General features: G+C 41.3%; 4 protein-coding genes across 10 annotated transcripts; 3 read left to right on the forward strand and 1 right to left on the reverse strand.

Annotated features, from left to right (window-relative positions):
* Nucleotides 1-10,066: 10,066 nt before the first annotated feature.
* On the forward strand, nucleotides 10,067-18,218 carry XTBD1 (XRN2 binding domain containing 1). Its single transcript, XM_089530106.1, has 3 exons — nucleotides 10,067-10,322; nucleotides 15,041-15,140; nucleotides 16,483-18,218. The coding sequence occupies exons 1-3, from the start codon at nucleotides 10,108-10,110 to the stop codon at nucleotides 16,492-16,494; spliced, it is 327 nt and encodes a 108-aa protein (XP_089386232.1). The 5' UTR covers nucleotides 10,067-10,107; the 3' UTR covers nucleotides 16,495-18,218.
* An 8,866-nt stretch (nucleotides 18,219-27,084) lies between these two features.
* UBE2B (ubiquitin conjugating enzyme E2 B) lies at nucleotides 27,085-39,128 on the reverse strand. Its single transcript, XM_089530119.1, has 6 exons — nucleotides 38,947-39,128; nucleotides 32,886-32,966; nucleotides 31,990-32,015; nucleotides 29,136-29,225; nucleotides 28,267-28,355; nucleotides 27,085-27,649 (listed from the first exon to the last, which is right to left on the reverse strand). Exons 1-6 carry the CDS (start codon nucleotides 38,988-38,990, stop codon nucleotides 27,521-27,523), a joined length of 459 nt encoding a protein of 152 aa, XP_089386245.1. The 5' UTR covers nucleotides 38,991-39,128; the 3' UTR covers nucleotides 27,085-27,520.
* Nucleotides 39,129-41,704: 2,576 nt separating this feature from the next.
* On the forward strand, nucleotides 41,705-84,507 carry CDKL3 (cyclin dependent kinase like 3). 5 transcript variants are annotated; one of them, XM_089530132.1, is made up of 14 exons: nucleotides 41,705-41,728; nucleotides 50,198-50,379; nucleotides 51,734-51,928; nucleotides 53,534-53,712; nucleotides 55,158-55,270; nucleotides 57,929-58,068; nucleotides 64,800-64,888; nucleotides 67,705-67,858; nucleotides 73,049-73,377; nucleotides 73,848-73,941; nucleotides 76,587-76,749; nucleotides 78,432-78,529; nucleotides 79,299-79,395; nucleotides 84,374-84,507. In XM_089530132.1, exons 2-13 carry the CDS (start codon nucleotides 50,215-50,217, stop codon nucleotides 79,332-79,334), a joined length of 1,755 nt encoding a protein of 584 aa, XP_089386258.1. In that variant the 5' UTR covers nucleotides 41,705-41,728; nucleotides 50,198-50,214; the 3' UTR covers nucleotides 79,335-79,395; nucleotides 84,374-84,507. The 5 variants fall into 5 exon arrangements, with proteins under 5 accessions (XP_089386258.1, XP_089386267.1, XP_089386284.1 ...); XM_089530158.1 differs by lacking the exon at nucleotides 41,705-41,728 and adding an exon at nucleotides 45,827-45,852; XM_089530149.1 differs by lacking the exon at nucleotides 41,705-41,728 and adding an exon at nucleotides 45,839-45,918.
* Nucleotides 84,508-113,515: 29,008 nt separating this feature from the next.
* PPP2CA (protein phosphatase 2 catalytic subunit alpha) lies at nucleotides 113,516-137,203 on the forward strand. Of its 3 annotated transcripts, XM_089530192.1 has the most exons (9): nucleotides 113,754-113,823; nucleotides 119,226-119,386; nucleotides 119,520-119,652; nucleotides 124,917-125,126; nucleotides 126,251-126,424; nucleotides 126,563-126,652; nucleotides 128,574-128,735; nucleotides 131,261-131,379; nucleotides 136,469-137,203. In XM_089530192.1, exons 4-9 carry the CDS (start codon nucleotides 125,010-125,012, stop codon nucleotides 136,539-136,541), a joined length of 735 nt encoding a protein of 244 aa, XP_089386318.1. In that variant the 5' UTR covers nucleotides 113,754-113,823; nucleotides 119,226-119,386; nucleotides 119,520-119,652; nucleotides 124,917-125,009; the 3' UTR covers nucleotides 136,542-137,203. The 3 variants fall into 3 exon arrangements, with proteins under 3 accessions (XP_089386307.1, XP_089386318.1, XP_089386326.1); XM_089530200.1 differs by lacking the exon at nucleotides 119,226-119,386 and having other exon boundaries at nucleotides 113,755-113,823; XM_089530181.1 differs by lacking the exons at nucleotides 119,226-119,386; nucleotides 119,520-119,652 and having other exon boundaries at nucleotides 113,516-113,823.
* Nucleotides 137,204-144,179: the final 6,976 nt, after the last annotated feature.

Below are 144,179 nucleotides of genomic sequence, written 5' to 3' on the forward strand. Positions count from 1 at the left end.
GTGTAAATGGAAAGAAGAGTCTTTTAAAACAATGGAGAGGAGCTTGGCTGTGTGTGTCTGTCAAATGTGAGTAGGTTAAAACAGAGAGGAAAAACCAAGGAGGAAAAGAACTGGCAAGGTTTGTGAGTGAAAAGTAGTATTCACAAGCTAGCTGCCTGCCTGCCTGCCTGCCTGCAATTTGTTGTCTGTCTCCAACTCATTTTTTTTTTTGCTTATGGCAACCCTATCATAGTGTTTTCTCAGAAGGGGTTTGTCAGTGCCATCCTCTGAGGCTAAGAGAGTGTGACTTGCCTGAGGGCACCCAGTGGGTTTTTACGTATACTCAAGTGGGAATCTAACCCTGATCTCCAGAGTCATAGTCCAGCACTTAAACCACTACACCATGTTGCCTCTCCTCCCTAGAACTACATAGAAATAAAAACAGTGTAAGGGGCTCTGCAGATGGGGGGGATGCTGCCCCTCTTTGCCCTGGATCAGTGCCGCACCAGCCACACATAAAAGTATTAATCTGCTCCCACTAGGGAGCAAAAAGAAACTGCTTCAAGCAGTTTCATAAATGCTGCAGCGCAGCATCACAATGCCCCTTCCACACAGTGCCATTTCGGCGCTGCGCATGATGTGCATCATCATGGCACGTGCCATATGGACAGATGTGTGCCATAATAGTGGTCAGGCAGTGCGGTAAAGGCTCACAGCGTGCAGACGCTCAGCCCTTGCCATACATACAGGCTGGCACCAAATGCTGGTCTATACAGCCCCTAAGAGATCAAGAAGCAGAGAGAAGCTGGTGGTTTCCCTGAAGAAAAAAAAAGGGCAAGGAAATACTATGAAGCAAGCATCATTCTGACAAAAAGGGAAGGAGAGAGAGAAAATGGTGTACTAGCTCTCCTCCTTTGTCTATGGAGTCTGGGTGCAGTGCAGATGGAGGTGATGTGGAGCTGGAGGAGCCCACATAATTTATAAGCAACCGAGTCTTTTTTGAGTTAAAAGCACTTCTCGGGTCGGTTCCAGATGGTGAGGCTGGGGGACAGTTGTTCCCGTAAAAGGGAGCTGACATCGGGCGTCCTTCAGGGCGCCATCCTGTCCCCCATGCTATTTAACATTTACATGAAGCCACTGGGACAGATCATCCAGAAACATGGAGCTCGGTGTTATCAGTACGCTGATGACACCCAGATCTATCTCTCCATGTCTCCGACTGATACAGTGACTAAGGAAGGCATCTCTCCTCTGGATGCCTGCCTGGGGTCAGTAATGGGCTGGATGAGGGAAAACAAACTCAAACTGAATCCAGAGAAAACAGAGGTACTCATGATAGGTACCCCAAGTCCAAACAGAGAAATTTGTCATCCAGTCCTGGACGGGGTCACACTTCCCCTAAGGACAAAGTCCGTAGCTTGGGAGTACTCTTGGACTCATCTCTACAGTTATCATCCCAGGTGGACGCGATGGCCAAGAGTGCTTGGTATCAGCTTCGGCTGATACGCCAGCTACGTCCCTGTCTGGACCAAAAGGACCTTGAAACAGTAGTACATGCATTGGTAACCTCTCGTTTGGATTTCTGTAATGCGCTCTACATGTACCTTTGTACCAAGTCCGGAAGCTTCAGTTAGTCCAAAATGCTGCAGCCAGACTGGTCGCCGGATCTTCAAGGCAAGATCACATAACGCCGGTATTAAAATCTCTCCACTGGCTGCCAATTAGCTTCCGGGCCCAATACAAAGTGTTGGTTATTACCTTTAAAGCCCTACATGGCTTGGGCCCAAGTTACCTGAAGGAATGCCTCTCCCTACACAATCCGCCCCACACTCTTAGAACTACAGGGAAGCTTTTACTAGAGTTCCCCAGAGTAAGATTACAATCTACCCATCAAAGATCTTTTTCGGTTATGGCCCCTTCATATTGGAATAATCTCCCAGAGGAGATACAGTGTATCCCTACATTAGAAGTTTTTAAGATGCTAAAAACCGACCTTTTTCAATTGGCATACCCTTCCAATTTGTTATAAAGTATACATTACAGAAATTAACTCAAGCCCAAAATATGTTATGATTGATATCGTATGTTGTTAGATTGATAATGTTTGTATAGATTGTTTTAACAAATTATTATTATATTATGGTGATTATATTTTAAATTGTAAATTGTAAGTGCTTATATTGTTCTCTGTTTTATATTCTGTTGGAATCCCGCTTCGATCTTGGGAGAAGCGGGAAATATAAATAAAACGTTTATTATTATTATTATTATTATTATTATTATTATTATTATTATTATTATCTCAGCCACAGGCTCTATTTTCTATGCTCAGTTCCTGGGTTTGTTCATGAAAATCTATACACGGGGAAAATTTGTGCTTTGTGGCTTATCAGAATTAAGATGGAGCTGCTAAGTTGATTAACTGGAAGCACCCATCTTCAGTCAACATTTGTAATTTTGCAAGCAGTACACATAGGAAGCATTATCTGAGGTGAGAGATACAGTAAGAGATGACAGACCTCATTACATGTCATATATAAAGGTTTTGCCCTGAACTTAGAACATGCTTCACCTGGTCCTTGGTGACAATCTAGGCCTCTGTTTTGCTCTTCTTGATACAGAATGCAGTTTTCTTTTCCAGGCATAAGTCCCTTGGTTAAAAAATACAATAAAAATACAGCAGAATTTAGTAAGTTGAGAAAGACTATTGTCTGAAACCCACTGTCTGAAACCCACTGGACTTGGTGGCTGAAGGAAGTCTGGGGGCAGAAGTGCAAATAACTAATTTTCATAGGCTTTGTGTGTGTGTGCGCGCATGTGTGTGCCTCCAAGTTGCTTGTTGACTTATGGCAACCTCATGAATTTCATAGGGTTTTCTTAGGCAAGGAATACTCAGAGGTGGTTTTGTCTGTTCCTTCCTTTAAAACACCTATAGCCCCTGGTATTCATTGCCAGTCTTTCATCCTAATACTAACAGGTCTCACCTTGCTTAACATCCCACCAGATGGGATCTGGTGTCTTTTTCGGTCTCTTCACAAGCTCTGCTCTCAGGTAAATGTGAAAAACTTCATCAGGCTCAGAAGTGAGTCCTGCAGTTTCAAATGGGATTTTATTCTCATATAAATTTAAATAGGCATTTTCAGCCTTAATGTCACATTAAGGTTTTCCCCTGTATGATTCATTTTCTTACCCAAATTGAAAAATCTTAAACTACATTTTTTAAAATAAAGATGCCACTCTTTTGTTGACATCTCTGGCCTACAAAACATTCATCTACTTGCAGGTTGGTGAAATCACCAGAAATTCCTAAGAGAAAAAGAAATACGTGCAGATAAATAGATAATAATCACTTTAGCAGTCTTACGTGTCTTATTTTACAACTGCTTCGTTATCAACTCAGAACTGTCATTCTAACAGACATATAAATAATGAGATGAAAGACCAGAATATTAATTTCCATTAACAGCCAATAAAATATACTGCTTTTAAAGTGTAATGGGGGGGGGGGGGAAGAATGACAGGAAATCTCTGGGGCATATGATTGTTTCTACAGGCTTCTGATGTTAATTATACCCTTATCTTTTAAAAAGTTTTTTTCCTTGTGTGTGTTCTATGCTCATGGTAAATGTGATATGATAGACTCAAGTCAGCAAAAGTAACTGGAGGCAAACTAACCATCCAAAATGTACATATTATCTTGAATACATGTCAAAAATGACAGCGCCTTTTCAGGGCTGAACAACATCTCGTTTGAAAAGGGCAGGGCACATCCCTAGGAGAGAAAAAGGAGGTAAGAGTAGGGGAACCCAGGAGGGTGACGCCATACTGTTCCATGCAGCCAGTGTCGCTCAGATTGCCAACAGCTTGAAAACATACTCTCCATTCTTTTATACCTGAAGTGATATGTTCAGCAGGAATGGATGATGAAAAAATCTATTCCAGTTCTGGCAGATTGTTCAGTGTGACTGAGCTCTTGGCCCCGCAGCTACAGAATCTGACTGAGAGTGTATTCTCCTGCCATTAATGCTAGTCTAGCTATTTGCAGTAGTGGTCTGTGCTAGAAAAATTAGACACAGTGAGCCTTATCACATGTGGGGGGTTTGCAACTCAGATCCGCAGTCACTCCTGTTCTAGCAATGCAAATCGTGATGTTTTTTCACACCAGATCCGGAGTCACTCCTGTCTAGCAATGCGAATTCACATTAAAATGTGATGTTTTACCACACCTGGTTGCCTTTCCATTGCCCTTCTGAATCGAGGGGGAAGCGGAGTCAGTTCATTCCAGGCAAGTCACGTGATGTGGATTCAAGCAAAGCGTGGTGAGTCCACATTGTATTACCACACCGGAGGGTTTAACAATTCGAATCGGCATGCTTGTGCATGCTCAATGGGGCTCTAGATGCTCTCCTCCTTCCCTGCCCCCTCCTTAGCTGTCATCCTTCACTGGGGTGAAGGAGCAGTCAAGGGATGATGGGATAGGTCGCAGGGGGTCATTCATGTATTTGCTTTTTGGCAGTCAATGGTATCCATAATGTAGCCCTGTCCTCCTTTGCAGTTAGGAGATCTGGTCACCCTGTTGAAAGGTGACACAATAGCTGTCTTTAAATATCTGAAGGGATATCATGTAAAAGATGTTGCTAGCTTGTTTTCTGCTGTTACAAAGACTACAGCACAAACCAATGGATTCAAATTACAAGGCAAGAGAGTCCACCTAAACATTATTTCTTCAGCTGTGAAGAACAGGTTCCACTGTTCAGCTATGGAACATACTGCCTTGGAGGGTGGTGGGCTCTCCACCTTTAGAGGTCCTTAAACAGAGGTTGAATGGTCATCTTTTAGGGGTGCTTTAGTTGTGCCTGCTTGAATGGCAGAAGGTTGGATTAGATGGCCTTTGTGGTCCCTTTCAGCTTTAAGATTCTATGATTCCTTGTAAACTGAGAGAGGTCATTCAATGGGTTTCCATGGATGAGCAAGCATTGTAACCCTGATCTCCCAAGATCCTTTCCAGCACTCAAACCACAACATCATGCAGTCCTGGGGAAAAAACAGGATAAATAAATAAATTAAAAAAATCATGCTGGCTCCAGTTTTTAGCTTGTCCTTTAAAAAAAGATTTTTTTTCTTTCGAATTGTTATAGCCATCTGATTCCTCTGTATGCTAATTCAGAAATAAATCATATTGATTTTAATGGGGTAAACCCCCAGGTAAACATGCATACAGTTTCAGGTATGGTGAATCAATTTTATCTCTACCAGTCTGTGTAAATGCTACTGTAGATAAGCTGGAGAATCTGCCTGTCCAAAGACAACTCTATCTAAGGCAGAAATCAAAAACACAGGCAGGCTTAAAGCACCACCTTTTTAAAAAAAAATAGAGAGAGAGAGAGAGATGTCCTTGCTAGCCTGCATCTCTGACAGCAGAGGAATAAAAGTTCCCCACAATGAAGAAGATTGAAAACTATTAATTTTTTGAAGATAACAAGGGAGCAGCAAAGAAGACTGTATGAAGCCGTTGTTTTTAAACTGAGGCAGATTCAAGAAATATTCCACCCTACCCCATAAGTGCTTAGAAGTTCTGAGAATTAGAGATGAAAACCACATCCATTTCACTGTTCCTTTCCCAAAGATCTCTGGAGATTGCCTATGGAATTGTTCCTGGGTTGCAAAGTAACACTCCAACATCAGGGAAGCTGTTGAACATTCTACAGCCGTCAAATACCATTAAAATTCAACTCCAGGCACTGCTAACTTGTATCTACATGCTGTGTGAAGATTTATTTTTAATGAGCACAGGCAACAGGAAAGCAATGATTTGGTCCAACGTATATGAAAGAGTGGGCTAGCCCCAGCCAGTAGGAAAAATGACACTCCGTGCAAGCTGCTGGAGCACACTCAGACTAGTACTAAACATGTTTATTCAAAAGTCTGTTCCCACTGAGTTCAATAGGACTTACACCCTCATGTGTATGCTTAGTATTTCAACCTTACAGGACAATCCTATACACAACCACTCTGGAGGAAAAACCCAGTTAACTTAATGGTGTTTCCCCCATGTAAGTGATGCAGAGGACTGCAGCCTTAATTAGCTGAAGGAGCACAAATGGAAATCAGATAGAAATGGGAGCAACACAGATGCAGTCTAGACATTTAAAAGTTCAAGAAATAAAACAGATAAAGTGAGATGTGGGTCTAGGGCTGTGGTGGTAAAATGGTGAAGAATAGCACATTTCCAGCCTGAAAGGGCCAGTAAATTGGGCAGTAGCCCTTCCTAAGGACAGTTGCTGCTGTACTTTAGGAAAACACAGCTGACAAGCAGAAAATGCTCCAACTCCCCCTTGATTTGCCCCTTGATGTATAAGCTGGTATGTACTATAAGATCTATTGGCTTTACTGCGCTAATTACACTAGAGGACATGGCACAAGCTTGTAGTGGCCCCAAGTGTTTTCATCTTTTCCAATATATTTCTGTTAAATTAGGCCTTGGGGGTTTAGGGAATGGTAGAACGATCACAGAAATCTGCTTAGAGCTATTTTTACCTGAGCAAAATAAGGTTTTGTCTTGAGAAACTTGGTCAGACTCTGGAATTAGTATAGTTTAGGGGAGGTAAGATACACTATACAGTAATGGTCTTCATGTATGCATGTATGAATCTTTTGAAGTATTACTTAAGAAAAACATGAAGTTACTCTGTGATTGTGCTGTTTGAGGTTTGTCACACCTGGAGAATTCTTTAAAACCAAAAATGTGGGCAGGATAATAAATGACTGCCACCCAATGCACACACACTATGGTGAATCCAGGGATCAATTTTCAATTTGCAACTAGTTAGAATAGGCAATTCACCCTTTTTGGCTAAAAAAAATAGAGGTCATTTGGGGAGTCTGCATGATCATAAGTAGATTTGAGGACTGCATACAGCTTCAAGGTCTCAACTTTACCTATCCCTGCCCAGTGTCTTCTGTGGGAAACTTTTAAAAAGAGCAGAGAGTGATTACTGTGTGTGTATTATGTGCCTTCAGGTCATCCGTTGAGTTATGGGGACCCTATGAATATCATAGGATTTTCTTAGGCAAGGAAATACTCAAAGGTGGTTTTACCAGTTCCTTCCTCTGAAATATTACCTACAGTGCCTGCTGTATGTTGGCAGTCTCCCATCTAAGTAAAACCAGGGCTGAACCTGCTTAGCTTCCATGATCAAACAGGATCTGATAGCTTTAGGGTACTTTGGCCCTTCCAATAGCTGCAAAATCAGAAATGCATAGTGGGCATGGAGGCTGTAGAAAGAGCCCCACTCCAGCTAGGGGAGCTGAACAATTTTCAGGTGAGCTGTCTGGGCCTCTCCACCCCAAAACCCTATTTCTCACTAACTGGATTTACAGAATCTGCACTCTGTAATGTTTTGCAACTGGATCAACCAGGACAGGACAGGTGCTGCTGCTATGCTGTATGAATGCTGCCCTGATAGTGCAGCTGTTGGCACTGCTGCAAACAGAGCCAGTTGGGTACTGGTGTGATAAAATGCAGTGAGTGAATGGAGGAAATGGCTTCATTTTGGCAATAACCGCCTACCTAAATACTTTGAAGACACCACATCTCATCCTATCTTGGAAGGTAGGGAGGGACAGCCCTGGTGAGTACTTAGATGTGAGACTGGCAATGAACACTAGGTGCTGTAGGCTTTATTTCAGAGGAAGGAACTGGCCAAAACACCTCTGAGCAGTGTTGCCAACAAGCCTAGAAGATAATTCCCCAAACGTTTGGCCCAAAACTCGCCAAATCCCCCGTATCTCACCAAATATTCAGTCAAAATCCCCTAAAAGTCCATCAGTGACGTATATATAAAAAAAATAAATTGATAGAAGATTCGATTCATTGGTTTTGCAACTACTGTAGTCCCTTCCCTTACGCGAGGGATCTGTTCCAGACCTCACTGTGTAAGGGAAATTATGCATAAGCTCAAGCCCCACGAAAGCAAATGGGGCTTGTGCTTGTGTGGCAGTGGCGCGTGCACCACAGGCATGAGCACCATTACTTTTTCTGGCGCATGGCGCCATTTCTTCCAACACAACTTCCAGCATATGCTGGAAACTGCATAAGGCGTGCCCATGTATAATGTGGGCACACTGTACTTGCCTCACTATGAGCTGCCATGGGATCACCCGGATAATTACAAGTAGTTGCAAAACCGATGAATCAAATCTTCTAACATTTTTTTTTAATTGATAGAAGATTCAATTTATTGGTTTTGCAACTACTTGCCTGGAATATTGTGTAGCTGTAAAATCGATGCATCGAATCTTCTATTGATTTATTTTTTTAAAAAAAGATCATGCGCCCATAGGTCACACCACAAGCACAAAGGCAGCACTGGGGGGGGGGATGGTGGATCTACGAAAAACTGAGCAGGGATGGTAAACATCTCTGCCATTAGTCCCTTACCTCCAGAATGATGTGATTCAGATCTGTCATTCCTACTTGTTGAACACGCTTCAGAATCAATTCTTTCCAATAGAACCGCCAAAGAACTAGTGTCAGGAAAGAGCAGGTTTTTTTGCGTTTGCCTCACTTCATCATGAATGAAACCAATCACAGCAGGATCGGAACCAGTTTCAAATGGGAATGACGGTCATATAACCTGATCAGCAATTCACTTTAAAACATAGTGGGAATGTGGCCTTGGAGAAACATATGCATACATGCCTGCTGTTGTTGCTAGTATTTCTCTTATTGCTGTTACTGTTGTTATTACAGCATTACATGTTAACTGTCTTCCTGGTAACTTTTGTGTTGTTGTGTGCCTTGAAGTCGTTTCTGACTAATGGCAATCCTCAGGCGGTGAACCTATCATGCAGCTTTCTCAGCAAGATTTGTTCACAGGAGGTTTGCCATTACCTTCCCCTGAGACTGAGAGAATGTGACTTGCCCAGGGTCACCCAGTGGGTTTCATGGCAGAGCTGGAAATCGAACCCTGATCTTTCCCACCCAAAGACTTAGGGTGGGAAAATGAAATGCACAGATACAGGATGACGGGGGACACCTGGCTGTGAAATGTGAAAGGGATCTGGGAGTCCAAGTAGACTACAAGTTGAACATGAGTCAACAGTGGCAGCTAAAAGCCCAATGCGATTCTAGGCTGCATCAATAGAAGTATAGTGTATTCTGCTCTGGTCAGGCCCCACCTGGAATATTGTGTCCAGTTCTGGGCAACACAATTCAAAAAGGACATTGAGAAACTGGAGCGTGTCCAGAGGAGGGCGACTAAAATGGTGAAGGGTCTGGAAACCATGCCCTATGAGGAAAGACTAAGGGAGCTGGGGATGTTTAGCCTGGAGAAGAGAAGGCTAAGAGGTGATATGATAGCCCTGTTTAAATACTTGAAGGGATGTCATATTGAGGAGGGAGCAAGCTTATTTTCTGCTGCTCCAGAGAACAGGACCCAGAACAATGGATGCAAGATCCAGGAAAAGAGATTCCACCTCAACATTAGGAGGAACTTCCTGACAGTAAGGGCTGTTCGACAGTGGAACACACTCCTTCCTTGGAGTGTAGTGGAGTCACCTTCCCTGGAGGTCTTTAAGCAGAGGCTGGATGTCCATCTGTCACAGGGGATGCTTTAACCGCTGTGATCGCTGGAATAGCGGTATAGAAATAAAATTTTATTATTATTATTATTTATTATTATTAACTGAGAGTTCCTGCATGGCAGAATGGGGCTGGACTGGATGGCCCTTGGGGTCTCTTCCAACTCTATCATTCTGTGCTTCAACCACTACTACACTGGGAGGCTTCAAAGCCCGTGACAGGTTGTCTTTACGGTGGCCATAGGCCGGAAACGCCTCTAAGGCGCACAGCAACAGAGCACCACATGAAGAAACCACTGAGGCGCCTCACTCGCTCGCTAATTACGTCATCATCAGAAGGGAGAGCGCGGCAGCGGCAGCAACACCCTTCTGCGCAGGCGCAACGCGGATCACCCGGCTGTCGCCCAGCGCTGGGCAGAGAGCAGTAGAGTGAGCGGGCCAGAGGGGCCCTGTTGTTTCTCTAACGGCTGTGTCCGTGGGGGACGTCACTTCCGCTTCCCCGCCACTGTCGCGGTTTCATGGGGACAGCCCCTGAACGGAAGAGGGATGGTGAGCGGCGAGGGCGAGGGCGAGGCCCCGCTCGGCTTCCCCGACCAGTTCCGCTGCTACTCGGAGAACGAGAAGCACTGGCAGGCGCGGCGGGCCTTCCTCGTCCGCAACCTCCCTGCCGCCGAGGCCGGGGAGGCGCTCCCTCCGCTGCGGGTGGACCAGCTGCTCTCGCTCTCTATGGTCTGGGCCAACCACCTCTTCCTCGGATGCAGGTAGCGCCCCCTGCAGGACGCCTCCCCCTCGCCCGCCAGGACTAGCCTTCTCAAGGGGACCTGGCTGCAGCAACCTCCAGGCTCACGGAAGGAAAGACATGGGCAGTAGGAGCTTCTGTAGAGTCTACTTCCTCAGGTGCATTACACGTATCTCAGGAAGTAGGCTGAAGTCTATGGAAGCTCATGCTGCCAATTTCTTTCCTTCAGTCAGCCTCAAAAGTGCTGCAAGATCTCTCTCTGTGTGAGAACGTTAATTCAAATCCAAAACCTTGTGGGTATGAAGGTAGCAAGTTCAGTGTTAAGGATGGCCGCTGGGGGACAAGGCTGCATCCACTGCGGACACAATGCCCCAACAACCTACAGCCCCCAGCATCCTATAGGGCTGGGCCATGGCAGCCCAAGGGGAGTCAGACTGGATTACTTCTGGTGCCTGCATCCAATTCAACCTAGACAATGAGGAAATCAAAATAGAATAAGGAATGTAATAGAGTAAGTAACGACTAAGGAAGGTCAGTTAAGAAAATGCAAAGGCAGGCCTCATGCTGAACATAAAGAAAACAAAATAATGATTGTGGAGAATCTACGCAAGTTCAGCCTAGACAATACAGAAATTGAAACAGTTAAAGGTTTCCCATATCTTGGGCTGAACATGGATCAGAATGGAGACTGCAGTCAAGAAAACAGAAGGAGAGAAGGAATGGGAAGGGCAGCTATGAAAGAACTGGACAAGGTCCTAAAGTGTGAAGATGTATAGCGGAGCTCTAAAGCTGGAATAACACAGTCCATTGTATTCCCATCGCCAAGTACAGATGTGAGAGCTGGACAGTGAAGAAAGTGAACAGGAAGAAATAAACTCAGTCGAGATGTAGTGCTGCAGAAGAGAGCTGAGAACAGATCAAGCCTGAAATCTCACTGGAAATCAAGAGGATGAAACTGAGGCTGTCATGCTTTGGCCACATCTTGAAAGGGCATGATTTATTAGAAAAGACAGTAATGCTAGGGAAGGTAGGGGGAATAAGAAATAGAGGAAGGACTCATGCTGGATGGATGGACTCAATCAGGGAGGACACTCACTGGATTTTCAGGGCCTAAGCATAGCAGTGGAGGAAAGGGGGTCTTGGCGATGCCTCATCCACAGGGTCACCATGGGTTGAGATGGACTTGAAGTGGTTAACAACAGCCAAGGAGAACGATTCCTGTAGGCAACAGCTTTCTTAATGCCTTTGTTCCCCAGTGACTATCCTGAAAACTGTACTTGCCACCTCATCTCCATACCCACAAGGTTTTGAATTTGAATTGACATTCTCACTTACATAGCTCTGTGTCTGGACTCTCCACCGCATGCTACTAACTTCTTTCTTTCAGTTAGTCTCAAAGGTATGACAAGATCCCTTTGCATACTGATTTCCAGACTAACACGGCTATGTATTTGTCATTTTGGCAGAGCATTTAAAGGGGAGTGTTATCTTCCAGAAGTAACAGGTAACCCCAAACGTAGGCAGAAAGGTGAATGTTGCTTATTTATATAGGCAGCCCCCCTCCCTTCATTCTTTGTCTGATGAGGTTCTCATGGCACCTTACGTAAAGTCGGTAAAAAGACACACATACTGCAGAAATAAATCCATCTTGACACTGCTTTAACTGCCATGGCTCAATGTTACGGAATAATGGGATTTGTAGTTTTATGAGGTATTTAGCATTCTTTGTCAGAGAACTCTGGAGCCACAAGAGACTGCAAATCCCAGGATTTCATAGCACTGAGCCATGACAGTTAAAGCTGTGTCAAACTGGATTATTTCTGAAGTGTGGAAGAAGCCTTCCTCTCCTACTCTTATAATTAATTGCTTTGGTGGAGAGAGCAGGCAGCAAAGTCCTAGCCCAGACCTAGCTTGGTGATGCAGGAACAGTAGCAGATGGGAAAGGCGGTAACGGCAGTTTGACTCATTGCTTTCTTCTGCAGCACCACATCTCAAAGGAGTTTATTTTCTTCCTGTTCACTTTCTTCTCTCACATCTGTACATGGCGATGGGGAATACAATGGATTGTATTACTGTTACTACAGTGCTCAGTTGTATATCTTTACACTTTAAGATTTTGTCTAGTTCTTTCATAGCTGAACTTCTCATTCCTACTTTTCTGATTTCTTGAGTGCAATCTTGTTTCTGTTCAATCCAAGATATGGGAAATCTTTAACTATTTCAATTTCCTCATTTTCTAGGTTGAACTTATGTAGATGCTTCGTGATCATTATTTTGTTTTCTTCATGTTCAGCATTAAGCCTGCCTTTGCACTTTCTTGATGGACCTTTCTTAGTCATTGTTCCAAGTCTATGATGTTTTCTGCTAGCAGTATGGTGTCATCTGTATATCTTAGATGGTTGATGTTCCTTCTTCCTGTCTTCACCTTCTTCTGAGTATAAGCCTGCCCTTCATATGATATTTTCTGCATACAAGTTGAATAGGTAAGGTGATAGAAAGCATCCTTGCCTTACCCTTTTGCCAATTAAATCCCATTGTGGGAGAAAGATGGGATATAAATCCTTTAAATAAATAAAATAAACGAATAAATAAAATTGGGAACCATTGTGTTTCTCCATATTCTGTTCTATTCATAGCCTCTTGTCCTAAGCAGAGATTGCTAATTTTCTTCTGGAATACCTTGGTATGCTCCATTAGCCATCGTATATTTGCAGTGTGGTCCCTAGTACCTCTTCCTTTTCTGAACCCTGCTTGCATATCTGGGATTTCTCCCTTGGGTCTATGCTGCAGAACTTTGGGCTTAATTTTGCTTGTGTGAGAAATTAATCCTATGGTCCTACATTGCTATAGTCTTTTGTGTTTCCTTTTGTGGGATTGGGATATATATGGGGCCGGATGTTATCAATATGCTGATGACACCCAAATATATTTCTCCATGTCCTGGTCATCAGCGACAACGACAGATGGTATCTCTCCCCTCAACCAGTGTCTTCAGGCAGTAATGGATTGGATGAGGGAAAACAAGCTCAAGTTGAATCCAGACAAAACGGAGGTACTTATGGTAGGGGTCCCCAAACCAGGGATTGGGCTGCAACCTCCAGTCCTAGAGGGGCTCATGCTCCCCTCAAAGGACTATGTTCGCAGTCTGGGGGTGCTTCTTGACCCGTCGCTTCAGATGAGGAATCAGGTGAATGCGACGATCAAGAGCGCCTGCTATCAGCTTTGGCTAATACGCCAGCTGCGCCCTTTCCTGGAACAAGGTGACCTCGAAACTGTAGTACATGTGCTGGTAACCTCAAGACTTGATTTTTGCAATGCGCTCTACATGGGGCTACCCTTGTGCCTAGTCCGGAAACTCCAGTTGGTACAGAATATGGCAGCCAGGTTGGTCACAGGAACAGCAAGGAGTGACCATATAACATCAATACTGAAGTCACGCCACTGGCTGCCTATCAGTTTCCGGGCACAGTACAAGGTGTTGGTTATCACCTTTAAAGCCCTACATGGCTTGGGCCCAACCTACCTAAGGGATCGCCTGCTTCCATATAATCCGCCCTGTACACTCAGGTCCTCTGGGAGGAATCTATTACAGCCCTTAAAGACCAGGTTGAAGGCGACCTCCCAGAGGACATTCTCTGCAGCCGCTCCCAGCTTATGGAATGGCCTGCCGGACGAGATCCGTCAAATTACCAATCTGGAGAGCTTTAAAAAGGCCATTAAGACGGATCTCTTTCGGCAGGCCTTCCCAGAATAAAATGCTCGGCCACAAATAAGACTTCCCATCCAGTGAACTCTGCCCGTGATGATTTTTATTTAGCTTAGTCGGTTTTAATATTTAGTTTTTAATCTTACATTGTTTAATCTTGTTTTAAGGGGCGTATTGTGTATATATGGATGTATTTTAACCTGTTGTACGCCGCTTTGATTGCCTGGCAAAAAGCAGGATAGAAATAAAATTTTTATTTATTTTATTTATTTATTATTATCATTGTTTCCAGTCTGTTGAACACTGTATTGTTTTCTGTATTTGCTGGCATATTGTAGTTATTACTAGAGTTGATTCTTTCTAACTGGATTGTAGCAATTCTGTTGGAGCATGGTCTGTTCCTGGTGATTTATTCTTTCCAGTATCTCTTATTACAGCCTCCACCTTGCTCTCTAGGATTTGGGTTTTATCTTCATATGCTTCTTAATGCCATATATCATTCATTTTTTGTCTCTTTGATATAGCACTTCTGTGTATTGCTTCTATTGTCTTTTTATTTACTCTTGATCTTATAGTATGTTCCTCTTCTGAACATAAAGCATCCCGCCCTTGGTTTGAAGTTTCTTTTGAGTTCCTGGATCTTGAGGAGGAAGTATTTCATTCTTTTTTTGTTGTTGGCTTCTATTTCTCTGCATTGGTTATTATGCTAGTGCTCTTTATCCTTGCATACTAGTCATCGGACAGTTTCATTCATGGTTCTGGTTTTGTTCCTATCTCTCTTTTGCGTCTCTTCTTTCCTATATGTCTACTTAAAAAATTCAAAAACTGCTGTTCTAAAATGACACATTTGTTGTCCTCATCTACCCCATCATTTCTTGGCCTTTAATTACCAGCTTCCAAAATTACAAAGACTACACCTCTTTAAAGACACTATGAACTTTAGGAATTGAGAACTCTGTTAATTACTTAAAGAGACTAGGACTAATGTAGCAGATTACTGGATGCTCCATTCAAACTTATTTTTAATTCTACAGCTACAATAAAGATCTCTTGGACAAGGTAACAGAAATGGCTGAGGGGATCGAAGTTGATGATGCACCACATTTCACTACTCGTGATGAATTAATGAAAAAGGTGAATATTCTGTCTGGGTAGGGTACTAAAATGTTGATGAGAATATTTTGAGAACTTTAGAATGGATTTACAGTACATGCAATCAAACTTTTTAATGCACCAGGAAAGGTATAAAGTTTACAAACCAAACTAAATTTCAGTTTAAAATGTAAGCAGGTCACATAAGCAGAGAGCTTTTAAGTCCAAAACAGACTGCAGAAATAATCCAGTTTGAGACTGCTTTAACTGCCCTGTCTCAGTGCTAGGGAATCCTGGGAATTGTTGTGGCACCAGAGCTCTCTGACAGAGAAGGCTAAATGTCTCACAAAACTACAGTTCCCAGAATTCCTTAGTATTGAGCCAGAGCAATTAAAGTGGTCTCAAACTGTCAGTGATTCCAGTAGTAAGACCTCTAAAACATTAAATTAATTCTGCTGAGAAGAATGTTGTGATCTTGCTTTGAGGATAAAGGAAGGGAGGGAGAGTTGGAGGGTGATGTTGAATAAGGGAATGTTTATGTCTTACTTTGTTATCATTATGTAATGGTTATCTGATTTGCTGTTACCCGTCTCGATCCTCCAATAGGGAGAGGCTGGATATAAATAAATAAATATATTTATTATTATTATTATTATTATTATTATTATTAATTATTAAGTCTTTACTCTCATGCGAATCAAGACAATCCAGTTCTCACTTATTTCCCACCACTGCTCGTAGCAGTTTGCAGTTCTCTCTGAAAAAGAGATACTCCTGTTGTGGGAGGGGTTAAAAATTGTCCTTCCTTAGGTGTGAGTATAAATTCTTGGACCAATGCAAAGACACATAAGGATACAAATCTCTGGTCCAAAACAGACTGTAGAAAAAAATACAGTTTGAGACCGCTTTAACTGCCCTGGTCAATGCTAGGGAATTCTGGGAACGGTAGTTTTATGAGAAATTTATTGTAAATACAAATTTTTAAATTTGTGTATATATTATCACTGTTAAAATTTACCTTTTGCCATGCTGCTCACTACTTACCTGTAACTGACCTGACTGTGTAGCAGCTAGAGCTAGAATATAGTAATGACTTGTTTCGTTGTCTCCACTGCTGTGTGCTGAAATGGCTGTCTGAGTCAGACCATAATCTAGAGTTAGTTAATTTTAATTACTTTTTAAAGAATAGCTAATGAATGAATAAACTGGGAATTATAGGAGCAGTATAAATTGAGGCTTCTAGATATGATATGCTTTCTAGTAGTTCAGGCTCCTTACACAATTTATGAGTAAAGTAAATATTTGTTACCACATATGAAATTTTCATATTTCAGATGTGACTGACTTTTTTTTAACCTTTGCTGCATACTTCTTTTTTTTAAAGAACCAGCACTAGTGACTAAGAGAAGAGATGCCTGACTTTCATCATGCCATACAATTCACTTACATGGAAGATTGTAACCTGGGAACTGCAAGACACATCACTTCTTACATTGGATACTCATTTTAGATAGCTTTAAAGAATGTATATACCTTGAATTAAGATTACAGAAAATTCTAAACATCACTCATTCATTGATCATCTGGCATAAACTTAAAAAACTCTTCTAGAAACAGAGATGGGGGCTGATGTGCTGGTTCTGGTTCTTCCTGAACAATCTGACAGGTATCATGGGTAGTAGAATGTAGGTGCCAGGCAACTAGAGATAAGGTGAAGGGTCTAGCTGGTCAGAGCAGAGAGACATACTGTGCACCTTGCTGTTAACATCTGAAGCAGGAGTACACAGCATGCCTATTTGCTCTGAGGTGGTAGGTGGAGAAGACAGTAGAACAAGGAATCTGCATATGTACAGAAACCTGACAGGGTAAGTAGACCCTGCACCATTCCAAGATTTTTGACAAGGCCCCATATATTTGCCTCGGTATTGGAGACCATCAGTCACATAGTGGAGGTGTTGCTAGATGGAGAACTATCTGTCACCAGAGACTTCATGAAAACAGATGATAGCAGTAATATGAAGAAGGTGGTGGAATATGGTGGCTTTAAGGCATCTGCTTTCTTACATCTTTCAGCTGATAGTGAAAGATGCTTTGGAAATGCACGTAAGAACATAAGGTGATTTTGAAATCTCACTCAGCCAGCAGGCCATTGGACCTATGTGAAGCAGGGCAGGATGTATGGGCAAGTATTGTTGTAAATATTAGAACAAGTAGTCACATGGAGCACTGGTTTTCATTTATCTCAATATTTTAGCTCTTCTCGTTTATCTAGATGTTTCAGCGTTCAAATCCCAGAATTTCTGACCCCTTGTCATGCTGGCTAGGTTGTCTGGCAGCTGAAGTCCAAAATACTCAGAGACCCAAAGTTTGAAAACCACTGACACAGAGGACAGGTAACCCATAATCAAAGCACAGACCCTTTGATTTGTTGGGTGTACAATCTGTCTACAGGTAGTCCTTCTGGCTCAAGAGTTACTACCCTGTCTACCAAGCAGTACATTATGTAAACTGATATCGTAGGCTGCCTGTCCTTTTGGTGTTAGTGACAGTGGAAATCCTTCGACTGTTGATACCTCTGTTGGTAGAACAGCTAGAATACCAGAAAATGAATCTTACTTTGGAATACTCTGCACTGCCTTTGAGATAAAATGAACTTCCTTCTCTCAGTCTCAAGGGGTTATTGTGCCCACAATAATGCCAACCAAAGCCTCCCTTTTCTTTCAAAAGTCTGCCTTGCTAGATTCTGTCTCTGAGATGGTCAAACAATGCCAGCTTCAGCAGCCTGGCTGCTTTCTTTCATCTTGACTTGCTATAGCCATTTCAATGGTCTGTTAAAATCTGCTGCTGGAGACTTCTGCCCATGATTGCCCACCTGACACTATTTTGCTATGCTTATAGTTTATGATCCTGTTTTCATTTCGTATAGACAGTAGTTACATTGTGTGACTGTGCCACTTTAAAAATAAAATTGAGATGTTGTCTTAGCTAAAATTTGAGAGGTGTAATTACTGAAGGTACCTGAAGCTTTATTATCAGGCAACAGAAGAGTGAATCATGAAAACAAATGTAATAATTATGATTTTTTAAAAAGTCTAACAAATAAATTTTTTAAAATAACGACATCGTGCTTCCTTTTCTTCCTTCTTTGAATGCCACATATTTGAATATGTTTGCTATTTTCTCCTTTGCTACTCTAAAATAAACCTGCACACCACTCAGACAACACACATTTCTTTTCAGAAGATAAATAAACTAAGGGCTGAAACAGACAGCCCTGAAGGGGCAACTTGTGTTAAATGACACGCCCCCAAGCCACCAGGAAGTCATCACAAAGGGGCTGTCTGTTTCGCCCCTAATTCATTTTCCACTTAATTTTCTGTACAAAATACACAATATATGTGCCAAACACTTTCCTCTTTAAAAGCTAAGGAAAAAGGTTGAAAAGAAATTCAAATCTACTCACCCCATCCCACCAGTAATACTACTGGTATTAAATGTTAACATAAGAAAAATAAAAGCTCGTTAATATCCATCTCGTACTGTAATGCTTTAAATGAAAGACAACAAATTTTAAAAATATCCCATCTGTCTTTTTTAAAAGGTCCAATGCATTTCTTATGTGTCTTTTTCCAATTTTGAGCTAAAGACTTGGTTTTAGAGAGAGGGAAGTGTGAAGCCAGAGCAGTCTATAAGGTTATTAATGCAGATACTGTAATGTCATATGGAGTCAGTCCCTTTCTATATTTTCTTGGTTTTATATAGAACATTTTGTACTGCCTGAAGCCCACTATAGTCGAGGTTTGCAGGCCTTTAAACTGAACTATTAAGTAGGCTTAGAACTTCGTATAAGATGTTCATTTTGAAAAAGACTTGTAAAATACTTTGTGAGTTTCTGGCGGTATTGTTTTACTGAACTAAAGGTTCTGCTTTTAAGAAAATAATAGTTGCAAGATGTTAGATCCAGACAGACGTATTTAGAGTTACACCCACTAAAATCAAAGACATAATTTGAAGTACCAGTGTTTTCAATGTGTCTATGCTGCAGATGATAAAATGTGGATCTAACCCATAGGGTTTTTGTTTTAAAATAGTGTTGTATTTGAAACTATGGCCTGTTACAGACTGCCAAAATAAAGCTGCTTCGGATCTCTTTGGAGGTATGCTGTTTAAATGATGCATGCATCCTAAGAATCCGGAAGCTGCACCAAAGCTGCACTCCAGTGCTTAGGAATGGAGTGTGGCTTTGGCGCGGCCTCCGGACTCTTAGGACCCATACATCATTTAAATAGCATACCTCCAAAGAGATCCGAAACAGCTTTATTTTGGCAGTCTGTAACAGGCCTATGTTTTATTATATTAGTTGGCTTCAGCAGAGAAGGAAATGGAGTATTATTGAAAGTTTGGTCATATTTGATTTGAGTGCATTATTTGATAAAATTGAGGTGATTTGGGTGTGCTGTTCTATAAAACTGAATGGCTGTACAGTATCCCCAATATCCTGCCTAGATGGCTTTCTTTTATGCATGCCTTCAGCTTCATAAAAGACTTTGGGCCTTTAATTCATCAACACAAGGCAGCTTCCATGCCCTCTGTTTCTCCCCTATAGTCCTGGGGCTGCCAGAAAACTGGCTCCAGATGGTTTTCTCAGTCCACCAGAATATGCTTTTGGGATGCTCATGCAGTCTCCAGAGAACAGGAGAGATCTTCCACCTCCTAATTCCATTGCTCTGCCCACAGACATCCAACATTCACCCTACCCATAAAAATAATACTCAGGTCCAAAACACACTGCAGAAATAATCCAGTCTGAGACTGCTTTAAGTTCCCTGGTTCAGTGCTTGGGAATTCGGGGAACTGCAGTTTTGTGAGACATTTAGCCTTCTCTGTCAGAGAGCGCTGGTGTCATAATAAATACAATTCCCAAGATTCCCTAGTCAGAGCAGTTAAAGTGGTCTTAAACTGGATTATTTCTGCAGTGTGTTTTGGACCAGACTCCTAAAATTTGTGGTGTTACACTAATTTGGAATCATTTCTGGGGAGTGCAGTTTAGGTGAATTGCTCTTCAACTAATTATAAAGTAAACATTTTGAATTACTGGTCATCTGTCAGAGTTATAAGAATAAGGCTGACAAATACGATTAAAAAGGGGAGCCCATTATTGCAGTTGCCAACTGAAGTTGGATGCTAGATCTGAGTAATGTAAATGTTACTGTTCTAAATTAAAAGGGTGCATATTGTATGTGATACAGTACTAGCCAGATAAATTTTCCTCCTGTGCAGTTTTAAGAATGTCAGTGAGCGGAGCCTTAAAACCTCATCTGACTTGATCAAGGTTTCAAAACGATTGTCAGAAGTGAGAAACTGAACTAATTTTGTATTATGCAGTAGTCAAAATGAGAGGTTACAATCCTGTACATTGAATAGGGGAAAATACAGCCTGAACGTTGCATGTGACCCCTGAATTCCTTTGTGTTCAACCAGAACCCCTTCTGCAACAACGCTCCAACTGCTCTCCACAACCAGAAGTGGCGTGGCATCATTTCCAGTGTTTTGGTGACACATCAGTGAGTCCGACGGGTGAGGTGTTGCGTGCATGTGTGCGAAAAGATGAAAATAGGATGCTGCCCCTGTGCAGTTGTCCCTGCTATTCACACCTCATAGAACTAAATCCCATTGGACAATGGGATTTTGTCTGAGTAGAAATATATAGGCTTCCAGTGTTCTGTAGATTCAGGAGATGTATGTTCCAATTGAGTGCTGCTGTTTAAGAGCAAGACCTTATTTGCCCTAGATTGTTGCACCACCTGGATTCAGTGTCATTACAGTCAATGCTGCCTTTGCCAGTGTGGTCACTCTTGGGGTGTTCTGAGGATCAAATGGACGTGAACAACAATAATGCACACTATCCTGAGATCAGTGGGAGAATGGTAGGCTGAAACTATAGGCAGGTATAGTTAAATGGCATCTGGCCAACTCACCCAGTCCTGACTTATCAAGTGTCAGTTGCTTTGAGCAATGAGCAGCTATTTCTTCTGTTGAGGAGTTACAGACTGATGTTTGCACCCCATTTCTATGAGCAATCTACAGTGTGACAGGCAGAAGCAGGGTTCCTGGCACAATCTTCAAATGCATGGAGATTGTGTGAGGGATGGTGAGATGGTTAGTCAACTGCTTCCCAGCTGACAGGAGAACAAACCTGCATTGCTTGCAGCAGCAGCTGGCCAGTCAAGCTTGGGTGATTTTTACTGCTGTTTTTACTATTGAATACATAGAGATTGTGAATATAAATCACTTACAAATGTGTAACTCTGCGTTACACATTTGAATGATTATGAATTCCAGCCATAGTTAATAAATTTAGTATACTAGTCTGTTAGTTATTTGAGTAAAGTATTTTAAAGAGAGTACTTTAAGAAAGGAGAAGGAAGTTGGAATCCTGTTAGGAGACTATGCCAATGTAACTATGGCAAAAACCATGGCAGCAGGAGGGAAAAGGCTATGAAGGAAGAGAGGCATTGCAGAAACAGGATGCTTGGAGCTGGCATTTTGTTTGCCTTCTCTTGCCTTTCATAAGCCTAGAAAAAGCACAACTGCTAATGTAATGCATCTACACAATTCCAGCCACAGAGTACTAAATACATATGGGGGGAAACAATGTTTGCATACCATCCTATGTATTTCCCCTCCTTCACCCCATACTTGTTCAGTTTAGTTCCACTAAATATTCACATGAGGTCAAAATTGGAAGGGTTTTGTGTTTTCCACTTGAACCAGTCTCCATCCTAGGTCCGTTTAGTAATGAAATTCAGATGCCTAGCTATGTTTACAATGCTGGAATGTTTTAACAAATTAAAATACGTATTTCTTTCCTCCTAGAAGATGGAAAACAGGCAAGGTTCCAACACTAAAAGTAAAATTGAATACTAGAACATGCCCTAAAATCACCTTTACATGGACACAGATAACACTACACTAAATCTTACTAGCACTTCTTTTCATGAGATTTAGTTTAGCCACTTTTTAATAAGAATTAGATAAAGCCTTCAATGTGGTGTCATAAGAACATAAGGAGAGCTTTGTTTCCTCCATCAGCCAGCCCTATTTTTAATAGTGGCAAGCGATTTTCTTTTGGAAAGCCCACAAGTAGGGCTTAAGCACTCCCTTGCTGGTTGGATGCCAACAAATGACATTTCTATTTAGTCATTATGGCTAATAGCCCCTGATTGACTTGTTTTTTATGACTATTTTTTACCTGCTTGTAAAGCTATGTAGATCAGCGACCCACACTACCATCTTGGGGAAGTGAGTTCCATAAACTAATTAGGTGTATGTTCTCTCAGTCCTAAATCTGAATCTAATGCAGTGGTACTCAAACTTTTAACTCTTGGAACCTCCCTTTATATCTACATGCTGACGTTGGCCCCTCTTGATGTAGTACATATGAATAAAGTTATTTTATTTAGTGTGCATATTTTTGTTCGCACATTCATGTATATTCATATTTTAACATTTCATAAGGAAATAATATTGTTCAAATTAGAAGAGTTTCATTAAAGAAAATTCAATATTTAACTCAATGCATGTATAAATTTTACATATAAAAAGTTTTGGAAAAGGAGGAGGTGGAGGGATCTGGGCCTCCAAGTCTTGCATCACCTTGTTGCAAGCGATACCTTCCCAGGGGTCCTGCCCAACAGTTTGAGAACCACTGATCTAATGGATCAGTGAACTTCATGCATTGTAGGAGCAAATTCATTCCATGGTGGGTGAAAGAACCAGTAACTCAAGCTCTCAATACTTTTTTGTATAGGACACAGTAGAACCTGTCAGGGCCTAGGTTTTTGCACAAGGTTACTGTGCACTGGTTCTAATAACGCTATATACAGTGTGATATTATTCTAGGTCTGGTGTCTACAGAGTCCGCAAGTTGTAATTTTTCAACATTTTATATTCCAATCTAATTGGCTGTATGTTACAATTATTTTTCAGGAAGGTCAAATCAATTTCAAAATCAGGCAAACCATTACCTTTGTGCAACTTGTTTAATTGAGAGGGGAGTGGATACCAGAGGCTGCTGATTGTTCTAGGTAACTGAAATACAAGCCACATCTACCTGGTTGAAACCTGTTTTGCCTGGATCTAGAGTTGTGATGGGGAAATATCTGGTAGGAAACTCTCCAGATATTTATAGGACTCCACATTCTATGATCTCTCACCACTGGTAACACTGTCTATGGTGGATGGGAGTTGCTGTTTGAGATCTGGAAGGCCACATGTTTCACTTCTGCCTTATGGGGCTCACTTTATGTTGAGGAGGGGGGAACACTGGACACTTTGGACTGTGCCAGCTGAAATTGTCCATGAAAGTGTGACAGTGAATCTGTTCTAGGTTTTTTATACTGCTCTGGGTTTTAACAGAGCTATCCAAGGTTGCTGAACCTATTTTGAGGCTAGAGCTCAGCATCTTAGAAAGCTCCATGTTTGGACAAAAACCAGGAGAAGATTCACAGGTCCACTGACATAAAAGCCAGTAAGACTTTCTGTATCATTGGCTATACTGGTTAGGGCTCCATGGGAGTTTAATTCCCATCTAGTCATACCTCACTCTTTCTTTATGCAATAGATATCAGAGAATTTGCAGACATTGTAGTAATGTTATGAAGGATGTACAATGGTTTTTAACATGATTCATTTTAAATGAGAGTTCAGTCTACTGTACAGTTGGCCTTCCACATTTGCAGCTTTGACTTTTGTGGATTTGATTATTTGTGATTTTGATTAATATGTTATCTCTGGGAATCTTTAGGTCCTCCAGCGCAATTCTGTCAGATGGTGACCACAGAGTTGTGCTGGAGAACCTCGATGTTCCTAGAGAAAAGACTTACTTACTTACTTACTTACTTATTTATTATGGGGGCAGCCCATTGTACAAAGAAATAAAAACCTTTTATACAGAAATGTTTTTCTGATAAAACTGTGGAAGAGCTACATGGTGTGTGTGTTGCATGTCACAGTCACTCAACAGCTACTTTACTTGCTGAAGAACAGGAAGATGGCAATGAGGAGCACACAACTCTTTCCTAACCCACCATGCTGTTCCAAATTGTCTTTCTCCCAGGAGACTCCTTTCCCCACCCCACCCCTGTGGGACTCTTAATACACATTTCAGTGGCTTTTTTAAAACCACGTTATGGGAGAAAACAATTTGGAGTTAAATGAGGCAGGGAAAGGATTAAATGCCCTTCTGCTCCCAAACAGGTCTTTCAAAAAGGTGTTTATGAGGAGAAAGGGCTGTTGGGCTACTGCTCCACTTGCTTAAAAGGCACAGCTAAGTTGTTCTTGTTTGTGAAGCTATCTGCACATGGCTGCTCCATGTCCTTGTTGAGGGCTAGATTCTCATAAGACAGCAGTTCTCCACTAGGTATATTGGTGGCCAATGCAATTCTATTCAGTCCAAATGCTGGTGTTTTGACCTTTAAAACCCTGTATCGTTTCGATTATTTAAAATTTTGTATGCCTTCTTATAAACCACTGCAGAGGTCCTACGTCTTGCCCTGATACCAACATAACAAAAACTACAGAAAGGGCCTTCTCAGTGTTGGCACCTACCCTACGGAATCCTCTCCAGAGACATACGAGCATCCTCTATGGCTGCCTGAAGAATATTTAAAATGTAATTGTTTTCTCTTAAATAAAAGGGTTTATTTTCTGCTGCCACATATGTGGATCATTTTTAACAGGTTAATTTTTAAATTGCTTGAATTTAGGGTAATTTTAATAACCAATGGAAGTTTAATGATCTATAGCATAGGTTGGTCTCAAAGGGTAGTTAAGAAATATACAAAATAAATAAAAATAAGTAATGCAGTAGTTCTTCCTATCTGCTTTGAGCAGCACAATTATGCTGTGGAAAGTATACTTCATCCAGTTACAGCAAGGCAAAGTTGCCTTACAGCAGTTTAGGCTACCTAGTCTGGTGCTGTCTATCACATTATAAAATCAGTTTGATCCAAGGTTGATTGGGGAAATATTCGGGCTGCCTTCCCCTTCCTCTGGAAGAAAGTGGATAGGCATTCTTGTTCCCTACTTCACCCAAGATGGTGAAGTCCAATTTAGCTGCAGTACAGACTCTTTGCTCAGTTGCTTGCCCTTTAACCCTTTGCCAACACCTTTCTAGGAATAACCTTACAACCGGAGCTTGTGCTAGTCAAGAAAATTGGTGCCACTTAGAAATATGTATTTTTACTTAAAAAGCTACTCATGCTCTTCTCTCTTCATATCCTTAGCAACAGAAAGTCATTCTTTTAAAATGTTACTGTTGGTATTTAATATATCCAGTAAAACTGCACAAGTTGGTTGTTAACATCCACTCCCTTAATTTTATCATTTATTATTGTGAGATTAAAATGTCCCATGTTTTTTACACAAGCAATCACTTGTGTAACAGTCCCCTCTTAAAGCTTCATATGAAAATAATTTTGACCACTGTGTATTTGATAATAATCTCCCATTTTTCTGTTATCATCTTTGAAAGTCAGCTAGTAAGCATACCTAGCAGCTAAGTGTTTCTCTTTCATTTGGCAAAGCCAGGCTTTAAATGACCTAGTATGCCTGCTAATGAGGTTGTTATAGTAACATGTATTCTGATATCAGTACATCAGTACTATTTATAAATATGCAATATGACCTCAGCCATAACAAAGATCACACAGGCAGAGCCACGAGGGAAACTGAATGAACTGTTTGTCCAAATACAGTACATACTTGCAATGATCTAGGACCAAAGTCTGGTTATAAGTAAAACATGTGTCTAGCTATTGATTTTGCGTGATGAAGAAGAGTGCCAATAAGGTTTACTGTAGCATTACTAGTTTATACACAACAGTGAATTCAGGATGTTTTTTGGTATTTAATTTAACTTTGAATATTAAGTGTGCTTTCTATCCCATAGCAGGAAAGAAATACTAGAAATGTTTCAGCATTATTAAAATTTTGTGAATGAATTGATCTAGGATGTTTTCAAATAGTCCCTCCCAATTCTCACAGGCTTCTTTAGCAGTGTTCCATAAATCACTGATGGCTATGAATTGCTCAAAATGTTTTAGATGAAAAATTCAAATAATTTTTATCTTAACAAGAAAATGGGAAACTATTTTGCAAACAAAATCTTGTATGAAGTCACAGGCTTTCATGGCCGGCATCCATAGTTTTTTGTAGGATTTTCGGACTATGTGGCCAAATACATCTCTTGTATTTTTGCCTTCATCATGAATTGGTCCATACTTGAAAATTAATAATTAAGCTCAAACTCAGTAAAAACGAAAAAAATAGGCGGGAGGGATACAGGCATTAAGGCTATAAAGCTTTTCTTCATATTCATTAGAATGTAATGCTATTTCCAAGCCTGACTTTGTGTAAATCTTCTGCATCTTCCCTAAGGTGACAGAATTACCAAGTAGAATGTGTAAAAATCACAACAGTACAAAAGCCCACTGTTGGGGAGCTGTATATCTAAGGCACTGGTATGAATTAGGCACCAGTGGGACTGTTTGTATTTACTCACCAGGTATGCTTTGGCAACTACAGACATGACCATGTTAGGTCTGGATGTGGAGAAGTTAAATGTTGCCACTCAGACATAAAGCTTACTGGGTTCTCTCTTACCTTAATCTACTTTACACAACTAGAGGAAGGCACCTATTTTATGGAGGCCCCAAGTGAAAGCCATAGAACAAATGTAAACAAGCCTCTAGAAAACCCCTACATCACTCATGTAGGGCAATGTACTACTTCCCCAATGGGGAGAAGTGTTGAGAACAGTAAGGTTATTTTACCACCAGGAAAAAAAATATCTTATCTGAGCAGAATTTGAGACTGCATGCATAAAAGAACATCTCATTATCTGGAGATGCATTTTATAATAAGTGTGCATGCAAGTGTTCTCTGAGTCCATGGAAAGGAAACTGAAAGAAGTGACAGAAAAATGTCTTGCACTGAGGTTATGTATTTCAGCTTTACATGAAATATTTTATATATAAAACTCTGTTAAGTGATTTTTGTCCAATTTAAAAATCTAAAGAATTCAAAAATAAGGCATTCAGTATTTTGAAAAAAGTACAGATTTACAAAATATGTATATTCTGTCATGAAAACTTCACACCAACATTATACACTTTGAAAAAAATACAAACAGGATATATTACAAATTTATGAAGCAATAACTTAGGTCATAACATGCAATAAAAATTACATTAATCAAGGTACACAAGCTTGTAGAGTTCTGAAACTGAAGGGCTTATTTTTGCAAATACATCTGTATGCAAGTCAAACGTGGCACTTGAGAAGTTCCAGGAGCATTTCCTATCGCAAGTTAAATTGTACATGATGATTATGAGGATGCCGGTTAGCGAAGTAGTCATTTCTTATGAATCATTCCAACTTTGTTCAACAATAGCAGAAACTCTTTTTTCATATTCACGTTTGTTTTCCTGATAAAGCTGTGCAGCCTGACTGTTGGCAGGACTATTTGGATTAGGTTCGTCAAGCAGTGACTAGAGGGTGAGAAGCCAAGGAGGGGCAAAAATGCAGAGAAATATCCATTAGCCTTATCAGCAAAACAGGGTAATCCAGCCACCCACAATCAAAATACTATTTAAAAAAAAAAACTAGCTGATGTCCTGGTGTTAGAAATATGAGCCAAGATCTTGCACTGGGAGACATACATATTGTAGGTACACCTGACACTACCCACTCCACACCCACCTTGAAGGCAGCACAGCACAGCACATTTATGTAAAGAGTTGATTTTAAAAATTATAGCTACAATGGCAAGTGACAACATTTGAGGGCCTTTAGAAATATAGCTTCAATCTAATACAGTATTAGGAATGCTTCAGCCTATTGATTTCTATGGGCTTAAGGATACCTAACTTTGTGTTGGATTTAGACTCACTATCGTTAGTAATAACTTTTAAAAAGTAGTGTGCCACACTCTATAATGACCATAAAAATTCTGTCAAGTGATGTTTCTGAACCAGACTAGCATTACCACCTAATTACATGGTAAATATGAACATTTCAAACTATTCACTATAGCAAACTGACGAAGAGCTAGCAATTCTTCCTCTGCTCTGATGAAGAGTAGATTCATGTGTTATTTAATAGTTACCTGGATTGAGGTTAAAATAGATGAAACATCATATGTTGGACTCCAGCGATTCTGAAGGATATCTAAACATATGCTACCATCTGCATATACTAAAATAAAAGAAGGTTTTAGAATTAAACCACTGCTATTTCAACTTGATTCAATGACTATCTTTTTCAAACACTGAAAAAGACAGTAATATATTTCCCCAGAGATTCAGTATTTCAGTTCTTATTTCCTAGTAAAGAAAGGTACATAATTTTTTTTCTGAGAAGAATTTCCTCCTTTTATACGTTTTCAACAGTAGGGCAGCCTACAACTAATCTCATACAGGTGCATATCAGGAGAACGACTTATACCATTTATGTAGGCTCCATGAAGGAGAACAGATCGCATACTGATTATTCATAATTTACTTTTTATTAAGAATCATTATAATCATGTGATCAGTAGAAACTTAGTTTTCTAATTTGCAGCAACGTAAAGACAGAGAGACTATCTTGATATCTAACTCATTCCAAAACAGTGGGAAAATAAATGTGCACCATACCAGAGTGTGTGTTCTTTCTCATCAATGGCATGTTGTGAGCTTCCACACAAAGCAGTAATTTTATTTAATTTTAAGCTTCTCTCCTAAGGAAGGACAAGTCTTTCTTCAGACTAAGAGCCTTTAGGCTCACAGTGTCTCTTTTTATCACTCTGTATCACATCTAAATATATTTAGGCCCTTCAGAAATAGATTAACAACAACCAACAACTGCAGCTCGCAGGCAGTGAAGAGCCTCTGAGCTAAGCAGCTGCTTTGAAGATTGTCTTCAGCAAATTATAAGGACGGGTAGAAAATGATACAACATTGCATGTTTTATACCTGAACCATCATGAATACTTACCATTGGGGTGGAACATTTTTGATAAAAACCTAACAGTTGGAGGTTTATTTGGATATTCTTCTGAAAATTCTATTATTAGCTTAAAGGTACCTATGTAAAGAAAAAGAGGGCGGGGGAAACAAAAGTAGAAATCACACACAAGACACTATTTTCAAGAGCCAAAAACATAGCATTTTACACTTTGAATATATTTGTATCTCACCTCATCAACTTATTTTGAGGTAGTTCCTAGTCATACAATGTATTTCTAAAATTTGTTTTAAAAAACAGCTGCAAAATAGTAAAATTAAACTAACATTTTATTTTTTCACAAAACATTCTAAATAACAATTGGATCTACACTAAAAACAGCATTAAACTAGGTGATTATTTTTATTTCAAGCACTGCTAAAATTGCAGTACACAGCTATTAATAGAAAATAACATCAACAACCTTTTAATATCTCAAGAGACTATGGAATAGAAACAATAGCACAATGTAAGTACTCAACTATTAATGCATTTGTATGCAAAAAGAGAAAGGGGGAAAAAAAAGAACAGAAAATAACACTTATTTTTTAAAAAAAACAAAACCCTTTATTGGGGAAAATACATATAGATAGATATGCTCACTCTAAGCAAACATTTCTTGAAAGCAGTGTGGGGGTGAAGAGAAGCCCCCGAGATGTAATAGGACTGCAACTCTCATCAGCCCCAACCAGCATAGCCAATGGATAGGTATGCTGGGAGTGCCATCCTACAAAATGGGAGGGCTATATTTTGCCTACTCTTGATCTAAAGAGAGGATGTCAAAAAAGTTTTTTGGAAAGACAGTATCTGAGAAAGATTGTTCTGTGAAAGATGCTCTTCCAAAGTAATTCTAAACTCTTTTATTTATTTAAATGTCAGTCCTAGTCCTAATGTGCTAATAAGACCACAGGATCTCAGGTTAAACACAGGAGCACACTTGATGTCTTATATGTAGGTTTTTTTCAGGAACCTTTACAAAAATTACTCCCCTTATCTCTACCATGTTTCAGCCATAAGTGACATGATCAAGAAAGATACCAATTTAAGCAGTCTTAACCATAAACTTACTCTGATTTACATGAAAATCTAATATAAAATACCCACCCTCTTTTTAGGACGTGAATATTAATATACAGCAGTGACAATCATTAGATCTTAAATTTATTGACAACCATTATATCCTTGTCTTTAAAAATATTTCCAATCCTTGGTCCTATTGCAATAAATTATGTATACAGATAAAAAAAAACACATGAAAAAAATCCATGCAACTGCTTGTAATGAAGCAGACTTTCTGCTATTAAAAAATAATACTATAAGACACAACACTTAAGCATGAATAATGGAAGGCTAAAATAGTCTGTTTAAGCCCTGCCAGAACATTCCCACCCTTTGCTGTAGTTATTTTAACTAGGACAGTTTTATATACAGATATGTTCAAGGGACTGTCAAGTTCTTTTTATTTTCAAATAACAGAACATGAGTCAGGATCATGTGCTATAGATAAAACCAGATATCCAAAAGAGAAAAAACCCCACAAACACATCCCGGCATCCATTCTTTTTAAAATCAAGTTGAACACCATTTAATTCCAGTCTGGAAGAGAACCAAGCTGCCCATCAACAGTTAAATTTGAATGCTCTGTTTCATGACTTGAGTTCCTTGATGGAAACCAGTACATCAGCAGAACTGGGGGGGAGGAGGATCAATTCATTCCACTTTCAAAAGCAATTTGCCATGTACACAGACTACTATTCAAGAAATACAAGTCAAAAGCTCCCTTGAACATGCATTACTGGCCATGTGGCCAACAAGCTAGGTACTCATTTTTCTGATCTATGAAAGGATGAACAGCTGAGTCAACCTTGGAGCCCTGTGATTGAACTCACAACCTTGTGGTTGCAGTACTAGCATTTAACCATTGTGCCACCAGGGCTCCTTTTTAAATACTCTAAAGGTACCAGATCCCCATGGATCTTGGAAGCTAAGCAGGGTCAGGCCTAGTTTGTAATTGGATGTGAGACTGTCAACGAATACCAGGTGCTGTAAGCTATATTTCAGAGCAAGGAATTGGAAAAATCACCTCTGAGTATTCTTTGCCGAAGAAAACCCTATGAAATTCATGAAGTTGATATAAGTTGACAGGCAACTAGAAGGCACATACAGTGGGTTCTTAGTATCTGCTAGGGTTTGCTTCCAGGACCCCTGTGGATACCAAAATATGTGCTCACATTCCATTAAATATAAGGGCACAATAAAATGGTTACCTTTATATAAAATGGCAAAATCAAGATTTGCTTTATGGAATTTATATATTTTTGAATATTTTCAAGATGTGGATGGTTGAATCCATGGATAAAGAATCTACAGATACAGAGGGCTGACTGTACATACATTGTTAGCATATGGCAAAACAAATGTTTATATATTTACATTTAAGTCATTCAAAACACAAATATGTGTTTATATTATTGTAATAATAACTGGTTTTTAATGTGAATAGCAGGGATAGGAAATGTGCAGCTTTCCAGATGTTGTCAGATTGCAATTCCCATCAATTCTAGGCAGCCTAAACAATGGAAAGGGATGATGGCAGATACAGACCAAGATATCTAGAGAATCACAGTTTCCATCCCTGATTTAGGACACATGGCATTTGTATACATTTGTAAGACACAGATCTTTGGATATTGTTTCCTACTTTTTCCTATATTGTTACTGAAGCTGGACCTAAATAATAACCACTTCAGACAGCAAATGTAGCTAATAGATGCTAATTTGAACTGAGCATGCTTGTGTTCCAAGAAAAGGCAAGCAACAGGAAAATGAAGATTAAAGAATTTACCGTCTTCAAAGGGAGTCCCTTCCGGCCTGAAAGAAAAGAGAAAAGAGCTTTATAGAAAAATGCCTTTAATGTGGGTGAATTAAAACAGAACTCCTTTTTACAACTGTCCTGCTACAATTTAGGTTCCCATAAAACTGTCAACTGTAGTATATTTTCCTGAAGACAAGTTCTATGCTGACTCTCAAGACTTCACTGCATTTGCTTTGATAAAGTCTGCCTAACACAATAGTTTTGCACGTGGCTGCAATCACAGGAATTTCAAACAATGGCCAGATTACTGTTGTGTACCTATGCTGGCATAATTAATACTGTGCCAGCAGCTGTTGCATTTTCTTAGACCTGGTGGAAAGATGGAATCCAGAACAAATTTTTAAAAGTGGGTGCACTATGTTGACAAGCAATTTTACTTGCCCTAATTTGCATAAATATGAAACGGAAGTAAGAGGTATCTAACTGTAGGTAGTTGCACCATAAGGATTGTTGGCTTGAGATCTGTATTGTATAAACACTTGTGCGTTGACACAATCTAGCTTAACTGAGTGTACATATATTCATGCTACAAATATGCTGAATAGGATCTTGGCCACTGTGCAAAACATTATGAAGGTATTGGCACATTTTGATGATAGCCTGCTTCATGTTTAATACAGAGTTCTATGCTTGCACATTTACATATAAAGTTAAAATAATCCTTAAACTTAAAGAAGCCTCTTTATGTCCCATGCTGCACTGTTACACTGATAACTAGGTTAACGGAGGATTTACTTAAAAATACATTTTCAAAGGTGCAATCAATTGTTTCAATATTCCTATTTAGCATTCGTAAAAGTCTATCACAGAATAAGGTACTCAGAATATATAAATCCTCCTCAGAATTAGTGAAATTCTTCACTTACCCAAAAATAACTGCATTCCATTGCATTATATTGTTCTCAGATGGTGCACCACTGACCCCAACAGGTGGGTCTTCTTGTAATCTTTAAATGAATAAATAAATAAATAAAAGAACATGTCAAAATTGACAGTACATACACAAATTAACTAGCCAGACTGCCAATAATCATAGCTGAATCAGTAATCAAATGTGTGTATAGGGGCGTCTTCTCTGAAGATGCCAGCCACAGATGCTGGTGAAATGTCAGGAAGAAACTCTTCTAGAACATGGCCACATAGCCCAAAAAACCCACAAAAAATATGGATGCCGGCCATGAAAGCCTTTGACTTCACAATCAAATAATAGCTTATTCTTGCAAAGAAAAGGAGAGCTTTGACTAAAGAAAATAGAATACATAAGAATTCTCCCTTACTAAGAAAGACACTAGTCAGGATTTAAATCAAACTATTAAAATAGAAATTTTATAAACAAGATAAAGCCTTTACCTGGGTGATCACTACTATTGGTTTTTAAAGTCACATACTAACAAATATCTATTGAAGGAGACATTCTATCTGTTCAGAGCACACATACACAAAAATACTGAAAGAAATTCAAATGTGTGTATAGGGGCATTAAACACACTTGAATTTATCTGTACTGCACTACAATTAAACTGTGCTGTTCTATTTTGGACAGTAGAACAGTCTAGCTTCAGTGTGCTGTGCTATTCCATTTCAACCCACCTCCATATGCTACCCCTTTCCAAAAACCTCCTATGCATTTTCCTCTGCACAGCCAGGAATCATCATAATTTTGTAGGTCATTCAATCCTGCAAACTGATTATTACGAGGGCATCTCTTACACACAAGCTCAACTCCTTCCACATGGCAAATATGACCTCTGTAACCTTACACAATACAACACAGGAGCCTCCCTTCTCTTAACCTTGCTACACAGTGATGTCACCATTATACACAAATATTAGGGTATTTGTGACACTTCCTTAATCGTGTTTGTGCAGGAAAATAGATTTGACACCGTGCAAATCGTTCTCTTAATAACCTTAACATGACTGCTTCAGTAGCCTGAAGGCATCAGATCCTGTCTGATCTCAGATGCTAATCAGGGTCAAGCCTGGGTACTACTTGGAAGGGAAACCACCAGGGAATACCAGGTATTGTAGCTATATTAAGAAAAAGGCAATGGCAAACCTCTGAATAATCCTAGCCAAAAAACTCTTCCACAATAAGGTCTTCATAAGGGATAGTCAATTAAACAGAATGTAATATACATCGTCATAAGTTGGGGTTGACTCGGGGATAGTTAGCAACAACGCCTGCTGTAGTTTATACTTTAGAGGCAAAGCCACCTCTGAGTATTCCTTGCCTTAGAAAACCCTATGAAATCCATGGGGTCGCCATAAGCCAACAAGTGACATGAATACACATACACACACAATAACAAAATGTATAAATAAGTAAATAAGTAACAACACCAGACCAACACATTTGCACTAACCGGGAAGCCAACACTTACAACAGAGTAGCTTGAAGGATAATGAGAAGTTATGAGCACTGTGTTGTCAGCCTGCAGTTTCTAGCTCCTGTTTACATAGCTCTGTTTTTCAAGCATGCTCAGTTCAATCCATTTAATGTCAACAGAAGAGGCTATCCAAAACCTTGACTAGGGAGTAAAGGAATGTGACTTGTTGCTACATGATAGCCAGCTTGCATGTCAGCCCAGGCCTAAGCATTATAAGCCCCATGTGTTGTTCAAAGATAGCTTTAGATCTTAAAGCTTCAGGAATACCATGCTGTGAAAAGCCTTTAGCTATAAAGATTTTGCAGCCCAAACTAGGCTTTCACACGCAGAGAGTTCACTTGAGATCACAAAACCCATAGGGACCTTTTCTGACTATGCCAGCCTAAATGAAATAATTCTATCGAAACAGACTTTCTCCCATTAATTCAAGATGTTTTGAACGAATAATACTTAAGTGTTACAGGATGTATTTCAAATATTGCAGAGATTTCATATACACTAGTCACTGGCAACAGTTGAGGTAAGCTTTGAATTGAGAGTTTTCTCCTGGCATACAGCTCACCTCTTTTCTTGGTCATTTTGCTAAATCCTGTTATAGGCCTGTTCCAACTCTGTGATCCTATGATCTTGAGAATTCTGTGGCCATGTATTTTCCTATTGAGTCTTTTGAATGTCTTCTTCAATAGTTTTACAAATAAGGTATTTAAGGACTGTCTTGGCTCAGGAACCTTTACAGCAGGGGTAGGGAACCTTTGCTCCTACTGATATTTTGAGATTTCAACTCTTTGAACAAATCTTCCCAAGAAAACCCCGTGGATAAGTTCGCCTAAGGGTCACAATAAGTCAGAAACAACTTGAAGGTACACAACAACAGCAACAACAACAGCACCCTTACCACTAGCCATGCTGGTTGGGGCTGAAGGGACAGCCAAAGGAACCACACTCCCTGCCTTATAGAAAACATGTATTTCCTATACTTCTTTCAAAGGAACCATCTTAGCCCACATAATAATAGGCCCAGATGAAATTTTAAGTGCTGTGTAAATCCTGGCCAAGAACTGCTTAAAATGTTTTGTTACAGTTTTCAAAACCTTTCATGATCACAGTCCATACTAGTTTAGTGGTTTTGGAGACCTATTTTCAATGCTGCTTCACGCATCAGTGCCTCCAAATCCAAAGCCAGAGTGTCTCGGGACAGGCATTAAAATATAAAGCCAACAGAAAAGTCTGAAAATTATAGCTATAACTGTTGAGCCTTCTAGCTATATTAAAACAGCTATTAAAAGCAACGAGGCAGCATTAAAAGCTGGTTCACAGAGCTCAGTTCAGCATGAATGATAAATGTACAAGAATATCCAATTCCTGAAATTAATTTTAACACATTTATTTTTAAATTAGCCCCAATGTTCTCAAGAAAAACTGTCTGGGATTCAAATGCTGTTACACATGGCCACTGCGCTACTGACAATGTAACAACACCAAGCCATTCTACTGTGTTGGCATAACCCCATTTAATGTACTGGGAGTGAGACTAGTATCTGCTGTCCTATGCTGACTCAGCAGATAAGGAATAATCCCAGTGTGAAATATTTGCCCATTCATAAAGTCAGTCTTGCCAATTCCAGCCCAAAACCAAGTTTTACATCCTACAGCTGAGTCTGTTGTAATTACAAGGAAACACTTTACTATGCTGACGTAGTGATCTAAATCATTTTAAGTGTTATAAATTGTGATGTCGTAGGAGCTGTACAGGTTTCACTGTGGAATGCATAAGCAGTGCCAGGAAAGTCATTGTGGATAGTTTCCCTTTCCTGGCAGCCTGCTTGAGCGGAAAAAGAAAAGAAAAAGAAAATGGCGATTATTTTTGCTAACTTCAGCATAACCTCTACAGATGCCTCCAGATGTCAGTAAAAGCTAAGAGACAAGGAACGACTAGGAAGTTGCCAAAAACAAACATGAGAACACCACAACTTCCCCCAAGTAACAGAGGCTCAAAACACACTGCAGAAATGATCCAGTCTGAGACCATTTTACTGCCCTGGCTCAGTGCTAGGAAATCCTGGGAACAGTAGTTTATTCTGGCACCACAGCTCTCTGACAGAGAAGGCTCCCAAAACTACAGCTCCCAGAATTCCCTAGCGCTGAGCCAGGGCAGTTAAAGCGGTCTCAAACTGGATTATTTGTGCAGTGTGTTTTGGACCAGAGACAATCAAGTGGTTTCCTTGTGAGGACCAACTTTTTCTACATACCATGACTGAAATAGCACTTTAAAGCATAGCTGGCTTTTCCCCAACTACATAAGAAGAAAGCAGCTGGCTATAAAAACTCCTAGGCTTCTCTCTCCCCAGTTTTTCAGACTTCTCATCTGTTACAACATCCTCCAGCCCACTTTTCAAAGAGTCTTGATTTCCAAAACCGAATGCGTATACCAATTCTCTTTGCATAAGCTTAAGGGGACACAATGGAGCAAGTTCCAAATGCAGTGAAACGCCACTCTGGAGCACATATGTGGAGATTAAGAGTCAGTATGGCCAAGGGAAGAGGAGGAACAGGGGGACACCGGATTGGAAGAAGTTTTATTTACAGCTCAATGGGTAACCTGAGGCTCTCACAATGGCTCCTTTTATTTTTGAAGCACTGCCTTGGCAAGATGCTCTGAAATCAGCAGATGGAGAGCATAGTAAGTGAAACCCTATTAAACTGAAAGAATAAAGTCTGTATCTTGAACTCATTTAAAACCCTTCCTTCCTTCCTTCCTTTATTTATTTAATTTAAAAATAAGTCACGGTTATTTCCAAAAAGCCGACTAGGCCTTTTATGTAACAACTCCAGTCCTCCTGCCTGGGACTGTGAAGAAGGAAAATTTTAATTTCAGTCTTCCGAGACAGCAAAGGCCACTTTTGGATGAAGTGGGCTAAGAGGGAGAAACCAGATGATTTCTTCACCTCAAGAGTTGGACTAGGACTCTGGAGACCAGGGTTTGAATCCAAGTTTGGCCATGGAAACTCACTGGGTGACCTTGGGGAAAATCACACTCTCTTGGCATCAGAGGAAGGCAATGGCAAACTCCCTCTGAACAAATCTTGCCACGAAAACCCTGTGATAAGGTCTCCTTAGGGTCAAATTGGAAACAACTTGATGGCACACAACAACCACCTATGTACAAAGGATGCCCCCAACATCTTGTAAACAGACTGGCATCCTTGTCAAGTCCCTCCAACCTGAGGTGCCCCAGACATCTGTTATTTCTCACATGCCCAGCCCACTTTTGTCCACAATACATTCATCACACAAAAAGTTGTGGTTAGAACCCAGGATCCCCTTGGATCCCTCTCTAAAAGGTACAGATCCACCTCCTCTCTCTTTTATGAGGTGGGTGCTGTTGTCAAGGGAAGGGAAGCTGTTGTCGTCGTTGTCGAGTGCCTTCAAGTCCTTTCCCACTTATGGTCACCTAAAGTGAACCTACTCTGGGGTTTCCTTGGGCAAAGTTTTTTCAGGAGACCATTTGCCATGGCTAGAGATGTGAAGAAGGCCTGCGGAAAAGGCACGAAAAAATATGGAAAGAGGAAGAAAATCAGTTATGGAATATTTCATTTTAGCATGCTTTGGGGTAAAACATGGACAAAAATGGGGCTAGTTTTTTCCTTGTGGGCCTTCACATCTCTAGCCAGGGCCATCCTCTGAGGCTGAGAGAGTGTGACTGCCCCCCCCCCCCCATTTTAAACCTTTGGTCTCCTCCTGCTCCTCCTCCTTTCTGCCCCAAGATGTCTCACTTTAATTATGTCTATTTTAACTAATTTTAATATGTCCTTTATAATGCTGCTGTTTTTGTTGTAAGGCAGGGGGATAGGGGATTATGCAGTGCTGGTTATGTATGTATTATGTATTTTATTTATGTATTTGTGCCTTTGTAACCCGCCTTGATCCGTAGGGAGAGGTGGGATATCAATAAAATTTATTATTAGTAGTATTGCATTATTGTTGTATTATATTTATTAGTATCCCACTCTTTCTCCAGAACTGGGTCTCATGGGCGGTGGCTTCACGAAATGTCAACAGACTACAACTGTTCTAGGTTGGCAGTGATTCCCCAAGTCTCCTTCCCAGGTGTTTTGGACTTTGCCTCCCAGAACCCCAGGCTATAGAGGGCTGGGGATCCTGGGAACTGGAGCCCCAAACACCTGGAGAACCACAGTTTGGGAATCGCTAGGACAGCTGTATTCTTTTCTTTGCATGTTTTGTGAAGCCACTCTCTGCTTGTCCCAGTTCTGGGGAAAGGGTGGGGTACTCAGTAGCATCATAAGAATAGAAGGAGGAGACCAAAGTCTTAAAAGGGGGCCAGTGACACTCTCTCAGCCTCAGAGGCTGGCCCTCCTTTGATTTGCCTCTAAGTAAATGAAGAGGAGGGAGTGGGTTGGGGGGGCACTGGAATTCAATGTGGAGCCCCTCTTTGTCCTACCCTCAGTTTGGGGGGAATTTGGGGGGCAAAGGGAGGGGGCTGGGGGAGGAGGGGGTTTTGGGGCAGGGGCCCACTTGCCTCTTGAAGTCCCTCATGAGCCTCCTCCTGGCCGGAGTGGACATGATGCTCTTCTGCCTCGCCCTCTCTTCTGAGGGAAAATAATCCCTGCCCCCGAAAGCCTCAGCACCGCCGCGGACGCCCCCCGCGCTCCCTCGCCTCCGCCGCCGCCGCTCCTTCACAAACAACTCCGCAATGGCGTCTCCCTCCGCCAGTGGGAGGGGAGGGGAGGGGAGCAGAGCAGGGAAGCAGCCTCCCTCCGCGGCAGCGGCGGCGGCGGCGGCACCACTGCGCCTGCTCCGGAGGGGGAACCGCAGGGACGTACCACTCTGGGAGATGGGGGGGGAGCTGCTGTGAGGGTTTCTCTGCTTCACTGTCCTCCTGTCAGGGGAGGTCGCTTGGGAAGAGCCAGGGCTGTAATTTACACGGAGGGGGCTCCATTTCCATACAATTTTGCATTTGAATTGACATCCTCACATTACAATGACTCTATCTATCTATCTATCTATCTATCTATCTATCTATCTATCTGTACCTGACTTCCATGCCACCAAATGCATCTGAGGAAATAGGCTGAAATCTATAGGAAAGCTCATGCTCCCAGCTTCTTTCTTTCAGTGAGTCTCAAAGGTGCCACAAGATCTCTCTACATTATTATTATTATTATTATGATATCCAAATGCACCTGAGGAAGTAGGTGCATCTATTTTGAGGCTGCTTAAACTGCCCTGGCTCAATGCTAGGGAATTCTGGGAACTGTAGTTTTGTGAGACTTTTTAAAGCCTTTTTCTCCATAGAGCTCTAGTGCCATGGTTTTGTTTTTTTTAAGTAAACAATATTCTAAAGTGGAGACATTCAAATCCAGAAGTTAAGGCTTGAAGCCTGCAGGATCTACTTTTGGTTTATTGCTCATAAAATCTTTAGTGATTATTCATTGGAGCTTACACATGATGAGTCTTAAATGCAAATAGAGTTGCTGATAGGCCAGCAGTGGGAATCATGTGGTCTTCCAAACTCTCAGTATTCCTGACTCTTGGTGTTGCTGGCTGGGGCTGCTGGGAGTTGCAGTCCAGTAACATCTGGAGAGCTGCACAGTTCCCATTCCTGATGAAGCCCACCACCTATAGGCCCATTCACACAGAAGAACTGAACCAAGCGAGGTTTTGACTTGTAGGCAGGCAAAATGGGACAAGTTGCTGATTTGAAGTGCTGGGAAATGGCAGGAAATTGCTAGTTATTTAATAGTATACTTGTCATATATTCTACTACCAGAAAGGAAGAAAAGTGCATGTAGGATTCTGAGTATGTGAATGACTAGTGGAGTCCAGAGTGTGCTTTTTAGTGCTCTGGTTCAAGCAGTGAAATGTCTTCAGGAATGTCATAATCTACGTTCTGTTCAAGTCATAACATTATTAGAAGCAGGATCTTAGCATCACATTTTAAAGGTGCAATCAAACATTGTATTGATACCTGCCTTTTGTCTAAGACTAGGACCCAAGGAAGTTTACAGATAAAAAGAAATAGAAGTAAAATCATATGTAGCTAAAACTGACTAAATAAATAAAGAAGGTGCTGTCCTATGCTCAATTACATGCTTCTTTTAACACAGTGGAACTTCTAGGTAAACATGCATAGTACCATGTTATGCAGCTCCTAAAAATTAACAGTTTTAGTTCATTTTAAAAACTTCAATCCAGAAAAGTAAGCATACCTTTCTTTTTAGGATGTAATCTAATAAGAGCTTTAGTGCTATATTGCATTATTTATTCTTTTTCACATATGATTATTCTGGAGTAAATTCTTAATAAAGTCTCCTCTCAAAATAGTTAAAGAATTCCGTATATTTGATATATAGTTTTCTGCTGCCATCTTTTTGTTAAGTCATTTACTGGTAGATACATTTTCTTTGCTTTATAATTTTAATACTGAGGTAATTGTCTGTTCATATAGTTAGAAAATAACTGAACTGGATTTATTATTTCAGGTAGTGAACACTTTACTGTGAAAGCATTTTCTATTGATGACATCCTGTCATTCTTTATTTTGCCATGGTTTGCTTAGTGAGTTTTTAAACAGGAATGTTGTTATTTGAAGAAGCGACCTTATTCCTTGAAAGGAATTGAAAACATTGTAATGACAGTGATTTTATTTTCTGATTATGTCAGTTATTTCACATAATTGCTTGTTCATCAGTCATTGCTTTCTCATTAGAGAAGTGATAGCATCTGATTATGGTTCAGATTCATTCCAAGGTATCAAATTCTGTCCAGTGCTTGTAAAAAAATGATTTCCACTTACAGTACTTATTATTATTATTATTATTATTATTATTATTTATGGTATTTATACCCCACCCTTCAGCCCTAATGGCTATCAGAGCGACTTACAATTGGGGTTTTATATCTCTATCCTGAACACATTATTTGAAAGAAAATCACATATGTCATGCTGCAAATCCATTTAACTCAGCCTAGAGGTAAAAGGTTTCTAGAAGAAAGGTGTGTTGCAAGAAATGTTGAGCAAGGCAGGAGTGATGATGGTGGTGGAATACAGGAGAGAAGGTATAGGAAGTAGATGAAGAAGTGGCAACATTTAAATTAATTCTAAGAATGGGACAAATTAATCCTAAATTCAGTTACAGTGGCTTGTGTTAACTGGGGATTACATTCTAAAAGGTTTATCATAGTTTTTTACAGAAACAATGTCCAAAAGATTGTGAGACAACCCAGAGGAATCAATAAAGGTCACCAGGCCTTAACAGATGGTTGGTACTGTGGGATGCTGAACTGGAAGGTTTTTAAGGGTCAGTATATAATTTTATTTTTATTGCTTCAATCCTTTTTAGTATTCTTAACTGTTTATTTTTAATTGCATTTTATTCTTTGAATGAGTGAAGTGTTTTCATACTGTACTAGCTTAGTTCTATTTTAATGCTCACTTTTGATGGCTTTTAATTGTATTTTCTTTTAATTTGTAAACTGCTTTGTGTCCCAATTTTTGGGGGAAAGGAAGATAATAATAATACTAGTAGTAGTAGTAGTAGTAGTAGTGATGTTTTCTTAGCTCTTACTAGGAGGGAAATAAAAGAGGTGGGAAGGAATATGTAATAATCAAGGAACTAGGGCTAAATGCCTAGTTTCCCAAGTCAAAGGGAAGTATAGAGACCAAATACTATTATTCAAATGCAAAGCTTTTTACCATATAGGGAATGTTTTCTAATAATAATTGTCGATAACAACAAAGCTATGATTGAAGTCTTACTGGACTGGCACTGGATGGAAGAAAAGAAATTCTAGTCTCCAAGAATAGGTTAGCAGCAAAACCAGAAATACAGAAATTAGTCTCTCTGGCTTGCTTATCTGTCATCACCATCACAGTGGTAATTTGGGAGATGTGTCTACTCAAGGTGAAGTGAGGAGATTCCTGATGAAGCTGACAGTGGGTATTACTGCAGAGTAGGGAACAGCCTATTGAGCTAAGCCACCTTCAGCTGTGTCTTTTGGTAACAGTGGAGCAATGCTCCACTGATGTCTGGGTATGTGCCTTCAAGTTGCCTCTCAACATATGATGAACCTATACATTTCATAGGGTTTTCTTAGCAAGGAATACTCAGAGGTGGTTTTGCCAGTTCCTATCTCTGAAATGTAGCCTACAGGACCTGGTATTTATTGGTGGCCTCTCATCCAAGTACTAACAATGACCTTCTTAACTGTGACTGTGCCACTATGAGCATAAGGGAGGGCATTAAAATGTCTATTTGCTGCCATAATGTGACTGGCACCAGGCTGGCCCTTGTTTGTTCCATGGTGGTCATCTGGTGTGGAAAAATTGTCCCTTTCCATTGCAACACATCTCTAGTGGGGCAGTATCACTGGTTACACATACCTCTAAGCAGGGAGAAACAATACACCTGTTGGTCACATTGGTCCACACTTTAAACAGAAACAGATGAGATAGTAGATTAGATATTAAGGCCTTATGTACTGGTACATGGACAGTTAGAAGGATAAATATTTTAGTATCCACAAGGCTTTTGCAAAGGCAGGTTCTGTCTGACTGCTTTTTAGAGTTCTTTGAAAACGACAAGAAAAGATGGATAGGAGTGAGCTCATATACATTGTTTTTTGTGGGGTTTTCGAGCTATAAGGCCGTGTTCTAGAAAAGTTTATTCCTGACGTTTCGCCAGCAGCTGCAGCTGGCATCTTCAGAGACATTGTTTATTTGGACTCCTGAAAAGTTTTTGATAAAGACACCAGAAAAAACTTAGCAGTCATAAGACAAGAGAAGTCCTGCTGTGGGTTTTAAAAATGGGTACAAAACCAGCAAGCAGAGCTAGAAAACAAATAAACAATTCTTGCAACAGAGAAATTTGTACAACAGAATTCCCCAAGTAACATTATTGGGACCATTGCTTTTTAACGTGCTCATAAACGATTTGGAAAAAGGAGTGCGTAGTAAGGTGACCAAGTCTGCTGATATCAGTAGGATGTAGTGTAAAATTTGGTGACTATTTTATTCAGGAGACTGAGAATAGATACAAATTCTGAATAGTTCAAAAAGCATCTGTCCGATTGGGGAAGGAAAAGGACAAATGAGATTCAGTGCAAGAAAATGTAAAGTGATGTAATTTTTGTTGTTATTTGCCATCACGTCAGCTTTGACTTATAGCAACCCTATGAATGAGAGTCCTCCATGAACTGCAGTTATCAGGAGCCCTACTCTAGCAAACTCAGGATTGTTAATGAGTTTGTGATTTTCCACTTTTCCCATGGCCTTCCACTTTATTAAGTATTATAACTTTTTGAATAAGTTGTGTTATCTCGAGATGCATCCAAACTAAAGCATCCTCAGTTTGGTCATCTTGGCTTTTAGAGAAAATTCAGGCATGATTTGCTCTTGGACCCATTTATTTCACTTTTTGGCAGTCCATAGTATTCACAGAACATTTCTCCAGCACCACATTTCAGATGATCTCATCCCTTTACCTTTCTTAATTGTCTAGCTTTTAAAATCATATATAGAAACTGGAAATATTATGATATGAATGATTTAGGGGTGGATGGGAGCCCCACTTCAGATATACAGTCCTCCCATCTTTCTCGCAGTCTTTGGACTCGCGTCCCTCACTTATGCGCAAGGGACAGAGGGAGAATGAATGGAGAGTGTGCCCGTGGCATGTGCCTGAGCGCCCCCACGCATATATTCAAGCCAATGGGGCTTGAATATTGGCGAAACTCCATTTTCGTGAGGGAGTCCAGAGTGGACCCCCATGAAAAAGGAGGGGTGACTATATACTGCTGGGGTCTTGAGCTGTCAGCAATTGATTTAGACAAGGATCTTGCCCTTGTGTTAAATAGTTCAATGAAAATTTGAAGCCAGTGTGTGGCTGCTGTAAAAAAAAAATTAATTCCATGTTAGCCACAATTAAAAGGAAATTGCAAATAAAATTGTCAATATAATGCTATCCTTCTACAAATCCATAATGTATGCTTTTGGTTACCACATCTATCTACGTAAATCCATGGTGGAACCAGCTGCAAAAGCTGCAGAAAAGGAAAAACAAAATAATCAAAGGACTGGAGCAACTCCCTTACCAGGAATGTTTATAGCACTTAGAGAAGTTTAGTTTTAAGGAAAGTCAGGTAATAAAAAAAGATCTGCCAAGTGGAGTTTGTAGTTAGGTGAAATCAGGTGTGCAGTGTTCATGCTCTCCAAAGGTGCCCTCTGTAGACTTGCTTCCTTGGAAGACTGTTGTTGATGTCGTGTGCCGTTAAGTCATTTCTGAGTTACAGTGATGGCAACATTTTTCAGAGGATATGCCATTGCCTTCATCTGAGCTGAGAGACTGACACACTTGAGATCACCTAGGTTTTCCATGGCTGATCAGAGATTTGAACCCTGGCCTCCATCTACACTGCAAAATTATTGCAGTTTGACACCACTTTAACTGTCATGACTCAAGGCTATGGAATTCTGGGATTTGTAGTTTTTAAAGGTGTTTAGCCTGTTAGACAGCCCTGGTGCCATTATAAACTACAAATCAAAGGTTTCCTTAGGATTGTGCCAGGACGGTTAACAGTGTCAACCTGCATTAATTCTGCAGTGTGGCAGCAGCCCCAGGTCCATGCTCAAACCATTACACCACTCTTGCAAACAAAAACAAATATTAAGAGACGTTTTTATAGTCAGCCTTGGAAATGAAACTAATAATGCAACCTTGTGCTCATGCTGACTTAGACATAAGGCCTACTGTGTTCAGTGGGGTTCATGCCAGTAAGTATATCCAGGGGTGGCCATGTAGCAGAGTACAACAACATCCAAATTCCACAAAACGGTGATACCTTTCTTGGACCAAACAAAATGAGAATAGCTACAGCATCTTGACAAATTGAAGGCTTGGGACATTTGTTGTTAACTGTCCTATTGTTGGCCCCAACTCATAGTGACTCTGTGGATGAGCCGCTGTCCTCCCCTTTTTGGTTTAGGTCCTGTAAATCCAGGCCCCTGACCTTCCTGACTGAGCCTGTCCACCTGGCGTGTGGGTGGGTGGCCTTCTTCTCTTTTGACAGTCAAGAAAAATGTAGGACCTGACCAAAGAAAAGCTGAAAACCCTCATACAAATATAAGTGAATGCTTGTTTGACATGCTCAGAATGGAGGACATTTTGACATTCCTCCTGGACAGAAGGCAGAAAGGTAGGGAGAAGGAGGGCTGGGTTTGGCTTGTGAGGAGAGCCGCCATTCTGTGCCAGGCCCAAGACCGCAGAGGCCGGCGCCAGATAGAAGCCTAAGTTCCAGTCTCGGCAAAGAACTCTCTTACGTCACTCCTCCTTGGGTTGGGCCCCGCCCCCCGCCCCCGGTGAGGTCAGAGAAGCCCCGCCCCTTCGCGTAGGCCGGGCGGCGGTTGAGATTGCCGGCGGTTGCTATGGTGACGGGGGCCGGTTTTGCTCTGCAGGGCCTGGGAGGAGTCAAGATGGGGGTTTCCCGGGAGCAGGTCAGGGGCCTCCTCCGCAGCGGAAGCAGCCCAAGGGGAGCCAAAAAGGCGCCCACCGGGGGACTCTCGCTCAAGGCTGCATCCACACTGGGGACATAACCCGGGTTGGCACCGCTTTGACTCTTTGTTTGGCTCAAGGCAGTGGAATTCTGGGAGTTGGAGTTTGTTGTGGGCCCCGGAGCGGAGCGGAGCTCTGGGCCCCACAACAAACTCCAACTCCCAGAATTCCATAGCAAAGGGTCAGACAAAGAGTTAAAGCGCTGCCAAACAAGGTTATCTCTCCAATGTGGATGCAGCCAAAGCCCAAAACACACTGCAGAAACAATCCAGTTCGAGCCTGCTTTAACTGCCCTCAGTACTAGAGAATCCTGGGAATTGTAGTTTATTGTGGCACTAGAGCTCTCTGACAGAGAAAGCTAAATATCTCACAAAACTACACTTCCCAGAATTCCCTAGCGTTGTGCCAGGGCAGTTAAAGCGGTCTCAAACTGCTTTAAGTGTGTTTTGGACTTGTAAGAGAATGGGAGAAGCTCCCTCCTCTCTTTGGGTTTCAGTGCCTGTTGCCATGGAGGCCACAGGACAGGACGCAAACTCTGGTCCTCCAGGTGTTTTGGACTTCAGTTCCAAGAAGCCACAGCTGTTTGGGCCAGTAGTCTGGGCTTCTGGGAGCTGAGGTGCCAAATAGTGTGGGACCTCCATGAAAGTGGGAAAGCTGCAAATTAAAAAAGTACTATTTTTTTTTTTTTGGACCTAAGAGAATACCTATCTAGGAACCTCTAGTCCTCCAGTGCAACTCTGTGGTCAACAGCCACCAGAAGATGGCCATAGAATGAAATTGGAGGCCTTATAAATGCCTAGGGAAATGTTGTCAACCTCTGGCAGAGATGCGCTGGAAGACCTACAGATTCCTAAAGAGAGATTAGCTTACAGTTGTAAACCACTTGAGACACTGTTAGTTCAGTAGGAAGCGGTATATAAATGAAGATCTTTTGTTTTTTGTTTGAGCAGCATACTACTCAAATCCGTGAATAAGCAAATCCGCAAATGTCAAAGCCACAAATGTGGAGGGCTGACTGGAAATACATTTGGGCTGCATGTATGATATTGTAATTTAAATGTATAATTTTTATTTTGCAAGTTATGTCACAAGTATCACTGTTACATTCAGTGATATATGGGAATTATGATTTATGAGTAACCTAAATGGTTGATTTGGTATGGGAGAAGGTCTTGCGGGGATGACACCATGAGCCAGGTGACACCAACCCTAGATAAAGTATGCCGCTGCTTCAGACTCATTCCTCAGATGCATGAGGTGGAGTGGAGAGTCAGATGTTCCCAGTTTAAGTTGGCTCAAATCTATGAAAGCTTATGCTGCCAGCTCAAATAGGCTCAAGTCTATGAGAGCTCATGCTACCAACTTCTCTCTTTCACTAAATCTCAAAGGTGCTACAAGATTCCTTTGCACACTGACTTTCCAGTCTAACACAGCTATGTCTTTGAATTTACTCACTAGAGAGTAAGCCACATTGAACATAAGGGAATGTCAGATGGCCACATGAAAAAGGAGGGCAGGAGAATAGGAATGCCAGAGTGGAAACTGGAGGCAGCTCTTGTACCTTTAATGGTTTTATGTAGGAGAGGGAATTTTTAGTAGCTTTCATTTCAGGCGAGCTTCCTCTTTCACAACTGTTGAAGTGCAGAGGCCCTGTCCTATTTTTCATGTCTCTTAAAAGACTTCTGTAGGCAGCCTGGTGTAATGGTTTGAGTGTTGGACTAGGACACTGGGAGACCAGTATTCAAATCCCCACTCAACCATGGCAACTCACTGGGTGACCTTTGGCAAGTCGCACTCTCTCAGCCATAAATTGGAAACAACAACAAGGGACTTCTGATGAGATATGTATAGCACTGCACTGATAAATCCACTGCTACCAAATTCAAAAAGGCAGAGTATGTGGGAAATGAATATACAAAATATATGCTTGGGTAGAGAGCTCTTGTAGCACCTTTGAGACTAACTGAAAGACATTGGCAGCATGAGCCTTCGTAAACTTCAGTCTACTTCCTCAAATGTGTCTGAGGAAGTAGACTGAAGTCTACGAAAGCTCATGCTGCCAATTTCTTTCAGTTAGTCTCAAAGGTGCTACAAGAGCTCTCTACCCAAGCATATATTTTGTTTATTCATGTCCTATATACTTTGCCTTTGGAATCATAGGGGCAGTACAGACCACCCCTTTCAGGGCGGTCTGTTGGCACCCCTTTTTGGTTCGCAGCATTGCTGTAGCAACCAAACTGCCTGGTAACGCTGGAGACCAAAAAAGGAGCCACCTAGAGTAGCTCCCTTTTGGGACATCGTAATGGTGCTGCCCGCATGTAATACGGCTCGGGACTGTGTGGTTGGTGCTCAGTCCTGAGCCCTACTGTCGCCGCCAGGGCATTGCGGTCTGTACCAGGCCCTTGTGTTGCAAAAATATCAGCTACTGCAACCCTTTGCTCAGTACAAGACCTGTCCTATACTTTTCCGAACAAATGACTAGCCATCTTGATAGCACAGTGGATGTGAGGGAGTGCAACATCACCCTCCTAATCATGCCTCCCAGCAGCTGATATGTGGAGGCACATTGCTTTTGACATGGGAGGATGTCTCCATGACTGGTACCCACCAAAAGTCCCATCGTCTATAATCAGCATAGGGAATTGTGTGAGATAGTCTGTTCCACTGCCCACCACTCCACTGTTAAAAAGTTTCTATTTAAGTATTATTTGAAATCTGCTTCCCTGCATTTTAATATATTTTGTTTGAAATGTGTTTCCCTGCAACTTCTCCCTATTGGTTTTAGTCCTGCCCTCTGGAGCAAGAGACAACAATTCTGCTTCGCTGCCCTCGTGTCTCCTCTTACGCTTCTCTTACCTAAACATAACAAAGTCTTTCAACTGTTTTTCATACCACTCTGTTTTCCCGTTTCTCACCATCCAAACCAGTCTTTTCTGCACATGCTGGTTGATCAATGCCCTTATAATGATTTGCCCCAAACTGGATGTAATACATACTTCTAAATGTCAGACTGAACCCAGAACAAACAAGAATTGTTATTATTTGCTGTGACCTGGGCATTATGTTTCTGTTAATACAGCATAAAGTTGCACTAGCTTCTTTACCAACTGCAGTGTATGTTCATCTTCATCTCGTGATCCACTAAAACATGTAGATCCTCTTCATGTAAACTGCTGACAGTCCAGGTCCTTTTTATCCCATGTAGAGACTGTGTCATTTGCTTTGTGTCACTGCAGATTTGATAAGCTATCCCTCAATACCTTTTTCTAAGTCATTTGTTAAAACACTGAATAGTATAGAACCTAATACAGAGCTGTAGAGCACTCCCTTCACGGTTGTATCTGCACTGCAGAATTAAAGCAGTTTTACCCTGCTTTTAATTGCCATGGCTCAGTGCCATGAGGTTATGGGATTTGTAGTTTTGTGAGATACTTAGCCTCTGTCAGAGAGCTCTGGTGCCACAACAAACTACAGGTCACAGGATTCTGTAGGATGGAGCCATGACAGTTAAAGCAGGGTCAAGCTGCATTAATTCTGCAGTGTGGCAGCAGCTGATGCAAAGCCATAAATGAGAACATGTTAGGTACCATTACTCAAAAAGTTAATTGGAAATTAAAATGTTATAATGGGCTTGTAAGTACTGAGGTGTCTCAAAAAGGCTGTTAAACAACCAAAGGAGAGGAATACCTTTCCCCCATAGATCATGGGGCCAACATTCTGAATGCTGTTTCCAAAAGGTTCTTGACTGGGTACATAAGTAGTAGCAAAAGCATAAGCAGCTGGATGTAAAATGGAAGTGGTTGAGCAGAATGTAGTCTATCCCTAAGTAATTAACATGGGGTGTAATATACCAAGACTGTAGATTCATAGTACTGTAAAAACACCAGTTTCACCCTAATTTTGATGGACTGCACCCAAAATCTCAGGAGGACATGATATATAGAGCTCCAATTTCTTTCAGTAGTGCTTGCATGGTAGAAACCCCAGTCATACATATTATAGTCTTTACTAGTTATGTTGCTTGTTTGTCCTGAAACAGAGATTTGTTTGTTTATTTGTTTGTTCATTTTAAAAAAAGTTTCCTCCTTTGTTATTTGTTTGTTCTTTTTTTTAAAAAAATCCTTCTTTTGTTGAAATAACTCTGCTTAAATTTATTTGCTTGTTTAAGAAAGAACAAAATGTGAATACTGTAGTGTAAAATAACATTTTTTTTCCCTGAAGAGATTTCAGACCTGAGTATGGAGATGTATGAGATCCTTGGAAAAGTGGGAGAGGGAAGTTACGGAACGGTAATGAAATGTAAACACAAGGAAACGGGACATATAGTTGCCATTAAGATATTTTATGAGAAGCCAGAAAAATCTGTCAACAAAATTGCAATGAGAGAGATAAAGTTCTTAAAGGTTTGCTTCTTTGGTTGTCATTCTAAAAAGCAATGCCTTGCTAATCTCTTAAAAATACAAAATGCATCATCATTATATACAACTTTTAATTATAGTTTACTGAACAACACGTGGCTGTAAGTAAAGGAATTATGTTTGTGTAGATTTCTTCTACTATAATACTTTTAAAATTACACTGTGCATCTTCTTAGAAATCAGCTGACATCCTGATTCTTAATACAGTCGCCCCTCCATTTCCTCAGACTTGAAATCAGTGCCTCTTGCCTGTTGAGGGCGGCAAACAGAGGGGGACAAAATGGGATACATGCTCGTGGGTTCCCGCAGGGGTGCACCTCCATTAAAGTCAATGGGACTTGAATATAAGCTATTTTCTGTTTTTGCGGTGGGAGGGGGGTTCAAAACAGATCCCCCATAAAAATGGAGGTGCAACTGTACATATACATACAAATCAATGTGGATTACAGTCAAGTTTTCTTTGTGATTGGGTGGGCTATAAATAAATAGTTTATTATTTTTATTATAAGTATTCCAAACTGGTTCACTTTCAAGAGGCAAGCATAATGGTTCAACCCCTGTTTTTTTTCAGAGATGAGAACAGATTTTGTGACATTCAGTTCTGGAATTTTAGACCTTGTCAGGGATCTATAATTTTTGCCACTCACAAAGCTTGTTGTGTGCTCCCCATTGTAACCCCCCAAACTATGCCAAATCCCACTGAACAATTCATGCTGCTGGTATTGCTGCCACCAGCAATTCATGCCACTTTTGCACACATCCTATTGCATAGAATCCAGCCTTCTCCCAGAGCCACTCACAAGGACCTAAGTTTCTACTGGAACTAATCCTCATATACACACTTAACCTGAAAATAAACTGTATGGAAAAAAACAGTGGGGCTTAATTCTTTGTGTATGTATATATGAATATAAATGACTGTATTATTTGCAGAATATATTAGTAATATGTTATCAATATACCAGGCAAGCATTCTCTGAAGATGCCAGCCACAGATGCTGGCGAAACGTCAGGAAGAAACTCTTCTAGAAAATAGCCACATAGCCTGAAAAACCCACAAAAAACCATCAATATACACTTTGTTAAGATCCTTACCATGATGAGTCCCTGTTTGTGGAGTAAAGTTGTGATATAAAGTGATGGATCAATTGATTTAGCTGCCTACCCAGTATGTTTACATGAATAAGAGAATGTTCTTGATTTTAAATGACATGACGTCCAGTCAAACAAAGTCAGGATTTGACCATGCATATGATAGATGATGTATACTAGAAATTACATTGAATAGGACGAAAGATTCCTTATTTCCTTAATTCTTTATTTCCTCTTTTGTCAACAGCAATTTCGACATGAAAACTTGGTCAATCTGATTGAGGTCTTTAGACAGAAAAAGAAAATTCACCTAGTGTTTGAATTTATTGACCATACAATCTTAGATGAATTACAGCATTACACTCATGGACTGGATAACAGGAGACTTAAGAGATATCTGTATCAAATTCTTCGAGCAATTGACTATCTCCACAGCAACAATGTAAGTACTCTACAGAAACTGTGGATTAACATTGAACAGTATTAATTTCACGTGACTTTGTGTTATTTGCACTCGATTATTAAATATCTTTGAATTATTATTTACTTCTCCAACCTTCCTATCCAAGGATAGGAATGCTGGGAAAAGAGAAAAGCCCCAGCAGGGCAGGCTGATGGAAAATTGAATTCTTTACTGAGACATCTATTGCTTTCTCCTTTCAACCTCTAAAAACAACCTTTATAACTAAACATAGTCAGAAACTGATGGTTGCAAGTATGCTTCCTCCCTCCAACACAAGTATGTGAAAACACACAAAACACCCTAGGATGACGATAACTATTAGAATAAAATAAACAGGCTCATGTCTTAAAACAATTAGTTTGTGCTGATCCTGACTTCTTCTGCTAGTTAAACTGGTACAGTATAGAACTGATGTTCTGTGGTAGAAGGCATGCAGAAGGCCCCCTATGCAAAACTGGCCATCTTCAGGTAAGGCTAGGAAACCTCCTATACAAAAACCTGAAAACCTGCTGCTAGTCAGCATTAATCCATTTCTGGATGGTCCCATGATATGGCTCCTGTATAAGACAATCTCCTATGTTCTCTTATCCTTGATTTATGCCAGACACATGTCACAGCTCTGCTCAGTGACACAGAGCATTGCTTCAACCACCAGCTGTTATGCCCAAGTTTGTAAGGGCAACCTGTTTATCCTGAGAGCATGTAATGAAAACTTCTCTCTCTGTGGAATTATTCAGAGCAGGGCTGACAAAGACACTGAGACACCAAATTTGGTTTTAAACACCATGCATGTAACATTTATTAAATCACAAAAGTAATATATACATTGATTATCAAGAGCTCTTTCACTCACACATTCATACAGTATTCACACACACTTTCCTTCTGCCGAACATTGATCAGTTGTCCTCGAAGGTTGGGGATGACACCATTGCCGCGGGTGATGCCAACAAAATGGAGATGAAGGCCAAGGGTCTTTATACTTTTTCTTCTCTCTGGCTTTTGGCTGCTGAAGTCTTGCAATATTGTAGCCCATTACTCAGTTTCCTCTTTTGGGAGGAGAGACAAGCTGTTCTGATCAGTCCGTGTTCAAAGCAGCTTGTTCTGTTCAAAGCACTCCATTGTCCTGTCAGTTCCTCTTCATTGCGACTCAGGAGAATGCACCTTCCTGGTCATAGTTCGTCACACCCGGACAGCACCCTGCTTCAGCTTCCAAATCTCTCAGACTTTACTCGTCTCGGTTGCCAAATGCCTTCGTCACATCAATGCTCTGCGCGGAACCATCTTGTTTGGCTCTTTAGCTTGTTTTAAAACCACATTCCTTGGTTCTTTGGTTCATCAGCTCTGGGTTTAAGTCAGAACTCACTCATTCGTCTTACACAGCAAGGTAATTTGCTTGACATTCCCCCTGTGGTTTTCCCCCTGCCTCCCCCCCAAAAAGATTTTCCTAATTGTTAACTTGGTTGTTTGAAGGACAAAACTTGTGTCTATTTTAATGTGTCATTTGGGTAATACTGTCACTCACTGTTCCTAATTTAAAGATTTTTTTTAAAGCCAGATTCTGGTTTATTTTTCTTTTGCCAGGTTATTCACCGTGATATTAAACCTGAGAACATTTTAGTTTCACAGACTGGAATTACTAAACTTTGTGATTTTGGATTTGCTCGAACCTTAGCAGCCCCTGGTGATGTTTATACTGATTATGTGGCAACACGGTGGTACAGAGCTCCAGAGCTAGTGTTAAAGGACACTACCTATGGGAAGTATGTATTTTTAAATTTTATATTAAGAGTCTATGGTATATAGCACTTTATTGATTGTATTGCATTGCACTGCAAATTACTGTTAGTGGGAATTTACACAAAAGCGCGTGCGCGCACACACACACACACACACACACACACACACTTAGCTGTGAGGAGGGCATAGCAGAGGAACAATAGGTGGCGCCCTGACACACATTTAATCAGTAGCTCTTCTTTTGATGCAAGAGGAGATTAAAAAAATATACTGTCCCAATAATTTGCATGAAACTACATATTTCTACTGTTTTGGAGGAGAGTTGCTAATGCTACAGTGGATTCACTTATACAGGTAAACATTTTATCTTTAAAATAAACAGGACTACAACATAAAAAAACTGATTTCTGCTAGTTGATGCATTTAAACATTTAAATAATTGTATTGGAATTACAGCCTAATATTAAACTCATTTTATATGCAGGTTTTTTGATTTCAGTAGAGCAGACTTGTGTCATTCATACATATTATGTACTTTATTGTGCATAATGGGCAAAAAAGTGCTATCCTCTTGCTAAATGCAGTGTCAGGCACAGCTTTTTTGCAGCATGCTTAAGTTACATGTCTTAATTATACCACCACCACCACCCCCTTTGCCACTGTCACCATGAGCAATCTTTGCCTTCTCTCTCACATTCTCTGTATTTGTTTGCACTGCTTGTTCGTGTCCTCTCTATCCAGTCCAGAAGGAAAGAGAGAGCAAGGCAAGTAGAAGCTGCTGCTACAGGAGCAGTCCACGAAAAACACTGGATTCTCCCCATCCGCCAGCTGGCCAGGCCAATGCTGGTGTTGTTAGGACCAGAGAGAGCAGGTGAATAGGAAGCAAGAGGAAAGAGGAGAAACAATATCATGGAGCTGTGGTGTTCAGCAGTGTGCCCCCCCCAATTGCATTGTGGCTTTTGGCAGGTACTCTACAATGCTGTGCTTGATGTCAGTCCTGGTCAACTGTAGAAGTCAAAATTGGATAGGTTATTAACAGAATATATTGATGGGCTATAAAATTGTCAAATGACTGGACGAGATTATGCTACTGCCTTTGTTTGCCTGTTCTTATATGATTTTTAATGCCAATTTATGTACCATATGTGTTTCATGAAATTAGTGTAATGTATGCTAGAACAGTTTAGGATAGGAAGAGAATTGCTGCCAGGCTACTATTCTCAAGTTGCTTACTTTGAAGCCATCTGCTTTAACCCAGTGAACTTCTCTGGATTATAAGATTTTTTTGACTTTTTTTTTTACCCTTGGCCTTAGCTTAACTGTTTTTGTGTTCACATTTTAAATTGTACCTTCCTAACTGTTGCAATCTTTTTTCCTTTACCTAAAAAGATCTAACTGGAAGTAAGTAGACTTTCTTGTAGCCGCAGTCATTATATTGTTGAGCACTTTCTTCATTTCTTGATCTTAGACCTGTGGACATCTGGGCTTTAGGTTGCATGATCATTGAGATGGCCACCGGTAACCCATACCTACCCAGCAGCTCTGACCTAGACCTTCTTCATAAAATTGTAACCAAAGTAGGTAAGTAATACTGTGCATCGTATTTTTGGAACACATTATAGTAAGGTGTTAAATCTATTGCTACTCTAAATACAAATTAAAATCTTTAAGTCTCCATTCAGGTTTTGGACTTTAAATCTTGGTGGATTTGTTTGTTTATTTGTTACATTATCTTAAATTTTTCCAGTCAGCACAAGGTTCCTTGCTTTCCCATTTTATCCTGACAACAGCTCTGACAAACCGACTAGTCCAGGGAATTTATCAGACAAGGGAAATTGGAAGTATAATCCAATCATGGGGTTTAACGTTATTGCGTGATAACCTACCACATGCAATTTCAGGCAATGGGAAGTCAGTCCGAATGCAATCATGGGGTTTCACGTTATTGCGTGATAGACCACCACACGCAATTTCGGGCAATGGCAAGATATTTTCAGGCAGTGGGAAGTCACTTCGAACGCAATTCGAATTCATGTAAATTTGCTGAACTAGCAAATTCACGTAAATGCGTTCTGGCCCTACTTTCTTTTCATTCGAAATTAAGAGAAATTCCTCCCATGTGATAAACTCCCAAAGTGATGCATGGTCTCTTTGGGAGTAGAACTTGATCACCAGTCCTTTGATTGTAGGGACTATGCTCTCAAAATATTTATCCTCTGTATTGTCCTGGCTTCTGGAGCACTCTTGAATCAGAGTAATGTCATAGGGGAAATAAGTAACTCACGTTCATTTTGTTGTATTCCAATGCATTCCCTCCCCCCCCCCCCCCCTTCATAGCTGATTTTACTTTTGGGGGAAAATATTAAAAGTCAAATCATCTACGTCCTGCTATCTCAATGAACACAGAATTTCTAGACGCATTTTCCTGAACTGCTGATTTCAGCACAACATATTGAACATCTAAGGGCTTGTCTACATTGGCCAAAAGTCTAAGACCAGCATTATTCTTCAGACTGGTCCAAATTGGCCATAATGGCCACCACATGCACCAAGCTGAACCTGGTGCAACAGTGCCGCAGTGTCTACATGGGTCAGCCAGGCCAACACTGCATCAATTCCACTTGCCTGTCCCCTGTGGAGCTGCCACCACCACTTCCTCACTGGGAAGAGCTCGATGGAACGACTGTCCAGCACACTTCCACTTCTAATAAGAAGTGCCTGTATGATCAATGAAAGGAGAATGTAGAGTGACCTCTGACTGCATGGTTTGACACCTCCTGGAGATGTCATAGCCAGTGATCTAGCCTCTGTCCCCCCGCCCTCCCTGAGCTTGTATGGCTGGATGCCTCCCGGAGACATCATAGCTAGCAATCTATCCATCCACATGAGTGGACACCTCCTGAAGACATCACAGCCAGCTGTTGGGGGGAGGGCTAGATAGCAGGCTATGATGTCTTCAGAAGGCATTCAGACAAGTGATCGGGGGGTGGGGGCTCTACTCCCTCTTTGTTGATTGCACAGGTGCCCCCTTCTACCCTCAGTAGAAGCAGCCACATACTGGGCAGCCTTTCCACAAAACTCCTGGAGGAAGCGGCAGTGGAGAGGCCATCCCCTTTCCTTGTGCTGCTCAGTGCAGGGAAATGTCATGGGCCAGGAGCTGAACAACTGGGACCCAGAGGAAGAGTCTGATGAGGAGGCAAGTTTTCCAGACAGAGAAGAGCCTGCAACTCTACCTGTTTCACAGCAGCCTCAACCAGCTCTTCCTAGTGAAGATCCTCAGCCAGCTCATCCTGTTGAACTGCAGCCTCAGCCAACAGGACAAAGGCAAGACTCATCTGCTGACAAGGCAGAGGACACAACTGGGGTCCTACGTCTTCAAACAAGAAGAAGGGAGAAATGTATAGAGTAAAGATGCTCAGCCAGGCTGCAGGCCAAGCGGCAACAAGGAAGCTCTGTTTAAGACCAGCTGGTGTCAGGCCATTTAAGAGCTGAGTATGCCTAAGATGAGTACTGGAAGCAACTCGCCTGTTTCCTGGCCAATATTCCTGAAATCTGTTTCCAGTCTCCTGCACTTCATACTTTGGACTTCTTTGACCCTTGGACCATGTTGACCTTGATTCTTGTTGCCTTATTTGACTCAGACTGCTTTGACCAACACTTTTCTTCTAATAGATTCCCATGGGCTAGGATGCTTTCTAGCTGCTGGTAATTTACGGCCTCCCACTCAGCCTGTTTAGGTGTTTGGTGAATCAGGACAGTAAGGGGGCGGGGGATGACATGGCTCTTGGCCCAGTTCAGCTGTCCACATGGCAAAACTCCCACATTCTCCCTGGGGTTTCAGTAAAATTCTGTCCCCCCCACCCCTGACTTTGCTTACTCTGAAGCAAAGTTAGGTAAACATTAAAAACTCCTGGTATTTCCCCAGAAGTTGCTGTGCATTGTGGAGACAGACAGCACGAGCTTCAGGGTGAGTTTGAGGTTTTTGTCTGTGTAGGCAAGCCCTTTGTGACAATTTCATACTTGAGGCACATGTTTAGAAGAATATTTACTTCTCAAGGTGCCAGTTGTGCAACTGTGATGAAAACATATGTAATTGACCTGGATCAAAAGATGAAAATGCCAGCACAAATGTAGTTTCATAAATACAGCAACTAAATTTACATGCCAGAAGCAGCATTGTGAATAACTAATTTTAATGTAAATGTATGTAGGTTCATGCTGATTTTTTTTTTCTTTCAGGTAATTTGACACCTCACCTTCAGAGTATTTTTATAAGGAGCCCAGTATTTTCAGGAATGGTCCTTCCAGAGGTTCAGCACCCTAAAAGTGCAAGGAAAAAGTATCCCAAGCTCAGTGCACTTCTTGCAGATATGGTTCATGTATGTCAGAAGAGGTCTGAGTATCAAGCTTACTGATAATAATTATTTGTAGCTTGACGTAGTTTGTGTATATAATTTGAAAATCAATGCATCTGTTACACTATCTTGTGTATTTAGAATTGCATAGATCTGTATTGTTCCCCCTCCCCTGTCATTTTCACATTTAAAGAAAAGAGATTAAAAGAGATTATATTGATTACTCAAGGCTGGCTACTCCAAACAGTGTCATAGGGTGTACAGTTTGACTGGCTGGGTTGGTGTGACCTGTGAGAGACAGTATAGAGAAGGGGTATTTGTCTATATGACTGAGGCTGGCTCCTGCATGGTATTTAGAGCAACTGTTTGGCACAAAAGAGATGGGGAAAGAAGAGGAACTGAGTGAGTAGCTATTAGGGATAGGAGTCCTCTCCTTACTACGCCAGATTAGATGTGGTGTGGCAAGACTTTGGTCGTTATCATACGGGAGGAATGTCTCCCAATTTCGAAAGAAAAGAAAATAGGGTCAATTTGAAAATGAACGCTATTACGCAAATGGTTATCAAACACACAGAAGAACATAGCGCCCACCCTAAAGCCAAAGTAGGGCGAATGCAAAATAAATTATCATATGAGTACGTATCCTTCATAGTCTAGAATTTGAATTAGCATCTCTGCACATGCGGATCATGAACTTTTTCGACCTCCGGCGGGACTTGCATCCGGTTCCCATGGTTTTGCCTTGTTTCATGTTATTTGTTCATTCATTACCTCTTATTTCAAGTTATTTAGGCAATTCACCTTGTTTGTTCATTCATTACCCTTTATTTCACATTATGTAGGCAATTTACCAATTCAAAATCAGTCCAAAGCAAGCTTGTCCTTGGTTTGAGCATTGGACTATGACTCTAGAAGGCAGGGTTCAAATGCCACTGGGTGACCTGGTGTAAGTCGCACTCTCTCAGCCTCCTCAGAAAATGGCAATGGCAAACCCCATCTGAATAAACCTGGCAGGAAAACCCAAAACGCAGGGTGGGGGTCTCCAGATGGTTGTGTGTGTGTGTGTGTGTGTGTGTGTGTGAGAGAGAGAGAGAGAGAGAGATAAGAGACTGTGTCTGTGCCTTTAAGTCTCCAGCTATGGGGAGTGGGGGCAGAGAAGGAGTCCTTCCCATTTGGGAGAGCTTGGCTGCAGTGAGGTTGTGGGGGGCCTGGGTCCTCTCTGGTTCTAACCAGGCCCATTGGGAGTCCCATTGAAGGCAATGGCGTTGTCTTGCCATGAGTCGGAGGAGGAGGGGGAAAGGGGAGGGGAAGCTGTGCAGGAACCAGAGCTGGCGACTAAGGCTACATCCACACTGGAGAATTAACCCAGTTTGGCAGTGCTTTAACTCTTTGTGGCTCAAAGCTATGGAATTCTGGGAGTTGGAGTCCAGAACTCTTTGGGGCTAATTAAAAGGGGGGGAGTTTTCTCTCTTTTTGAAGCCCCCTGGCCCTGGAGGAAGGAAGGAAGGAAGGGAGACAAAAAGGTCCCTGAGGGGCAGAAGGGGCCAGGAGCAGGGCAAGCCCCAAGCCCACCATTTTGGGCAGAGAGAGAGCTTGCAGGGCACCTAATGGAGAGCCTCCCCGGGCCCTCCCCCACTCTTTCCTGTCAAAAACAACTGCTTTTCCTCCCGGCTGCCGGGGAAGACATAGGAGCCCCGGGAGCAAAAACAAAACAGAGGATCATGGGAATTGATGCGGGGGGTGGGGGAGACACCAGGGCCAAAGGAGACATCTATATCAAACCAAACAACACCGAATTGAATGCGAAGTAGCCTGGGAGTAGGATTTATGAATTTGCTAGTTCACCGAATTTACTTAATTTTGGATTGCTGTGGAATTGCATTCGGAGTGCGTTGAGAATGCCAGCAAATGTGTATGATAACCTTTCATGCAATAACGTGAATACCCATGATTGCGTTCGGGATGACACTGGATTATACTTTCAGTTTCCATCATATGATAACATTGTTTGTCCTGATAATGGTATGACTCTGCTGGCACATTGCACCCTTCATATTCCTTGGTGGGGATCAGCGTATCAGATATTATTTTTATAACTGAACTTACTGTTCATTTGCTTCTGTTAGGAAATGGGGGCAAATTCAAAGTGGAGGAGCCATCTTCAAATTTATTTTCATTTTTTTAACAGAATTTTGGGAGCAGCATTTTAATACTACTTAGTGATAAAATCTTTAGCTAGGAAAATGCTAATTGCATAAACTGTTTATTCTCATAAAGGAATCTAATAGCATGCAGGTTATTCTCTACATGTTATCATGAATAAATTGCTTTCAGGAAGAACTTGTCATTAGAATTTAAATTCAGGAAGAGAGAAATTTGCAGGGTTTTTTAAACGGTGGGCCCATTCACACTACCTTTTATCCTGGTTTTGAAATCAATTCTTCCATATGAAGTTCATATTGGGCCCGATTCTGTCACAATCCATGTCGAGGCTTGCACAAGGAAATGCCCCTTAGCGCGGGGTATTGAGATTTGGGCTAAAACCCGTCTTTTCTGAAAAGACCTGGGTTCCGCGAAATATGAACTTGTCCCCGATCATGATTGGGGCAAATTCAGGGAGGGATTAAGGTCAGAGGGCGGGCAGAGGTCAGAACATTCCCTCTTCTCATCGGAGGGGAAGGGGAGGAGGAGGAGGAGGGAAAAGGGGAATCTGACAAGAGGCAAAGGGTGAGATGAGGCTAAAAGGGGAAATCTGGGTGACTGACGGGGGCTGCAAAGGACTGACAGAGGGAGGGCGGGGGGAGTGGAGAAGGTGATGGAGGAGGAGGAGGAGGAGGAGGGAAGAGCCTGGATGCAAAAAAGGGGAATTTGACAGGAGGCTTGGGTGAGAGGAGGCTAAAGGGGAAATCAGGGTGACTGACAGGGCTGCAAAGGCTGTCAGAGGGAGGGGGGGACTGGAGAAAGTGATGGAGGAGGAGGAGGAGGAGGAGGAGGAGCCAGGGCAGCTCAGAGAGAGGGGAGGGTCGGAAGGAAAGAGGAGGAGGAGGATTGCCAAGGGAAATTGGGCTGCGGGGCCAAGCCGGAGGAGGGATGTAGGGAACTCAGTCTGTAGAAGGAGCCTCTTTTATTTTTGACAATCTATGCGCATGATTTTTTGGGTGACATGTCTGTGTGCTTGCTTGTGCTACTTTCATTTCCTCTTGCTCCTGGATTATTATTATTATTATTATTATTATTATTAGTGTTATATGCGGATGCTACAGTCAGAATGCCTGCGCTGCATTTCCCTTTTATTTCCAATTGATTCCATGGGTCAGTTGGAACTGACAGGTCACTCTCTCTCAGCCTCAGTGGAAGGCAATGGCAAACCTCCTCTGAAGAGAATGTAAGCAGGAGGAAAGGGGTCAGTTCAGGCCAGGTCAAAGGCAGGGCACGAACGGAGCTCGCATCAGGCACCTTCCCTCCATTTTTTATTTTTTAAAATTATTTTTGACAAAATATGCACTTTTTTTTCTTGAGGCAGATATATAGATGGATAGAACGTGGCTAGCTGCTTGTTCCCTTTCCCTTTCATTTGCTCGCTACCAGCAAAGGGGAAATGTTGCAAAGGGCAAGATTTGCGAATGAATGTTACAATTCGAATGTTACATTTGTTGCTCTTGTCAATTTGGCAAATTGGCAAAATGATACATGCTTTTGCTACTGTCTCTAAGGAATTCAGGGGTAGCCCTGAATTGCTTTTAAGAGCAAAAAAGAATGCATGGCAATCGCATCCTTTTCTGGCATTTCCGAGGTGAGGAATTTATTATTATTATTATTATTATTATTATTATTATTATTACATGTGTAAGAGGCATTCTGGGATGGCAAGGAGTGGGAGATACAGGATGCATTAGCTTGCATTTTGGGGTTGAAAATGGGGCCAAGGGCAGATCATAACCTGCACTGACCCAAATGCCCACAACACACACACATACACACAAGAGGTTTTTAAATCTGACAAAATGTGCACATTTTGGTGCATTTTGTGCCTGGCTCTTTTAAAAAAAAAAGGAGGGGGGAAAGCATACTTCTGATGCCCCAATGAGTGCTGCAAACGTCACCTATGATGATTGCTTGATTGACAGCAGGCGCCTTCATGTTAAACCCGATTTCTGTAAGAAGGCATTCAGGTTAAAATGCCTCAATTTTTGTAGTGGGCACTTGCTAACTGAGAGATTCTGGAGCCCCCCCCCCCCCCCCCCCCCCCAGAATCTGTCCAGTTCCTTCCAGAGCAAAACCGCCAGTAGGAATAGGGCATGAGCTGTAAGAACTCCATTCAACAATCATTAATAATTTTGAGGGGACTGTTAAATTAGAAATGGTTTATGGTATGCATCAGTCCTGCATGCAGGGTTGGCTACATCATGAATGAAAATAACTGTAGCTATAACTACATTTACATATTAAATTCAGTATCTGTTCATAGTGGGGTTTTAAAATTTGTCTTACAAGTTTATTATTTTGAAATGCAATAACTGTGTCTTGCAACTAAAGTGCCACTGCACCTCACTTGGAGTGAAACAACCATATTATGCTCCAGTGGTATGATCCACATTCAGTGCCAGCACACATAGCTTATCCATATTCTGTACCACAGGTTCCTATCTCTTGATAGCATCCTTGTAACAATGATTGAGGCTGGTCCAGTAGATCTGATAACTGCATCAGCTTTTGTTTTCTGCCTGTGCATGCTCCTGGTCAAGGCCAACATTGCTCAGAGCAGAGGTACAGCAGCCCCTTGTACTTCTGCATGACCACAGGGCTGTGTTGTATCTTGGCTGCAGGGCTGGGCTGGGGTTTGCTCTGGTTCTGCACTCTTGTATTCTCACTGGAAGGTTCTTTTGCAACTATGAAGCATACTATATTCATTTAATCAAAATTAAAACTATATAATAAATCCTGTTTTCTGCTGCCAAGTTGAATGATGCCTTATGTTTTCTTGTAATATTTTAATCATAAACAAACATTGCCTATTTATTTCCTCTGATGTGTTCTTGAAGATCACATTTTATAAACATGCTTTTAGCAAAGTGTCTGTTTCTGAGCTTGAAAACTGAATGGCAAATTATGTACATGTTAAAGAAGGTTCCATTACAAATGTGACAAATTGTTAATGGCAACTGCAATGCCAGGCACCCTTGTAATAATGTGTATTGCACTGCTATCATTCATACTTGAACAAAGGTCTAAAGTACTTGATTCAGCAAGAAGTAATGAGCCTTGCAGTAATAAAGTGTCCTTACTAGCTATACTTTCTTTTGTGCCAATGTTTCAAGAAAATTAAGGCTCTCATTCATTCAATGAGAGGTGCATGAAGCCAGGGTTTCAGTAAATGACAGAATTATAGTATTCACACACTAGTAATCATTCTGGCCAAAATGCTGGGATGTTATGGTAGCTTCAGTTTGTTCTCTGCAATGTGTGTTCAATTTCATTTTCAATATAAACAGAAAACCTTTTGTCCTCCAAATCCCCCGAGTAGTTTTGATTATTGGGAACCCTTCTCTGTCCTAGTTTTGCAAAGGCATTGAATTGGTTCAAGAATATACTTATCAAAAACACTGAAAATATTAAGAAATAAAGAAAATGGAAATGCACTTGAATGTGTAACTGTCAGCTTGGCTAATTGGGTTAATCATCCCTTGCCTAATTGGGTTAACTTTTGTAATGCCAGGAATATTGTTATTTGATAAATATAGAGCAGTTACTTGATAGATAACACTGCTTTAGAGGTATTCTTTATATGCTTGCCACTTTTCTGAACAGAAAGAAGTTACACAGTAGTGCTACATACTGCTACTGGCCCTAGTACCAATGTATTTTTTTATTTATTAGAGTACTTATCCCCTGCCCTTCAGCCCTAAAGGCTATCAGAGCAGCTTACAATTATTATTTTTAATTAGACAGTTCCCTGCCCTCAAGCTTACAATCTAAAAAGACACAACACAAAAGGAGAAAGGAATGGTGGTGGGGAAGGGAATCAGGTCCAGTGTTTCTCCTCTCCCTCTGAGGCAAGGCAGATGGACTGGAGGGAGGGCTCTTCTTCTTACTCTGGTTAGGCCCGATGGAGCTGGCAGGCCCTCCCTCTGATGATGTAGATGGCAAAGGGAGGGCTCATTTGTTTTCTTTAGGCCAGGCCTGATGGAGCTGGCAGGCATCACTCTCCCTCTGATGATGTAGATGGCAAAGGGAGGGCTCATGTAAGATTGAAGATGATGGTGGTTATGTTCTAATACATATGTAGGCCATCAGACTAAGGAATGATTAATTGTCATCCATTACAGGTGTAATCTAATAAGTGTCCATGTCAGTTCATATTTCCTGTCTTGAAAATTCAGACTGTTTTCCAAATCTCACAGCCCTTACTGGTGAAGGAGTTAATGATCTGCAAATCAGCATTTCTTATTCTATAAAATAGGCCTAGCTGCTTGAAGTATATACATCATTAGGGATAATTTCAAAAATCAACAAAAGGTTATATATATTTTAAGTACTTGTACATAAATCCATCTTAAAGGGAATTTAGCCAAATCTATAGCTATGTAGAGTATTGTTTCAATACAATAACAATAAAATGTGCATTTTTAAAATAAGGGTGGGAAACAAGAAAAAAACTGGCAGAAATGATTTCACAGATAAGTATTTATATAAAATATTGTATATATAATTTCTAAAAAGCTGCCTTCTAAAATAATAATTCCATTATTTTCTAGGCTTGTTTACAAATGGATCCTGCAGATAGGATATCATCTGCTGATTTACTACAGCATGAATATTTCACCAGGGATGGTTTTGTTGAAAAGTAAGCAATTTGGGCTGAAGTGTCAGAATTTGTTTTAAAGCCTTTCAGAATGAGTGGCCTTTTTCATGACAAATGGGCATTTACTGCTAGCTTGCTGATGCAGCAGATGGGGGATCACTACAGGAGCTGAAATGGTATCTAAACACAGTGTTTAATTTCTGAGAAACCTGATTTTCTTATTAGGTTTTAGGCGGAGAACTCTACATTTCAAATGCAGTTATGTATGAGTGCATCTTTCCAAATGTTACAAACATTTGGCCAAAGCTTGTAATATGACTGATGATTAATTCAATGAATTAATGAATGACTTCCCCATGCATGAGCCAGCAAAAAAAATAAAAAAAAATAGACATGACAAAAATATTTTCCCAATACTATGACAATATATGAGGGTGCAAATATTTTATAGGAGTAGGCTAGATTTTCTGGGGGAGCTAGCTTGGAAAGAGGAACTAATGGAGTTGTGTGATGAGAGAGCTTACTCTTTTAAACTTATCCTAGTCTTCCCCACCCCTTTCTTCCACATTATGCTAAAATGAAAGGTTGTTGTTGTTATCTACCCTTGAGTCACTTCCGCCTCATGGCAATGGCAACCTTGTGGATCAGACATCTCCAAATATCCCTATCTTCCACTGCTCTGCTTAGGTCTTGCAAGCCCATGCTCGTAACCGCCCTGATTGAGTCCATCCATCTAGTCTGCAGTCTTCCCCTCTTTCTTTTATCCTCTACCTTTCTTAGCATTATTGTTTTTTTCTAGTGATCTATGCCTTCTCATTATGTGGCCAAAATACAACAGCCTCAGTTTCATCATTGTGGCTTTCAGGGAGAGCTCTGGTCTGATCTGTTCAAGGACCCATTTGTTTGTCTTCTTGGCTGTCCATGGTATCCTAAGCACTCTTCTCCAGTGCCACATCTTGAATGAGTTGATTTTCTTTCTATCTGCTTCATTCACTGTCCAGCTCTTACGTCCATACATAGTGATGGGAAATACAATGGCCTGAACAATTCTGACTTCAGTGCTTAGTTGTATGTCCTTACTCTTCAGAAACTTTTCTAGTTCTTTTATAGCTGCCCTTCTCTTTCCTAGTCTTTTTCTTATTTCTTGACTACAGTCACCATTCTGGTCAATGTTTGATCCTAGGTATGGGAATTCTTTAATTATTTCCATTTCCCCATTGTCTAGATTGAGTTTACGTATTTCTTTTGTGTTCATTATTTTTGTTTTCTTTATGTTCATCATTAAACCTGTCTTTGCACTTTCATCTTTAACCATCCTTATTAACTGTTCCAAGTCTGTGCTGTTTTCTACCAGTATTATTGTGTCATGTGCATATCTTATGTTCATGCTTCTTCTTCCTGTTTTCACTTTTCCTTCCTTTGATTCTAACTGTTTTTCTTATGATGTTTTCAGCATATAAGTTGAACAAATAGGGTGATAGGATGCAGCCTTGCCTGACCTCTTTGCCTATTGCAAACTACTCTGTTTCTCCAAATTCTGTTTTGATGGTGAACACTTGTCCTTAGTACAGATTTATCATCAAGACTATCAAATGTAGTGGCACCCCATGTCTTTGGGTGCATTCCATAGCTTTTCATGATCTATGGATTCATATCACATCTCTAAAACTAACTGGAAATCAAAGCCTCTGAGTTGGGAAACCTTCTTAGGGCCCAAACACAGAGGCCAAAATAAAGCTGCTTCAGGTCACTTTGGAGATATGCTGTTTAAATGCTGCATGCGTCCTAAGAGGCCAGAAGCTGCACCAAAACCTCGCTCCAGTCCTAAGGACTGGAGTGCAGCTTTGGCACAGCTTCTGGCCTCTAACGATGCATAAGTCATTTAAACAGCATACCTCCAAAGGGACCTGAAACAGCTTATTTTGGCCTGTCTGTTCAGGCCCTTAAATAGGTATCTGCTGCTTGCAGTTAGGAAATAAGCAAGAAAAAGGAAAAAGTTGCCATTATACTGCCAGGAACTGACAAAAGTGCTAAGTACTGTTACAGAAGGCATTTTAAAAAGTATTTCTGCTGTCCTGCCCTCCCCAAAGTAGCTGGATTTATTACTTGTTAGCTACTCTTTTTTTTAAAAAAATCTGAATGCTACAAGCTGCCAACCTGTGGCAGAAAATCAGCTGTCCACATTATCTTATCCTTTGCACACACAATAGAGTTGTGAGCTTGTACTTGAACCATGTTAAACTTTCTTTTACTATTTAGTAGGCTCACAATACATAGTGTTAAAGATTGCAGTTACAATGTGAAGTTGAAGGCTTTCATGGCTGGCATCCATTGTTTTTGTGGGTTTTTCGAGCTATGAGGCCATGTTCAACAAAGAAGATGGTACCTTTTGAGCAGGAAATAGGTTACATGGTTTCAATCTCTCCTCAACAAGTGGCTAACAATCTAAAGCAGAGCTGGCCAAAGTCTAGCCCTTCAGATGTTACTGAGCCCACTCCTATCTGCCCTATCTAGCATAGTAAATGGTGGGAATGTTAAGAGTTGCAGTCCAGCACTTAAACTACTGCCCTTTGTCCATTCTGATCTAAAGGCTGCCATGTGTTGTGGTTGGCAAGCTTTGTAGTTCTGCTAAATACAATTTACGTATGTGTAATATGGCAGGGAATGAAGCTGAACAAAGGATTATATCGAGTATTAACTATAAAGATTTGCTCTATAATCTCTTTTCTACATTGTACACTGTAGAATATATTTTGATTCCCATTGATTGTGAGGGAGGTGAGAGTTGATACAGGGATCAAGAAGCAATTGGACTCAGTGACCTTTGATTGTGATATGATTACACTTTTCATTATCAGATTCTTACCAGAGTTGAAAAGCAAATTGCTACAAGAAGCAAAGTTTAACTTTTTGGCCAAATTCAGAGACAGTAATAAAGAGATGGAGCAAATCAAGGATGAAAAGAGAACAGTTCATATTAATGTTCCTCCAAGTGGCCCAATTGCTGTAAAGGTAAGAATGATCACTGTTTTAGACTGTTTGGTAATATGATTATATGAAAACATAAAAATATACATTAGGAATATGGCACCCCAAATGGAGAAAAATTAGTAGAGTTGTCATAGATAGCTATAGACAAACAATTATTATTTGCCATCTTCATTTTCGTGTGTGTGTGTGTGTGTGTGTGTGTGTGTATTAAGGAACTGATTTTCATATGCATTAAGCCTTCAATTCAACAGCTGGGAGTCAGCATTAACATGATTGTGCCATATTGTTGATCATGAGTTATAAGCTTGTGTTTAGGTGCTATAAGAAAATATCATATGTGTTTACTTAGAAGTAAATCCCATGATGTAGCATAAGACTTGCTCCCAGGTAGGAATGAATGGAACTGTGGTCTTCACTATATCTTGCTGTTAGCTGCTTTCTTAAGTTTGACAAATTCTCAGTGGGTGTTCTCCGATATCAGGTGTATCTCTACTTTTGTACTTGCCTGGGTAAGTCTTAATATTTCCCTGCCTATTGTAATGGTACTTTGGTGCTGGAATGCAGTCAGTGAACACACCTATGTTACATGAATGAACTTCAGTGTACACATGGTACCTCTTCTCCATGCAAATGCTTTCCTCTTGGACACCTTCAGGACAGGTCTTTAACTGTGCAAGGGGTAAGGCTCCATGGAACTCTGGACAGAAGCCATGCATTTAGAGAGAGTGTGTGTGTGTGTGTGTGTGTTTGTCTGAGAGAGAGAGAGAGATGTTTTTTTTAAAAATAAAATGTTTTAAATCCTGTAGAGAGAGGGGAGGGAAACAAGCCACTACTTTCCTGCTCCTTTTTGACTTTCTTTTCTCAGATGATAAGACTCTGCTCAGTGCACAACACCCAGATGGCTACTAGTAGCAGCATGGTGCACAAGCGACAGATAATTTTGGTACTGAACTAAGAGAGATTAATAAATAAATATTTAATATATGATGGCTAAGAACTAATGACCCCTGTCAAGAAACTGTCACAGATATAGCAGCAAAACATACTTTGTGTGTGGATTCTTGTGTTTATTAATTTTTTTCTATTTTCTTTTTTTCACCATTATGATATATAGATTTGGAAAACATGATATATACATATTTGGAAAATCAGTTTTAAAAATCTGTTGAGGAATGGAGAAAATTCTGTTGTAGTGCACCTTTTATTAAATACTGCAGTTTTAACTCAAGTCTGAATTGAAAAATAGTTCTCATCTATAACAATTTCCAGAGATTGGCCATCATAGCCTATTGCCACAAGATCAGCAAAGTGTCTTGCGACATCTAATAAAGAGCCCTGTGGCACATTAAAGACTAAATAATTTATTATGGCATCATCCATCAGGAACCAGCGTCCACTTCATCCTGAATCTGATGAGCCAGACTCAGGTCTACAAAAACGCATGCCATAATGAACTTGCTAGCCGTTAAACTTCTCATTGTTTCTAGCTTGTGTATCTGTGAAGAAAATGGTCGCCAAATATTTGAGTAAGTGCCCAGGATCAACATACCACACTGCAAAAAGTTGCCCCATGAGATGAAACCCTTATCCCCTTTTGTTAATGAATCATAAAATCATAGAGTTGGAAGAGACCACAAGGGCCATCCAGTCCAACCCCTTCCATGGAAGAACTCTCAATCAAAGCATCCCTGACAGATGGCCATCCAGCCTCTGCTTAAAGACCTCCAAGGAAGGAGACTCCACTACACTCCAAGGGAGTTTGTTCCACTGTCGAACAGCCCTTACTGTCAGGAAGTTCCTCCTAATGTTGAGGTGCAATCTCCTTTCCTGCAGTTTGCATCCATTGCTCCAGGTCCTGTTCTCTGGACCAGCAGAAAACAAGCTTGCTCCCTCTTCAATATGACATCCCCTCAAATATTTAAACTGGGTTATCGTATCACCTCTTAACCTTCTTTTCTCCAGACTAAACATCCCCAGCTCCCTAAGTCGTTCCTCACAGGACATGATTTCCAGACCCTTCACCATTTTAGTTGCCCTCCATTGGACATGTTCCAGTTTCTCAACATCCTTTTAAAATTATGGTGCCCAGAGCTGGACACAGTATTTTAGGTGGGGCCTGACCAAAGCAGTATATAGTGGCACTATTACTTCTCTTGATCTAGAGACTGTACTTTTATTGATGCAAACTAAAATTGCATTGGCCTTTTTAGCTGCCACATCACACTGTTGACTCATGGTCTACCTGGACTCCTTTCACACATAGTCTCATTCAACCAGATGTCCCAAATCCTATATCTGTGCATTTCATTTTTCCGTCCTAAGTGCAGTACCTTACATATCTCCGTGTTGAATTTCATTTTGTTAGCTTTGGCCCAGCTTTCTAGTCTATTCAGGTCATTTTGAATTTTGATCCTGTCATCTGGGGTATTAGCTATTCCTCCTAATTTGGTGTCATCTGCCAATTTGATAGGTATGCCCCCAATCTGTCATCCAAGTCATTGATAAAGATGTTGAATAACACTGGTCCCAGGACAGAGCCCTGTGGGACCCCACTGGTCACTTCTCTCCAGGATGAAAAAGAGCTATTGCTGAGCACTCTTTGGCTTCAGCCGGTCAATGAGTTACAAATCCATGTAACAGTTACCTTGTCTAACCCACATTTCATTAGCTTGTTTGCAAAAATGTCATGGGAAGCCTTGTCAAAGGCCTTACTGAAATCAAGACATACTATATCCACAGCATTCACCTCATTTACCAAGCTGATAATTTTATCAAAGAAGGAGATCAGATTTGTCTGGCATGACTTCTTTCTCTGAAACCCATGTTGACTTTTTGTGATTATGGCATTGCCTTCTAGATGTTCACAGACTCTCTGTGTAATGATCTGCTCCAGAATCTTTCCTGGTATTGATGTCAGACTAACGGGACAATAATTGTTGGGATCCTCATTTTTCCCCTTTTTGAAGATGGGGACAACATTTGCCCTCCTCCAGTCTGCTGGGATTTCTCCTGTTCTCCAGGGGTTTTCAAAGATTATTGCCAATGGCTCCGATATTACATTTGCCAGTTCTTTTAATACCCTTGGATGTAGTTCATCTGGTCCTGGAGACTTAAATTCATTTAGATTATCAAGATATTCCTGTACTATCTCTTTACTTATTTTGTGCTGAAATTACCCTATTCTGTCTTCTGCTCCATTATCCTCAGGTTGAGCACCCTTTTCCTTTTCTGAGAAGACTGAGCAAAGAAGGTGTTGAGTAATTCTGCAGACATATCCAAAAAAGCCCTTTTTATTGTTCTTAACCTGTCTAGCAAGCCTGAGTTCATTCATTTAGCTTTTATGACTTTACCTCTACACAGGCTAGCTATTTGTTTGAATTCCCCTTTGGTGATTTCCCCCTTTTTCCATTTCTTATACATGTTCCGTTTAAAAGTTAGCTCAGTTGAAAGTTCCTTAGTCATCCATCCTGGTTTCTTGAGACACTTCCCATTTTTCTTCCTCACTGGAACTGTTTGAAATTGTGCCTTCAGTATCTCCCTTTTGAGAAACTCCCATCTGTCCTGAACTCACTTCTCTTTTAGTATTTCTGACGATGGGATCACCCTCAATACTTCTCTAAGTTTACTGAAATCCGCTCTCCTAAAGTCTAGAATGCGTGTCTGACTATGCCTGGCTTCTCCTTTCCACTGTATAACAAACTCCAGGAGAACATGGTCACTTCCACCTAAGGATCCCACCACTTAAACCCCCTTAACCAAGTCATCCTTGTTGGTTAGGATCAGATCTAAAATAGCTGACCCCCTTGTTGCGTCTTCCACCTTTTGGAAAAACGTAATTGTCTTCGAGGCAAGTGAGGAATTTGCTAGACCTTGAGGATTAGGCTGAGTTTGAATTCCAGCAAATATCAGGATAGTTGAAGTCACCCATCACTACTAAATCTCTCCTTTCTGAGTGTGTAGTCAACTGTTCTAGAAAGGCAACATCCAGTTCCTCTATCTGACTGGGGGGTCTGTAGTAGACTCCCACATCCTTGTTGCTTCCCTCACCTTTAATTTTTATCCAGATGCTCTCTACCTGGCCGCCATTTTTGATGTCCTGAATCTCTTCACTGGTGTAAATATCTCTGACATATAGTGCTACTCCTCCTTCTTTCCTGTTTGGTCTATTTCTCTTAAAAAGGTTATACCCCTCTATTTCTATATTCCACTTATGAGACTCATCCCACCAGGTTTCAGTGATGCCTATTATATCATATTTGCTTTATTGTACTTTGTTGTACTAGGAGTTCGAGTTCATCTTGCTTATTTCCCATGCTCCGTGCATTAGTGTAGAGACCAATCGCAGACCAAGGGTCCCCTTTACTTGCTGCTTGTGCAAGTTTTTTTGCCTCGCACTGTTGGATCCTTGCACTATTTGTCTTGTTTCCTCTTTGTCAGTTTGACTATTTTCTCCAGCCCTTTCGCCTGACCAAATTCTTGAGACTGTTGGCAAAAACATTTCTTCCAACTGGTGTGAGATGCAACCCATCCGTTGCAAGAAGTCCCCCCTCATGGAACCACAGCCCATGATTGAAGAATCCAAATCGTTCTTGGTGGCACCATCTGCAGAGCCAGTTGTTCACATCTGCTATTTTCCTCTCCCTTCCTGGACTGTGCCCTTCAACTGGCAGAAGAGACGAGATGACAACTTGTGCATCCATTTCTTTCAGCTTCCTACCAAGCCCCTCATAATCCTTTTTGATGTTCTGAAGGCTGTGTCTTGCAGTATCATTGGTTCCCACATGGACCAAAAGGAAGGGGTATTGGTCAGTAGGAAAATGTGCCATTTTCAGGGTGGCACAGAGGAGCAATCCACACCACATTGGTTATTTCCCACACACCAGCTCAGAAGGCTAGTAGTCTGCCAATTTACTTGTAGTAGGAATAGTAGCATATCTGGCAAGGGGGATTATGATGGGTTTGCATAGATTTCCCTATGAGGATGCCAAAGAAAAACTAGGCCAGGGGAGTTCTTGGGGCAACTGCAGAAGATAAGCTTCCATATATATATTAAAAAAGGAAAAAAAGTGGTCAGACATTCAATTCAAATTCCATTTTTATTGGGGACCAAAACTACTTTTCCACAGCTAGGATTTTGCTCTTTTTATAGGATATCTGACATGCAGTGAGTAGAAACAAGTGATGAAGGTTCATGTGTCTTACCTGTTCCAGGATATGGAAAAGGACAAAAAAACAAAGGAGATAAAAATCAAAGGTATCAAGTTGAAAGGAGGGAAATCTGAACTCTCAGAGCTGAAAAGGAATGAGCAAGAAGATGCAGCCTCACAGTGGGTTCCTCTGTCTCAGAATACTTTAAACCTTCCTCACGAAAACAAATCCACTGGCAGTGATGGCACTGGCCCGGCAGCAGTTGGGGCTGATGCTGGTGGAATAAAGGAGGATCCTCCACCAACCCCATCTATGACAATGCCCCGCATCAACCCAAATTGTGGAAATATTACTGGAAATTTTAGTTCACACTTCCTGTGTCTTAATTCAAGGTATGTACTGCAAATCTGAATGCTTAATTTGTTTGTGTGTGTGTGTTGTGTACATTTCAAGTCATTTCTGAATTATGGTGACCCTAAAGTGAAACTGTCATGGGTTTTTCTTGGCATGATTTGTTCAGAGGGGGTTTTCTATTGCCTATCCCTGAGGCTGAGAGTATCCGACTTACCCAATGTCAACCAGTGGGTTTCATGGCTGAGCTGGGAATCGAATTCTGGTCTCTATAGAGTTGTAGCAACACTCAAACAACTGTGTCACATTAAGTAACATTAAAGAGCAAATCTTTTTAACTATTACATTTTTATAAAATCTGGATGGTTTCTTATTGAAGAACCCACCATAACATGAACAAAACTATAGCAACAACATAACATATTCTTTATTTTTATTTTTAAAGTTTACTTTAGAAATGAACTGTTCAATTCATTGAATTTATTATATCATTTATCTATTACTTTATCAGACTACCTGAAAAAGCAAAAAAAAGACGAAGTCCCTGGCCAACAGTTGGACAAGTAGGTTCAAATAACCGGCAGGAAGAAGGAACTATAACTCAAGTAAGTGTAAAATTTTAGTCTTCTAAAAATACATTTGGATTTTGTGGTTATGGCATTGTGTCATCTCTTCATATCTACAGTTGGAATCCAGAGAAGGATTTACATACCTAAAAAACAAACCAAATTTTACATAAACAGACACTTTAAAAAACTCGATTCTGCTCAGTTATGTGTAGAAGATGTCTTTTATATACATTTAGTTTGTCTCGTTCATCACAAATAGTAGGATTCCATGCTATCAGCTACAGTGTGAGGCAACCCAAGTAGTAACCATTATATTCCTATAGAAAGATTGCCAAACATTTCTAAAAAGCACGGGACACAAATAAACAAGAAAAAAAACAGCTTGAAAACTAGAGATGTGCAAACTGATAATGGATGGAATCCAGGTCTGTTGTTCTCTTGACAGAAATAGTTCCATCAGTGAAACGGGGGTTATTCAGATGGTGAAAATAATCAAGGTAGAATCTGGTTTGAATCTTTGTTGTTCACATGCATTTCAAATGCATCTGACTAAGTTTTTTGGGGTGGGACTGCCAAAAAACCCACTTAACCTAGGATATTAGATCTCAGGTATTTTTCTGAGTTTTTCTAAAAGATTCGCATTGTCAGCAGTGTGAATAACCAATGTAAATAGCCTTGGGATAAACCGGGATAAAACTTTTCATGCCTTTGAATACATTTGCATCATCAACTCCATCTTCATTTGAATGCTGACACTTAGGCACAGTTCCATAGTGTGAACAACAAAACTGGAATGTGTGTGTGAGGTTATTCACATTGCTGTGCTAAAAAAAAGTTGTCTGAATAACCCCAAGGAGCAGGGTACTATCACTTAATTCCTGCAGCTCCCCCCACTATTGTATGCGGCTCTCCTTCAAAGGGTTGGATTTTGGGCTGAGCAGTGGGCTGTGGGAAACTCTCTGTCGGGATTATAGAATGAAAGATGAGGTATACTTCAAACTAGTACATGAAAATAGCAAGTACTTACATAAAAGTCGGCTGACATATTTTTTGTTATTTGTTTTCAATTGAATTAATAATGAATTTTTTAAAAATAATAGACTGTACTGTCTCTTCTCCTTAGATATACAATTTATCAAGAAAGATTTATAGCAATAAGCTGTTATTTTCCATTGTTCCTTCTGCCTATCCCTTGCTTCAGGTCACTGTCATGTACTTCATTTTGTATCTTACATATTAAACAGTGATAGTTAAGGGTGACTAATAAAAAAAAGTGGTATGTTATAGCAAATGTTTCAACTCTCGCCTTCTTTAGCTGCTCTGATAGGATACATGTATGCATGTCAAAGCAGCTGAAGAAGGAAGAATCCTAAATATTCTGCTATATGTATTTTTTTTTTTTTAGTATTTTGGTTTTTTAAATTACTTTGATAAATAATTGAATCACTGCATGTTTCTGGGACCTAGAATAGTTGGTCTGAGCTGCTTCATTCATGCTTTTAGAATGGGCTCTACTTGGATGGGAGACCGCCAACTAATACCAGTTGCTGTAGGCTATATTTCACAGGAGGAAGCCTGGCAAAACCAGCTTCCAGTATTCCTTCCTTTAAAAAACCCTATAAAATTCATGAGGTCACCATAAGTTGACATGTGGCTTGAATACACACACACACACACACACACACACACCTTACATGTTAAATCATATACAGTTTTCGCTTTAGCATCTATCAGTTTCCCTATAGTAGTATTATATGTGCTACAGAGAAAAGATGAAAGAGTAGGGGAACAGAGGAAAAAATAAAGGTGATTTGAAAGGGAAGGTAGGCCGGGGGGGGGGGGGGGGGACAAAGAACATGACGTTGAAGTAGGGGGTAGTACAAAGAGGAGGAACATTTGGTGGACACATTTTGACCCAAAGTCTTCCTGAGGAGGGGAGAGTCTTTATTGTGTCTTCATCTGGTATGTTAGTAAAACCACTTCATTCAGGAATACAGTTTTAAGAATTTCTTTCAGACTTGGATGGAATGTCATTCAAATTTACACTCTATGGTTGTTCTTGTTGTATAAACACTACCTCCCATTCTCTTCAACTTATGGATCTGCTGCTGCTGCCGCCACTGCCACCTTTTCCTCCTCCTCTTCTTTCTCTTTTGCTTCTGAGACTAAATTTGAACTTTGACTTTATCCCATGAACATCAGCTGTTCTTGACCCATAACCACTATCGACCACTGTGATTATATGATGCCATAATGCTCACAAGCTGGTATGATTTCCCAGTAGAAATGGGAATGAAATCCAGATAGAACTCTGCCAGAGTTGTAAAAGGGAGTCCTGTTGCAGATAACAGGGCTGGCAATCACTCCCTTAGTACATGATTTAATTTGTAAACCAAACAGGTGGTTGAACTGTTCAGAGGAATACACAAATATGTTGGTTACTATATTTTGCCAACTAATAACGAAAGATGCATGTTAATTTAGTCTCAAAGATAAAACTTCTAATAGTTCTGCATAATGATTTAGTCCTAGTAACTAGTGATATCCCTTCTTTATACAGAAGCCTTAAAAGATTTTTAGTAGATTGTGTCAAGATCAGAATTATGCATTAGATAAAAGCATAGTCAAGTTGTAACCATAGCACAGATGTTATCTTGGATACATAATGATTCCATTTTTAGAACCAAATAGAGAAAGTCTCCCTATATGAAAGAGCTGCTCAGATTGATCAAATGGTCAACACAAACAGAAAAAAGCGCAATATTTCAAGATGTGAGAAGAGAGACATTCACCTCCCAGAACTGGCAACAACAGGGCAACAGAAAGAACTGAAAGGAATGGAAAGTATGTTTGTTACCTTCTATGGATCTTTTCCAGATAAACAGTAAAGCCATGTACTTTAAGATACAATCCAAAATTATGTTTAAATACCAGTGTGTAGGATTCTTAGAAAGTATTCCAAAATAGCCTTATTCCTTTTGTTGAGTCAACTTGATCAGGATTTTTCCTTTCAAATCAATGGCTGCATGCAGATGGAACTAAAAACAGTTCATGTTTTCTTAAAGGTGGGGCTAGGGGAGTGAGCCTCCCTTCACACTACCATCATTGAGGACATCTGCCACCAATGTGCCTGTTCTTTTAGTCTTTAGCTTTGCTTCTGGCAAGTTGATTTGTCTTTTAAATATTGTTTGAGCACTGGTTGTGCCTACCTCCCCTCTCCTTTTTGTAATGAAAAGTTTAAAAAAATAGAAAAGGAATGTAGGATTAGTACACAGCAAGCTGCTTTTCATGAGAGAGAGAGAGAGAGAAAGTTATGGATTTCCTCCTTATTGGTTTGAGTATTGGACTATGACTCTGAAAATTAAGGTTTGAATTCTGGTTCAGCCATGAAAACCCACTGGGTGGCCTTGGGCAAATCACACTCTCTCAGCCTTAAAAAGGCAAATGCAAACCCCACTCTGAAGAAATCTTGCCAAACAAATCCTGTGTTAGGGTCACTATAAATCAGAAACTACTTGAAGGCACACAAAAGTCCATTCAGATAACTGGTAGTAGCCCAGTGAAATGTGTGACTTTATAAAATTTATAACAGAGCGCCCACTGAGGTGTTCAGCAGTAGAATAGACTGCCTTGGTGGATTTCCATTTGTTGGAGGTATTTAAGCAGAGGTTGGATAGCTACTTTCCAGAGTGCTTTAGCTATGAATTCCTGCACTAGCAGTGGTTGGATGAGATGGTCCTTGGGATCATGTCTAGCTCTATAGTTATAACTCCCATGCCTTATTTGATACCCTCCTTAGTTTCAAAACTTGGTTCTCTTGTAGAGAGAAGAATAATGATAGGTGTTTCTGAAGCCTAAAGCTCCCTTGGACCCCCAGAACTAATTCTGCTGTTACATGAGTCAAGGCCATTGGCCATAAATTTAAGATTGAAATTATGCTTTCATAAAGGCAAAGTATAGGCAATGTGCAAATACATATAACAAAACATTAATTATTATCATTTTAAATGTTAAAATGTAATAATGTAGCCTTTTGAGGGTGTAGTTTTGAATGAGTGAGGAGTGACATGGTAGTGCTGGTCTCCATCTTTTTCTACAAGAGAAAAAAAGAGACACATCTTAGGACACTGAAATGATGGTCTTTCAGCATCATAAGTAATGTCTTCTTTTTCTCTTGTAGATTTCATTGTATGGTCACTAATTCTTGCTTTCTTTTTTCTCCAAACCTTTTGCTGCAGGCCATCATTTTTTTTGAAAATTTTCTCTTTCAGCTGTGTATTTATTATGGAGTCACAGGTGACTGTTTACAATAGTCCAGATTTAAATGTGAAAGTTTCTGTTATAGATTGCTCTCTTCAGACACACATAACCAGCATTCTTTCTTGTCACAAATTCTTCAGTTAAATAATCATTTTCTTCATTTTGTTAGCTATTGAATTGTTCTTTTTGAATAATTCACTTTAGAATAGAAAATATTAAAATCTAGAAATAATTAGCTGATTGTTTTTGTTTTTTTACAATATAAGTTAAACAGGTAAGAGTGCTGAAGAGGGAGTCAAAGAAATCTGAAGTATCTAAAATACCATCTTTATTAAATGTGGATCAGAACCGTGAAAAACAAGAGGTAAATCTATTTAGTTGTACAAACATATTACTGCTATAATGCAACAAAGACTTGTATGTTAGCCCCATGGAAGATACTAGATTTAAACAAGCCTAACTTTCTGTTGAATTGTGGTAACATAACTGTCTGTGAAAATGGTACAGCAATTTTTTTTTTATTTTTTATTTTTTGGCGGGGGGGGGGGATAGCTAAAAGAAGTATGATTACTGTGCAGCCCTTATTGTCCCAGATTACTGTCTGGTGGGATGGCTGGGTTGGAATGGGGTAGGCATCCTTTTCTACAAGTGGAGAGGAGATCCATGGGGTAGTGCATCTCCCAACAGGCCCCCTTTGCATATGCAAAAAATTCTATAAATATTACCAGCAGTGCTCAGCTTGTGATTCGTTGGATCCAAATCGCTTCCATACCTCTGAAATTAGTTTGGATCTCCCTTGCTAGCTGCATTAACCTACAACTGGCATAACTAATGTCTCCTGCACCCAGCCCAGTGATTATAAAGGAGGAGCAGGATTTAACAAAGTAAAGCTTTCCCCATGAATACCACGCAGGCTAATATAGCCCGGCAGGATTTTGGACATCTGCCATTTCCCTTTTCCATTTAAGATTGTTCTGCTCAGATTTGCTGATGGTTAGAGACTAATATAATATTTGCATTTTTTATCTATTAGATACAGGGTTTTGTTTTGCCCTTTGAGGGAAGATAGTTTCTAATGAATTTCTAATGATAGGCTACCATCAACTAACGTTATTTTTCAATGTAATATTTAGAACACAGGAACTGCAGGAAATATACAAAATGAATGAAAACAAGACAAGTTTGCCCCATGTAACAGCATGCATCTTGGGAAGATGTAGAACGACTGCAGTAAGATATTTGATTTTCAAATAACTTTTCATTTTAAAGTTCAATGGATAACTGCAAGCCTTGTGTAGATCATCTAATAAAGTATTTTGAAATGTGTTGGTCACCAAATCATTTTACATTACACTGTGATGTGAAATTAAGACATGGGCAGAATTATACTCAGATCTCTAATCACAAGAAATTGGGTGGTGAGACTGACATGGCAACTGCTTTGTGTACCTGTTGAGCTTGGGAGAAGAGGACAAAATCATATTAGATAATGCAAAAATGCCAAACATACTCTAGTGTAACTAGAGTCACCAGCAATTATGTACATTTTTTTTTACTCAACACCATCATGCACACACAGAGAATCATTGAAGTCAGGACAACATCCCTGACTCACTCCCTGCATTGTTACAATGCCCTAGACAAACATATCCAGTGGGATAGCCTTGCACTGTTCTGTTACATGAGGATAAGGATATTGTTCATTCTTGCTAGTACTAGTAAGCTACTGAAAGAAAACAGTGTAATATCAGTTGCAAGGATTTTACTTTGTGAAGTAGCTCAAGTGTCTCTCAGCAGCAAGAGATGATATTGGCAGTAGAACTAATGGAACACACTGGTCCCTTGAGATAAATTTTGAACCTACAGAAAACAGCTCCCACCATATTTTCTTCACTCTCCTAGTCTCTAGTTCAGAGATGGAAATCATGCAGCTCTCTGGATGCTGATGAATTGTTACTCCCTTCATTCCACATCATTGGGTATGCTAGCTAAGGATGATGTGACTCACAACCCCAAGAACATCTTGAGGAATGCCTGATTCCCATGCCTGTTTTGTTTCTTAATCAGTTTCCCATCTGTGCCCCTGATTGTTCACTAGGCGCAAAACTGAAGAAGATCTTGCTGATTTGGTTCCATCTTTCTGAAGCTTTATCTGTCTGATAGAATATCAGTTTCTTCTTCCCTACCAAAATGGAGTCCCTTTAAAATGTGCTCAGCAGGCATTTTTCCTGCTGTTCTTGCTTTCTGGGAACACACCGGGGGTGTTCCCATTCGCCTATAAAGCAGATCATGATGTGAATTTAGGGGGTATCATTTCCACTCAAGCCCGAATTCGACCTGCATTGCCCCTGAATCATTCCCATAGACATTCGAATCTCAATCGGATTATCTCGAATAATTCGAATTATATGCCTATAAAGCGGTTTAAAAAAACCAGGTTTTAAAGCGAATTATTTTTGCTCCCAGGGTCCGATTCGTGGTATCCGAATGGGAATTAAAGGTGTTTGATTCGGGAACCTGGAGATGGGAGGAGCAGCGCTCAAGGGGCTGGCCTGGGGGTGTCACCCTCTTTGTTCTCTTTCTGCATCGCCAGCGCCATTTTCTTCCATTCGCATAGACTTCCCCCCGGTGGATTGCAACCTCCCCTCTGCTCCTCATTCATAGACCGATATGTGAGGAGAGCCATTGAACACCATTTTAAACTATTCTTTTTTCTTTTTTCACCTCTGCCTGAGCGCCTGAGCAGCAGATGGGCTTTTCACGACATGGCTGCTTGATCGCCCCCAGGACAGCCCAGGGAGCAATGGGGGAGGCAAAGGGATTTGGGGGAATGGAGGCTCTTTCCAGAGGAACTATGGGAAGACACAGGAGAGATTGGACGCCCAGAGATCTGAGGGGGGGGGGGATCAAGCTTTCTCTTCTCTCTTCCCCAAAGAGTCTCTCCCCACTGAAGCCCGCTGCCTTCTCCTCCTTGATCTGATTTGGCAAACACACACGCACGCACACACTATATATATATATATCTTTATACACACACGTTTATATATGAATACTCACACACACACACATGCATATATATATATATATATATATTTATATAAACACACACAAACATATAGGTATATACACACATATTTGTGTGTGTGTGTGAACGCACATATATATACAAATATGAATATTTTTTTTTTGTGTGTATATATTTCTAAAGTAAATTATAAAGTAACAACTTTTTTAATTTACGGGGGAAAAAAACCTCATCTGTAGTTCCAAACCCACTGTAGAAATAATACAGTTTGAGACCCCTTAACCTGCCCTGGCTCAGTACTAAGGAATTATGGGAACTGTTGTGTTTGTGAGACATTTATCCTCCTCTGTCAGAGAGTGCTGGTGCCATAATAAACTACAATTCCCAGGATTCCCTAGCACTGAGTTATGGCAGTTAATATGGGGAGACACAGAAGAAGATGAGGGCTCCTTCTAGTCTGGGGAGACACAACAGAAGAGCCTTGGATGCAGCCGATTTTCATTGGCTGCCTAAAAAAACAACAACCCTAGACTTGTGATGTCTGAAGCCTAGGCGCTTGATTGACAGCTTGCGGACACAAATGGGAACGGGGAGCAAGTTAATCCGCTTTAAAATAAAGCAATTTAAAATAAATGGGAACGAAAACAGGGTCTAAATGAATCGAGATAATTTGCCCCTTTTGGTAATGGAAACGATGGAAAAAATTCGAATTATTCCCAGAACATAATCCGAATCAGAATCGCGCCAGTATAATCCGTTTTATCTGCCAAGTGGGAACACCCCCACCTTCTAGTGTTTGCTGCAGGAAAATGGGGGGGGGGGGGGAGTCAATGAATGAAATTATTGAAAGGCAATTTGATCTATATAAAGCCACAACAAATGAACTGAATTATTTACAAGTTCTGTATTATACATTTTCAAAGGTTTCTCTGTGTTCAGATTTAGAAAGCAGATGGAATAAGGAAAAAAAGATTAAAGGGTTGAGGGAAAAGGAGGCCCTATTTGTTTTATACAGTCCTTGTAAAATGGGATGGTGGGTTTCTAAAATAACATCATCTTGCTGAGTGAAAGTATGTGTATTTCAGTGTTATGACTGCACAAAGAGCCTAGACTGGAAAATATGTGGGCTCATTCAACTCAGGCTATGGTTATCAATCCAGCATGTATCCCAAATGCAATCACTCAAGTAATATGCAGAGCAGCACTGTGGAGTACAGGAACAACATTTATAAAACAGATAAATATAAGCCAGCTGGGGCCTTGTTTGGACATAGAATTCCTCAAGGTGTGGTTTAACATTGGTAGCTACAACTTGCCCATAAAGTACTGGGCTTTGGTATATTCCACATCTTCATGAGTTTTTTTTTCCCCTGAACTGCTTAAAGACTAAATAACTAGCACTCACTGTGAAGGGTCTTTCTTAAGGGGTGCAGAGGAGCTACCCATCTCTACCTTGTCTATGATTGCAGTTTTTTTTAAAAAAACATTTACTAACTGGTGAGAATGTTCTTAAATTGCAACTCTGGATGAGTCTGCATTGCAGAAATCCAGTCTGACACCACTTTAACGGTCATGGCTCAGTGCTATAGAATTCTGGGAACTAGTTTTGTGAGACAGTTAGGGACTTCTGTCAGATAGCTCTGGTGCCACAACAAACTAAAGTTCCCAGAATTCTATAGCACTGAGCCATGGCTGTTACAGTGATGTCAAACTGGATTATTTCTTCAGTGCAGATACTGGCCTTGTTCATATCCTTATTTTAACCCAAATCTTAATGTAAACTTGCCCATAAAGAGAAATCACTAAGAAAATTCCAGTTAAAGCACATGATTTCTGTCTCTGCCCAAGTTGTACAAGGATCAACTCACATATTGCTTCTCTGCACCTCTCCAAAAAGACCATTCATGGTACCTGCCAACGTTTGTTCATTTTACATATTTTGTTTTGGGAAAGTGAACGGGTCTACCTCAAAATTTGACAAACCAAAGTACTCAAGTCAAGCTGCCACCTGATTAATGGAAGAAAACAAAAAAAGGTATGTAACTAATTCATATCCCGAGAGTAAGCTTACTTTTGCCAGTCAGATTGGATTGGTACTAACTGCATGGAAGAATCTAATTAAGGAAGCTTTTATGCTCAGTATCATTGATTTGCTTGAATGTATTATATAATTGAACAGAAGGTAAGCATTAACATAGTGAATTTGCTATTTATAGGAAATAAATATAAAGCAAAGTACTAAGAATAGTGTAACCAATGTTTTAACACAGCATATCTCAAAATGAATGGGGAAAAAAAAAAGACATGATGGGATACTTGATAGTGCCTCACTGCCATTCACTCAGGTCCAGTTTAAATCCACAGCAGAATGAAGCAGGGTTCTGCGGTGGTACAATGTATTACTGTGGACTACAGGTATAGATACAAATATTCTGAAAATAGGAAAGTAACAAAGCAAGGGGTGGGTTGGGCTAAAATTTCTCAGTCCGTGACTACATCAGGATTCCACCACCATGTACACACTTGTTGCATGCGAAAAACAGGCCTACTTGATTAGTGAAAGATGAAGTAATATAATTGGCACATTAATTAGATTCTTCCATGCAGTTGCTATCAGTCCAGTTTAACTGGCAAAGTGAGCTTACTCTCAGGGTACCATATCTTTGTCTTCTTCCCAAAACAAAATATGTAAAATGAAAAAACGTTTTATAGTATTGTATTTTAACTCTGGGTTTATATATTTTTAATTGTGTATTAATGTGTTCTACTCCACCTCGAGTCTTGAGGAAACATGGGAAAGAAATAAAACTAACAATTGGTGCATTATGCACATAGAATATGCAACAAGTGAAAAAAATAGTGGAGATTTGGGGCTGGGGCTGGGGTCAGGGCCAGGGCTGCCATCTAAGTATTCTTTTACCTCCACCAAGATGACTTCATAAAGCATTTTGGAAATCTTTTTCAGTTCCTTTTATCAATGGGATTTCTACTGGTGGTCGCTTCCGAGTGATAGTAACAGTGAGCTTCAATATATATGTTTTTTTTAACAGTCTGGTTATTAGAGGCCAGCTGGCACACCAAGAATTATAAACCACATTCTAGCTCAAACTGCCCTACTTTTCTTCATATTGATTGGTACATATGTGACCTATCCTGCTAAACTGCTTTTATTTTATTTTGCAGGAGATCAGAGAAGCTTACTGATATATGTTAATCCAGCACAGAGTGACTGAATGTGCTTTTTAAAAAAAACATTCCATGGTTATGCTTTGTATTCCCCCTCCCTTGTAAGCCCTAGTAGAGGACAATAAACAGGAAGTAGTGTTTCTTCATACTGTCATAATGTATGTTGCAGTCTCTTTGAAACATGAATATAGAAAGTAACTCACGCTTAGCTGATTAAGATACATGATTTAGGCTCTGTCCTGCACAGAAATGTTTTGTAGAAGTGGAAAGTTATCATTTGCACTGTAACTATTGCTTACACGTGTGTAAGCAGCCAAAGTGAAGTATGGAATCCAGCCATCCAGCCATCCCAACAGCTAAAGGCAACTGTTCTACCTAATTTCTTCCCCCCACTTACTCAACACATGCACATCCCTAGCAGCATGTACAATATTTTCTTCCCTGGTGAAGGGCCTGATTTTTCACTCCTGTTTCCCCTTCAGCTACCATTACTCAGTGAGGCAGACTCCATCCCAACCTGCTTTACATGCATTAGGTTGTAGGTTCAAATCATGGCCTCTTCAGACTGGAAAGGACTTTTATCTGAACTCTGGAGGGCAACTGTCAGTTACCACAGTTAGTTCTAAACCAGATGGACCAGTGGCCTGATTAGGTATAAGAATTTGTGACCAATGCCAAGAGTCATAGAATCAGTATGCTGTTTTTCTCTTAGACTATCCTATCACTTACAGTTTGAAAAAATTACTTTTGGACTACAGCTCTTAGTAGTTTGTCCGGACTGACTTTTTGGTATTGGCTCTGGCAAGAGCCTGTGCTTCCATCAGAGGAGGAGCTGAGTCCTGGCTTAAATATCCCATACGCCAGTGACAATGGAACTCTTCTATAGCTCAGAATGAGCACAAATGGGAACAAGAATTCCTGTCCTGCCAGGAAGTTAGCAGGGAGTGTATTGGGACATCTGGTTTACATCATCAGTATTGCTGCCCTCAATTCCAGGACCAGGTCAAGTTCTTCAGATGAATCCTTGGACTGGCTCTCCTTGAATTACACAGACTCATCATTCAGGAGATATAGCAGATCTAGCAACAGAGCTTCCAGACCCTTAAGGGTAAGGTAGTCCCAGTGGAAATACTAGAATCTCTCACCAAGAAAATCAAAAATGAATTAAGAGGCAGAGATAGGACACAAAGTTCTAAAAAGGCAGAACAGAGGGCTACTACAAAAAGGGATGTGGCCCAGGGAATAACAGGACTCAGCCAAAATGGAAATCAAGCAACAGATATACTCTGAAATTTAAAAAAAAAAGTCTGAAATTGTGCTATACATTATAGGAACATGGAATGTGAAAAGCATGACACAAGGTAAGGTAGATATTGTAAAACAAGAAATGGACCATATAAAGACTGCCATACTTGGGTAAGCAAGCTAAAATATACAGGATTGGGGCATTTTTGTTGGAGACAAGAGTTTTATTCAGGAAATGAAAAGACAGGAAGAAATGAGGTGCAATTCATAGTGAGGAGACATATAGCAAAATCAGTTAAAGAATATAATGCAAGGTCAAATTGAATCATGTTCTCAAGACTTCAGGTAAAACCTATCAACATTACTATAATTCAAGTCTATGTGCCAAGGCAAAAAAAAGATGAAATCAAGAGATTATATGATGGAGTCCAGAAAGAAATTGATAACACACCAAAATAGAATTTCTTGTTCATAGAATCGTAGAGTTGGAAGAGACCACAAGGACCATTGAGTCCAACCCCTGCCATGCAGGAACTCTCAAAGCATCCCCGACAGATGGCCATCCAGCCTCTGTTTTAAAGACCTCCAAGGAAGGAGATTCCACTACACTCCGAGGGAGTGTGTTCCACTGTCAAACAGCCCTTACTGTCAGGAAGTTCCTCCTAATGTTGAGGTAGAAACTCTTTTCCTCTAGCTTGCATCCACTGTTCCAGGTCCTATTCTCTGGAGCAGCAGAAAACAAGCTAGCTCCCTCCTCAATATGACATCCCTTCAAATATTTAAACAGGGCTATCATATCACCTCTTAACCTTCTCTTCTCCAGGCTAAACATCCCCAGCCCCCTAAGTCATTCTTCATAGGACATGGTTTCCAGACCCTTCACCATTTTAGTCGCCCTCCTTTGGACACGCTCCAGTTTCTCAATGTCCTTTTTGAATTGTGTTGCCCAGAACTGGACACAATATTCCAGGTGGGGCCTGACCAAAGCAGAATATAGTGGCACTATTACTTGTCTTGATCTAGACACTATACTTTTATTGATGCAAACTAAAATTGCATTGGCCTTGTTAGCTGCCGCATCACACTGTTGACTCGTGTTCAACTTGTGGTCTACTTGGATTCCTAGATCCCTTTCACATGTAGTCTCATTCAGCCAGGTGTCCCCCATCCTATATGTGCCTTTCATTTTTCCTCCCTAAGTACAGTACCTTACATTTCTCCGTGTTGAAGTTCATTTTGTTAGCTGTGGTTCAGCTTTCTAGTCTATTCAGGTCATTTTGAATGTTGATCCTGTCCTCTGGAGTATTAGCTATTCCTCCTAATTTGGTGTCATCTGCAAATTGATAAGTATGCTCCCAATTCTGTCATCCAAGTCATTGATAAAGATGGTGAATAGCACTGGGCCCAGGACAGAGCCCTGTGGGACCCCACTGGTCACTTCTCTCCAGGATGAAAAGGAGCCATTGTTGAGCACCCTTTGGGTTCGGCCGGTCAACCAGTTACAAATCCATGTAACAGTTTCCTTGTCTAACCCACATTTTCCAAGCTTGTTTGCAAGAATGTCATGGGAAACCTTGTCAAAGGGTTTACTGAAATCAAAATATACTATATTCACAGTATTCCCTTCATCTACCAAGCTGGTAATTTTATTAAAGAAAGAGATCAGATTTGTCTGGCATGACTTCTTTCTCTGAAACCCATGTTCACTTTTTGTGATTATGGCATTGCCTTCTAGATGTTCACAGACTCTCTGTTTAATGATCTGCTCTAGAATCTTTCCTGATATTGATGTCAGACTAACTGAACAATAATTGTTGGGAACCTCTTTTTTCCCCTTTTTGAAGATGGGGACGTTTGCCCTCCTCCAGTCTGCTGGAACTTCTCCTGTTCTCCAGGAGTTCACAAAGATTCTTGCCAATGGCTCCGATATTACATTTGTCAGTTCTTTTAATACCCTTGGATGTATTTCATCTGGTCCTGGAGACTCATATTCATTTAGATTAACAAGGTATTCCTGTACTATCTCTTTACGTATTCTGTGCTGAAATTACCCTATTCTGTCCTCTGCTCCATTATCCTCAGGTTGAGCACCCTTTTCCTTTTATGAGAAGACTGAGGCAAAGAAAGTTTTGAGTAATTCTGCCTTTTCTCTGTCTTCTGTTAACATTTTGCCATCTTCTCCATGCAGTGGCCCTACCATTTCCTTTTTTTTCCTTTTGCTGCGGACATATCCAAAAAAGCCCTTTTTATTGTTCTTAACCTGTCTAGCAAGCCTGAGTTCATTCATTTAGCTTTTATGACTTTACCTCTACACAGGCTAGCTATTTGTTTGAATTCCCCTTTGGTGATTTTCCCCTTTTTCCATTTCTTATACATGTTCCGTTTAAAAGTTAGCTCAGTTGAAAGTTCCTTAGTCATCCATCCTGGTTTCTTGAGACATCTCCCATTTTTCTTCCTCACTGGAACTGTTTGAAATTGTGCCTTCAGTGTCTCCCTTTTGAGAAACTCCCATCTGTCCTGAACTCACTTCTCTTTTAGTATTTCTGACGATGGGATCACCCTCAATACTTCTCTAAGTTTACTGAAATCCGCTCTCCTAAAGTCTAGAATGCGTGTCTGACTATGCCTGGCTTCTCCTTTCCACTGTATAAGAAACTCCAGGAGAACATGGTCACTTCCACCTAAGGATCCCACCACTTGCACCCCATTAACCAAGTCATCCTTGTTGGTTAGGATCAGATCTAAAATAGCTGACCCCCTTGTTGTGTCTTCCACCTTTTTCAAAAAATGAAATTGTCTTCGAGGCAAGTGAGGAATTTGCTAGACCTTGAGGATTAGGCTGAGTTTGAATTCCAGTAAATATCAGGATAGTTGAAGTCACCCATCACATCTCTCCTTTCTGAGTGTGTAGTCATCTGTTCTAGAAAGGCATCATCCAATTCCTCCATCTGACTGGGGGATCTGTAGTAGACTCCCACCATAACATCTTTGTTGTTTCCCTTCCCTTTAATTTTTATCCAGATGCTCTTCACCTGGCTGCCAGTATTGATGTCCTGGATCTCTTCACTGGTGTAAATATCTCTGACATATAGTTCTATTCCTCCTCCTTTCCTATTTGGCCTATTTCTCTTAAAAAGGTTATACCCCTCTATTTCTACATTCCAGTTCTGAGACTCATCCCACCTGGTTTCAGTGATGCCTATTATATCATATTTGCTTTGTTGTACTTTGTTGTACTAGGAGTTCAAGTTCATCTTGCTTATTTGCCATGCTCTGTGCATTAGTTAGAGACATCACAGACCATGGGTCCTCTTTACTTGCTGCCTGTGCAAGTTTTTTTGCCTCCCACTTTTGGATCCTTGCACTATTTTTCTTGTTTCCTCTATGTCTGTTTGAATATTTTCTCCATCCCTTTCGCCTTCCATAATATTATCTCCCTCCCCAAATTGGATTGCAAAAGTAGGAAGCAGAGAAGAATTAAAGATTGTAGGAAAACTTGGGCTAGGAAATAGAAATGAAACAGGAAAGCATTTAATACTGTTTTGTGAGAGCAACAATCTGTTGATTGCAAACACATTTTTCATTCAGAGAGGAAACTCTACACATTGCCAGATGGCCTACATAAATATTAGATGGACTACATCAGGGGTAGGCAATCTTTTTGAGCCGGGGGCCGGGTTGCTGTCCCTCAGATGACTGGGGGGCCGAAGCCAAAAAATAAATAATTAAATAATTAAAAAAATTTAAATATATAAATAAACCAGGACAAACGTAGGACAAAATTTTCAAATGGAAGACACTTTTTTTAAAAAAATGGAGGACACTTGAAAAAATTTGCTGATTTTTTAAAAAATGTTAATATAAATGCATGTTTCTGAGGCTTCTATAGAAATTGCCCCCCAAAGGCCCCAGCGGCAATCGGCGGCAGGACCAGGCTGGGGCCGGTCCCAAGGCCTTGCCGGGCCGCATCCGGCCCGCGGGCCGCAGGTTGCCTACCCCTGGACTACATAATTGGAAGCAGAAGATGGAGAAGCTTTAGCGTGACAGCAAAAATGAGGCTGGGGCAGATTGTGGCACAGATCAGAAACTACTAATATCAAAAATTAGATTAAAGATAAAAAAGAACACTAACCTAACCATCATGCTGAAATACAACATAAAGAATATTATAAAAAATCTAGTGTAAAAAAAGAGGAAGATTTGCACTATTAAGCATAATTGACCAGGACCCAAGTGAACAATGAACTGAAATCAGGGAAATTATCAAGAAGGAATGCAGAAAGACAGTATCTGTAGCCAAAAAGAAAGAGAAGAATAAATGGATGATAGACAAAACTCTTCAAGCAGTGATGGATGGACAAGAAACAAAAATAACAGGTGCTGGAAATAGAGCCAGAATTCTAATGCAACTGTTCAATTACTAGTGTGCAAGGATAGAGAAAACTTATCCATGCAGAGAAACAAAAGTTGACAAAAAAAAGGACAAACAAGAGACCTCTTCCACAAGATTCGAGAAATTAAATGGAAATTTAAACCAAGGGTGAGATGCTGTGTGATCAGTGGAGATACACAATACATGACCAAGATAAAATAAAATGATGATGGAAGCAAAACACAGAAGATTTATATAAAAGAGATGGAAGGATGACTGACACATGGGAAGACAATTCATATAAAGATAAACCTCAAATATTGAGAAGCAAAGTGAAAGCTATATTCAGAGCAATTGGGAAGAATAAATCCCCTGGAACAGATGGCATACCAATAGAATTGCTTCACATTACAGAGACAGAATCAACTCTAGTTCTAACTAAAATCTGTCAACAAATATGGAAAACAAAGCAATGGCCCACAGACTGAAAATGCTCAATAGACATTCTTATACCCCAAAAAAGAGATACAAAAAAACTGCAGTAACTACAGGACCATTGGATTAATTTCCTATACAAGCAAAGTCGTACTCAAAATTCTATGGCAAAGACTCCTACCATATATGGAGCGAAAAATCCCAAAGGTGCAAGCTGGGTTCAGGATGCACCAAGGATCACAGTGCAAACATATGACAGATAATGGAGTGCACCAAAGAATTCCAAAAGAAAATCAGCATGTGCTTCATAAACTACAGTAAAGCCTTTGGCTGCATAGATCACAAAAAGCTATAGATTGCTTTTAAAGGAATAGGCGTGTTACAACATTTTATTGTCCTGATGTGTAATCTGTACTCAGGACAAGAGACTATTGTCAGAACAGAATACAGAGAAAAACAAGGTGGTTTCCCATCAGAAAGTGAGTTAGGGAAGGTTGCATCCTATCACACTATTTATTCAACTTGTATGTTGAAAAGATTACACACAGAGCAGGTTTAGACTCAGAGGGAAGTTTAAAAATTGGAGGAAGGAATATCAGCAATTTTAAGATATACAGTCGTCCCTCCTAGTTCGCAGACTTCCTGTTTGCGGTCTTGAATTTCTATGGATGGAAAGTCAGGAGGGACATGAGCGCATGGCCATTATATCCAATGGGGCTTGGATATTTGCGAATTGGGAGGGGTGACTTTACAGATGATATTATACTACTAGCAGAAAAGAGCAAAGATTTGAAACATTTATCGGAGAAAGTCAAAGAAGAAAGTGCTAAGGTAGATTTACTGTTGAACATTAAGAAAACAAAAATAATGACCATAGAGGATTTATATAAATTCAACATGAATGATGCAGAAATTGAAATAGTCCAAGATTTCCCATACTTTGGATCAGTCATTGATCAGAATGGAGATTGTAGTCAAGAAATCAGAAGACTAGCACATGATTGGAAAGTCATCTATGAAGGAACTAGTCAAGATCCTGGAGTGCAAATATATATCACTGAATACTAAAGTTAAGATTGCTGGATTGCTTATTATGCCATCGTTTCTCCCATCACTGTGTATGGGTGTGAGAGCTGAATGGTGAAGAATGTGAATAGAAAGAAAATCAATTCATTTGAGATGTGATGCTGGAGAAGAGTTCTGCAGATACCACTGATGGCTAAAAAAACAAATAAATGGGTTCCAGACAAATGGGGCCTGAACTCTCTCTAGGAGCCAAAATGAATAGGTGAGGCTATCATACTTTGGCCACATCACAAGAAGGCACAATTTATTAGAGAAGACAGTAGGAAAAGAGGAAGACCTCAGTCCAGATGGATAGATTGAGGCAAGGAGGTCACAGCCCATTCAGTTTTTTGTTTTGCAATTTTATTTTAAGGCTGCTGCTGTTGCTTTTAGACTTTATAGCTGTTCTGAGTGGCACTGGGTTTCAATGAGAAGTACTAGACTGGTGGGCATTAATTATAATAAGAATTTCTCAAATCCAAGTCTGAATACAGCAAATAGGCAATTCCATGTACATTAAATGATTAAAATGTGATGATAAGGGAGTCCTGCCTTTACAAATCTCCCATAGAGGCTGGAGGGAGGAAACTGGCAGTGATGGCCAGAAACACAAGACTGCATATGAGCTGTCTTTTCTTATTTCATCAGTGGCATGGATTGTTATCTTGAGACAGTTATGTGAGTAGTTATGGAGGGGTTGTCACTGGAAGTCTCTCATATTTGATCATCTCCCTAGCAACATTCCAGATTCTGCTCATGCAACTACAGCAAATTTTGTTCTGACAGCAAGTCCCCCCCCCCCTCCCCAGATATGAAAAACTTTAATGGGTTATAATTTTGAAAAGGAAGGAACCAACTGGGAGGGAGAATTTTCTAGGCAAAAGACTACTAGTCACTGACCCAAATTCTTTGTTTCTTATATACTGGAACCATACAGACTTGGATGAAATGAAATTACACCAGACATACAACTATCCAGCTACAATTAATGGAATTTGGGGGTCGGGGTGGTCTTGAATCACAGTGTCCAGCTACTAATTAACATTAAGAATCCCTTTTTGATATAAATTTAGCAGGCTCTGGTGTCATGTGAGAAACTAGTTCAGAACAATGTGATCATTCATTATTACATTAATTCTTCTGGGAATTTATCAGAAAACCAAACCAGAAGAATGTTTCATCTGTACTTAAAACAGAATTTGGAGCATGGAAGGCTGCTGAATAGCACAAGCATTGCTTACAAAGATGTAATTAAATTATAAGCCCTTTATGAGTCAGGGTGCCAAAACTGCCAAATAGAGAGCTGGGAATAACGGAATGCCTAAAGTGGGTTTCTTGATAAAATTGTCCATTTGAAGTTTAAAATATCAAACTTGCCATGGATGCATAGTTATAATGGACCACCCCAGCACATCCCATATTTCGAACCTTTTCCCTATAAAATAATATTCTTCATAGTGCAAGAATGATCTCACTAATTATAGTGATGTTCCCGTAGTAGATGACAGTTTGAAATTGAATGTACATAAAACAGAAAGACGGTTGGATGTTCAAAATGTAATATGAAATCCTTAACATCTTTTTTTAAAAAATAAACCCCACATAGAAGTGGTTCCCTAGGAAATGTTACTGAACAGTGAAAGGTATTGCCATATCTGATGTTTCAGAATCAAATAGAAGTTTGGCTCCAAAGTGAAATGGAAGTGTGGGAGGAGGAGGGATGCTGAGCAACAGAGTTTTGCCTCCACCCACCCATATTTGGGGATTCTGTTGTTCTACCGGCCACCCCGTGTGCTAACAGACTCCCTGGCCGAGCTGACACAGCTGGTCTCGGAGCTGGTGCTGGAGTCCCCTAGGCTTCTTGTCCTGGGGGACCTCAACATCCCCTTCGAGGCCAGCCAAGGTCCAACTGGTGCAGCTCGGGAGTTCATGACTACCATGACTGCCATGGGCTTGTCCCAACTGGTCTCAGGGCCTACGCATTCGGCTGGTAATACGCTCGATGTCATCTTTTGTACAGACATGGAGATTCTGTGGGCGGAGGTAACCAATGTCTCCGTCTTGTCATGGACGGATCATTTTCTGGTCGAGGCTAAATTCAAGGCATCTACCCAAATCCCTCCCAGGGGTGGCGGACCTATTAGGATGGTCCACCCTCGAAGGCTGATGGAACCCAAAAGGTTCCAAGAAGCCCTAGAGGGGTATATGATTGGAACTGACAGCGATTCTGTTGATGCCCTGACTAACACCTGGGATACAGATCTCTCCAGGGCTATACACAGTATCGCTCCCAAGCGTCCTTTCAGGCCTGCTTCCAAAAAACAACCCTGGTATACGGAAGATCTCAGGGAAAGGAAGCGGGCTGTGCAACGACTAGAGCGCAACTGGCGGAGACACCAGCACTTAGCTGACAAGGCACTCCTAGAGTCCCATTTGAAGGCCTACGGAGTGGCAATAAGTGCAGCAAAGCATTCATTCTATGCTGCACGTATTGCGTCCGCGGAGTCGCATCTGGCAGAGCTGTTCAGGGTAGTGAGGGAGCTTACCCAACTGCCCCCCTCCCTGAACCTTATTTTGGAACCATCTAAAGCCTGCTGTGACGAGTTTAACAACTTCTTCGCGGATAAAATCTCTTGGATAAGGGTTGATCTCGACACCAGTATTTCTTCCGAATCCAGAGTAGAGGTCTCCAGAGCTTCCGTAAACTTTGTTATACTGCATCATTTTGAGTCTGTGAGTACTGAGGAAGTGGACAAGATTCTTGGAAGTGTTAGAAAGACGATATGCTCTCTCGATCCCTGTCCTTCATGGCTGGCAGCTCAGGGGGGGCCGGCTGTAACTATTATGTTACACCGTATAATTAATTCATCTTTCAGGGAAGGGTGGTTTCCATCCAGTCTAAAATTGGCCACTGTAAAACCTTTGTTAAAAAAAAGCCATCCCTAGACCCCCTGATTCAAAATAATTATCAGCCTGTCTCGCTGCTGCCTTTTTTAGGGAAGGTGATCGAGAGGGCGGTTGCCTTCCAGCTTCAAGCGATCTTGGATGAAACAGATTTTCTAGATCCATTTCAAACTGGCTTCCGGGCGGGCTATGGAGTTGAGACTGCCATAGTCACCCTGGTCGATCATCTCTGTCTAGGCATGGACAGGGGTAGCGTGTCCCTGTTAGTGCTTTTGGACATCTCAGCGGCTTTCGATACCATTGACCATGGTATCCTTCTGGAACGCCTGAGGGAGCTAGGAATCGGGGGCACTGCACTCCAGTGGTTCCGTTCCTACCTCTCGGGTAGATTCCAGATGGTGCAGCTGGGGGACGTTTGCTCCGATAAGAGGGCGCTTACATCTGGTGTCCCTCAAGGAGCCATTCTGTCCCCCATGCTATTTAACATTTACATGAAACCGCTGGGAGAGATCATCCGGAGACACGGGGCGCGGTGTTATCAGTACGCTGATGACACTCAAATATGTTTCTCTGTGTCTCCGACTGATGCAGTGACTAGGGATGGCATCTCTCCTCTAAATGTCTGTCTGGAGTTGGTAATGGGCTGGATGAGGGAAAACAGACTCAGCTTGAATCCAGAGAAAACAGAAGTACTAGTGATAGGTTCTCCTGGCCCGGGGAAGGAGATTTCTCCACCTGTCCTGAATGGGGTCACGCTCCCCCTGAAGGACTCAGTTCGCAGTCTGGGGGTGCTTCTGGACTCGTCACTCCACCTCACATCTCAGGTGGATGCGACAGTCAGGAGCACCTGTTATCAGCTTCGGCTGATACGCCAGCTGTGACCGTACCTGGGTCGGGAGGTCCTTGAAACGGTGGTGCATGCTCTGGTAACTTCTTGGTTGGATTTCTGTAATGCGCTCTACATGGGGCAACCCTTGTACCAAACCCGGAAGCTTCAATTAGTACAGAACATGGCAGTTAGGTTAGTCACTGGATGTCCCAGGACTAGCCACATAACACCTATTTTGCAAGATCTTCATTGGCTGCCTATTCGCTTCTGGGCGCAATACAAGGTGTTGGTTATTACCTATAAAGCCCTAAATGGCTTGGACCCAGGGTACTTGGAGGACCGCCTCTCCCCATATAATCTGCCCCGCACTCTCAGATCGGCTGGGAAGCAATCGTTGAGGGTTTCTAAGTCGAAGTACACCTTGACTGCACAGAGGGCGTTTTCCAACTCGGCCCCGCAGCTCTGGAACTCCCTTCCTGGCGAGCTCCGCTCTGTTGCCTCCCTTGACCTGTTTAGGAAGAAGCTGAAGACCTATCTCTTCCAACAGGCTTTCCCCCATGTGTTGTGATATCTGCTCTCTCCCCATCATATAAGTTGTCTTCCAGCTAGTTTTGTTTTGGTTTTCATTCTCTGTAATTTTATGATGTTTTTAACTCTAGAGTGTTTTTATGATGTGTATATACTGTTTGTTCAAATTGTATAATGTTTTATACCCTTGTTGTAACCCACTTTGATCTCCTTTGGAAAAGCGGGCTATAAATAAACAGTATTATTATTATTATTATTATTATTATTATTATTATTATATATTTGCTATATACCATTTCAGGACCTCTGAGCCTCCTAACAGGGCTGGTCCTGCTTGTTGCCAGTGGGGCTCATGGCAGATTAATCCATCCAACAATTTCATATTTCAGTTCTGATATTTGCTGTGTGCATAAAAAAAGTAGGTTAGATGGAAGGCATGATTAAATATGTGAGCTTAGTGGTCTTGAAATGATTATGCTATACCAATGTTGCAGAAACAATAAACTATCACCACACGCAGAAATACTAGAATGTCAGACAGACAGACAGACAGACAGAGAAAGAAAGAAAGAAAGAAAGAAAGAAAGAAAGAAAGAAAGAAAGAGGTACAGTCCTAGGCCATTGCACTTCAGACTAAGCCTCAAGCACAATTGCTGCTGTCATATACACACAGTTATTTGATAGAAAACCTCATTAAATTTAGTAGCACTTCTGGTTAAATATGCATAACATTACAAAACAGACAAGATAGGCCATAAGGTCATTTAGGGGAGGGGGAGTAGGTGGGTTTTTGTTTTTGTTTTTTGGCATTTGAATCCCCTGGTTTATTGTCTGCTTCTTTTTTTATTTCATTCTCTTCCTTTTTTTGCTGTTAATTGAAGTACATGTTGGTGCTTCATTTCAAAGTAGCATTTAGCCTTTGTTCACCTTTCTCTCTTGGTTGACATGGAACTTGCACTGCAATTCAGTAGAGGATCAGAGGAGTTACTCTAAACATGTTGTTTCTTGCTTTTCCCATATTAAGTCATAGGACAGAATTGCACATCGTTAAAAATGGAAAGCATTTTTGTGATTCCAAAGGAACTGCACCCATTTCTGATAGAGGCAAGGCTGACTCATAAGACTAAATTGCCACACACTTGTTTCTGTAAAACATAGTAGTGATTATACAGATTAAATGAAATGAACATGCAGTTGCATATTAGCAGAGATTTTACAATTTTCTAGATGTATAGCTCTCTAGCGGAGCTATTTTGCTTCTCCTATTGGGGGAATTTTTTTTAATCTCACAATTGCTAATAGTAATAGCTATTATGGTCTTAGTTTAAATGGATTTTAATACATAAAGTACAATAAGTATATTGCATCACACTAAGAGGCCCTCAGATAATGCCATAGCAGGAATCTGTAGATGGGGGTCTTATGCTATGGTGTATTTTGTTCAATTATAAATTGTGCCCTGCTGATTTCATTTGCTCATACAACTTCAGTTGATGTCACTGGAATTAAAATAAAAGGCAGTGGCCCTGGTTCTTGCCCTACTTTATATAAATACTGCCCTTTCAAGTCAAGTGGTAGCGACTCTTGATGGAAGATAATCTGTCCTGTTAATACTAGGGGGAAAAAAGTGAAAATAAATACTAATTGATTGTTTTGTTTACCATACCTATAACTTTAGGGTATCCAGTTTCCCCATCTTGTTTTTTTCTGGGGAGGTGGGGCTGTATAACTTAGAATTTGGGTGGAGCAGAGAAGGGCCATGGAGGTACACGTTAATTCTTCAATATAGGTCATATGATTGAAACCTGGACCTGATTCAAAACCAAATCTAGTGAAATAAAGCCAAAGGCTGCCAGATCACCTCCTCTGGTGAATGGTTGTCCAGGCTCTATATTCCTTTCACTTGTCACACACACATACACTGTATTACATGGGACATACATGCAGCTCTCAAATGAAGCTTCCCTCACCTGTTCCATGCTTATATACACATGCACACACAATATAAATGTTTTATACATCATTTCAATTGCATCATAAAATATAAATTAAGGCATAATTTAAATGCATATTTGGGTGTTATATTCCACAGAATTTCACTCCACCAAACCTTCTTGTGTGGTATTAAACCTGCTTTCTGTACTATTCAATCATTTATAAAGTAAATCCTTACCCTGGGTATCCATGAACTACTACATCACTCCTTCCCACAAGGCAGGAGCTGGAAGTTATACTGTATCTTTGAAGTCTGTAATAGGAAAAATCCTGCTGTGTATGCTTGTCATATTTTCTGTTTCTTTATTCTGCTGACAAAGGCTCTGGGTTCTTTAATAGCTGTTATGACAAAACATAGTCCAAGGAGGAGCTTTATTGTCGTCAAACCTGTGGGAAAGAAAAGCTTAATAGTTGCTTTGTTATGCAATTGTTAAGAATTCATTTTTAAAAAGTTTTAAAAAGTTAGCAACCATACTTTGAAACCACTGACCCCACCTATTCTAGCCTCCCTGCATATCCCAGCATTTAGTCACAGCTCCAAAGAACTTGGTATGCTCATTCTGAGGCTTGCCTTATTTCCCATGCCATATCTGCTCTCAGGTTCATTGCTCAGTTCCCTGGAGAGTCAAGCTTTAGGCATTCTCACTGTCCTGAATAGGGCTGAACATAGCAATACCAAATCTTAGGATTCCTATACTGTCCACAGGGCATCGTGTTCCCCATTACATACATTCCAGAGCACAAAGCTCTCATTAGTGAATACACTAGCTTGTCACTTGATGGCCCATAGAACCTGTTTAGGGACAGGTGATCCCTGCCTGAAGGTTACATTACCTTACATGCCTTTCCCTGAAATGTTTCCACAATCCCCACTGTACATTATGATGTCTGTGTGCCTTCCCTCCTCTAATTTGGTCTTCTTGGTCCCTGTTTTGCTTTACTGTGGCTGCAGTTCTCCACAAGACAGCCAGTATGATGTAGTAGTCTCGGCTGATTCACACTATGAAGTAACCCAGTATGGAAACTGGGTTATTTCTGTGGTGTTCATACAGTGCACTCAGTGCACTTTGCAGGTGGGGTGGGGTCTGCCTGAAAACTCACTTACCCTGGTATATTCAATACTAAGTTTTTTTCTACATCTTTTGCAAAGGTGAGGATTGCTGCAAATGAGAATGCGCTGTTGATTCGCTTCGGGGCACTCTGCACCGATTCTTCCAAAACAGGAAGGGAGGGGTTACATGCAGAAGGATGGCACATGCACATCCCACCTGGTCTTGCTCTTCCACCTGTTTTTTTTCCTCTTGGCATGCAGGTGCGGAGGTGAAGAGACCAGCTCCATAAATCTGGTCAGTATTTCCGGCCTCCATTTCCCTCAGCTTAGCATATACATTTATACATTTTTTGTGTTTGGATTGAAACTACCCATGACAACAGGAGCAGAGTCACATCACGAACAGTGAAAGTGGGTGCAGAATTATGAAGATGTGCATCACTTGATTGACATTTTTTAAAAAACTTTAAGAATGATCAAATGCGTTCGAAATGGAGGCTCCATTTTAAATCAATACGACAGCAGTGTGAATGGCAATAGTGTTAAAATGCCATGGAGAGATTTGATTGAGGTAAGCATAGTGGGAATTTCGATTTGGTATCACATTGCCACGGAGATCTGGAACTCCTCAGTACAAAAACATAAGTGTGAATGAGTCCCTTGGATTAGGACTGTAGGAGACTTGGGTTTGAATCTCTGCTCAGCCATGGAAATTCCAGTTGGGCAAGTCATATTCTCCCTGTCTAGGAGGATGGCAACTACAAACTTCTTTCCAAGAAAATTCTATGATAGTGTCATCATAAGTTGGGTTTCACTTGATGGCACATAACAAAGAGCAACAACAAAGTTCTTAACAATACTATGTGATCAAAAAATTCTCATCTGAAACCTCCTTCAACATGACAATGCGCTAAGGAAACCAGCTTTCTTACTCTTTCCCCAGCCTGATCTGGTTCCTCACAGTGAAGCTCTTACATTATGTGTGGTACAATTGCATGGAAATGCATGGAGATCGTTTCTGTGTAGGAAAAACAAGCACCCTTGAGAACTGTCAAATTCAGAGCCTAAAACAAACATTGTAGCACTTTCTGTGATATCCTGATTTTATTATTTCTGAAACGAGAGCAGACCACAAGCTGGTTTAGGACAGAGAAGCTGGGGAAGGGAATGTTTAACTCTTTCTGCCATGCCATTTGCTTAAATGAAATGGATTCCTCGATTACTATTAGCCTCCACCCCACTCCAGCTGGTAGAGAAGACAAGATGGTTTTTTCTTTAAGCATGACCAAAGGTTGTGATTTCCATGGGAGGGGGAGCAGTGAATCTGATTATTTGTGAGTTTATCATCTATAATAATTAATTATAATAATTACAGTAATTGCTGCTAACATTGCAAATGATACTGAGTGAATAAAGCAAATGAAAAGCAGTGCAGCCATTGCTGTGAAGGGAGACACAGGTGTATGGTGGGCTCCCAGGGGCAAGAGGGCCCCAAAAATGCATACTTGGGGGCTGGGGATTGCCGCTGCCTCTCTTTCTGCCCTGGGATTGTTTGCCCAAGCTGTGGTGGTGAGGGGGAGAATCACTGGGTGAAGGTGATTTTGGTATCTTTCTTCTCTTTCTTCATGTAATGTGCATCTGGCAGATTTTGTGGTTTTTCCACTTTCATGGATGTCCTGTGCCTCTAGCATCTGCGAATGTGAGGGCCAACTGTATTCATGATCTACCTTATAGTAACCAAACACTGATATTTACATACATAATTTGGGGTTGCCGCAGCACACCATTCTACTCCTCCCTATTAATAGAAACTGTGAGTTAGAAGGTTTTGTTATGTAAGGATGCAAACTAAATACAGACACACAATAATTATCCTAATTCCATCCCACCTATTTATAACAAAAAGGCACGGGCAATGACATTTGATATTACACTGTCTAAAGAACAAAGAGGAATGGGAGTGAAAGGGAACTGTTCTTCCTTCCAAACTGAAACATGATTCAACAGCAACATGGAAAAAAGTTTCTCTGTTTATAAGTACAGAACAATGGACTTTACCACACAAGGCTAAAAAGTGGAATTTTAATAGGATAAAAGCATCTTTGGTCAGTACTGATCAGATGATGTAATATCTGTCCTGTTGCCACACTTACTATAATGCACCTTTTCATTGTTGGCCAAAACCCATCAATGAGCTCCCATTCACACTATCTCATCATCGGTATTATGGTGCCAAAATCCTCTTCATTTCATTTCCAGCATCACAGCAGTCACATGGCACAACGTGGCTTGATTCTCCTCCTCTTTCCCCCTTTCACTCACTATTCCAAAGCAGGCTAACTCCATCAGCTTTTTTAATTTTTATTTTGCTTTGGAATAGTGAGCTCTGGGAGGGGAGAGAAGAGAGATTCCGGGGTCCACTCAACCATGCATCCTTCCATAGATTGCTAAAATGAGTACCCAGCTTGTTGGGGGCAATTAGCTTACACATTGTAAACCACTTAGGGAGTGCTAGTTCACTGATTAGCGGTATAGAAATGTACTTGCTATATTGCTATTGCTACTTGCATCTGTATTAAACCTCTGTTCAAGAATTTACATTAGATTTTCTATCAGGCATGAAGCCCCTTGTGCCATCCAGCCTGGTCTCACACAACTCTCACCTTAATTATGACAGTCTTTGGCAAGATGATCTGTCTCTTCTGTGGCAGTCTGCAAGGTAGGGAGCAGACAGAGAGGCAGGGCAGAAAAAGATAATAGCCCGAAAACCCCACAAAAAACAAGACAAAAGCATAAGATATAAGCTCACTTACTTTTGACTTGGCACCTATCTCTATCAGACCTGCTCACCCTCAGTGTGTGGCCCTAAACAGATTAATCCCCAGGGTACTGCAGCCCCCAACCTGTAAAAAAGAAGGTTACTCATGTCTGCTTTCCATGGAGTGTTTATGATAATAGGCAAGTCCACTCCTCCTCTAGCCAATCATATCAAGCCAGTGGAAAAGGTATAGACTCATTTTTTTCCCCCAGGAAGATGTTGAAGGTCTGATCAGTGGGGTTGAAAGGCAATGTTTAATGTTATTTTTGGAGTATTTAGTCATGCATGGGAAGAGTGTTTAAATAGAAGTGACTCCCTTGAAAGGCCACATTCCATGTGTTGTTTCCTGTTTGAAACTATTTCAGGTGTGTTCTTTAACAGAGACACAGAGATGGCTCCTCCAAACTAGCCAAAAGCCTTAGGATTTGGTGAGAGTCATAGCTATAGCTGTCAGGGTTTTTTCTTTCTTCCTGATATCCCACAATGTTCCTCCTCGCCCAGTATTTTTCTTGTGAAATTCTACTATTAGCAGCAGCTTTAAAGACCCACTGCATAATGCCCCCTCCTCAGTCCTAGGAGTCTCTAATATAGGCTGGGGTAAATATTACATATCTGTATTTATTGTTTTGGTTCCTCCTGTTGTACTTTTTGGGTGCGGCCTCCCCCCTGCTGTCATTAGGGTGAGTGAGAGAATGAGCGTGTGACCTTTTCCACTGCGGTTTTCTGCTGATCTTTGTTTTTCATTATGTTTTAGGCTACTGGAATGAGTGTTTTTCCTTTTTTCTCTTTTTTTTTAGAAATATACTGCTAAAGTGAAATGGCATTTAGTAATATAACTATAACATAAACAAAGAAACAAATAAATTTGCAAGACAGAGAACATGAACATGGGGGGGAGACCGGGAAGGGAAGTGTTGAGTGTATCAATCAATCAATCGATCAATCATTTTATTTGTACACCACCTCAAATACTAAATAGTACATACACCCTAATACCAAAGTTAGGATTGTCTATGCCATTGTATTTCCACTTTCTATGTATGGTTGTGAAAGTTGGACACTGAAGAAAACCAACAGGAAGAGAATCAACTCATCTGAGACGTGGTGCTGGAAAAGAGCTCTGTCCTGTTTTGCCCTTTGGAAGCTAGCCAGACTCCCAGCTCGAAACCTCCTCAGTGTCTCAAGCAGGAACAGAAAGAGAAAGAGAGTTTGGCTCACCAAAGTGCCCATAGTAAAAGCAGTGGTCAAAAGCAGGGGTTGTTTAATTCAGTGCAGGTCATTCCTACGTCAGCAACCAGTCCAGCCAGGCAGTCCAAAGGGGTAATCTGAAAGAATAGTCAGAGTCAAGGCAGAATTCAAGGCAACAGGCAATTGATCAAGGAACATGACACCAGGGTAGCTTTCTCCCAAGGAAGATGGGTGGTTGTCAACCATACTGGACTGAGGGAGGTGTTGGGATATTTATGTCCAGGTTTTGCAGGTGCACCCTATTAGCAGCCTGCTTCTTACTTATATACTAGGAATACCGGCATCTCTCCTTTTCCTGGTCTCTCCATGGGGTCAGGCACTGTGTAAGTCTTGCTCTTTGTCTGAAGGGGTTGATTGTAATGAAACTTGCTCCTGTGGCTGCTGGGAACTCGGCCCTAGTGCTGGCTGCAAGTTCACCTGGACCTGCTGCCAGCATTACTGCAGCCCTGGCATGTCCCCTGGGCTTTCAGGCTCTTCATCAGACCCCTCAAAGAGGGCATGGCAAGTTCTGGGAATACCATGGACTGCTAAAAAGACAAATAAATGGGTCCTAGAACAAATCAGGCCCAAACTCGCTCTAGACACAAAGATGACTAAACTGCGGTTGTCATATTTTGGCCATATCCTGAAAAGAAAAGAGGCACTATAAAAGACAATAATGCTTTGTAATGTGAAGGGCAATAGGAAAAGAGGAAGGCTGTATACCAGATGAATAGATGCAATGTGAGTCTGCAGGAGCTGAGTAGGACAGCTGAGGACAGGGTGACTTCAAGGCTCTGCCATAGGTTGAAATCAACTAGAAGGCAGTTGATGATAACAACGCCCGTCCTGCAAAACTGGGATTCAAGTTCATGGAAGGAATGGTGGAATGGAGGGAAATCACCACCACTCCACAGCTTAACAACCAGTGCCACCTTGGTTTTCTGCTGACTTTTCTTCCCTCATTACCTTTCCTATTGGATGCTTCTTTATTCCTATTCACTTTTACAGTTATAGTGCTAAAGTGGTATAGCATTTTAGCATAACTATACCAAATATTTTAATTTTAAAAAAGTAAATGTGTGAAACAGGGAAGATGGGTACTAGAGGAGAAACATAGTGGGTAAGTGTTGAGTTCATGAAGGAGATAGCAGAGGGATGGCTGGAAACCCCACCTCACTGCAGTTTAAGTATCTTTTCAATGGCGACCGAAAAGAAATGTCCAGATCAGAGATAGTGCTAAACTCAGCTACAACCAACAACAAAACAGGGCCAAAAGTCTGATAAATTTAGGACACCACTTGATAGGGGAGCAGAACCAACTGTTACAAGTTATGAAATCCTGAAATAAAAATCCCCAACGTTCACTGAGCTACTGGGTAGTCTGGAAGACTCCACTGGAATTACAACTAAAACAAACCCGCTGATTTTATTATTCTGTATTGTAGTCTAGTTGTCCTTCAGGGTGTGTTGTGAGAATGGGACGTTGTCTCTTGACCTGAATGGTGATAGACATTTTTCAAAAACTATACAATTTTGACTGATAATGACAACTGACATCTTAATTCAATATTCATTATAATATGCTGATTAATATTAATTAAATTAGATATTAATGATTTATTAATATACTGTATTTTGCATCTATATTCTGCATTACCTTCTGGGATTTAGGGAACAGAAATGCTGATAACTACTCAGAATCCTTGAGACAGAAAGGAAACAGCTGGAGCAAAGTTCAATAATTATGAATGCATTATTTGGGATGAAAATAAATTATGGGGAAATGCAAAGAACATGACAAAATGAGGCATTTGTCATTTCATTAGTCAATGTTTCTGCCCAACAAAATGTGAAGTGAATTACTTGAGGTACTTAAATGCACCACAAGGTTGTTGGATTTGAAATTCACTTGCCTTTACCCTGTTTAAGACTGACTCAGACATAGTTCTGTCCTTATGTATTGTACAGTACTATAGGGAATGACAGGAATATATGAAGCTAAGTCGTACTGAGTCATTGGTCTCAATACAGTCAACACTGACTGGCAGTGGCTCTTCAGAGGGTTTCATGGAGAAGTTTTCCCAGCCTTACCTGGAGATAAGGGCTTTTGGGTGTAAATCAGGTGTTCTGCAACACAGCAACAATCCTTCTGAGGTACCCAAAAGCACCAGAGGAAGTGATTTCTATCCAGGGCAGGCTCCCAAGTGCCTTCTTTTAAAACATTGGCACCAAGTTTCTACTTCCATCCCAGGTACTTGCATTTCTGAAAGCCAGAACAAGCTGTCAGTCTCCTCTGTGTGGGTAGGAAAAGCCAAGTCATATTTCCTGTGCACAGGTGGGGTGGGACAAAAAAGACACTCTGCGTAGGATTTTATGATTGATCAAGCCACGTGTGGTATGCCAAATACATGCAATTTCAATTGCAATACCATCATATTATCTCCATGGCAACTGCCTGTTTATGCCCATGATCTGTTCTGTGTTCAAAAAGCTTCTGCAAATGAATGATCAGGAAACAGAAGTATGCCTGAGGCCATGCAGTGAGTGTATCAGCCAGGGAATGATAGGAGCCAAGGGACTTTTAACAGATTAGCAATGCACTGGCATTTTAGCAATGCACTCTGAATGGAAGCAGTGGAGGCTTATGTGTGTGCCAGGCGTTGCCAAGATTCAACCCTGGCATCTACATTCATTTCATTTATTACGGCAAATAGCCAGCATAAACCCTGGCATCTGTTTTCACCATCAGGGCTTATTCCTGGAATGGATGGATTAAAAACAAATGAAAATGGCTCTCCAAGCATGTTCAGAGTGCATTTCTTTCATCTCACATCAGGGATCAGTGGTAGGGGTGGGCAGCTGAGGCTTTTCAAATGTACTTGGATGGCAATTGCTATCATGGCTCACCTGTTACTGCTTTGATTAGGGCATTGCAATCCAGCCATCTCTAGAGAGCTTCAGCTCCCCAACCCTGGATTTTTGAGGAAAGGCTTCCAGATCAGAAAATTTTATTCACAGATGTGATTAATATAATGTTTTTTTTCCTGAAAATTAAGCACTAATGATATGCCAGCTAACACACAATGCCTAGTTCAAGTATTTGTGTGATAGAAAAATAGGGCAACAATAAAAACAGCCCAAGCTTCTGATAGTGAAAGTCAGAAGTGGTGGAAAGCCTAACCATCCACCCACACTAAACTACTATTATAGCATTTTGGTCTCACTTTAAGTCCTGTGGCTGTAATCCTACAGAATCCCAGGATTTGTAGTTTAGTACAATACTGAATTTTTTTTTGCCAAATGCCAGGAATGCAATATAGAATTCTAAGCATCTCATCCAACTGTAAATCCCATCTTTTATAGGATGACACCCAGGCAGTTATGGTGGTATTGAGCTGCTGTAATTGTACAGAGTGGATGCTCCCTGTGTGGCTTCCACTTCCTCGGGGGCACAATAACAATTGAGAAAAAGTTTCAGACATAGTAGAGAAGGTCTTGCTCATTTAGCTTTATTGCTAGGGTCTGGATTGCATTGCCAGAAAATTGTCAAAGGTGGCAAAGACAATGCTTCAGCTTCAGAGCAAAATGTGCTTGGACTGAGGCCCCACCACTACCATCTTCTCTGGAAAGATGTCATCTGCTTCTTAACTGTAAAGCAGGATTGAGTAATCTTTTGTTCCTCAGAGGCTTTGGCATACAGCTCCTGTCTGTTCCACCAGCAAAACTAGTGGGAAGGGATTGTGAGGGTTTTAGCCTGTAACATCTGGGGAGGGGCAGCAGTTCCCCATTTCTGTTCTAAAACCATAATTACAAACATATTTGCCAGTGCTTTAATCTTCCTCTGTTACAGTCAATGCACTTCACACCATTTACAAGTTATGCTTTTCCCACTTAAATGTCACACACACAATGCTTGCTTCAGTGGGAGAAGGCACTTGCCCAGTTGCTTAACCAGGAGGTCAGCCTGAATATGAATACATTTATCAAGATCATGGGTAGAAGGCTTCAAGATGAGCTTTGGAAAGAGAGCAGCTATTCAGTTCTGGAGAGCACATGTGAAGTAGTGGTTTCACCCAAGGCAGGATAAAACAAAACATAGATAAAACCTACTAATACAAATATTAAAAACATTTTAGAAACATAGCAAACCACAATATACTGTGACTGTTTTTCCACTTAGCATTGTCAGCTGATTGGCAGATATGTTTATGGAGGTCTAGGAGCACTTGTACCACCACAACAATACTTTAATTTCATCTGCAGTTGGTGAGACTGAGGCCTTAAAACAGCAAGCATAGGCTCTTTTTATTTTAGCAGGGCTTGATATCAAATAAATTTTGCCAAGTTGTATCCTGAAAGACATCTTTAGTATATTCGAAAATGCCATTTGACAATTACCTATGACTTTAGTCCTACATTCAGTTACTCATCTATGTCATGTTTAAAACAATGGCTTTAAAACATGTAGTTTATGGCATGGTTGCCCTCTGAAACCTGAGATTATCTGTCTATGTCTTTCCTTATTCCTTTCTTATGCTTTACCAAGAATGGTTTTCAACCATGCCTTTGTTTTATAACATTGCTTTAGTTATTGCGTGCATTTTTTTTACATAATAGTAATAATAATAAAAAAATTTATGTATATACCGCTATTCCATCCGATCACAGCGGTGTACAACAATTGCAATAACGATACAATACAAGATAAAAACTGCAATAGATAATTAAAACTTACAAAACAGTGCACAGTATACATAAAATCAACATTAAACCAAGTCAGCAATATACTCGAAGATGTTAATCATATAGGGGAGGCCACACATATGATCAGGGAAGGCTTGATGAAACAAAAAGGTCTTCAGTCTCTTTTTAAAGAGATCCAGGGAGGTGGCAGTGCAGAGCTCCTCTGGGAGGGTGTTCCAGATCCCAGGGGCCAAGATGGAAAATGCCCTTTGAGAGGTTGACCTATATCTTGTAGAAGATATACCTATAATTTCTGATTGAGTGTAGAGTTATATACAATGTTTATATCTAGACCATCATACCAAACCTTTTCCCACAGAAGGATCTGTACATGAATGTATTCAACTCTGCATCAATTTATCCATTGTGCTGTCATCCACCTCTTCAGCAATGATTCATTCTCTCTCTTTGCGCGTGTGTGAGAGAGTATTTTCATTCTTCAGTATATGAATCTTCATTATTTTGAATTAGCTGCAATTAACTTTAAACCATCACCTGCCACTTATAAGGAAAAGGGAAGATATTGAATATGAATGTAATCAACTGATGTCAAAAGCATGACATCCTTTGATTTCCATAAAGTTACCAGATTCCTTTGTAGATGAGTATTGTATGAGATGTTGCAATGACACATCAGAAGAGCTATCTCTTCTGTAAACCAAGTTATAGTCTCCTTTAAATCATACTGAAATGCTAGTATTATATATATAAAAAAATCTGGCATGTGGCAATCTGTGAATATGATAAAAGTTATTAATAAAAAATTGTCTCTCATCTAATTCTCCTCCTCTAACCCCAAGGAGCCATACATTATTTTATTTTTGATTTCTTCAAAGCATGTCAGAGTTTGTTGTTGTTAGTAATAATAATAATAAAATAATTTGTTTTATTTATATACCGCTATTCCAAAGATCATAGCGGTGAACAGCAAGTAAGCTAATTAGCAAGTAAGCTAATTTGCCCCCAACAGTCTGGGTACTCATTTTAGCGACCTCGGAAGGATGCAAGCCTGAGTCAAGCTTGGGCCCTTTTGCTGGTCTTGAACTCGTAACCTTGTGGTTTCGAGTGAATGGCTGCAGTACAGGCATTTAACCACTGCGCCACCAAAGGTTTGCATGGCTTCCAAACTGTTCCCATCCCACAAAGATATTTCCTTCCAGGTGTGATACAACAGTCTGCCATTTTGAGAAATTCATGTTGTGATGGATATCTCCCTTTTTTTGTACCATCAGAACCCCTCCTTCCACATACATTTATGGCAACTTCAGCCATAGGAGATAAAATATTAGGTTTCTTTTTGAAAGCAGAGGCCAGAGTTAATCACCTTTTGGTGATCATACCACCAATTAAAGATATCCAGTTTGAAAAATTTGTTTAGAAAATTCTAGCAAGCTTCCTTATGCTAAGCTACCTGCATGTCTCTTATAATTAGACAAAATAGCTGACGACATTCTACCTTCCTTGATCTGACAGTTGGAACTTCTGAATGTAGGGCATGATCTGCCCAAACATTTTCAGAAGAATTTCCTAAATATTTCATCAACACTAATAATAATAATAATAATAATAATAATAATAGGAACGAATATAAAGGAGAGTTCCATAAATTAGTCTATGGTCCAAAGCACACTGCAGAAATAATCCCATTTGAGACCTCTTTGTCTGCCCTGGCTCAGTGCTAGGGAATACTGGGAACTGTAGTTTTGTGCGACTTCTAGCCTTCTCTGTCTTCTCCCTTGTTAATCTAAATGAATTTAAGTCTCCGGGACCAGATGAACTCCATCCAAGGGTATTAAAAGAACTGGCAAAAGTAATATCGGAGCCATTGGCAATCATATTTGAAAACTCCTGGAGAACAGGAGAGATCCCAGCAGACTGGCGAAGGGCAAACGTTGTCCCCATCTTCAAAAAGGGGAAAAAAGAGGATCCCAACAATTATCGTCCAGTTAGTCTGACATCAGTTCTAGGAAAGATTCTGGAGCAGATCATTAAACAGAGAGTCTGTGAACATCTAGAAGGCAATGCCATAATCACAAAAAGTCAACATGGGTTTCAGAGAAACAAGTCATGCCAGACAAATCTAATCTCTTTCTTTGACAAAATTACCAGCTTGGTAGATGAAGGGAATGCTGTGGATATAGTATATCTTGATTTCAGTAAGGCCTTTGACAAGGTTTCCCATGACATTCTTGCAAACAAGCTTGTAAAATGTGGGCTAGACAAAGGAACTGTTAAATGGATCTGTAATTGGTTGACCGGCCGAACCCAAAGGGTGCTCAACAATGGCTCCTTTTCATCCTGGAGAGAAGTGACCAGTGGGGTCCCACAGGGCTCTGTCCTGGGCCCAGTGCTATTCAACATCTTTATCAATGACCTGGATGACAGAATTGGGAGCATACTTATCAAATTTGCAGATGACACCAAATTAGGGGGAATAGCTAATACTCCAGAGGACAGGATCAAGATTCAAAATGACCTGAATAGACTAGAAAGCTGGGCCAAAGCTAACAAAATGAAATTCAACACAGAGAAATGTAAGGTATTGCACTTAGGGCGGAAAAATAAAATGTACAGATATAGGATGGGTGACACCTGGCTGAATGAAACTGCGTGTGAAAGGGATCTAGGAGTCCAAGTAGATCACAAGTTGAACATGAGTGAACAGTGTGATGCGGCAGCTAAAAAGGCCAATGCTATTTTAGACTGCATCAATAGAAGTATAGTGTCAAGATCAAGAGAAGTAATAGTGCCACTGTATTCTGCTTTGGTCAGGCCCCACCTATAATATTGTGTCCAGTTCTGGGCGCCACAATTCAGAAAGGACATTGAGAAACTGGAGCGTGTCCAAAGGAGGGAGACAAAAATGGTGAAGGGTCTGGAGACCATGCCCTATGAGGAACGACTTAGGGAGCTGGGGATGTTTAGCCTGGAGAAAAGAAGGTTAAGAGGTGATATGATAGCCCTGTTTAAATATTTGAAAGGATGTCATATTGAGGAGGGAGCAAGCTTGTTTTCTGCTGCTCCAGAGAACAGGACCCGGAACAATGGATGCAAGCTACAGGAAAAGAGATTTCACCTGAACATTAGGAGGAACTTCCTGACAGTAAGGGCTGTTCGACAGTGGAATGCACTTCCTTGGAAGGTGATAGAGTCTCCTTCCTTGGAGGTCTTTAAACAGAGGCTGGATGGCCATCTGTCAGGGATGCTTTGATTTGGACTTCCTGCATGGCAGGGGGTTGGACTGGATGGCCCTAGTGGTCTCTTCCAACTCTACGATTCTATGATTCTATGATTCTGGCAAAGAGCTCTGGTGCCACAGTAAATTACCTTTCCCAGGATTCCTTAGCACTGAGTCAGGGCAGTTAAAGCAGTCTCAAACTGGATTATTCGGCAGTGTGCTTTGGACCTATATAACAAATTCATTTAAATTGTCTAGAGCTTTATCTGTAAAACCAGGCTGAACACTTGTTGTGCTTCTTCTATTTGAAGAACTGATTATGAACATTTCTGTTAATCCCTTGCCTAAACCTAGGCAGTTTGGTTTTCTCTCTCAATTAATTTTGTAATCTGGCAAGTACTAATACACTAGAGAATGATTTTTTTTTCACAAATGTGGAAGAGTAGATTGCACAACAGGGTGAAGGGGGAAAGGCTGCTGTACTCTGGCAGTGTTCCTGACCACTTTGTCATATATACGTAAACCTCTCCAGAATGCAGAAAACTGGTTCTACTTGCTTGTTGTTCACTCTGCTGATTGGATGATGATTTACGACATCATGCATTGCACTCCCTATAGACAAGAGACATAGCTTTGTTAGTCTGGAATTTGCTGTTGTTGTTGTGTGCCTTTAAGTTGTTTCCGACTTACGGTGACCCTAAGGCAAATCTATCGTAGCGTTTTCTTGGAAAGATTTGTTCAGACGAGGTTTGCCATTGCCTTCTCCTGAGGCTGAGAGAGCATGTGACTTGCCCAAGGTCACCCAGTGGGTTTCCATGGCTGAGCTAGGAATCGAATTCTGGTCTCCAGAGTCACAGTGCAACACTCAAACCACTAGGTCCACTAGCTCTCAGTATCAGTATGCAAATGGATATTTTAGCACCTTTGAGACTAACTGTGACAAAGAAGTTGTAGCATAATCATTCATAGTCTTGGTCTACTTATTCTACAATTTGTTTCACCCAATTACAAAAAAAGGAGTGTAAGAGAGGCAAGGGTTTTTTTGGTTGTTAACTGCCTTCGAGTTGATCTCGACTCATGGCGACCCTATGGATGAGACATCTCTAAGACCACTGCTCTGCTTAATTCCTGCATCCCCATAGCAGTGACTTCCTTAATAGAGTCCATGCATCTGGCATGTGGCCTTCCTCTCTTCCTACTTTCCTCCATTTTCCTTGGCATTATTGTCTTTTCAAATGAGTCCTTTCTTCTCATGATGTGTCCAAAATACAACAGCCTCAGTTTGGTCATGTTGCCTTCCAGGGAGGTTTCCGGATTGATCTACTCTAGGACCCATTTGTTTGTCCTTTTGGCTGTCCGTGGGATCCTCAGCACTCTTCTCCAGCACCACATCTCAAATGAATGGCTTTTCTTCCTATTATCTTTCTTAACTGTCCAGCTCTCACATCCATACATGGCAATAGGGAATACAATGGCTTTATAATTCTAACATTTGTGCTGAATTGTATATCTTTGCATTTAAGAATCTTTTCTAGTTCTTTCATAGCCACCTTCCCCATTCTTAATCTTCTCCTAATTTCCTGACTGCAGTTCCCATTTCTATCAATGTTTGATCCCAGGTATGGGAATTCTTTTACGATTTCTATTTCTTCATTGTCTAGCTTGAACTTGTGAAGGTCCTCGGTGGGCATTATTTTTGTTTTCTTTATGTTCAACATTAGGTCTGCCTTTTCACTTTCTTCTTTGATCTTTCTTAGTAGGTGTTCCAGGTCTGTGTAAAGAAAAGCCCTGGTGGCGCAATGGTTATGTCCCTGTACTGCAGCCACTCACTCACAAACTATAAGGTTGTGAGTTCAATCCTAGCCAGGGGCTCAGGGTCCACTTGGCCTTGAATCCTTCTGAGGTCACTAAGATGAGTACCCAGCTTGTTGGAGGCAATTAGCTTATTGTTGTAAACCACTTAGAGACTGCTTAGGTGGTATGAAGCAGTATACTGTATAAGCGAAGCTGTTATTGGAATTATAGAATCATAGAGTTGGAAGAGACCACAGGGGCCATCCAGTCCAACCCCATTCTGCCATGCAGGAACTCCCAATCAAAGCATCCAGACTTTGTTTAAACACCTCCAAGGAAGGAGACTCCACCAAAATCTCCGATGGAGTGTGTTCCAGTGTCAAACAGCCCTGACTGTCAGGAAGTTCCTCCTAATGTTGAGATGGAATCTCTTTTTCTGGAGCTTGCACCCATTGTTTGGGTCCTATTCTCTGGAGCAGCAGAAAATAAGCTTGCTCCCTCCTCAGTATGACATCCCTTCAAGTATTTAAACAGGGCTATCATATCACCTCTTAACTGTCTCTTCTCCAGGCTAAACACACCCAGTTCCATAAGTCTTTCCTCATAAGGCATGACTCCCTATTTTGGTGGCTCTTCTTGGGACACACTATTGCTATTGATTTCAGACAAAGGGATCCTAGAGCCAAAGGCACCAAGACATTAGCAGAGGTGCCACAGCAAACTACCATCCCCAGAATCCCTCCGCATCACGGAGCCGAAGCGGGATAAAAAGAAGAAGTGGAATAACTTCCCAGTGCAGCTCTGCTCTCAGGGAGGCCCCGCCCTCTGGTTACTAGGAGGAGGAGGAGGAGGAGGAGCCCCCGCGCATGCGCACACTCTCCCGGAACACTGAGTGAGTGAGTCGGCGCAGGCGCAGAAGGAGGAAGGTGGGGAGTCAGTGACGTCAGGGCGCGGCGGCGGCCATTACACGGCGCCCCTTCCTTCCTTCCTTCCTTCCTCTTTCTTGGTTCCCGGAGGACGGGTGCCGCCGCCATTCCCTGCCTCCCTCCGCCGGGCCTTCTTCCTCTTCCTCCGGGCGAGGGCAGCCGGTCTCATCCCTGCTGAGGAGGAGGAGGAGGAGAGGCGGGGGTGGGCCGGTGGGCGCCGGCGAAGGCGAGGATGGAGGAGAAGGTCTTCACGAAGGAGCTGGACCAGTGGGTGGAGCAGCTGAACGAGTGCAAGCAGCTCTCCGAGGGGCAAGTCAAGAGCCTCTGCGAGAAGGTAGGCGGCAGGGGAGCCCCAGGGGACCCAGTGCCTTCGCATGGAGGACGCCGCCAAAGGGACAGCCCCAGCCCCCTCTGCTGGCCATGCGCCTTGGTCCTGCTCCAAATGGAGGAGGGCCTTTGGGGGCCTTCCTCCTGGGCGGTAACAACAGCCACGAGCCCCGACAGGGATCCAAAGCCCTGCTCCTCAGCCCTGCTCTGGATGGGGAGGCCAGTTCCCTGCTTCTGGGTGAGCCTCGAAATGGAGGACCCCTAGACAAAATCCCACTCCCTGGAAATATCAGTCTCTCTCTGTAGATCTTTGGTCCTCCCAAAATGGAGGGCGGCTCTTTGGACACTGCTAGAAATGCGAACTGCTCAGGAAGGGAAGAGGTTGGGAATTCCTGCTGGAGAGGAGGCTGGGATGTAGGGCCGGCCCTGGGAAAGGAGGACGCGGCTCCTCCAGAGGCAGGTGCGGGCACTTCCCCGCCTTGGCAGGGCGACCAGGCGCCCTACTTTCCCCGGACGCCTCCTCCATGTCAGCCTCCCGCCCAGGAGGAGCCCCAAAGGTCCTCCACTTTGAGCATTCTTTCCAGGAGCGCCTTTGGCCTTTCTTATCCGCCCAGGAGGAGGCCCCAAAAGGTCCTCCATTTGCCTGCGCGCTTTAGCTTTGCTCTTGGGTCCTCCATTTTGAGCAGGGCTAAGGAGGGTGGGTTTCGGGGTGGGGCTCTTGGCTGCCTCTCCCCCGCGGCCCCTGCCGCATCGCCCGCCTCCTAAAATGGCGCCTTCCTCTGAAAAGACACCCAGGGAAGCCAGTCAGACGAGGGAGGGAGAGAGGGAGGGAGAGGCGGGCTGAAGCCAGGGCCATTTCCGTGGAGCTAGTGGCCTGCCTCAAGGGCTTGCCTGTTGCGGGCGATGTGTCAGGGAAGGGAAAGAGAAAGCCAGAGGCGCAGGACTAGGGAGTGAGTCCCTTGGATGCTGTGGGCGGGGATATGCAGCCGCTCTCCTCTGGGCAGCGGGCCCTCCATTCTGCCCGGCACGAAGCAGCATGGGTTGACATTCCTCTGGGCCAGGGCACACCGCAGCAATGATCCGGTGTCAGAGCTCTTTGGCTGCATCCGCACTGCAGAAATAACCCGGTTTGGCACCGCTTTAACTGCCCTGGCTCAAAGCTATGGGATTCTGGGAGTTGGAGCTCTGAAAGAGGCTTTTTGGGACTGCAGTTACATGTCTGGCATCACTAATGCCTGAAGGAGCCCTGGCGGAATTCCTCCACCTCAGAAAGCCATGCGTGAAAAGGGGGCAGAACAGGGCCTTTCTGGATCTCTAAATGAAATGCAGTTAAATACTGGATTTGGGGGAAGGGAGTGGCAGCCTTTCCTCACACCTTCTATGGCGGGTTCTGGGTAGCTCTTTCCAGGGGGGTCCTGGTCAAGTTTCTTCAGAGGGGCTTGCTGTTGCTATCCTCTGAGGCTGAGAAGAGAGTGTGCCTTGCTCAGGGCAATTTCTGAGATGCTCTAAGAGCATTGCTCAACACCCAGGGCATAGCATAGCATAGCATAGCATAAATAAATAAATAGTGTTATTGAAGTCATTAAGCCACATAAAACATTAAGGGACTAAGCTGTCTAATTTCTTTCACTTAACGTCCTTGATTTCTGGCCATCGCTGGTGTACTCTCAGTTTTCACAGACTTGTTAGAATTGCATTCTGCTTAAAGTTGTCTCCAGCACAGGAGTTCAGAGTTTTAGCCTGTGCACAGTTTATTTGATTGCAAATGTCAAGGAGTTTGGGGGAAGTTGTTATAAAACTAGGAAGCGCTCCATGGTGTTCTTTGTACACTTGTTTTCTTTGTAAATGATGGAGGACTGTCTGGCTGTTTAGCGCTGTCATGAGTGTACAGTGTGTGGCTCTGAAGTTCTGAACATTCATAGCTGAGATGGGTATTTTGCTGTTCTGTTGTGTCTGTAGCATCGCAGGGTGGGCCCTTGTAAACTTGAAGGGAACTGTACCATATTCTAGTTTTAGTCATATTGAAAGTAACTGACAGTTGAGGCAGGAATTCAGGCACTCAGTCTGTACAAGTTTGGTGAGGGAGATTTCTTTCCTACAGTTTTACATGATACCAAAGGGAGGGTGGAATTACCATACTAAGTGTGTTGCTTTACCTTTTGCTGCCTTTTGACTGACTTGTTTCTGTCCCTGTGGTCTCTACTGCTCTTCGCTCTGTTGTTGTGTTGTGTTACGTTTTCTGGAAGTTAGCTACCACATTTTAGTCACATCACGGGAAACTGATAGAGACTTTATCATTTGGGGTTTCTAGCTCCAACAAAGGTAAAACATTTTTCTTAAACATTTGGACGACATTTGGCATGTTTTGCCAAAACAGCACCAAAAAATATTTCCTGCTGCAAAAACATGGCGTGCTCTCTACCTAACAAAGGGGCTTGTTGCTTCACAAAAGACTGAGCCAACTTGGATCTCAAGAGAAGCAGTTGTTTTTGTCTTGCTAATGAAACTTAAAACATTTTTCCTGAAGTACCCACATGTCCAGAAAGGGGGTGGTGACCCACATAAATGTCCCTCCAAAAACGTCCCACTTGAACTGAGAGCTGCAACATCTTCAGAATGCAGACTTGTGACTAACATCAAGTCATAGTTTTCCCTGCTCTATGATTTTTAACATCTTCGCCTGATGAAGAAGCCAGTGGAGCTTTGAAAGTTTGCAACATGCATTTTGTGCATTTTGGTTGGCCCAACAAAGGTATCACTGTTTTTTGGGATTTTCACTCTGTCTGTTTATTCTGTGAGGAGTATCCAACAAATCTTATGTTCATGTAGCTTCTATGCAGAGCTTTAGAGTTAGTGAGCCAAGTCTTCAGATTTTGACCCCTCTGTTTCCTACTGTCTGATTCTTTCTGAAATGGCAAGCATATATTAATTAGTAATACCAAATTTACTGTGGTGAAATGGTAGCATAAAGCATAACCACCACCACATGAATCATCAGGCTAGATTGATAGAAAATAACATTTATTTATTTGGTTAATATTTCTAAAGAAGAAACCTTTCCTAAATTCCTATGAAAGTAAATATGCAACATTGTTGTTGGGTGCATCCAAGTTATTTTTGGCTTATGGTGATCCGAAGGCAATCCTAACAAGGGTTTTCTTGGCAAGTTTCTTCTGAGGGGGTTTGCCATCCTCCTGAGAAAGTGTGATTTGCCCAAGGTCACCCAGTGGTTGTTTATGCTTGAGCTTGTTCTTAGCCCAATGCTCAAACAGCTACATTATGCTGGCCCTCAGGTATTTATTATTGTTCAGTTTTATTTTGAAGCTGGAGTGAGAGTTGGAACATTTCTGCCAATTCAGGCTCCACTGCAGATTGCTTCCCACTCCACAGCCTTGCTTATTTGTGTATTTTAAAATGCAAATTTGTAGAATCCTGTAACACTAGTATGGAGGAGCTGGAGTTTTCTGATCTTGCGGAAAAGTTGGTTGTTAAGATGGCAATCAAATGTGATCTTTGAATTTCCAGAGTTGTCTGGTATGTAACATGTGGAAAGCAGAAGAGAGAAGTTGAGGAAGTATAAGCTGAGCTAGAACTACACTGGGCCCTTGGTCTCCGCGGTGGATCCCTTCTGTATCCCCCTGTGAATATAAAAATCTGTGGAGGCTCAAGTCCCATTGTCCTCAATGGTGGTATGGCCATGTGGTCACGCCACCATTGGAGACAATGGGACTTTGCATTCCATCTCCCTGAAGCCTGCCTTGCCACTCTCATTGCAGCAGGGGGCTGCCTCCTCCTCTTCCTCGCTATCTCCTCCTCACCTGCTGCTGTAGCTTCCATGCTTCCTCTTCCCACCTCTTCTTTTTTCCTTCCTCCTCCCTGCCTCTGTTTCCACTCCTCCCTCCTCCTCTTACCCCTCTGTCACCACCGCCTTCCTCCTCCTCCTCTGCCGCCCCCCCCCCCCCCCCCGGGGCTTGCCATCTGCAGATGCTCAAATCTGCGAATGGCAAGTCCACAGATATGGAGGGCGGCCTGTATGCCAGTGTGATGTGATATAGCAGGGGTAGGCAACCTGTGGCCCGCGGGCCAGATGCGGCCAGGCAAGGCCTTGGGACCGGACCCAGCCCAGTCCTGCCGCCGATTGCTGCCGGGGCCTTTGGCCTCTCGCACGCAGGGGCAAAGGGGGCAATTGTCTATAGACGCCTCAGAAACATGCATTTATATTAACATTTTTTTAAAAATCAGCAATTTTTTTTGCATGTCCACCACTTTTTTAAAAAAAGTGTCCACCATTTGAAAATGTTGTCCTACATTTGTCCCGATTTATTTATTTAAATTTTTTAAAAAATATTTAATTATTTATTTTTTGGCTTCGGCCCCCCAGTTGTCTGAGGGACAGCAACCTGGCCCCCGGCTCAAAACGGTTGCCTACCCCTGTGATATAGAATCGTAGAGTTAGAAGAGGCCACAAGGGCCATGCAGGACCTCACAATCAAAGCACAGATGGAAATCTAGCCTCTGTTTAAAACACTGTATTCCACTGTCAAGCTGTTACTGTTACTGTCAGGAACATCCTAATATAAAGGTGGGATCTCTCTTTCTGTAGTTTGGTAAATTGTGATGTGGACTACTTGGTTTTAATTGGTTGATTGTACATTACTTAATTAGCAACCTTTTCCTGATGCTGAGAATTTTATGAGATGTGTCTGTAATGAGGAAGGTTTTGAACGGAACACTGATGTAAAATTTGTGTTGTATAGTAGAAACATAAGAAAATGTATATGTATTGTAGTGTTGTATATAAGATTTTAATCAAATGATTTCATTGGAGGAAATGGCTTGACAGTGCATCTAGCTTTTGGTCTCCCTTGCTGTTTGGGATGGTTTTTAGTATTAACATTGAGAAAAGCTTGTTAATGATATTAGAAATATAATAAATTGTAATGATACCATTATATTTCATTGTGAAAAGCCTCTTGGGACAGATTTAGCTGCTGAATTTCTGCTTTCAGAACTTCGGAAATGACATCTTTCTGGTTTATTAGAAATGTTTCCTAAGTATATAAAAAGTTGTTAGCATTCCTACTTGATTGTAAAAATAGATTATCTAATAAGTAAGATTTGATCTTGTAATAAAATGTTTCAGTATATCCTAACCTTTTAACCAAAATGCTTCTATTCAGGGATACAGCCGGCCTTCCCGTTTGTTTTTTTTCTCCCCTGACCCACCAACCATTTTTTGTTTCCGATTCGTACTCAACATTTAATGGTCAGTGACCATGCTTAGCCTTTATCGGGCTCTTTTTTTCTTGCAGGGAAGGGAGAATGGACTGTCCTCCAGTTTTACTATTTTGTACTTTGGCAAAGCATGCTGTTTCCTCAATATGTTGACATCCCCTTCTTCTTTCATAGTGGCCCCACTTTGATTCTGGTCCTGCTGGTGTTTGCCACCTGGACCCAATGTTAGAAGGGATGACTGAAGTAAACTCAGGAAATGTGACTTCACCATGACAAATTGTAGAAGGAGAAGGTGATGCCATTGTTCAGGAAGGGAGTCTTCTCAAGAAAAACAGGTTGGTTGGGAGAGTAGGAACAAAAGCCACATACAGAAAGAGTTCAATGTCTTGTTTTTATAGTGGTGATTCTTATAGAAATACTTTTCCCAGTAATAGACAAGAATGTGCTTGAACATTTTTTATTCCGCAGAATGAAGAGAAGGGATCGCTTTCAATAAAGGCAGCATATATTGATCAGTCAAGGCAACAAATAACAGATGGGTGTAGGAGGAGTCACCTTTAGTATAAAGAAAGTTAGACATCTAAGGCAAAGTACTTAAGAGGTGAGTCTAGATAAGTAATAGGAGTGATCTGAGGTAAGGAGATTAAAGTAACCTTTGAATCTGGTCTTCCAGATGGACCTTTATGGAGATGATGTCACGCATTGACATAAATGCTGCTGGTAAAGAAAATTAGATATAATCTATACAGTGGAACCTCGCCATACGCGGGGGATCCGTTCCGGATCCCGCCGCGTATGGCGATTTCTGCCTATGCTCGAGCCCCATTGTAAACAATGGGGCTCATGCACGGCGGCGCGGAGGTGCGCGGTGCGCAACAGGCGCGCGCACCCATTTAACTGAATGGGACGCTCTGCCCCGCGCGCGCCCAGCGGCTTGAGCGCATATGCTCAAAGCCGCTTATAAAAAGTCCGCGTATGCGGAGGCCCCACTGTATATGGTTCATGCTACTTGCTGAATTGTTAATAGATAAAACAATCTCGTCTCAGTTCCAATTCTGTTCTTTTTTGCTTCCATTGCAATACTCCTTACTAGTAAAAAAAAAATGCTTGGAGTATAGATTATTGCTTCCCTAACGGTATGCTTTTATTTAGATATAAGGATAGCAAGTAACTGAGGTTTTGTAACAAAAGGATTGGTTGGCAATATTTTAGTCTACAGCCAGTTGTTTTTGTTTGTGGTATGTTCTTTGCCAATGTTTTGTGTCATTGATCAATAATTGTTTCACATTAAACAACTCATATACATATGTTTAGCTATTGATGTTTAATATATATAATCACAATTTTAAACATAAATGCAGTATTTTAGTCTTGACTCATTTTTTTTAAAAAAAGATTCATTGTGGTGATTGGTTTACACATAGTTTACTGCAGCTATGGCAGAAGGCTAACTATGGCGCGTTACACACGGCCATTTAGTAAGCATTCTGTGCGTCCTAGGGTTAGAAAAGGGCGTGCTAGGGTTAGGAAGGGTCTCACCTTCCTAACCAGCCCCGTTCCTAGGACGCGCAGAGCGTGTACTAAATGGCAGCCCGTGTCCACACGGGGGCCGCCATATTGAGGTCTCGGCTGCACCGCGTCCGGACGTGGCGCGGCAGAAGTGATGCCGCGAGTGCGCACCTCACGCCTTGTGGTGCCACTTCCAGGGGCCAGAGGGAGCGCCATTTCGGCGCTCCTTTTTAGCTGCGCCGGGAAGCCTCGCGGTCTGGCCGCTGGGGCTTCTCAACGTAGCTAATGACGGCGGCAGCAGACCACCCGCTTTAGGGCGGTCTGTAATGCGCCTATATAAACAAAAGTCTCAGTCTTGGTATTAGAATGTGACTGTAGAGAATGTGAGGAGATACTGTATATTAAGGCTTAGACTTGGATGAATTTTTAATCAGAATAGTTTTAACCCTTGTATTCATCTTTGCATGGTTTTATTGTCAGTATTTTTAAGATGTGTTTCAGATTTGACCTTTGATAAGAAGACTATGTAACAAATGATTACTGGTATTGGTCACTGAAGAAGACAGTTAATGTTGACACTCTTATATCTTGTTGATTTATTTATAATGTTTGTTATCAGTTTTCTGTCTCTGTTTAGGTTCATTCCCAGTTGATCTTGAGTCATAAATAATTGTATGGCTCTTATGTCAAATGTATTCACAAGTCATGTGAATTCTTTGGCTGAACTCATCTTAAGTTTGCTTTTACTGTTTATGCTATATTGGCTGTTAGTTTTGAGTTACGTCTTATTTTTTTATGTGTTTTTTATGATTAATAAAGTGCAATCCAGGTATCCTTACAAGTAAAAAAATTGATTAGATGTTAATGGAAATCTGCTTGGAAATTGAGTGAGTTATACTATTCCAAGCTTCACATAAGGCTTAATGAAGCTTTCCAGTGCTGTCCTAAGCCTTTGAAGCAAATGCTTAAAAGCTCTTGCTTGTGATCTCGTTGTAGGGCACTACAACCTTGATTTCAAGGGAAGTTACTTTTTCTGTTACTAATGGAGTTTAAATTTTATTGCCTGGATTTTAAGATTCTTTTCTGCCAGAGTCTGCATGGCTAAAGAGATGAATGGTTTCTTCCTGGATTGATATTCTTCCAAGGATAACTGATAACAATATTCAGGAATAGCCCTGTTGCCATATAGCAAAGTACAATAACGTCCAAAATCCACAAAATAGTGATACCTTTATTTGGCCAGCCAAAATATACAAAATACATGATGCAAGCTTTCGAAGTTTGTCATTTTGTAATTTTTCTTCCCGTATGATTTTTTAACAGTGGAGCTTTGAAAGCTTGCATCATGTACTTTGCACATTTTAGTTGGCCGAGTAAAAGTATCACTGTTTTGTGGATTTTGGATTTTACTGTACTTGACCAAAACAAAAAACAACATCTTGACAAAACATAGGCCCATGACTCCAAAATTGTAATTTTTTTCTTCTCATACATGGTTTTTAACACTTTTGTCTGAAGAAAAAAATTAGTGGAGCTTTGAAAGCTTGCATGGTATATTTTGTGCATTTTTGGTTGGCTCAATAAAGATTTGTTTTGTGGAATTTAGATGTTATTGTATTTTGCTATATGACCAACACAGTGACTCCTGGATGTGTTTCTGTTCTGACATTCTGTACAGAAACCAGTGAATCCAAGTTTTATATATATATATATATATATATATATAGAGAGAGAGAGAGAGAGAGAGAGAGTATTAGAAAATTGTACACTTCATTTGAACAAGAGAAGTGCTTTTATGGTTGAGTTTTTGGTGACAGAGCAATATATTCTCTGGTCTTGCATCTTCGCATCCTTAACCCCAGGAAATGTGGATGGCCCACTGTATTTAATAGTGTCATGATAAAATGCTGTCTCTATGCACAGTAGTTAAAGCCTTGTTTTTATTTTTGTTTTAATTTGAGGCTTTTGGGATGCCTGGTTTTGTATTCGGCACAAAATGCCATGTTCAACAAAACTTCCCAATAAGAAGCTCCCCTGCTTACACTATAAAAACTCACTAAAGCAACTTGTAAAGGGGGGGGGGGGGATGAGGCCTTTGGGCTCTGCAGACTCATCATTTCTTGTTTTCCGGTCACCCCATAGAGAAAAAGGATCCTCTCAAAGATCATCATTATTTTTGTGAGAAGTGATCTCTCACTAAATGAGATTCTGTTCTAACAGTAGCCTCTTGTCCTAAATGACAGATTTCTCATCAGGACTACCAAATGTAGTGGCAATCCTATGACCTTAAGAACCATCCATAGCTTTTTGTATGCTGTCACTTTGCTATAATCTATAAAGCATCATGGGAAGCTGCATTGTACTGATAGATCATTGATTCATGTAGTGCACTATTGCCAGCTTTGATAGGAAGCAGCTATCCAAGGTTGCAGGCAGGATTCCTTTTTAACTCAACTTGAAGATATCTGATATTGCCTAGTGGTTGCCCATCTGAGTACTGACCAGGCTCTGTGATGCTTGGCTTTCAGAATCAGAGGAGATTGTTCAGTGGACCACTATACCACTCTGAACACATCCTATCACTAATCTGAGGAGAGCTGGTGTGCTATCTTACTGATTCTTGCAGGTGTCCAGTTAACATAAGTCTGAGTCAGGAGGGAAGAGGAGAGGCGCACTCATGATATCACAAGCGCGATGTGATGTGCGGACGCTATGTGTCTGTCACGTCGTAATGGCACCACCATTTTGATGCCGCCACTACGTACTAGGGTTAGGGAGCATCTGCGTGGTACGCGCTCCCTAACCCTAGTACCGCTGCTGCCATGCCACATTTTGCTCATCTGTAACGGGCCATAGATGGTTTAGCTCCCAGCAGTTTGCCTCCCAAGCTTAGAAAACTGTCTCTCGTCTAGCGTATTTAATATTCCATAGATCGGCATAGATTTGTGTATTATTTGATTATCTTTTCAATTGGTAGAGTTGGCATGTTAACACTTACTAAAATGATAGGAAATGGGCTAGATTAGAAGTTTGAATGAACAGAACGCTGTTCATGCACTCTTTGGATTCAACCCAATGTAATCATTAGTCTTCCCTGATATTCCCCCCCCCCAACTCTGTGTATTTCAATTATTGTCTTTGTTTTTAAAAGGTACTACTAGAACCTGTCTTTCTTAGCCTAAACAGAATGCAGTAATTTTGTGTTGCAGCTGTTCAAAATAGCTTTGGTGTTGTCTTTTGGCTTAGTAAGTATGCACCATTTAATATTTTAGTACCTTGCTGTGAGATATTTGGATATGAGGGAGGATATAAATATTTTAATACAGTTTTAAAATCAATATGCACTTTCTTCCCTTTTTCAGAGTTAAGTGGGACAAAAACACAAGCATGGCTATTTTTCTTTCGGGATAATTAATTACGTTTCTTCTGTGACAGAAGAAGTGGAGAGTACAGAGCAGCAGTTGCCCTTTTTATCATGCTCAGTAGTTAAGTGTAATTCAGAAGGTTTTTTTAGATTTCCCATTATACACATAATACTGGCTTTAGTGGCAGTATTGAACCCAATGCCTCATTTGTGCTGGCCATACTGAAACATACTAAAACTTTTATGTACTTGGGGAAGATCAGACTGAATATCATTTTGTACTTATAAAAAGTAAGATTTCAAATTAAATTTTCTGTTACTGAATCCAGCTTCCATCTTGGCTCTATTATGAATTTGTAAGAGGCAGGATAAAAATAATAGGAAAGGTAGGGTAAAATACTTCAGATAGGAAGCTCTGTAACTGAGGTACCTGAGTGTTCTATGTCTATGTCATTCTCTTCTTCCTCCAAGTAGCTTAGAGTGATATATATGATGTACATGAGTCAGTCTTTTGTCTTGGCACAGTGGCTATGTTAAATAGCTTAGGTTGAGTGATAGTGACTAGCCCATTGTCATACAGTATGCTTTTGTTTCTGAGTTGGTATTTGTAACTCTGTTATGGATTTAGATCCTTTTCTTTTTTACTCTTCGGGATTTTTTGCAGACTTGGATGAGAGTTTCTCGTTGCATTTCATTTTATGACATTGGTGAAAGTTGAAGTATTTATCACTGAAGTGAACTCAGCTTTCTTCTTAAAATTTCTTGAGCTGAGAAAAAGTTTGAACTCCTTTGAATTGTTACCTATTTTCAACCTAAAATGTTAAATTGTTAGGGTTCAAAGGTTTTTTTGCCACTCTATGTTTAGTATCAAATACATTTTGTAGACACTGAAGAGAGAAACATGCACAAGTAGAATGTTTTGAAAAAATGGGTGATAATGCTAAGGAAACTGAAATGTCTCATCTGAATCCACATTTTTTGTTATTTTGCAGGCTAAAGAAATCTTGACAAAAGAATCCAATGTACAAGAAGTACGATGTCCTGTAACAGTTTGTGGAGATGTCCATGGACAATTTCATGATCTCATGGAACTTTTCAGAATTGGGGGCAAATCACCAGATACAAATTACTTATTTATGGGGGACTATGTTGACAGGGGATATTACTCTGTTGAAACTGTAACACTTCTGGTAGCTCTCAAGGTAAGAAAATCTTGTTGGGTTTTAAAATACAATACAATGTTTGCATAATCTGAATTAATCTAGAAATATGATATTAATGAGCATCATAATTTCTTGGTGTCTCATATGGAGAACTCTGCTTCACTGCAGTTGGAAGTCCTACTGAAATACAGAAAATACAAATGTAAAAAGACATCAGGATAGTAATAGAAATTGTTAGATCTTTGGTTATTATTATTATTAACCTTTATTTATAAAGCGCTGTAAATTTACACATCTGTATCCATCTGCAGGGGTAGAGGAGATAGTTCAAGGCAATCAGTTGATGAGGCAACATTTACCAGTCTTTAACTTTGGAATTTTTCCTATTAAAATGTTACAGCTGTGCCATATAATTAAACACATCTATGAAGTTCCGAAGTAGTCTACCTCTTAGTCTAGTTTTTCAGAGCCATAGCCCCGACAAAATACCCCATGAGTATAGATTTGATTAAAAGGGACACAATGGCTCAAATGGTTAAGACGCTGACTCTATTGATTGGAAGGTTGGCAGTTCAAAGTCCAGATGCTACATGCTGGGGTGAGCTCCCATCACTAGTCCCAGCTTCTGCCAACCTAGTAGTTCGAAAGCATGCAAATGCAAGTAGATAAATGGATGGGAAGGTAAACAGCATTCTGTGCAATCATGCTGGCCACATGATCACAGAATAGTTGACAAGGCTGGCTCTTCAGCTAATAATAATAATAACAACAACAACAACAAAATGTATTTATATCCCGCCTCTCCAATTGGATTGAGGCGGCTTACAACATTAAAATACCAAATAATGATTAATATAATAAAAACCGTATAACCTAAAAACCCACCCACCCTCAAGTTTAAAATGTCATTTCAAACCAAATACCAATAAGCAGGTCAAGCAGGTAGGCAGTTGATGGCTTAATAAGATGAGCCCCGTCCCTTAAGGACGGACGTGACTTGACAACCTTGTCAACAGGGAATACCTTTACCTTACCTTTCTAGTTTGATTATACTGAAGAAAGGCTGAAACACGTTAATAGAAATAATAATAGGTCTCTTCAGTGAATTTAATTGTTACATGATAGATACTTAGTTAAGTTACACCAGGTGTTTTACTTTGTAGGTCCGTTATCGTGAACGCATCACTATCCTTCGAGGAAACCATGAAAGCAGGCAGATCACACAAGTATATGGCTTCTATGATGAGTGTTTAAGGAAATATGGAAATGCTAACGTCTGGAAATACTTCACTGACCTTTTTGACTATCTTCCTCTAACTGCCTTGGTGGATGGGCAGGTATGTTGAAAATAATGACTTTTCTACCAACAGTAGCAGAAGGCCATAGTTGATGTTCTGGTGCCACATTGTCCATTGTTTTTACACCTATAAGGCTAATTTATAACCAGCTGTTCTAATAGTTGTACTTTCTTGCAGATTTTCTGTCTACATGGTGGCCTCTCTCCTTCTATAGATACACTGGATCATATCAGAGCACTTGATCGTCTGCAAGAAGTCCCACATGAGGTATCTTAATACATCTCTTTGCTGTTTTTGTGTTGGCATCTGTGTTGAATTAATATATAGTTTCTGGGTCAGAATTAATATCTAATGGTCTTTTTACAAATTACTAGTGAGCCTAGAGCCTTCTGATGTTTTCATGCTACTTCTTACTTTTGCTTTGTCTGTCTATCCATTTACTTATTATACAGTAAAACCAGGAAGAGGGACAGGGGCACTCTTTACCTGGCTCTCAGTCAAAAACAGAAATTTATTAACTGATTACAAATTACACATTTGGTAGCTAATTCCCACCTTAACAATAAGTAAATTAGATGTAACATGTCTTGGGTACTACTCTGTGGAGTACAGTAGGCCCTCGGTATTTGTGGACTTGCCATCTGCAGGTCCCAGCATCCACAGATGGCAAGCCTGTGAGGGGTGGCGGAGGAATAGGCAGCAGAGGGAAGAGGAAGATGAGGAGGAGGGGGCAAGATGGTGGGAGGAAGAGGAGGCGGTGGCGGGAAGAGGAAGAGAAGGATGCAGCAGCAACAGGAGGATGAGGAGGTGGCAACGGGGAGGAGTAGGAAGAGGACGCAGCAGTGGTAGGAAGAGGAGGTAGCAAGAGGAGGAGGGGGAGGAAGAGGAGGCAGCTCCCTGCCACCCGCCACAGTGAGAGCGGCAAGGTGAGCTTTGGACAGCTGGAGTGGCCAAGTTTCATTGTCCCCAATGGTGATGTGGCCACATGGCCATGCCACTATTGAGGAAAATTGAACTTGAGCATCCACAGAGTTTGTTGTTCACCGGGGAATCTGGAATGGATCTTCTGCAGATGCCTAGGGCCGACTGTAATAGGTGAGCTTGTGTACGTGACTTAAAGTTGCCAGTGAGCTTGTTGTGATCTCGTGAATTTCATAGGGTTTTCTTAGGTAAGACATACTCAGAAATGGTTTTGCCAGTTCCTTCTCCTGAAATGTAGCCTATACCACCTGGTATTTGTTGGTGGTCTCCCATCTAAGTACTAACCAGGGTTGAACCTGGTTAGTTTCCAAGATCAGGCAGAATCTGCTGCCTTTAGGGTATTTAGGAGAATTTGGGTCCAGAACACACTGCAGTAATAACCCTGTTTGAGACGTCTTTAACTCCCCTGACTCATTGCTAGGGAATTTTGGGAACTGTAGTTTTGTGAGACATTTAGTCTTTACTGCCAGAGCTCTGGTGTTACAATAAACTACAATTCCTAGGATTCCCTAGCACTGAGCCAGGGCAGTTAAATCAGTCTCAAACTGGATTATTTCGGCTGTGTTTTGGAACTTAGATTCTTTGTATTGATATTAGCTTCAGGAAGAAAGATTTAGGCTCACATGTAAACAGCCATAATTCAAACTACTGAGATTTAGCTAGCTTTCAGTTTGTTCTGTGCTTCTGACAAGAAGAAAGTACCAGCCATTTCTGTTTACTCTACCCAGCCTGATCACCTGTGAAGAGAGGAAAAGGAATATGTTAGTATCAGATAGTTTGCACAAGGAAATCTGTTCATTACTGAAGTGAGGTGTTGGTTTGAAGAATAGATATGGAATGGGAATGCTAACAATACCCGAAAGGCAGATGTTTGCGGATTATAACTATTATCATCCCTGAGCATTGTCTGTAATGGTACTAGCAAATGGGAATCGGGGCTTAGAAATATCTGAAAAGTTAAGGTTTCTGTACTCTACCATAAAGTGTAGACTTTGCTGGTTTTCCCATTTTCATGAGTAGTGTTAGATAGAAGCTCCCCCAACCACCTGAGTTTAATATCAGCAGTATATAAAAGTGTAGTTGGATTGCATGCCTTCAAAAAAAGGGTAAGGTACAAATTGGTCTTAGGTGCCATTTAGTGGTTCCTTTCAAATGTAGCTATTCTCAACAGCTCAAGGCTAAATAGTAATGCTGAAATTTTTCCTAGGGTCCAATGTGTGATTTACTGTGGTCAGACCCTGATGATCGTGGTGGTTGGGGCATTTCACCTCGTGGAGCTGGTTACACTTTTGGGCAGGATATTTCAGAAACTTTCAACCATGCTAATGGCCTTACTTTGGTTTCAAGAGCTCATCAGCTGGTAATGGAGGTAAGTGTGTTATGGCATTGCCTGAACCTGGAAGAAAAATGGCCGTACATAACTAAACACTTTTTAGCACTAATGTATCTGTAAAATTTGGAGTGGGCACTACATTATAGTTATGGGATAGCTTCAAAATACAATTATTACAAATGATTTTTAAAGTTAATTATGTATGGCCTGTGGATGGCACAGATAACTTATCCTGTATTCTTTCTTGGCTCATTACTGCAGTATTGTTACTTATACGTTCCCAGTGCCACAAGATAAGATAAAACACGTTTTTTTTTTTAAAAAAAAAATCAGGACAGAGGTAAAGAGAAATAACTTTCCTGTCTGCAGGGAACACTGATGTTTTCAGTCCACCTCCACCCTGTATTGTTGGGGGAAAGATGCCACAGTTAATTGAGTTCTGATTTTTGAAATATCCCATTTGTAAAGAAAATCTTAATACACTTGCCCTACATTTTTATATTACAATCTTTTATTGAGCAGAATATTTTTCATTCTTCATCTTTATAGCACTACAAATGAAGTTGTGTGTATGTGTGTTGCCTTCATATCACTAGCTTAGGAGCTGTACATATGGGCGAAAAGGCTCATGTTCCCTGGCCTGGCATCATCCTGTTTAGATGATGCAGGCCAATAATCCCAGGCCAGAGATAGGTAGATCAGATACCATCCTGGCAGATGTAGCCTTGAATCCATGTAACCAATCATTTTTGCCATCTTAAAAAACTGTCTGTTTGCAACAGAGTTTCCCAGAAACTCCATTGTGACAGCTGGTAGACTGGATGACTGCATGCCTCCCTTACTTGCAACTGCCATTTTACCCGCAGGCCCCAGTCATGGTTTGTGATTTCAAAAGGGGGTGCCTGGTCACATGGGTGAAGGTATGGGCCCCCTTTCCACTTTTATGGGCCATGTTGGGGTCCTGCAGGTAGAATGGAGGAGGAGGTGGCAGCGGCGGCAGCAGCTCCATGACGCTGCAGCAGATGGGCATCTGAGCACCTGCCCATCGCCATATCAAATCAGCTAGGTGTTGGGGCAGGAACGAGATGGATCTGTGGGTAGGATACGACAGGGTTGGTCCATCGTATCCTGCCTGTGCATTCAGCATCTAAGTGATCAATGTTAAGAAAAAGCTATAGCTCATTAGGAAATACCATACATAGAATATCCTAGGTTCAGCTTTCAGTCTGTCTAATTAAAATGATCCGGGATGCAATAATTGGTGTGAAATAGTTGGCAAGGCCTCTGGCTGAAATCGTAGAGAGCAGCTGTGTTAAAATAGATTGGGACAGGAGACTTGTGGGTTTTCAGACATTGTTGGATTGCAATTCCCATATGCCCTACCTAGTGGTGGAGTGATGTTTCAGAACTACATGCAGAGTGCTACAATACTTCTACCCCAGAGGTAGGTACAGGTTAAGCCTCCCTTGTCATGAATTCTGATACCTGAAATGATCCAAAATCTAAAACTTTTTTCATGGGTAGCTGAGATAGTGATACCTTTGCTTTCTGATGGTTCAGTATACACAAACTTTGTTTCATGAACAAAATTATTTAAAATATTGTGTATAAAATTACTTTCAGGCTATTGGTTTAAGGTGTATATGAAATATAAATGAATTTCATGATTAGACTTGGGTCCCATCTTTAAGATAGCTCATTAGGTATATGCAAATTTTCCAAAATCTGAAAAAAATCAAAATACATCTGGTTCCAAGCATTTTAGGTAGCAAAGACTCAGGCCCGATACAGACAGGCAAAAAGCGCCATCCTGGGCCTGAAATTAGGGCTCAGGAGAGCGGAGCATCCATATGCTCTGCTCTCTCCGGGCGCCATTTTGGCGCACGCGTGTTCACATAGCACATGCACCAATGATGTGCCTTGTGCACTGCTTCCAAATGGTGCGGTGCACAAGAGATGTCACTGTGCTGCTCCAGGGCACTCTTGGCCCTTTGGCAGCAGCGCAGAAAGGAACTGATTGTTGCCGCACCTATGCGGTTGCTGCAGCAACAATCCGGTGGAGGAAGGGGTGGTATGTCGCTGGCCCTTCCTGCCCGTCTTTACAGGGCCTCAGTTTGTAGTAGTGAGTTAAATGGCCAGTGATAACTATCTGATGTAAGGCAGTTCTGTGTGTTGCCATTTATTACATGGATGGCAAAATACTATTTAGATGATTGATTGGTTTATCTAAAGTTGATGTTATATGTACTACAGTTGATCTGAGAGGCATTTTTTTCCAAAATTCCAGACCCCTAAAATGACTATTTAAAAATGTTAGTTGACAATACAGGTGTGCCTGAACCTGTTCAAAAGGTAAATTCCCATGTGTCAAAGCATGCAGGAAAGGGTAATTCATCTTTTGGAGGGGAACAGTAAAAGAATGGTCTCAGAAATCTGAAGGGGTCAAGGAACACAAAAGACTGCCTTAGGGGCCACATTTTCACCACCCCCGCATTATAGTAAGTAAACTTTTTTACCAAGAGTTTTGTGTTAGTCTGACATATAGGTGTTCTTTTTTCCAGGGATACAACTGGTGTCATGATCGGAATGTAGTAACAATTTTCAGTGCTCCAAATTATTGTTACCGTTGTGGTAACCAAGCTGCAATCATGGAACTTGATGATACTCTAAAATACTCATTGTAAGTGTTTAATGATCTTTCTCATAAGAAGCATAATAGTACTTTATAAGACGGACTAGAATGCTCTTCACAAAAATAGCTGTCTTTTAGAGCTGGTAAGACATTACTAAAATTGGTCTGATTATATATTTCAAAAGGAATCTTTCTTCTTTGTGATCTCTGTGACCCACAAAAATGGGTTAACTGCACTCAGACTCTTCTAGAGCTATTATTTGTTTTGGTGGTAGCCCTGCCTGAGCACCCTGATAGCATGCTTCTTCCTGAAACTCAATTCCTTTTTGTCCACCACAGTAGCAGCATAAAAATTCTGAAAATTTTTCATCTTGACTGACTGGATTTGGACTTATTTGGACTTGGATTTGGACTTGGTTTCAGACTTTTGCCTTTTGCATTGACATTTGGTTGGACTGCCTTCTTGGCTTTGACTACAGATTATCCTCTTGCTTTCCCTTCTGGTTGTACTCCTGCCTTGCTGATATTCTTACTATTTTATGGCCGCATACTTTAAACATTGTGCCTCCAGCTGAGATAAAATACCAGAGAAAAATGGGCTTGCTTAAGTGCCTCCTTTGTCTCAGAGAATAACGCTGGTCCCTGTTCCCATTGCCAGGTCTTTAGTCCACAGGCCCATTGTAATCATGCTTCATGTTTGAAAGTTCTCCTATGGGAGAAAGATCTCAGAGCTACCAATACAGCCATGCAGAACTTACGGCCTCAGCTTCAATTACAAAGTTTGGTCCCTTTACTATGACTGCTGTTGTTACTGACAACATTGGTTTTGTTGGTATGGATAGCCTGGAACCAGGCCTTGGGCTGCATCAACCCCGACAGCATTACTTGAAATGGTGACTTACTCCACCACAAGTCACCGCCATAACTGAACTCGTGCATCATTGACACTGGGTAGGTTCCTGAGGACACTGTTGACCTGTCTTTATCTCCTGGCTACGGTTTATCTCACTATAGATGTCCTAGAATTGGAGGCTGAGTATTACCTATGTTCTTCTTCATTCAGTATAGTCCCCTCCACTTCGTTCTCATTCTCTTTCAGTGACTCTTTCTACAGATACAGTACCCCCTCAACATGGTGACATTATTGTGTCTCGGGCTTTCACCATCATGTGTTAAGCAGCATTCTTCTGTGAATCAGGCTGATCCTTCAACTTCATCCAAGGCTCTTCTGCTTAGGTCACATTCAGTCCCAAACCCTTTGGATTCGCATGATACTTCAGAATCTTCAAAAATGTCTACAATTTTGAAGTGTCTCCAACAGATGTTGTGGTGGAGCATGCCCCAAGACTCCAACTGTCAACATACACTTTTGTGCACCAGGTGTTATATATGGTCCAGTCACTACATTTGCAGGTTCAGCAGTTGAAACCCGAAATTTCAGACCCTACCTACCAGCAGTGTCACAACCAAGGTCCATCCCCTACTTCTCTTCTGTGTTTACTATACCTCTTGCCGATTGCAAAGAAATCATGGGTAACTCCCTCTTCAAACCCAACTACACCTAAAAAGATAGAATCATGGTACAAGATGGTGGAGACTGGGTCAGCACAACATCCCAAACTGTATTCAATAATTGTGGATATACCAGAAGCTAAGGCACCACAGAATCTGCACTCCATCCCAGCTGACAAGGAAGGGAAAAAGTTAGACACCACAAGGTGCACGTTTTATTCAACATCAGCCCTCATATTTTGCATAGTGAGTTACAGTGCTTGTATGGGAGCTTACCAACAGTTTTTGTGGGAAAAGCTGGTACCCTTCCTTGAGTGACTTACTGAAGAAGACAGATGAGTTACAGCAATGCTCCAGGCTAAAGCACATCACTTGGTCTCTCAACAAATTTATCATGTAGCTGATTGCAGCAGAAAGCCCCTAGCCCTCCACCACAATGCTTGATTAAGATTCTCAGGCTTGTCCCAAGTTCCAACAAGCAAGAATTACTATAGAAGACTTGCCATTCGATGAAGGGTCTACTCAGTTCAGTGACTGATGAGAGACAAACACATACACAAGATAAGATCTGCAAAAAAGTTTGGATTACAATCTCAAACTCAAACATCTCGATCAACGTTCCAGAGATTCTCTTTCGGAACTAGGTGTGATTACAGGCCTTTTGTTGACTGTCACCAAAAACAGGCTCCTCTTCAGTCAGCTAGGTCTCATAACACTTTGTCTGCAACCAGATATAAGTCTGCTCAGTTTAGCAAAATAATGTCTTATTACTAGGCAGTGTTGTTGACTTTTTCCAGAGTAGTTACCATGTTTTTGATACACACGCTACCCCCAGCACCTTTGTGGGAGAGGATACATAATATAATTCTGGGAGATTCCACCAACGGGTTCATAGTCAAGGAGGAGATGTCCAACTTGCTCCAAAAAGGAGCCATAGAGCCCATACCACTCTCAGTTGAACTGGGGATTCTTCTCCTGTTAATTCATCATCTCCAAAAAGGATGAAGGACTGTGTCACATTTTTAACATCCAGCCCCGGAGATTCAGGATGGTCACACTCAACACCATCCTTTCCCTGCTGCAGGAGAATGATTGGTTTGCCACTCCAAATTTAAAGGAACCTTAGTTTCAAATTTCTTTCAGACCATCTCATAGGAGATTCCTGTGTTTTGCAATGGGACATAAAAAGTACCGCTTCCATGTCCTACCTTTCGGCCTATGCACTGTGGCACAGGTAATCACCAAGTGCATGACAGTGGTTGGTGCTTGGCTTTGACCATTAAGTTGTCATCCTGTTTCCCTATGTTGACAATTGACTGTTAGTTGCTCACACTTATGAAAAGTTCCTTGCAGACACTTGGGCCTTGCACTTTGGCTCTGAGGTACTCTGGGTCTAGTGGTAAACCAAAAATGGTCCTTTACCAGGAATTCACATAATCCTGCCCATCCTCCACTCATTGTGTCCTCCTTCTCTTTAACTCCTTGGCTGCTGCTTCATTGCCCAGGGAAATGGAAGTTTAGGAGGGAAGTGAGCTATTGGGATGTGAGAAGGTGGGTGGGGCTACTGCCAAAACACTTGCAGATAGCTGTAGAAAGTTTTGGATGATGAACTGTGCAGGTGCAGTTAACCTGTTTGTGTGAGTTCACAGATGATCACTCGAAGAACCAGAGTTGCAGGTAAGCAAACTGTTCTTGCAGAGTAACATTTTTTTTCTTTTGAAATGGAAAATGTGCTTGAAGGCACTTTGTCACTTAAAAGTAGAGACGTGAAGGCCCTTGGAAAAATTAGGAAAAAAAAACATTTTTTGTCCGTGTTTTTCCTGAATCATGCTAAAACAAAATATGCCATAATTGATTTTTCCCTTTTGTCAATTTTTCTTGTTTTTTAATTTTTCCCCAGAAAAAAAAGGGAGGGGGGAACCAAGAAGAAAATGAAAAAAGAAGAAATTCATTATAGAATATTTTATTTTAGCATTATTCGGGAAAAACATGAACAATTTTTTCCCTGCTTGTTCTGCAGGCATTCACATTTCTACTTAAAAGTCTAAGACTGCAATCCCATGCATGGGAATATGTGCAATTTAGCCTTCCCCAATGTGGTAAATAGAAAAGGGCTATAGCTCCCATCATCCTCAGCTAGCAATTATGGAGGTGATCTAAAACATTTGGATGTTTTAGTTTCTTATTGGAGGCTTGCATAATTTATCACAGCATTATTTATTTATTTATTGTATTTATACCCTGCTGTAGAGAAATGCTCTCAGAGCAGCTTACATAATTAGACCATTCATTATCCTCCGGCTTACAATTGGAGGTCACGACACACAAGGAAAAGAGATGGCAGTGGGGAAGGGGATCAAGTCCAGCAGAAACTGCCTCTTCTCTCCCTCTGATGCCAGTATGGTATTAGAAGGAATGGAGGGGTGGCTTTTTTTCTCCTGGGCTTGGCTTACATGTCAGTTGCACTCAGAAGAAAATTAGGTTTATACTGCAAATTATATGTTAATATAACAATTGCATATTGGGCAGCTGATGCTATTTATTAATGAAGCAGAAAGTTAATCCAGGATTTATTAATAGCTTTTATTGAAACTGTTGTTCACTTTGACCAGTTTATGGTGAGCAAAGTTAAATTCCCCAGTTCTTTGTTGTATTTGAAGAGATGCTTGCTTTTGTTCTATGCAACAATATATACAGTGGGACCTTGCCATCCACAGGCTTGCCATCTGCAGATTTGACTGTCTGCAAATGGCAAGCCCCATTGGCCTTGATGGTGTTATGTGCGCACAGCTGCATTAGAATCAACGAGAATTGAGGTCCTGTGTTTTTTCGTATTTGTGGGGAGTTGGGATACAAAGGTCTCACTGTATTCTCTAAGAAATGAATTAGTCTCTCAGGTACCTGAAGACTCTTTATTGTGTTTGAATGAAAGGTGATTATTGTCACCTACTCTTAGCCCATGAAGAAAACCAATGTCTTCCTGCTTAGTCTGTTTATTCTCAGCTTTTGTGTCATGATTTAATTTTTGAATCTGCATCTTGAATGTACAGAAAACGTACAGTAAGTTCACTCTGGTTCTCTTTGCATTTATATCTAAAACTAGGACAAGCAACCTTCTGAGACTAGGCCCCACCATGAAACCTTTGAGGGCTGCACCTCCCCCATCCCTGCCCATCAGGGATGTGTGGGGCATTTCCCCCATTATTTGGGCCCCTGGGCTTTTTTTTTTTAACATAGGAAATGATCCACTTCTTGTTCATATCCCAGTTGCTTTTAAAGTTGTCTCCTTGACCTAAAATTGCCAGGGTATGTGGGGCAAAAAAGTCTCTCACACATCATAGAGAGTACTTCGAGACATTTGGGAGCAGTTATTTTGACACATTGGAGCCACAAAAAGGTACTTTGCTCACCCCAATCTAAAAGCAAGTTCTTGGTCAAATATAGTAAAAGTTAGCACTGACAGATACGGAATATATTGTGGAAATACCAGATTTCTATATCTAGAGCAGAAGAATAAAGCGTATAAAATAGTCACTGCTGTAAGGGTATCAGGTTAATGAAAAGTATTTAAGAGCATTGTTGCACACCAGAGAAACCTTGATTAAAAATGTACTGTGTTTTCCAGTTTGCAGTTTGATCCCGCACCACGCAGAGGTGAACCACATGTCACTCGTCGTACTCCAGACTACTTCCTGTAATGAAATTTTACACTTGTACAGTATCGCCATGAACCATGTGTTGACCTAAAAGATATGGGAAGAGGAACAGTAACTCCAAAATGTCAGAAAACATTTTACATTGAAACCTGTTTTCACATGGACCAAAAGATGTGCCATATTGAAGTACAAAGCCTCTTGTCTGTCAGCGACTGTGACCACTTTAGAATGAACCAGTTCATTGCATGTTGAAGCAACATTGTTGGTCAAGAAACCAGTTTCTGGCATAGCTCTACTTGTAGTTACTTTTGCTTTCTCTGAGAGACTGCAAATATTCAGATGTAGACATTTAACACCTCGTGAATACAATTAACTTTCCATTTAGCTGTAGCTTCCCAGCATGACTGTAGATAAGAATAGCAAATTATCATTGAAGCTTAATGAACATTTTAAATAAGTACCAAGACCGATTTTTCTTATTTGTTTTCGGAAACTGTCTTTGGTTTTTTTAGGGAAAACTGTTTAATTGTATGATTGTTTTGTCTGAACTGTTTCACCCACATTCTTCCTTCACTCCTACACCATGTCCCATGTATTTGTCCATCATAGTGAGTTATTTTGAAAAGAGCAGGTTTTTTTTCTGTAAGACATTGCTGCAGGAGGGTGTTGCAGCATTTTTTCATAATAAACTTGTGAACTAAGGATTGAAGATTGTCGACTTTTACATGTATTGCATTCACAAATTACCTTTTATGTCTCTTTTCAACATTTAAAGACTCCAAATCATACTGAATGATAGTAGTTTAGAAATAGTGTTGAAGCTAATGAGTCCATTTAAATTTTTTATAATAATTAGTACATGGGGGAACTCTGAGGAAAAATTTTTAAGATCCAAAGTTTGATTATAAGTGGGTCCTCTGGATCTGCAAGTTCCAGATCCCCAAATTCCACCAACTGCAGATCAGTCATCGCATATTATTAAATGGTAGTGACATGAACAAACCCCTCATTGATTTGGAGGGCCAACTATATGACATTGATAACTATTTGCCTATTAGTATTTTCCTCCTATTTATAACTGGGATGGTGGTAATTTGGGGAAATGGCAATTAATATTTCATTGCAATTGCTTTAATTGGATACATCTACAGTTATGATAGTTGAGTCTTGTTTCAACAGACTAGGGTTTGTTTGTTTTTTAAAGCTGTATATACACCTAATGCCTGTTCAGATTATTCTTTATTATTTTTGCATTTGAAACTGCAGTAGAGTTCATTATTCAGTCTTTTTGTTATCAAATTATAGCAACTCAGAGCATGGCTGAGGCAGAAGTTCCCAGTCACTCACCACATTTCTTCCACTGTTCAAGTATAAGAACTCAAATACTGTGATGCCAGTGTACCAAATTTATTTGTGGAACTATCTTAATCGCCATGCTTGCCATTTTATATAGCAGAGTTACGTTCAGCACAGTTTCTGAGGAAAAATGTCTCTGATTGATGTATGATAGAAATTTAATTCTGGCTTATATTAGTTACAGAGAAGCATTAAACATCTTGAAAAACTTTTCTAGCATAAGGTGAGGGAGTTCAGCAATACGTGTATTGCACTAACCTCCCCATTGACGTTTCCTGTACCCCATTCCTGGTGCTCTAGAGATCCCTGAACAAGCTGAAGATAAAAGTTTAATACTGTGTTCTTCTCCCCTTCGTTAACCCCATTTCTACCTATTCAGTAGACAGCAATAGAATGTCTAAAAAAGCTTTCAAAAATATAGTACCAAAGGAACATACTGTGCAGGTTAAACACAATCCCTATATCATGTTACAAACTGCTTTTGAAAGTTGCAAGTTTCATTTGGTTACCTGTACAAATACAGGGAGATGCAATTCAAGAGGACAAAATTGCATGATTTTGTGGATCATGGCCAGTGCATGTAAAATGTACATTGCACTGTTGGGAAGCCCCCTAGGTTTGGTCAGCACCCTATCAGGCTTGAGGGTTTGCCATTACAAAGAACACTTATTGTGGGAACATACTTTTTCTGTTCATGTTCAGGACAGGGATAGCATCCCATCAACAGCATTCAACAACATGTGAAAGAAAAATTGAAAAATAATTCTTGGAAATATGTTATGCTTGCCATTTGGGAGATTATATATGCAACAAAGTATGTTCAGCTTCAAATGTCCCTTCTTGAACTGTTTTTCATTTGGGGGCTTATTATGGTAATGGAATTTGTAGATACCCAAGAACGGACTGAAGACTGGGTGGCACAAGTGCATTGTTTCATAAAAAACTTTCTGAGGCAAGAAAGTTCTGTGATTCACAAGCCTGCCATTTTTAGTTACTGCAGCACTTGTTACAACCTGATCCAGTTGCTTTTCAATTAATTTTACTTTGAGCAAGACACACTGTATCCTAGGCTAAGCAGTGTCTCTGCTTGGCATACTAAAAAGAAAAGTTGAAAGCATAACTTCTCTGGTTTCAAAATTGCAACAGGTATTTTTTGTTTGGTAAGAGACATAGGGTCAATTGTGTGCCTTCAGATCGCTTCTAACTTACAGTAACCTTAAGGTGAACTTGTCACAAGGTTATCTTGGCAAGATTTGTTCAGAGGAGGTTAGCCACTGTTTCTCTGAGGCTGGTCTCTGGAGTCCTGATCCACACTCAAGCCACTACACAACACTGGCTCTTGCACAAGAGTATGATGAGTATATTCAGGATCTGTCAAGCCTAGGCTAGAAAAATCCAATGCAGTAATAAGGTAGATGAAAGCGACTGTATATTAAGTAACTCACAAATTTCCTATCACTTGTGCAGGAAGTGGCAGGGTTTAAGTAAATTGTTCTATTTGGTTTAGGCATTGAAGGGTAACTAAGGCCCAGTCCAGATGGGCGCGATAGGACGCCCTCGTCACATGTGAGGGGTGGTGCTTATAGACGCCCCATGCACATGACAAGGGTGTCAAAATGGTTGCGCCCTGTACAGATTGGCGCTGCCATTATGTGACGGATGCCTAGCGTCCACATGTCTTGGTGCCATTATGACATCGTGAGTGCGCCATTAGTACCCTGCGGCATCATAATTATGCAGCAAGAAGAACCCGCTTTTTGGGGGTTCTTTTTGGTCTGTGGGGAAGTCCCTTGGTCTGGAGGCTGCAGCTTCCCCACGGACCAAAGCTAGGCGCCGGGAGACTGTCCTTTTTGGACAGTGTGTCCCGCGCCAATGAGAATCAGATGGTTAAACTTATTCCCCAAGAAAAATCTGCATGTTGTCAGATTTGAAATGTTAAGACTTGAGGCTGAGCTGGATTTGCAGGGATCAACTTCAGCCTCTCACAAAACATTCTGCATTTTATCAGGAGTCAGCTAGAGGTGTGCCACTGTGTTCATTTTTGATGGATTTTTTTTGTACAATAAAGACTACGACTTTCTCATAAATTAAACTAAGGGAGCCCACCCACATTTAATATATATTTTAATAATACTGTCTTCATTTTGTATGTATGCATACGGTTATGGAGGACTATACAATAGATGACATATCAATAGAACTACAATCCTCAAATTCAAGTACAGTTCTAATTAAAATCTGCCAACATACAGAAAACAAAACAGTGGCCTACAGAATGGGAAAGATCAATAATATAATAATAATAATAATATGTTTTATTTATAGACCGCTATTCCGCGATGATCATAGCGGTGTACAGTAAAATCGTTAATACAATAAAAATACAGTTAAAGGAGGGAGAAGTCTCATCCTTCAGGCAGTCCAAGATGTTGCTGGTCTGCCTGCTGGCTCCCTCTGAGGCCGAGATGACAGTTGAGGAGGGAGGGGCCTCTTCCTTCAGGCAGTCCCTGATGTTGCTGGGTCTGCCTGATCTCTCCCTCTGAGGCCAAGATGACAGTTGAGGAGGGAGGGGCCTCTTCCTTCAGGCAGTCCAAGATGTTGCTGGGTCTGCCTGATGGCTCCCTCTGAGGCCGAGATGACAGTTGAGGAGGGAGGGGCCTCTTCCTTCAGGCAGTCCAAGATGTTGCTGGGTCTGCCTGATGGCTCCCTCTGAGGCCGAGATGACAGTTGAGGAGGGAGGGGCCTCTTCCTTCAGGCAGTCCAAGATGTTGCTGGTCTGCCTGATGGCTCCCTCTGAGGCCGAGATGACAGTTGAGGAGGGAGGGGCCTCTTCCTTCAGGCAGTCCCTGATGTTGCTGTTCTGCCTGATGGCTCCCTCTGAGGCCAAGATGACAGTTGAGGAGGGAGGGGCCTCTTCCTTCAGGCAGTCCAAGATGTTGCTGGGTCTGCCTGATGACTCCCTCTGAGGCCAAGATGACAGTTGAGGAGGGAGGGGCCTCTTCCTTCAGGCAGTCCAAGATGTTGCTGGGTCTGCCTGATGGCTCCCTCTGAGGCCGAGATGACAGTTGAGGAGGGAGGGGCCTCTTCCTTCAGGCAGTCCCTGATGTTGCTGTACTGCCTGATGGCTCCCTCTGAGGCCAAGATGACAGTTGAGGAGGGAGGGGCCTCTTCCTTCAGGCAGTCCAAGATGTTGCTGGGTCTGCCTGATCTCTCCCTCTGAGGCCAAGATGACAGTTGAGGAGGGAGGGGCCTCTTCCTTCAGGCAGTCCAAGATGTTGCTGGGTCTGCCTGATGGCTCCCTCTGAGGCCGAGATGACAGTTGAGGAGGGAGGGGCCTCTTCCTTCAGGCAGTCCAAGATGTTGCTGGGTCTGCCTGATGGCTCCCTCTGAGGCCGAGATGACAGTTGAGGAGGGAGGGGCCTCTTCCTTCAGGCAGTCCAAGATGTTGCTGGGTCTGCCTGATGGCTCCCTCTGAGGCCGAGATGACAGTTGAGGAGGGAGGGGCCTCTTCCTTCAGGCAGTCCAAGATGTTGCTGGTCTGCCTGATGGCTCCCTCTGAGGCCGAGATGACAGTTGAGGAGGGAGGGGCCTCTTCCTTCAGGCAGTCTAAGATGTTGCTGGTCTGCCTGATGGCTCCCTCTGAGGCCGAGATGACAGTTGAGGAGGGAGGGGCCTCTTCCTTCAGGCAGTCCAAGATGTTGCTGGTCTGCCTGATGGCTCCCTCTGAGGCCGAGATGACAGTTGAGGAGGGAGGGGCCTCTTCCTTCAGGCAGTCCAAGATGTTGCTGGTCTGCCTGATGGCTCCCTCTGAGGCCGAGATGACAGTTGAGGAGGGAGGGGCCTCTTCCTTCAGGCAGTCCAAGATGTTGCTGGGTCTGCCTGATGGCTCCCTCTGAGGCCGAGATGACAGTTGAGGAGGGAGGGGCCTCTTCCTTCAGGCAGTCCCTGATGTTGCTGGGTCTGCCTGATCTCTCCCTCTGAGGCCAAGATGACAGTTGAGGAGGGAGGGGCCTCTTCCTTCAGGCAGTCCAAGATGTTGCTGGGTCTGCCTGATGGCTCCCTCTGAGGCCGAGATGACAGTTGAGGAGGGAGGGGCCTCTTCCTTCAGGCAGTCCCTGATGTTGCTGGGTCTGCCTGATCTCTCCCTCTGAGGCCAAGATGACAGTTGAGGAGGGAGGGGCCTCTTCCTTCAGGCAGTCCAAGATGTTGCTGGTCTGCCTGATGGCTCCCTCTGAGGCCGAGATGACAGTTGAGGAGGGAGGGGCCTCTTCCTTCAGGCAGTCCCTGATGTTGCTGTTCTGCCTGATGGCTCCCTCTGAGGCCAAGATGACAGTTGAGGAGGGAGGGGCCTCTTCCTTCAGGCAGTCCAAGATGTTGCTGGGTCTGCCTGATGACTCCCTCTGAGGCCAAGATGACAGTTGAGGAGGGAGGGGCCTCTTCCTTCAGGCAGTCCCTGATGTTGCTGGGTCTGCCTGATCTCTCCCTCTGAGGCCGAGATGACAGTTGAGGAGGGAGGGGCCTCTTCCTTCAGGCAGTCCAAGATGTTGCTGGTCTGCCTGATGGCTCCCTCTGAGGCCGAGATGACAGTTGAGGAGGGAGGGGCCTCTTCCTTCAGGCAGTCCAAGATGTTGCTGGGTCTGCCTGATGGCTCCCTCTGAGGCCGAGATGACAGTTGAGGAGGGAGGGGCCTCTTCCTTCAGGCAGTCCAAGATGTTGCTGGGTCTGCCTGATGGCTCCCTCTGAGGCCGAGATGACAGTTGAGGAGGGAGGGGCCTCTTCCTTCAGGCAGTCCCTGATGTTGCTGGGTCTGCCTGATCTCTCCCTCTGAGGCCAAGATGACAGTTGAGGAGGGAGGGGCCTCTTCCTTCAGGCAGTCCAAGATGTTGCTGGTCTGCCTGATGGCTCCCTCTGAGGCCGAGATGACAGTTGAGGAGGGAGGGGCCTCTTCCTTCAGGCAGTCCCTGATGTTGCTGTTCTGCCTGATGGCTCCCTCTGAGGCCAAGATGACAGTTGAGGAGGGAGGGGCCTCTTCCTTCAGGCAGTCCCTGATGTTGCTGGGTCTGCCTGATCTCTCCCTCTGAGGCCGAGATGACAGTTGAGGAGGGAGGGGCCTCTTCCTTCAGGCAGTCCCTGATGTTGCTGGTCTGCCTGATGGCTCCCTCTGAGGCCAAGATGACAGTTCAATACACATTCCTACACACAAAAAGAGATAGAAAAGACTGCAATAACTACAAGACCATTGCACTAATTTACCATGCAAGCAAAGTCATGCTCAAAATTCTTCAGCAAAGACTCTTGCCATATGTGGAACAAGAATCCCAGCTGGTTTGAGGAAAGGAAAAGGCACAGGGGATCACATTGCAAATATATGATGGATAATGGAGGGCGCCAGGGAATTTCAAAAGAGATGTATGTGTTTTATTGAATACAGTAAAGCCTTTGACTGTATGTTAACTGCTCTCAAGTTGACTCTGACTCATGGGAACCCTGTGAATGAGCATCTCCAAGATCCTCTATTCTCCATTGCTCTGCTTAGTTCCTGCAAATTCATGCTCGTGACCTCCCTGATTGACTCCATCCATCTGGCATGTGGTCTTCCTCTCTTTCTACTACCCTCTACCTTCCTGGCATTACTGTCTTTTCTAGTGATCTGTGCCTTAGACCACAAAAAAACTATGGAGTGCTCTCAAAAGAAATGGGAGTACCACTACACTTGATCATCCTGGTGTGTAACCTGTATTCAGGACAAGAGGCTGCTGTCAGAACTGAGTACGGAGAAATGGAATGGTTCCCAATTAGAAAAGGGGTCAGACAAGGCTGCCTGCTATCTTTTCTATTCAACCTGTATGCAGAAAACATTGAACAGGCTTAGACTCAGAGGCAGGAGGAGTGAAGATAGAGGAAGGAAAATTAACAAACTAAGATACGCAGACAACACACTACTAGCCGAAACCAACAAAGACCTGAAGCAATTATTGAAGGTCAAGAAGGAAAGTGTCAAGGTAGGCTTGATGTTAAACATTAAGAAAACAAAAATAATGACCATGGAAGATCTACAAGAGTTCATCCTAGATAATGAGAACACTGAAATAGTCAAACAGTTCCATATCTTGGTTCTGACATTGATCAGAATGGAGACTGCAGTCAAGAAATTAGAAAGCTATGATTGGGAAGGGCAGCTATGAAAGAAAAGGACAAGATCCTAAACAGGAAAGATAAAACTGAATACTAAAGTAAGGATTGTCTAAGCCATTGTTTTCCCTATAACCATGTACATATATAGTAGTTATACAGTAATACAGATAAACTAGAATCTATAATAAA

Source organism: Sceloporus occidentalis, unplaced genomic scaffold, assembly GCF_023333645.1.
Source record: "Sceloporus occidentalis isolate IW3139 unplaced genomic scaffold, rSceOcc1.0.p SCAF_1, whole genome shotgun sequence".
Lineage (NCBI taxonomy): Eukaryota > Metazoa > Chordata > Lepidosauria > Squamata > Phrynosomatidae > Sceloporus > Sceloporus occidentalis.

What these genes read in the sequence shown, in the direction of transcription:
- XTBD1 (XM_089530106.1), top strand. Translation starts at nt 10,108, where the DNA reads ATGGTGAGCGGCGAGGGCGAGGGCGAGGCCCCGCTCGGCTTCCCCGAC. An exon ending in CACCTCTTCCTCGGATGCAG is followed by an intron (nt 10,323 to 15,040) that starts GTAGCGCCCCCT and finishes TTAATTCTACAG; the next exon opens with CTACAATAAAGATCTCTTGG.
- UBE2B (XM_089530119.1), bottom strand. Translation starts at nt 38,990, where the DNA reads ATGTCCACTCCGGCCAGGAGGAGGCTCATGAGGGACTTCAAGAG. An exon ending in CTCATGAGGGACTTCAAGAG is followed by an intron (nt 32,967 to 38,946) that starts GCAAGTGGGCCC and finishes ATTCATTTAAAG; the next exon opens with ATTACAAGAAGACCCACCTG. An exon ending in AAAAATGTTCCACCCCAATG is followed by an intron (nt 28,356 to 29,135) that starts GTAAGTATTCAT and finishes CTTTTATTTTAG; the next exon opens with TATATGCAGATGGTAGCATA.
- CDKL3 (XM_089530132.1), top strand. Translation starts at nt 50,215, where the DNA reads ATGGAGATGTATGAGATCCTTGGAAAAGTGGGAGAGGGAAGTTACGGA. An exon ending in GAGAGATAAAGTTCTTAAAG is followed by an intron (nt 50,380 to 51,733) that starts GTTTGCTTCTTT and finishes TTTTGTCAACAG; the next exon opens with CAATTTCGACATGAAAACTT. An exon ending in AAGGACACTACCTATGGGAA is followed by an intron (nt 53,713 to 55,157) that starts GTATGTATTTTT and finishes TCTTGATCTTAG; the next exon opens with ACCTGTGGACATCTGGGCTT.
- PPP2CA (XM_089530181.1), top strand. Translation starts at nt 113,722, where the DNA reads ATGGAGGAGAAGGTCTTCACGAAGGAGCTGGACCAGTGGGTGGAGCAG. An exon ending in CTGCCTTGGTGGATGGGCAG is followed by an intron (nt 126,425 to 126,562) that starts GTATGTTGAAAA and finishes ACTTTCTTGCAG; the next exon opens with ATTTTCTGTCTACATGGTGG. An exon ending in GATACTCTAAAATACTCATT is followed by an intron (nt 131,380 to 136,468) that starts GTAAGTGTTTAA and finishes TGTGTTTTCCAG; the next exon opens with TTTGCAGTTTGATCCCGCAC.